Source organism: Eurytemora carolleeae, unplaced genomic scaffold (genome assembly GCF_000591075.1).
Source record: "Eurytemora carolleeae unplaced genomic scaffold, Eaff_2.0 scaffold723, whole genome shotgun sequence".
NCBI lineage: Eukaryota > Metazoa > Arthropoda > Copepoda > Calanoida > Temoridae > Eurytemora > Eurytemora carolleeae.
Window position 1 is genome coordinate 193665 of NW_019396747.1, and position 144179 is coordinate 337843.

Sequence of the window (144179 nt, forward strand, 5' to 3'; positions counted from 1 at the left end):
AAAAACCAGGAAACTAGAAGACGACATTAAAGTAATGATATAACGTATTTGATGTTGACACAAAGCAAATTATTTTGGTACAGTTAAACCCGAAATAAGCCATACATTAAAACTGTTCCCGCACATTCATGTCTATTTTTTTTTCGCAAATACTGAGATTTACGTAAAATAGTATAAAACCAATTGAAAAATTGTCAAGACGACATTTAATAAATTCCTTCGATATATGGCTCATTTAGGGTTTAACTGTATATAACTTAAAAGTCGTCTTCCTATTCTAGAGTTTTTTTGGTTCTTACTTTTTCTGAAGGTTTACTGCCAGTGTTAATGCTCCCAAAACAATGTTCAGATTAAAAAAGTTACAGAAATAAAACAAAACTAACGTTATTTTTTTCCTTTATATATTTTTAAGTTAATTTTTTGGCTTAGTTTTACAGTAAACTTTTGCAAACTGAAGTCTTGAAACGTTGGAACCTTACACGTGGATTTAACGGTTCTGTTCTTTTTCCAGGAAGCTGGGACTTTCGATCACAATTTGACCCATTAACCATAAATATTTTTCATTTTTTCTTAAAACTTTTTGTGTATGCATTTGTGTTTTAAATGATAAAGTATAAAAAAGACAACTCTAATTTTAAAGATTGTTGAAGTTTTGACCAAAACGCGTTTGATTTGAAATATAGAGAAAACGGTATGCATCTTACTCTGGTTAGTCCGGGTGCTTATATTTGCAGTGATTTTGAGGCGCCTTTAGGAAGTCAAAAAAGCTTAGAAAAACAAACCAAGTCATATGATATTGCCCATCTAGGGGGGGGGGGGGTTACATTTGATTCTATGTCCTAAATGCTGCATAAAGTGTAAACGTTGTCAATGGCAAACAACGACTTATACTTTTATTAATCTAATTTTAGAAAGCTCTCAGAAAATATTTCTAAAATTTTGACAACATTCTTTATTTTAAGAAAACATCATTTGAAAACAATTATTTTCGCGCAAAATTGAAAATTTGAAGAAAAAGTTCAGAATTTATTGTCAGAAAATTTCAACAGCCTTAGACCAATACTTTTTGAGTTATGTAAAAAAAACTTCACGGGGGGGGGGGTCAAATTGACCCCCCCCCCCTAGCAGGAATAGGGTTAACAAAACATCATTTGAAAACAATTATTTTCGCTCAAAATTGTTTAATTTAGCACAAAACACAGAAGAATTTGAAGAAAACGTTCAGAATTTATTGAAAAATTCACATAGTGTAAGTTTTTTTTTTCCTCATTTGTCATTCACAATTAAGGTTTCCAGGAAACGAAACGTTTCGCGAAAAAAAAGCGAAAATTTTCTATCGCATTTTGCAAACTTTTTAGCTAAATTTCGCATTTTTTCGCGAAATGAAGCAAAATTTTGCGAAAATGAAGTGAGTTAAATATAGACAGTTATATATTTTTCACTGAAGTACAGAGTGTCCCAAATCATATTTGATTATCTCCAAGCTTTGACGCCAAAATACGCCCCTAATACTTGAAACCCCTAGTATTTTCTGCAAGAAACTTTTATAAAACCTTTTACGTTTTTTAAAAATGATTCATTGTTTTCAAATTTTGTGATTAGTCCCTAAAATCAAAATTTTGAGCTATACAAATCTAATATGATGTGGGACACCATGTACTACATTTTACAAAGGAATTGAGTCTTTGTCATAAACTCAAAATTTCAAATCTCTTAACTCATTTGCAACCTGATAGCGTACACATTTGTTATTTTAAACTTAAATTATTCTACTTAACAAAATGTTTAGTTTAAAATATCCAAGGTCTACGACATTGGGTTACAAAGATACAAGAGATTAGAAAATTTGAGTTTGTGGCAAAGACTTAATTCCTTTACATACTATTTTTAAATCATCATTCATACTTTTTTTATAAGCATATTTATTTTCGTATAATGATAATCATTCAAGCATTATGCTATAATCTGTCTTTTAATAATTAATAATTTGTAGATTTAAGCCATACTAAAAGAGTAATTTGGATTGCTTTTCATACCTATAAAGCTTTCAATGGTTTATCATAATTTAACACCTTTTAAATTAGCAATAACATTCTTTTTTTCTCATATGGTTACATTTTGTAATTTGATTGAATAAAAGTCTTTTTTTCTTCTTTTTTTTGTCTGATAAGCATGGATTTCTTCTTATTTCTAGCACTTAAATCAGATTTAAGTGTACAGTGAATATTGGATTAACTGGTGTAAAAGGGTTAAGTCGGCCGGTTTTTATGCAATTTGAAATAGGTAAAGAATTCTGTTGAAATGAAAATTATTCGTAAGTGCTTATTTAAGGATGACTGTCGACCGAATGTTATCTTTATTCTTAACTAGATGCTGTTCCTCTATAAGAGCACAAGTAAGAAGGGATTCGTCAAGTAGATGTACAGTCGCTCAATTATGGTATTAAACTCAAGGGCTAGGAATGAACAGGAAGGATGCTGTGAACTAAATATCATCACAAGAGCAACAGGTAAACCTACGATTGCGAACACATAGAGAATGGTCCCGGGCCTTTTGTACAGAAAACAGAGTATGTTCAAATATTCATGGGTGGCGTTTGTTATCTTTGTCTCTTCTTTGACCTTGTTTAGTTGCTCAGTGTTAATACAACTTTTCGCCCATTTGTCTGGAGAGCATTGAATAGAAAGCCTTCTGACATGCGTTATAGACTTAACTGGTCGTGGCATAGGAAGTATTGTCTTTTCCACTGGGGATTCCACATAAAAGACAGAAGGGCAGGATCCCCATTTTGATTTTTCAAAATCAACAGCTTTTGTCGGTTCTTCTTCTTCCCCTTGAGGTTTGGTCAGATTCTTTTTCTGTAGATCAATGTTGTTACTGGAGGGCACAACAGTATTTTTTCTTCTTATTTTTAACATTTCTTTTTTGATAGCTAGACCAACCTTGATGAACTCAAGAAATAAACAAATGCTTGTGAGGATGGCAAATGTTGGAAATAATTTACATACTCCAGTTTCTGTTTCTTCTTCCGATAGATGTTTGACAAGATCTGTTGTCCTTGAACAGGTTCTATTTGTTTTAACATTTTGTATTCCTAGTTCTTTTCTGAGTGCAATTCTTGTTATCATCTGATCAACTTTAGAACCATCACTGTAGATATTACAATGAACTGCTGAGTAGATATGATCTAGAACAACTATCAGAAAGCTAACACTTCCACTGAGAATCATCCATATGGGTTGGTCAGTAGCGTTTTGGAATGTTGCCGGACTAACAAATAGCAGAAGGCGAGCTGCAGATAGGGTACAGACAAGTCCAGCTTGAAGCAGTATGTAAGGTCTCATTGAGAACAAACTAGTGCTCAGGATCGGTTGGTTTTGAAAAAATGTAGAGAGTGTCGAGTTGAACCAACATGCTGGTATAGACAAGATGTATGTTCTTCCAAGTAGAAGCAAACTTCCAAATAGATACAGTAGGAATATTCGGTTTGTTGGACTTTTCTGATGTTTGTTTAGATCTTTGATGAGATTAACAGTTGAAAGCCCTGTAACAAGAAACCCAACAGTGTTTACTACAAAACCATAATAATTAGGCATTGGGGGTGCAGTGACAACTACACAGCAATATAGAGCTAAAGCCACTCTAGCCCATTTCAAGGTTATCATTTTCTCTTTATCCTTGGTTAAATTTTCAATTAGAAATAATAGGTTATTACCATTGTGAGAGAGAACTTGGTTAGAACTAAATACATTATCTAGGAGAGAGAAGGGCTCTCAAATATAGGAGAAGACATGCTTTACTCTGGAGGACATAAATGCTAAACATAGATAAAAAGATAAAGTGGCATGCTGTTGTTTATAATAAAATGAATTATTATTTTGTGCTCCATGCTTTTTAAAGGAAGTGTCTGGCTTGACATGGTAGTTGAGCATGGTTTTTAAATGTGTATTGTGTTTACACATTGTACAGTACAAATTGCATGTTTACTTCTCATTTGATACATTTGGTTACTTAATTAGAGCACAAAGCAACAATTCATGTTGTGAAAAGAAACCTTCTTCAGGGTTGTCTGGAATATTCTGACCCTTTACTACATAATTTTATATAACTTGGGATTTGCTTGCATGTATCTACCCATTCCCAAGCATGAAAAAACATAGTTAAGGCTTTTTTATTTTGCATTCTTTTTTCTTCATGAATGCTTATTAGTAATTTCCTAGAGAACGATTTTTGAACCCCCCTTCCCCCCCCCCCCCCTATCAATTTTATATATGGATCTCAAATGTTACAGATGGATATAGTTTGTTATGTTGCTGCTGTGCCTGGTGTGGTAACAGGTCGCCCAATAACGTTTCACCCGATCATGTTTCACCCAAAACGTTTCACCCAATTTTAGGTAAAATAACGTTTCACCCAATAACGTTTCCCCCAATTCACGTTTCACCCAAAACGGAGGATAGCTTGGCCAGGACCAAGCTACAAGAGCTTGATACAGTCAGACGTGCTGACCCAAACCGATTTAGAACTGAACGTTGGTCAGCCCGGATGGCAAATCTGAAGACTGCACTTCAAACTTTCAATACAAACTTTATCAAGGAATTCATGTTTGGACTCCAAGAGGATGCATAAATTGAGCAGTAATTAGAATAGCTGTAACCTTATCTATACAATTTTAATAAATTAAAAGATATAATTTTTAAAAAGGTCAAAATAAATTTTGCAAGATTTTTTTTTGGGGGGGGGTTAGTGTAGTTTGGGTGAAACGTGAGTTGGGTGAAATGTATTTTGGGTGAAACGTGAATTGGGTGAGATGTTATTTTGGGTGAAACATTATTGGGTTAAACGTTTTGGGTGAAACGTGATTGGGTGAAACGTTATTGGGCGAACTGTTACCACACCCTGTGCCTGGCCCCCAAGCATGTCCTTGCCGCGGCGCTCGGCCCCCTAGCCAGTGCTAGCTGCAGCGCTCCGCCCCCTAGTCTGTCCTAGCTGTAGCGCTCAGCCTAGATATTGTCTTAACCTAACCTAACCCTAAAATAATAAAAAATAAATATTAATAATTTTGCTGAAAAAAAGTGGTCATGTACAAAATTGATATGAGATTGTTATCTAGGACACAGACCCTGCTTATTTTTGTTTGTTAATGATTTCAAAATAAATGGTTGCGATTATTGCAGAATCTTCTATTGAAAACTTGCTGTTCTTAAACGAAACTTTGTCCAGTCCTACTGCACAAATATCCATAGAACTATGAAAGTTATTTCGATGTTGTTTTTACTCCCCAAGTCACTTAAACGTTTTTAAAGCCCTAGACATATTGTTTTTTATTTCAAGCTTATATGTAAAAACCAGAAATTGGCAAAATACTGCTCTTTTTTACGTTTGAGGGTGCTCATCTTGGTTTGCATTGTCACTTTTAAATGTTTATTCTAGAGTTTGTAAAATGTTCTCTCTGAACAAGTTGTATGATCTGAAGAGAGGAAGGTAGAAATAAGAAACTCTGATGCAAGTATTGTTATTAAAACAATGGTATTCGGGTAGTTAGTTCTGGGACTTTTACATACACTTTGCTTTTCCTACAAAATGCACTGGAAGTAGGTTGGAAATTGTAAAAATGGTTTAAACCTAAGATAATATTTTTATTCTTATCAAATATACATCTTACAAAGATGAGAAATCAACCTTATTTATCTGCTAATTGAATTAAAACCATACTCATTGCAATATATTAAATCTTGAGGCGTTCAGATTAATACACTAATTTTAAGAGATGTATGGTTTAGCCCTAAAATATATTTTTGTGACAAGTTTTTCTAGTTTTACTTTTATGTTGTTTATATACATGTGAGAACTTAAGCACATAAATAGGGTAGCTGAAACAATTTTCATGAATGCAATTTGAAGCTTGCCCAGTTTTCAAATAAATAAACCAAACAAATTTAATTTAGATTTGCATTGCTGATAATTTACCAAATTCCCATCATTTGTACACAGTAAGTAATTTCTTTAACCTGATTTCAAAATGAACCATTCATGAAAGTAAAATAAAGAAAAGAGAAAGAACGTTTGTTTTAAAGAATTTTTTACATTTGGATGAAATATTTTATTTTTAGCATTTGTTGTTTTTGTTTATTCCCTCAATTTGTCTAACAGTTAATAAACAGTTTTAATAAAGTTTGAATGTAACAAGCCCTTGCTCACGCACCCTTGACCCTCTAGTAAAAGTAAATTCAACGTAAAGTCTGTCCGCGTCAACCTTGTTGCACCGGCTAGTCTTATTGAGTGTATGCTTTGTTAACCCAATGTACAGGCGATACAGTACAAACTGGGATTGGAACGGTTGATCCGGCTCGGAAATTCAAATGTACAAGGATCAAGTGGAAAATTTTGATTAAAGTGACTGTACTTTCAAGTGATCTTCCATCCCCAATTCACAATGGTTCCCTTTAAACCTTTTAAAATTATTGAGGAGAAAGAACTCTGTGTGTATATTTCTTAAATGATGTGTACAAATGGGAGTATACGCTGGCCCACTGTTCAACACAGATGCCATCACATCCTGGAAAATCTAGAATATGTCTAATTGGGTTTTCCAAAATTTGAATGTAAATATTTCTATTCTGCCACATCAAGAAAGTAAACATTAATATTCCTCCAATAAAAACGGCTTGCAAACAAAGTTTTCAACGTTTGCAAGTGTTTCACTGTCATATTGCCAGGCTGCATTTGTTGTATGAAACGTGGCAGTGTAGACAATTTGACTGAATGCATATACAGAATATGTTGTACAGGAACTGATCATGCAACATTTTGAGTCACATGGTTTTTGTCCATAAATAAAGAAAAATATGTCATCCTTGATTAGTCAAATGTGTTTTTAACTTTAATAATTTATTTTAATTAAATTAACTTTTATGATATCAGATTTCTATATCTCTTGATTTTCTTTTTTTCTTCTTAATCGTCCATCCTTTGTCCATCCTTCAATCATACTTAAGCTAATTTTAAAAATAAAAGAAATGATGTTTTTGGATATCCTTGCAGTTAGCCAAAATTGCAAGAAAGAACTATTTTTCCAACCCTGTAATTTGGAAATATTCTGAATTCTTGAAGGCAAGAGGGGGTTGAGAGGAGCAAGGTCACTACCCTCTCCCCTTGCATTGCTTTCATATTTTGCTTGAGTCAGCTGTTCTACACATTTTCCAGCATGTTTTATTTCGAGTAGGAATACATAGAGGGGAGGGGAGGATTTAACGTCTGCCATCCGATTGTATTTGTCTTTATACCCTGTGTATTTGTCTTCATTCCCTATTGATGAAAAAAATAGATAGTGTAAATCTCAAATCCCCTGCTAATTTTCCTGTTAAGTTGTCTTCTTCTTTCTTGTTTATCTTGTTTTTTCCAAATAGTTTTTTTCGGGTTGTGGAGCAGGTAGAATAGAGAGTTTTGTAGGAGGAAGGAGGTTTGTAGGAGGAAGGGTATAGGGGATTACTACCTGTTGTCCTTCTTTATTATACTCTTTCCAAGTTAGGTGATTAAGGAAAACCCATAACTGCACCCCTTATGCAAAATGGGGAGTTGTGATCCCAGAAAGCTCTCTTGAGAGGATTCTTCATAGCAGTTCAGGCCTCACATCTGGTTGAGTAAAAAACTGGTATCCTTTTCATGGCTTGTATACCCACGAGGGGTTAAACTACTTCTTTCAGCACACCAAGCTGAAAATAAAGTTTTGTTTTAATCTATGTACAATTCTTGCTTCCCCTGTAGTCAAATGTGTAAAGGGTTGTGAATCAGGGAATTGTGAAAAGTCAATTAGAATTACACTTACAGTCCCTTTAATATTTTACTCTTGAAATTACACTTACAGTCCCTTTAATATTTTACTCTTGAAATTACACTGACAGTCCCTTTAATATTTTACTCTTGAAATTACCGCTTACTTACAGGGCCTTTAAATCATGTTTCATGATTGATAGGTAGAGTCACATCCAATTAAGGACTCCTAAGAGCTTTTCTATAATTCAAATTATAAAACAACTATATTATTTTAGGAAGCCAGTAGTCAATTCAACTGCTATAACCAGCAACTTAACAAAGGCTAATTTAGAAGGATCAAAAAACCCGGAAAATGTACCCAAAGCAACGCATGTGAATGCCACCCTCTTGCTAAGTCCAGGAAATTCAACAAGAGCTAATCCAAGAAATATTACCAACACAAATCTGGGAAATTCAACCAAACCAAATCCAGGAAACTCAACCAAATCAAATCTAGAGCAGGCAACCAACCTGAATGCAACATTATTAAACGAAACAAAGCTGGTGAATGTTTCAAGCCCTAAAACTAGAATGAATGCTGGACCTAGACGAACAAATGTCCTTATTCCACAAATAATTTCAAGAAGTCATGGGGGCCTTCACAATATTTCAAATCATAGAGTGGTATTGTATAAAGCTTATATTTTAGTAGCATTTATGCGGATTCTCGCACAAATTAGATTATTAGAGTTACTTAAATTAGCTTAATTGGCAGCACTGCAAACAACACAGAAGGAGAAGGTCAAAGGAATCGAATTTTTGCCACAAACTCAGATTTTATAATCCCAAAATCTTTGCAACGCAATGTTGTAAACCTTAGATATTTCAAACTATGAATTTTGTTAGATCCAATAATCTTAGTTTGAAATATCAAAGGTTTACATCATCTGGTTGCAAAGATATACGGATTAGAAAGATTGAGTTTGTGGCAAAGACTCAATTCATTTCTTGTTTTGATTTTGTGCAATAAAATAGCAAAACTCGTTTGCATGATGGGGAGTCACAACATTCTTTTCCTTCTTGATGCTCTTTGATAAGTTATGATTAAAAAACACATAAGATTTCAAACTTCCGTGCAATTTACTTTAGTTTAACTTAAAAATGAATGGGGGTAAAGGCTCAATCCGAGTCACATTTTCATATGATCGCTAGTAACTTAACTGGTAATGTTACATCGTCTATACCTACTAAATTTCCCACCTACTGCAATATGGGACCTACGCCAGCTGTTTATTTTTGTTTTATTTGAGGGTCAGGTTAGGTTAAGACAATTCTCGAAATTGAAATGAATATTCTCAAAAGTTACACTCGCACCCTAAGAGTAACTGTTTTGAATACAGTTTTTAAAAGTACTAAATTACGGATTGAGTGGTTATGCAACTTAGAAGTAAGCTAGTTGTGATAGAATTCGAGTTTTATTCGGATTCAGTCTATACCCCATTTTTAGTATTACAAACCACCCCTTCCAGAATGTTTTTTTGTTTAGTGCAATTCTCTTTCTGATGTATTTGACAATTGTATGGCTCAAGTAATCTTAGCAATACGACAGGTATAGATAATGCTATCCCTATTAATATGACAGGTATGTAGTTAATGCCGTACTCTTAAAACTGCATTAGTCCAGGTACAATCCGTCGGCCAACAAAGTCAACCAGAACACAACCCACCTGGCTCTAAATTCCATACAGGGACACAAGCGTAGCTTTCTATTGGCCGTTATTAGTCTGTTATCATTCCCACTGATATGGTCTATGTATGCACTCTTTCTGTCCTGTTCCAGTACCATCATCTCTGACCGTTGTTTCCTCATAATTAATCCAGCTACTGGATCTCTTTTACGCCAATATTTTATTAACATCATGTTCATATAGAGCTGGGAGAGTATTGGGTTTAAGCCCTTTTCCACAACTGCAAGCCATGCTCTTAATCCCTCTTTATCAGCTGGTTGTTTTCTCTAAACTCAATTCTCTGGAACAGGATTAGGTTCTTACTGTCCTTGACTAACTCTGCATTTGTTCGAAACATAGTTATGGAGTTTTCATACAAATAGTTTTGCACATCACCCCTTGTTATCAATAGTCTTTTTCAATTTTTATAAAAATTTCCTTTCTCTCTTCTGAACGCCTCCTTGGTTCTGCGATTTATCTCTCATCTCTTCTCTTCTCTTGTTTTCTGCGTATCTTTTGATCTTGATTTCTTTTTTCTGAAATTGTTTCAGCTAATATTTTTTGTTCTATCTATATATCTAACATGTTTATCTTCATGTAACATTTAAAGTATGTCATCAGCACTGATATATTTTCTGATTCATCTTCTAACGTTTTTTTTGTAATGTTCAGGATATGACGTCAGATCTGAGACTTTTCCCTCTTTCAATTTTTTGTCTTGGTTTAACATCTCCTTTGTATCTATCTTGAAGTTTTCATGATTAAATTTCTTCTTACTTATATCTATGTGATAATCTGATTCTCATACATAACTCATCGTTTCAGTGTACCTTTCTTTAGATTGAACATGTAAGATTTCCAGATCATGTCAGAATTTTCAAGCATTGCCAGGCAGAGAAAATGTTTTAATCCTAATAGTACCAAAGGTGTAGATTACACCTTTGGTAACTAACACTAATCCTAGTAATACCACAGATATATGTAGACTAAACTAATCTTAATAATACCACAGGTATAGATTAAACTAATCCTAATAATACTGCAGGTATAGATTAAACTAATCCTAATAATGTAACAATGGGTGATTTTGTTGATCTTTTACGATCAGCGATTCAAGGATCTTTTTAGATCGCTCAGACCATAGCTCCCCCCCCCTTTATACCGTTCGGTTGGACTTTTGAATCCTATTTTGAATTCTAACGGATTTATTTGAGTTTGCATGTGAATTCTATAAATAACCCAAGCCAAGCTGAAAGTTCCGTTATTCCAGAAGCACGGGGGCTGGGGGGCTAGCCGGCCAACTCCCGGGGAACTAGGGTTAAATGAGAGCCCAGGGTGGAGCGAAATGAAGGGAAAAGAATCAGTTGGTCGTCAGCTCCCTTAAACTGAGGTTCCCTTGAAGATTCCCCATCACTCTGAAACTGCTTCAATTCATAATATTCTATTAGTATAGTATCAATCGTTTTTTTTTTGTATCTTTGTAAATAATAAATTGTAAGAAAAACCGACTCGACGAATATTATATTTACAAGTGTTTGCATCTATTTATTTTCTTTCATATACAATAATAATACTTCAGGTAAAGATTAAACTAATCCTAATAATACTCAGGTAAAGATTAAACTAATCCTAATAATACTGCAGGTATAGATTTAACTAATCCTAATATTACCAAAGAAATAGATTAAACTAATCCTAATAATACTGCAGGTAAAGCTTAAACTAATCCTAATATTACCACAGGTATAGATTTAACTAATCATAATAATACTCCAGGTAAAGATTAAAGTAATCCTAATAATTCTGCAGGTACAGATTTAACTAATCCTAATAATACTCCAGGTAAAGATTAAAGTAATTCTAATAATTCTGCAGGTACAGATTAAACTAAACCTAATATTACCACAAGTTTAGATTAAACTAATCCTAATAATACCACAGGTATAGATTAAACTAATCCTAATAATACCAGAGGTATAGATTAAACTAATCCTAATAATACCACAGGTAAAGATTAAACTAATCCTAATAATACCACAAACACAAAATATAAAATAATAATTTGTTGAAATAGACTTTTCATATTGAAATATCAACTGAATATACATTGATTGTGGATTTATAAGTAGATACTAAGTCAGCACTCAAATAAATTTTCAGGAATGCATTAATTAAACTTATAATATTGATTCAACAAAAGTAGCTTTGTATTCTTGTTGTCTGTAGTAGACTTTGACATCCACCATTAGCAAAGGGTGTGAACCCATCCTTGTTGTCTGTAGTAGACTTTGACATCCACCATTAGCAAAGGGTGTGAACCCATTCTTGTTGACAGTATAAAGGTTATTTAAGGGTTGTGGCCCTAGTCCTGAATATATTTTGCAAGAATTTTGCATGATTTCTCTCAGAAAGAGAGGAGGTGTTAACACCTCAACTGCTTTCTACTAATATACCACAAGTATAGATTAAACTAATAATAACAAAGATATAGATTAAACTAATTCTAATAATACCACAGCTAAAGATTAAACTGATAATACCACATAAATAGTTTAAACTAATAGTACCGCAAGGTTAGATTTAATTAATCTTGTATATAAAGTGGTAGGCGATTATAGCAATTTAATTTTTATTTAAGTTTTAATTGTTAGCAAGTTTTTAAGAATTAAAGGTTTACAAGTAAATAAAGAAAATATTTGTTAATTGACAGCTTCTCTTTGTTTCCATGTTTTTGTGTATCCATACTGTTTAAAAACTTTAGGTGAATTATTTTTGAAATCGAAAGTCGTCTTTATTTTATAAAATCGCCTACCACCATTGTAAAACTCTACGCTCATAAATATATGTTATATATGTTATATATGTTATATCGAGGAAATCTATGGGTATCCTGGGGTAAATAAAGTCTAGTAAATACAATTTTTTTTCAAGTTTTCTTTCAATTGTTTTCTTCATATTTTTAAACATTTTTTTTTAATTCCACGGGCAACGCCGGGCACTTCAGCTGTTTTATTTCTAGTGTTCAGATGTGAATGATTTTGCTGAGGGCAACTGTTCTGCTCACATTATTCTACCAGGAAAGGTTAGGACAAACAAATTAATTTGCTATTTTCAAAAAAAGAGATTTCATCTATGTATTAAAACAAGACATTCATATGATTAAAAGATGTTGCCTATAGCCAGACAAACAGCTGGACCAATTAGGTTGAATTTTATTGTGGACACTCATGGGTAGACCGGGGGTGTCTTAGTCAGAGGCTAAAAAATATTCGAACTTTTTTCCAAACATTTTCACGTGCAACGTCTGGCTCTTCAGCTAGTTTATAATATTAATATAAAAAATTGACTGATGCATATTTAATCAAATTGTTATTATTTCTTTAAAAAATCTTAACAAAAGATTTTTTAATATTAAATAAATTGATTGGGTCCATTTTTCTACTCTTAGGATTATCTTAAATTTATTAACATTAATTTAATGTTTTTAACATCAAAAGTTGGTGTAATTTAACCTAATTAATCAGTTTGATTGTTGAAAAGCTAATCATCATATTGATAACAAAAAATCACAAAAAAGTTTTGTTAAACCATATATTTGTTTACTTTGACTTGGAATACTAATTAATAAAGACTTTTTATAACATACGCTTTAAATTGGTCTAACAAAATGCCATCTTTTAAAGATAAAAAAATTTGTTAGACATCTGTGAAAATTATGTATATAAGACTTGTTAAGACGTTTGCACAAATTTGAACTTCCATACAGAATTCAATATTTGTTTTGGATTTTTGTTACCTCTTATAAAATTGGGTTTCTTTGGGTTATGGGGTTCTAGAGGGCCTAAAAGTTTACTTTGTAGAATTTAGGAAAACATAATTTATGAAAACATTAAAATTGTTGATAAAAATAATTACGTTTTGCTTAAAAGGAGATTATCCCAGCTATCCGATGAATAATTAAAACAAGCATCGGAGTTGGAATAAAAAACATAATTTTTAAAATTTGTTAACTGTATTTTAAACGTAAATTGCATGCATTTAAAACCAAGTCTGCCAAGGACATATTAGGGTAAAGGAACTGAGTTTTTCGTTGCAACCTGATGTTGTAACTTGTAACCCTGAGTTATTTCAAACTATAAATTAAGTTTTATTTAATATATTAAAGGTTTACACCATCAGGTTGCCAAGATATTGGGACTAGAAAATTTGAGCTTATGAGAAAATATTTCCGAAGATCTAAACTGAATAAATATGTTGAAAGACGAGGCCATGGCAAAAGAAGGTGCCGCACAAACGGAAAAAGAAGATCTTACATCATCGAAAACGAAAAGTACAAACATAACATATACAGAGTTACCTGCAAAAGATGAGACTTCAGAGACGACTGTACGAGATTTATATTGTCTGTTTCCTTATATTCACGACTGTAAACTTAATTCGTAATTCAACTTAATAAAGCCATCCATGGAAGACTATATTCAAGGAATATTATGTGAGGTTAAGATCGTCTTTACAGTCTCATCCTTTTGTGGCTTTTTCTCTATGCATTTCCTCATCGTTATAAAAATGGAAAGTTCAACAAAATATGCTCTGTTGGACAAAATCATTACTTTCTTTCAAACTCGATCAATCAAATCATCGAATACTCTCAGATTGTTTTTATATTTTATAAAAAAAGTAGAAACGAAAACAACTGTTTAACTAGACAGTGATAGCCTGAGTCCATAACTACTTTCTTTATAGTCACATGACCGCAGGGAAGGTTTATAGCCCGTCTAGGATAAAATTTTGACCAAAAAAATGTCGACATTTACCTATTTTGAAAATTCACAAATCTAAACTAAGAAGCATTAAAAATAATTAATTTCAAAGCGCAACAAGTAAGAGCTAAACTTATTAATAGGAAGGGTGATGTAAAGTGTCCTAAAATCCTGATATTATATATATCATGATTTGCTTTAGATTCTAATATGGCAAGTTTACCTATAGTTCACGTAGTTTTAACAGTGTTTAAGTGTTCAACTAACTCACGCAATTTGTACAGTGTAAAAGTGTTGATGAAGTACTTCGTGGAGAGTGTCCAACAGAGCTAATACCAAACTTAAAGGAGGTAAATCAAATGAAGATTATTTACTAAATCCCAAATTCTATATTTATATTTTTTCCCTGAAAACTTACAGTAAAAACCTATAAATAAGCCATACATCGAAAGAATTCATCAAATGTCGTATTATTCACTTTCTTGATAATTGTTGCAGTTATTTAGTTTTTAATGAAATGATTATATGGAGCTCTTTAAAACTGTTCCTGCATATTCATGGCTATTTATTTATTTTCGCAAATCATGAAATTTACGTAAAATTTTACGTATTGCTCATTTAGGGTTTAACTGCATTTAAACCATGGAGTTGGAAAACAAATTAAATTTTATCTTCAGTCAAATGACCAAAATAAGTATTTTTAATAATTGATTTACTGACTCCATAAAAAGAAGATTTTTATATTGAATTTTGAAACTAATATTCCATTGTTAGTTTTGATTAATTTTTCAAGGGAATTGATATTTAGTGATAGATCTTTAAAGGGACTGTAAGAGTAATTTCAAGGAGTATTCACGATTAACAACGGTACCCTTTAAACCTTTGACTGAACAAGAATGTCAAACATCAATCTACTTAAACCCTTTTATTTGTTTTTGGCACACTGTTATATTTAAAAAATATATCAATTGTTTACTTTATAGAAGTAGCAGAAAATAAAGATTTACTTTCGAAAGTTAAAAGTTTCTAAGTTCTAACGCAAAAATACAATATTTTCAAGGGGCGCTATAGTAGCGGGTCAGCTGTGTTAAGTTCACACTGTATACAGCGTACACTGGGTATCAGAACGATTAAACAGCTACTTAACAGATTTACACATATCTCTCTACTCGCCTACAGTTAAAGGTTTACGGGGTACCTTGTAAATTGGGCATTGCCCATAATGGCATGGAGGTTCACGTGAAATTATGCTTACAGGCCCTTTGAAGTTTAAAGGCTTAATTTATTTTTGATTATATATATATATATATATATATATATATATATATATATATAAAAAATATAATAAATACAGGAATTATACTAGATATATATATTATAGGGTGAAAGATTTTTCACAAAATTGAGAGGAATCAATTTCTAATAATAAATACTAATGTATTTTTTAATTCTAAGAAACATTTACAAAGGGCATTTTTCGCTAAAATCAAAATTGACCATCGCAAATGGCCTTTTGTGATAAAAAACGCTAATTATAAGAATATTTTTTAAGCCCTATTCAACGGAAAAAAACCGTTTTACAAAATAATGAAAAATAGCCAAGGTGGAGCTGAAAAACTAGGGAAAACAGCTAATTTTTTTATTTCCCAATTTTTTCCACTTAAATGCTTCTAGATCGGATGTTTTTAATATTTTTACAAACCGTTTGCGGCGTTAGGCTTTGCAAGACGGATCTTTTGATACCCATATTGACATATTTTGATAAAAATAAAAAATCCCTTGTAATCGTGTTTTTGGCGACAAATAGCTATTTGAGATTGCCTGTTTTGATTTTATCGAAAATGCTTTTAGTAAATGCGTCTAAAAATTTAAAAAAGCACAGTAGTATTAACTACTTGATTTGGTCAGGTTATGAAATTATTGCACCGGTGTAAAAGATAAATACAGGGTGTCCCACGAAACATGACAGTTGGTGAATAGTTTTGAATGCCTTCTTTCACATACTGTATTAGATATTAAAGACTTTTTGCAATTTATTTCTTTAAAAAAATGTTTAACTCATATATATATTTGACTGTGTAATCAATTTTAATATGGTATAACTGTCATATAAAAAATGTTATTAGTCTCTTTAGTATCAAACAACTTATCAAATTATGGAAGAAGTAATTTTAAACTATGATCACCCTGTAGGACTGTAAAAGTATATAATTAATTTAGTGCAATAGTGTTAAAGATTTTGCAAAAGAAAATTGTAGAGCTGAGCTAATTCTAGATCATAAGGTAATAATGTAAATAAAAGTACAAAAAACTTATCATCAAATTCTTCTTTTAAATTTTTTTCCGTGATATTTCAGAATAAAAATCACATAATGATTATTTTAAAGGAAAAATGAAAGGGGCTATAGGATGAAACCTGAGAATCTCGAGCGTTAAACGATTTTAAAAAAATCTAAATTTTTATTTTCCATTTTTAATAGATATAATTGATAATATTATTTCATTTAGCCCATATAGTCCATATCACGTCACCAGAACGTCAGCCAATATCAGTGCAGTATACTGGTCACGTGGTTTCCGCCTGGCTGAAGTTCTGGTGACGTAATACGGACTATTTGGACTATATGTAATAATATTATTAATTATATCTATTAAAAAGCAAAATAAAAGTAAAAAAATTAAAATATGGAACAAACCTCAGATTCTCAGGCTCCTGTGGGATATAATCGTTTTCAGATTGGTTGCGTATTAGCTGAATTTGATCTGTTTAAACCTACTACTTTTATACAAAATTATATATATATGAATTTTCGTATAATTTTGACACAGTTTTTGTGACAGGAACATCAGATATAGATGTCTTATATGTATCCTTCACCGCCTGAGATTCTCAGGTTTCATCCTATACCCCCTTTCATTTTTCCTTTACAATCCCTTTAAGTGAAATGGGTCTGTCTGCACACAATTGCTGTGTCTCATATTAGAGTATTAAAGTCGTCTTCCTATTCCCGAGTGTACTGGTTCTCACTGAATATGATTATAAATTTGATTTAGTGCCAAAGTGTTAATGAATTGATGAAAGAAGAATGCGGAGCACAGATTCTACCTTCGTCAGAGGTAAAATTTAAATCACTTCTTCGACACTAAAATTAAACGAAAGTGATTTATAGTTTCGAATTGTACATGTCTGTGGATACAAAAAAGTTTAAAGATTAATGCAACTTTTCATAACAGCTTGGATTTATTTTCCTTGTTTCTAATACATTTGGCTCGGGAAAATTTTATTTATGAATAAAAATCCGAGCGAGCTGGAACTTTTTTTTAATCAGTTAGTAAATGATTAGATACATTAGTGGAACTAAGAAGCTCTTTGCATATAGATATTTAATGCATAAACCTTTTATAACTAATATTCGTTAATTGCTTTAACTGATATGGGAAAAGGGTCTGGGTGTTTGTTTTTTTGTTTACGAGAATTGCACTTCTATATTTTGATGTTTCTGGATGGCGTCGTATATTGCATGAAATAGCCAACCTTTGAATTTTGGTGGATTTTTTTAGTTTTGGCAAACTGTTAACACCGTTAATACTACACGCAACCTTTTACAGCTTGCGCCATTAAAGATTTGACAAACCGTTAAAAATTAAAAAAACCGTTAACGGCTGGCCGGAGGGAGGGAAAGCAACCTTCCCCACACAGCTCCCGAAAATCAGTGCACGTCCCCAAACAGTCTTCCATTAAAAATCTTTAATTTCTACTTAAAACGGGACTAATTCGATTATTTGAGCGCGGTAATCCATCTATAGTAACCTTAACATTTGCATAAAATTTATTTGTCAATCAAAGATAAGAGAGAAAATAGCTATTATTTATAAATTTATTTTCTCAACAAATCTTGGAATGGCTGCCGCCTTTTTATGATTAGTTTTTACTAATAAGAAGAAAAAAAATATATTCTTCATAAAATGTTGATTCTAAAAAACACTGCCCTTATTAAATTTTCTTTCCAGTTATTGATTTATTAAAGAAAACAAAACTCTGTTATAACCTAATGATTTTAAATTGTCGCTTTTTTTTTTATAAACGCTACCGTATACATATAGATCGAAAGATTATCACATTTTTTTCAACAAGAGCGTTGCTCAAATTGCCTTTTATTATAATTTCATGCATTATTTTGCAGGTAAAATTAATTAATATAAAAACTTTGGTTTTTCGTCTGCAAACAGGTAGAAGGTGCAAGGTAACCATGATCAGTGCCGCGGCAGAAGAACGTACCTATAACCGCAGACGCAAATTCATACAACTGAGAGTGGAAGGATGAACTGAACCGGGATATGAAACTTTTTCCAGTCCAAACTTTTATTGTGAAAAAGAAATAAAAATATTCTGATGTTAAGGATACAATAGATGGACTACCGTGCTTAAATAATCGAATTAGTCCCGTTTTAAGTAGAAATTGACGAATACAAACATAAAATCATTCCCGGAAGACTGTTTGTGGGAGGTTTGGAAGTCCTATAGGGACGCGCACTGCCTAAAATAGATAAAACGTGGTTCGGAAGCTGTGCAGGGGAGGTTGCCTTCCCTTCCTCTTTGGGGCCGTTGACATTTGTTGAAATATCTTCTGTAACGCCATTAATAAAATTGAGAAAAAAAAATTGGAAATAAAAACTTTGGTAAAAAAGGTCCCAATTTTATGAAGTCCATGGACAAAATGTCAGTGGAAATAAAGGCCTGTGTTATAGATTCCTGGGTCTTTTTTCTAAAATAATATGGGGGCTGCCAAAAAAGTCTCAGGAAATAAGATCGCAGAAATTAAATTCATGAAATAAACCAAGAAAAAAAGTCTTGGGAAAATAAGGTCAAGTCTGAAACGCTTACATAAAAATTACTTTTGTCCTATGCAGCTGCATATTGAATATAGCCAGGGGTGTTTTATATAACAAGCCTCTTTTTTCCATAATTGTAAACATTAGGGTTTCCAACTTAATAGATTATTCACTTACGCAAAATTACGTGCAGTTACGCGAAATAATTTTCATTTCGTGTAATTTCGCAGGATTTCGCGTAATTGGCGAAAGTTCAATTTCGCGAAATTTTTTAATAATTATGCGTAATTAGCTAAATTTCGATTTCGCAAATTACGCAATAATTTCGCGTAATTTCTACAAAAGTAATTTCGCGAAATGTTGCAATAATTACGCCTAATTAGCGAAACCTCCATACAAACCAGCCTACAGGAGAACATTTTAACCTTCCTGGACATGAACTCCACCATCTAAAAGTTAGCGTTCTAGAGAAGGTTTGGGACCTTGTGAGAAATTTACTTAAAGTACGAGAATCTAAATACATCAGAGGTTTTATGACTGATCTCACAGGAATAACCAGAAAAAAATAGTTTTTATTTAAATGCAAAACTGTAATTAAGTATTTTTAAGAGAAAAAAGAGTATTTTTTATTTCCGATTCTATAAACCGGTTTTAATACCCCTCTTTAGACAAGCCGCCCCCCCCCTCCCTAAATGTTTTTTAATTATATCGACCCCCAGGCCCCACCACCACTTTAAGCAGTTTACATAAAAACTAGTTTGTGTTTAATCTTCATTCGACAGAAACAATCTCAATATTTTAAAAAAGTAAATATCTGCAAACTATATTTTTTCCATCTCATCATCCGAATTCGTTTCCCTTTTGTACATTTGACAGCCCATATAATTCTTTTTAAATAATCTTTTTTGTTTGTTTATTTTCTTGTGGTTTTTAACATCGATTTTAAAGGTTATTGTAACGTTAGAACTGACAAGGGTCAACCTAGACCGAAATATATTTTCAACAAAATGTGGAACTAAAATCTACTTTGTTTCTCTACAGAGGTTTGATCCATCACCATAAACGAATTTTAATTCAATATGAAAGTATTTAATTTATCCAATCAGATTGGACATGGTTGTATCGCACATATCCTTAGACATATTTTCCCGCTATATTCATTTCTAAGAATTTATATGTACTTTACTAATTACAGAATGGTTTCGTATTACGTAATTTCGCGTAATTACGCCCTAATTACGGGAAACTAGGCTTGTTTTCGTATACATAATTAGCACGTAATTTCGCGTAAGGCTCCTCCGTAAGTGAAAGAAAGTGTTACGCGTAATTACGCGTAGTTACGCGTAACGTAATTACGACTGGAAACACATCTTTTGTTCCCATGCATTCCACTAAAAGAGGAGCTTTCCGGGGACTTTTTTGAGTAAGATCATACTGGAACCAGAAACTAATCCAAAAAATAAAGTCTCAAAATGGTAGGAATATTTTAAATGGACTTTTTATTTCAAGAACTTTTATCAACAGGACTTTTCAGCGCCAAAATGTGGGACTTAATTTTCGAAAAAAAATTTCAAAGAACTTTTTTAACGGTTTCCGTGGCGTAAACCTAGTTGTTTTTAGTGCACAAGTGTTGACCAATTTGCGAATGGAAATTGTTTAGCAGAACTTTTATCTGATGAACCGGAATCACTAGAACAGGTAGCAAATTTAAATGTAAAATCAACACTTATCGTATTACAATTATAAGTGCTTCTCTTCATGGAAAGGTGACAATGCCCGATGCTCAACAGCACCCTTTATAATTTCAATAATTTTTTTTTCTATGTTTAAAAGTGTTTATTCTAATCTTGTAAGTTTTCTTCCGGTAGAAATGTGGAAGTCACTTTTAAATATTGTAACCACAATTGAAAATATTCAGTTTATAAAACTTTAAACATTGATATCTTTTTCATACTTGATCAATCACAGCTTTAAAGGGTACCGTTGTAAATCTGGCATTGCCTAAAAATTCCTAAAATACAAAAGTCAACGCATACAAAACATGTTCAAGTTTCTTCTACATTTTAAACCATGATACTTAATAATAGGAATCAAGTCCTTGCCACAAACTCAAATTTCCTAACCTTTTTGTCTTTGCAACCTAATAGTGTAAACCTTTGACTTTCAATATTAAATTATTTAATCTTCGAAGAAATCATAATTTGAAATAACTAAGGTCTAGAACATTGGGTTGCAAAGATATATATTCTGATGCTACTAATCAGTTGTATTTTTAGTGCCAAAATATTGACGATATGATGACTGGAAATTGTATGGTAGAGATTATACCTATAAAATCAAAACGCCAGGTAAAAATAAATAGATAGCATAGATTAAATATACATAGTTATGCAAGCAGGTAGAAACCTCCTGCCTAAATCACTTTAGTATGCCGAGTCATTAGCGCCTGATCCAATCAGGGTTCAGCCATGTGTTTGTTGTCTATTCTGAATCAATAGAAATAGTATGGCGGTAACGTCTATCTTTCTATCTATCTTATTAATGATTATCCAATCAGAGTTATGAATCCTTAAATCAGCGCTATCAATAAATGGAAATATTTACTTTTACTGAAACTCTATAGTGAAATAGCTCAAATTTGTCCCTCTCTTACAGGGAGAAAGAAGAGACATCTATAGCACATTATTTACTTTCTATATTCTTTTCTCCCCCTGCAGCCATCTGTAGGAAATACGCATTTTGCTCGTACAATTGCTGTACTTCTAGTGTTGCTATAATATCAATACAATAAAGACAACTTTCGATTTTAATTTTGATTTGAAACAAGCTGTTAAACAGCATGGATACACAAAAAGATAGAAGTAAAGAGAAGCTTTTAATTAAAAAAGCTTCTCTTTGACTATTTGTAAACTTGCAATTCGTAAAAAGCTTTTGTTAATATTCAAAACTTAAATTAAAAAGTCGTCTTCATTGCATTGTTAGGTAGGTGCTAAAGTATTTTTTATGTATGAAGAATTCATTATTAACGATAATCACAATTGTTGTTTATAAATAACCAAAAAAATTGAATATTTAAAAAAATATCCAGCAAAGAAATTTTTATCAAAAGAAAAAAATTTGCAGTACAGTTTATAACTTTGTCACTTTTCTGCATTTGCTTTCTTTTTAATGAGTAGAGAGATTTATTAAAGGCTAGCATGATATTTTCTACATCAAGTCCCATTGTGTACAACAGGAGTGTTTTTTCTTTAAAATTGTAAAACTTAACCCCTGATTGGGTTTTACATGCAACAAGTGGCGGTTAGATGGCAGTCAAAAACCTTTTGTAAGAATAACCCATGTCGTGCCGGTACGACTAAAGGCCTACTTATCCCAGCCCGTGAAAGCAGATTAGCAGTCTGCATATATCTAGTCTGTGATTACACATTTGGTGCAGTCATCGCGCATAAAAAAAGTGAAAATAATCAATATTCACAGAGGACAAATTACCATCACTCTTGTATGTCAAGTCCATTAGTGCCTGATCCGATCAGGGTTCAGCCATGTGTTTGGTGTCTATTCTGAACCAATAGCAATTGCATGGCGGTAACATCTATCTTTCTATCTAGCTCATTATCCAATTAGAGATAAATTCTTATATCGGCGCTAACAGTAAATGGAAATATTTACTTCTACTGAAACTATAGTGATGCGTAGAACAGAGATGGTATTTTGAATCAACCAAATACAAGACCTCACAACTTCTACCTGCACCCATATGTATATTGCATATTTAATCTTTGATCAATACTGGGCCTTACATGTTAATGCATTGCTCTATTTACAACAACAAAATATAAAAAAAAATTAAATAAGAGCAGACAAACACACTGTAAAATGCAAAATCTAATAACAATTTCTGAAATGTAAATGGAATATTTAAGTAATATCAATTAAAACAATTTAAACATTTTTTAATTATATCTTTTGATAATTGTGGGTGCCAGGCGCCACTTATACAATGTCAATTCACAACGGTACCATTAACAGCTTTAACTGACTAAGTATGAATAAGAAATTCATGTGAATTAGTTTAAAAACTGATTATTTTAAAGTGTGGTTTATATAAAAATCTGTAAAAATAATGCAGGATATATCAGACAGTTATCTTTTACATTATAATGATCAGATAAAGGTTTCAAGGGCACCGTTGTGAATCGCTTTAGATGGAGATCTCTTAAAATTACGACTACAGTTTCTTTTCAATTGATTAGTGCAACAATACAGCGCAGTTTGCGAATGGAGCCTGCTCTGCCCAACTTATACCTGCTGTAATGGTAATATTTATACATTGTTCTATACTTAGCTTATACCTGCTCCAGCACAAAAGGTAGAACGATCAAAAGGTAGAATTACAAAAGGTAGAACGATCATAAGATAGAACGACAAAAGGTAGAACGATCAAAAGGTAGAACAAACAAAACGTAGAATGTTCAAAAGGTAGAATTACAAAAGGTAGAACGTACAAAAGGTAGAATTTTCCAAATTAAAATTATTTAAAATGTCAAAAAAAAAGTCAAAAAATAATGTTTCTTATTTGTTAGGAATAATTTTTATTTTACAAATGTACATGATTTTCATCCATGCCAATAATTTTGGCAAGCTGTTTCATATAGTCTGGTGCAGGGATATTAATATACATTTCAGTCATGTTTTTAATGCTAGTACGTTTATCTCTCTGTTTTTGTTTGTGAGCGTTCTCAGTGCTGTTTGCACCATCGGCTGAACTCTGTTCCATTCTTAATTTTCTCAAAATTATATTCATATTTCTGGTCGTCAATCAATGTTCTTTTCTTCTTTTGATTCACCCCATAGTTGACCAACCTCTCCATGCTGAATTCAACCGAGAAATGCAGTTTTGTGATATTTTTTTAAAAATTCGCAGATTTTCTTGTAAAAATTAGAACATTTTCTTCCTTCTCAAAAATAAAAAAATTCTACCTTTTGAACGTTCTACCTTTTGTAATTCTACCTTTTGAACGTTCTACCTTTTGTTTATTCTACCTTTTGATCGTTCTACTTTTTTATTGTTCTACCTTTTGTCATTCTACATTTTGTCATTCTACCTTTTGTAATTCTACCTTTTGTAATTCTACCTTTTGTACGTGAGCTTACTTAGCTTATACCTGCTGTAATGGTAATATTTATATTACGTTCTATACTTAGCTTATACCTGCTGTAATGGTAATAATTATATAATGTTCTATACTTAGCTTATACCTGCTGTAATGGTAATATTTATAAAATGTTCTATACTTAGCTTATACCTGCTGTAATGGTAAACAGGCGGATGACACGTACTGATGTTGTCACAACAAGCACTATTAGAGCACTATTTGATGTTTATACAATGCAAATAGTTTTATTACATTAGCTTAAAACTCACTGATTTTAAGTGAAATGTTTTGGGCCCAATTGTTTTTTCTCACGTTTAGTGTTTAAAATCAAAATTTTATTCAAACAGTCGTATTCATACTATACAGTTTACTGGTCATCACTGTATTTTATATTCCAAAAATAATTGACAACATTAATATATATTTAGTGTGAGAATACAGAAGATTTCGCGAGAGGAACCTGTGCGGGACAGCTCTTACTTGGACAAATTGTAATTCATTTTTCTTCTTTCAAAAAGCTCAGAATTCATATCTCACTTAATTATGCAATTCAAGGGATTATAAAAAACCAGCGGTTGAGTATTGAGACTCAGTTTAGACTCTTTGCAGTTTAAAATAAGAAATAAATAATGATATTTTTATGTGGATTTTATGTGTTAATAATCAATGGAAACTCAAATATTTTACTATTTTTGTTTCAACCGCTGGAATTACTCATTTTTGTAAAACTCTTATGCTTTTATTTTACCTACAAGAATCTCAGGTGTAAATCTTATTTCAAAATTGCATTCTAGTCAAACTTGCTTTTATTACACTAGGAATATCTTTTACTCTGATGTTAACCAAAACGATTTCCGATTCTAAGTTCTGAATACATAAATTTCTGCCTTACTCCTGTGCACTATGCATCCTACCTTAAAATAAAAGACAACAAGAATTTCCTTTCTAAACTTTAAAGAAAACCCCTGCAGATAGATTTTCCATAAAGAAATTGAGTCTTTGCCATACACTCAAATTCTCTAATACCTTTGCAACCTGATGGGGTAAACCTTTGATATTTTAAACTTAGATTGTTTGATTGTTTTGAAATATTTATGGTATACGACATTGGGTTGTAAAGATATGGGGATTAGAATATCTGAGTTTGTGGCAAAAACTTAATTTCTTTGTATTGGGGAATTCGGTAAAACCACAGAAAGTACTGGTTTAAAACTTTAACACTTTCAAGGTTGCGTGCTTTTAAGGTAATTATTATCAAAAATATAGATATTTTTAGTTCAAAAGGATTCGACAATTCTAAAGAACTTTATTTTTTAGTGTGAGAGCTTAACGGAAATGTCGCTTGGAAACTGTTCTACCGAGTTATTGTTGGCAAACAAGGTGATCATTTATACATACAATACAGGGTTAACCTTTAATACATACAATACAGGGTTAACCATTTATACATACAATACAGGGTTAACCATTAATACATACAATACAGGGTTAACCATTTATACATACAATACAGGGTTAACCATTGATACATACAATACAGGGTTAACCATTTTATTAATACATACAATGCAGGGTTAACAATTAATACATAAAATACAGGGTTAACCATTATATTAATACATACAATACAGGGTTAAGCATTAATACATACAATACAGGGTTAACCATTAATACATAAAATACAGGGTTAACCATTAATACATACAATACAAGGGTTAACCATTAATACATACAATACAAGGGTTAACCATTAATACATACAATACAAGGGTTAACCATTAATACATACAATACAGGGTTAACCATTAAAGATAAGACTTTAATGTCGACATGAAACTCTCTTATTCCTAAGTTTAAAGGTTGAACTTGGTTCATACGATCTCAAATTAAGTCTTATTCTTGTAAAGGAAATTATTTTGCAAAGAAAGAAAATATTCAGTTTAAAGTTCCATAATAAACCAGAACAAATGGAGAAACTTGTGAAACTCTGAGAAGTCTCCTCCATTGTGACCGTGGGTTGAAACATTCTGATTAGCTTAAGCACGTTTTACTAAGGCCTTCGTATATTTTATTGTTAACTACAGTTTACCCTGGACGACCTGAACACTCCGTTAAACACTTATTTTTTTAGTGTCGCGATATTTCTGAGTTTAGTTTAGGAGAGTGTGCTGCTGAAACAATACCAGGCTATCAGGTGATAAAAAGATTTAAATATTACATGTTATGCAGACCTCGGGATAGGGTTTATCTCCTTGTTATGCAGACCTCGGGATAGGGTTTATCTCCCTGTTATGCAGACCTCGGGATAGGGTTTATCTCCCTGTTATGCAGACCTCGGGATAGGGTTTATCTCCCTGTTATGCAGACCTCGGGATAGGGTTTGTCTCCTTGTTATGCAGACCTCGGGATAGGGTTTATCTCCTTGTTATGCAGACCTGCAAAACATGGAGATAAACCCTATCCCGAGGTCTGCATAACATAGAGATATAACCTATCCACGGGCAACGCCGGGCACTTTAGCTAGTATAAAATATAGAATACGATGTAACTCTTAATTTCAAGACCTACATGTCCGATTAACATCGGTATCTTTAAATCTTTGTCTGATTAAAATGAGGGATACATCTGGCCTTGATTTTCTAAAAAGCAAATAGTGGATTTATTTAGGAGAAAAAAAGGAATTGACATAATTTTTTTTTTTATTGGATTGAAAAAAACGATAGCTTCTTAATTTTTATCAAAATAAGGATAAGGTTGTGAATGTTGAATGAAACTCTTAAATAGAGGACCTTAAAATATGAACACCTCCGTTTAAATTTTTTAAATACCTTTTAGGGAACATGTGATGACTTTACAATGCTCGATGAAAGGGAAAGTTGCACGGCTTCCATCATAGCAGTTGATAAGGTGTTTTTCTATTCAATATTTAAAAGTAGGAAAACGACTGTTACTCTCAACTTCTCAAGTTATATTTCAAATAGTCTAATTAACATTGAATTAAAAAACAGCGATTTTGTGAATAATACCCATTTTACTTAACAAATTAATTTTAAAGCTATTGTTAAAACTTCATGCTATATAACAACTTCAAAGGTTTTGGTCACAAACTCTAATCTTCTAATCCCTTTATCTTTATCTTTATCTTTATCTTTATTTAAAAGGTCTCCTACGTTGGGTTGCAAAGTAATAGAGATTAGAGAATCAAATTTAGTGACAAAAAGTCAGTTTCTTCTTCTATATGTAAATTTGGCTTATCTGTCTGTTTGTCTGTTTGTTTGTATCCAATAAACGTCAAAACGGCTGAACCGATCGGGCCCAAATTTTTTGTGGGACCTCACGTGACCCCAGGGAAGGTTTATGAATGATCAAAATTTTAAAAAATTGTGTTTAAAAGTTTTTTATTTTTGAAAAATTTTGAAAGTGCGCAAAAAAATATTATGAAATCCGCAAACTTTTTTGCTTTTGTTTTATACTGTACAAAGAGAAGATGTTCAAAGATAAAGCCACAATTAAAAGTTGAAATCGAAGATGGGCGCGAAGCGCCCTAAAAGCCTAGTTATATAAAATTGTTTAAATGTCGTAAAGCTGTTATAAATATTGTCCAGTACGTGCAAATTGGATTAGAGCATTTCTATCAAAAAAATGCCAATGGCATAGTTTCACCCTTACTCATAATACTTGATTATATAGTTTTAGACAATTGACGAAAAGAATTCATTTGTTAAAGTATTTTGTTCTCAATTAATTTATTTACTTGTTACCATGTGTATTTGACACTTTTGAATTTTCTGAAAGACGAAATAATAGTTAACGACAAAAAGAAAGCTAATAAAGAAACGATCGTTTTCAGAAAGGTTTGATTTACAAAATAAAAGCAAAGGTGTAATTAGTTAAAAATTCTCGTTTCGTTTACGAAAGCAGTTCGTTAACAATCGTTAACCCTCAACAGGCCGGGGGACGGGGTGGTTGGCGCCCGTCTCTGTAGTTTTTTTTTGTCCTAGCACTCTCATTTTTGACGCTATCACAGTAAAATTTTGTGACTTTCAATGAATAGTAATTTAAAGGATTTTTGTTAAAAAATATTTTTTTTGATTTATAGGAAAGGGCAAAGGGCGGAAAAAAGTCCGGTCTGTGAAAAAAATCCAAAAAGCCCATGAATTTTTTGTGTCTAAAGCTACAGATCTAGAAACTATATTTTTGAAAAGCCCTTGAAAAATTCATGTAGAAACATGTGTCACACTTTGATATTTGTTTAAAACAAAATTTTTAAAAACAAATTTTTGACCCTTTTTAGGCATTTTTTTCCACCCTCCCTAGCACACAAACTATTAAAGTTATCGGTCTATTTTTTTTTCTTTGAGCTGGCCATGAAAAATTGGGCTATTATTTATAAACATGCATTTTAACCCTATACCTATTCTCTAAGGCATTTTTCTAAGGGGGGGGGGCGCCAAACGCCACCCCAAGGCTATTCATAGATTCAGACCCCCAGCCTTCATAGGGTTAACGACCCTACCGTCGCGTCGTTAACTATCGATTTTTTCTTCGTTTTTCAAAACAATGCCTAACCTAACCTACCCTACAATAACATATTATTCCTTCATGCTACATTTTTCTTAGAAATGTGTTTGGGGACAACCATGCGAAAAACCAAATCAAGAGGTTTGAAATTTTTATATTTCTGATAAACATTTGGTATATTCATGAATTCTACATTTATTTTCACTTTTTCAATTCCTTTTGTTTAGTTTTTGTTTAAGTTTGTAATTGTGTTAACCTCCTTTTAGACTCCGCAATAACTTGCTGCCGGTCAGAAATATAAAAAATATAAGAAATGTCATTATTCATAGAAAACTTAACAAAATCAGAGAGGTGACATTTCATTAGATAGGACATTGCAAATATCGGGCTTTTTATAGACAGGATAACTCATAGGTAAAGATAGAATATTTTCTAAGGAGGACATTTAATGGACATCTTAAAGATAGTACAATTCATAGATAGAGAAAAATCGTGAAAAAGTGACTGTTTACTGGATAATACTGAAATATATATTTTGATATAAATATGGTTGATGCCAAGATGATGGCTGATGCAGAGATAGTGGCTGATGGCTGATACACTAGCTGATGCAATGATGATGGCTGATGCTACGTTAATGCTGAAGGCTGATGCCAGGATGATGGTCGATGTCGAGATAATGACTGATGCTGAGATGATAACTGATGTTCAGGAAATGGCTGATGCCCAGATAGTGATTGATGTTGAGAAAATGACTGATGTTGAGATGATAAATGATATTCAGATAATGGAAAAAATTGATTTGGTGTCTGGTCCTAAAATGTTGGCTGATCCTAGAATGATGGGTGATCCTAAGCTGATGTGTGATCGTAAGAAGAATGGAGATCCTAAGAAGAATGGAGATCCCAAGAATAATGGAGATCCTAAGAATGATGTAGATCCTAAGAATGATGGAAGAAGAATGTACGTCCAAAGAATAATGGAGATCCTAAGAATAATGGAGATCCTAAGAATAATGGAGATCCTATGAATAATGGAGATCCTAAGGATAATGGAGATCCTAAGAATAATGGAGATCCTAAGGATAATGGAGATCCTAAGCATAATGGAGATCCTTAGGTGGGTTGTGATCCTGAGGGGAGTTGTGTTCCTGAGATAAGTTGTGTTCCTGAGATAAGTTGTGATCCTGAGTGGAGTTGTGTTCCTGAGATAAGTTGTGTTCCTGAGATAAGTTGTAATCCTGAGAGGAGTTGTATTCCTGAGATTGCTCCTGAGAGAAGTTGTGTTCCTGAGATAAGTTGTGTTCCTGAGATAAGTTGTGTTCCTGAGATAAGATGTGCTCCTGAGAGGAGTTGTGTTCCTGAGATAAGATGTGTCCCTGAGATAAGATGTGCTGCTGAGAGGAGTTGTGTTCCTGAGAAGAGTTGTGATCCTGAGAGGAGTTGTGTTCCTGAGATAAGTTGTGATCCTGAGAGGAGTTGTGTTCCTGAGATAAGTTGTGATCCTGAGAGGAGTTGTGTTCCTTAGATTAGTTTTGCTCCTGAGAGAAGTTGTGTTCCTGAGAGGAGTTGTGCTCCTGAGATGAGTTTTGATCCTAAGTTGATGGGCGATCCTTGTTTAATGAGTGATCCCTGTTTGCTTCCAAACCCTGTTATAGATGAGTTCTGATGATACTGAGGAAATGACAATTCCTTTTAAAATTCGGTGATGGTGATAGACCAAACCTCTGTAGAGTAAAAAAGTAGATGTTAGTTCCACATTTATTGAAAATATTTTTCGGTCTGGGTTGACCCTCGTCAGTTCTTGAGATTATTCCTTTCTTGTATACAGTGGGATGCATTGTTTTCTCGCATATCTAATACTATTGAAGGTTATGGAGTCAAGAGATGGATCCTGGTTTTACTAAACTATGGGACAGAAACCGCAACACTCGTCGTTGCTGGTATAAAACTTTTATAAACAATGACAACCTACTAAACTTGTGTCATGATAAATGGTTGAGATTACCAATCATGTCCGATTAGTTTTTTGTGTTTAATGATGGGAACAAAAGATTCAATAACATGAAGATGGGGAGGGGTTTGAAAGTAGAAAACACGAAGGTCTCCGTATTCATCTCTGTAAAAGATAATGGAGTTGAGCTAATTTTTGGGTTTTATTTTAAACAAAAAGGACGTTTGAATGGTATCTCTCATATAGCCAGTAGACACAAGTTTTATTGTACATAAAGCACAACCGTATCATATTTTAGTACCCTGAAGACTAAGGACTGGGTCAAGAATGAGAAGGATGAGTAAGTGCTTGAGAAGATGTCTGTTCAACCCGATGGTTTTGAAGTTACTCCGATGCCTCTTCGTGTCTGTAGGACTTGGAGTCTGGAGAGATGTTCGGGAAGTGCAGGGGTTCTATTCGTTAATCTCTGGAACCAGGGCTGTACTGGAAAATAGGTGTGTGGATCTGACTTCTCCAGCCGTCCTGGCAAGGACCATAGGAAAAAGATCAAGATGTTTAACCAGGAGAAGCCTGTTGTTCCTCCTGTGGCTGCTCCTTGTCCTTGAACCTCTCTCTAGTACTAGTTCTGTGGTGAGCAGGGAGCACGAGAGATCCTGGAGGAGGACTGCATGACATGACATGATGAGCTGATAGAGGGTCCTGTGGCTGCTCCCTTCCCAGAGGAGCTGAATTTCAGGTTCGAGATTCCTGGAAGCTTTCCTAGTGATGTTAAGCCTGTTAAGGGTGCAGCTCTAATAGTGATTTTAAGCCTGTTGATGGTTTAAGGAGAACTCTTGATGAGTCTTCTGATATTAAGTGATTTTCTCTGGTAAACTTTGAACATTTATTTGTCATGATCTTGAACCCTGTTTATTAAGAGACAGCAACTTTTGAGCTGCTCTAATATGATATTTTAGCTCATACAATCTGATATTGGAGTACTACAAGGAGATAAAGCTGATCTTCGCCGTGCCCTTGGGCGACAGAATCATCATGTTCTCGATTCCCTCGCCCACCAGCTCTTCACACAAAAGATGTGAAACCCCTGGGGTCTGGGGGGGGGGGGGTGACAAGTCTGTAGTGCAGCAACACAACTAGTTTTGATTTGTAAACTTTACCGTAGATCCGTGTCCGCCATTTATTGTCAGTTACACTTGATATTTTAATACAGAAGTATTATTGTTGTGATCTGGTTATGGTACATTAAGATATTAGGCATTACTACATTCTTTTATCTGAGAAATGAGCTTTTATCCTTATATTTGTTTGAATTAAATTTAAATTCAACCATGTTAGAGTTTATTGCATTTTTCGAGCTAGTAAAGATTTTTTATTTACACATACTAATTTTGTATATATTTTCTTCTCTGCAAAATTTATTTTTACAGTTATAAATAAACAAATCTGGCAATCTTTTATAGATTGAACCCGTAGCTGGCACTATTCAGAGCACTGCACAGTTGTCTTTAGGGAGAGAGCTTAAAAGAGATCTGAGATTTAGTCCTGGTTCCAATCAAACTCCATAGTGCAGATCATGACTTGCTTGAAACTTTATGATAATTTGACCCCCCCCCCTGTAGTTTTTTTTACATAACTCCAAAAGTATTGGTCTGAGGCTGTTGAAATTTTCTAACTTTTCTTACATACCCAAAGCCCTCCCCTTAGGCCTAAAACCGGGCTTTAATACTAACTGCCTGAGTCCTCAGGCACACTGCCTGAATGACTGCTTTTGCCTGTAACAAACTAAATCTTTGTTTTGACCCACTTTCACTTGTCAGATTTTGATAAAATTTAGCTTTTTGGAAAGCCTATGACATAAAGAAACGGATTGCACAAATTTTGCGAGAAAAAATGCAAATTTTTTGAAGACAACCTGTCAAAGGAAATTTGCACATTTTTAGTTTTTCTTGATTAAAAATCAGGTTATTAAAATTTTGCAAAAATTTTTGCATATTTGAAATGGCATGGTCAAGAGCTTTTCAAAAATGTATAATTTTTCATTTTTTGGACAAATTTTTTTTTGCAAACATTTTTACTATATAACTGGATTTTGCGATAAAAAAATCAATTTTTGCAAATTTGCAAATTTTTTTGCAGATTCTAAAAGTAGAGCACAAGAACTTTCTAATGATGTATCATTTGTCATACTTGGACATAAAACATGAGATTTAGAGGGGGGGGGGGTCAAATTGACCCCCCCCAGCATATCCTGGTTTTCAAGTACCCCAGCAGGGATAGGGTTAGGCGGCCGGATTCGGTCGTGAAACAATGGCTAAGATCATCAGTGGACACAACAAGAAGGTTTTATACAAACAGAACACATTGAAAGAGAAAGCTTGTAATTTACCAACCATAAATCCTCCTTTAACCATAAAGAACAGGCACACAGTGCATCTCTCTCCACATATGTATGGAAGCTGAAGGAGCAGAAAAAACCTTTCACAATTACCTGGAGTATCAGAGCATCGGTATCAACATATGACAAGGAAACTAGATCCTGCCAGCTTTGTATGATGGAAAAAACGTTGATAATCATAGAAAATAAAGAAAAATCTTTGAAACAAAAGAACAGAAATTCTAAACAAATGCCGCGACACCGAGATAAAGAGCTTCGAATGAATTGGTAATTTTTTTTTAAAATTCAAATAACACTGATCCGCCAACTCTATCCTGAAAATACGCAAACAGAAAAAATACTGGAATATTCTGCAATTGAGAACAGACCTCACTGAAGATTGGTCCTTGTCAATTGGTCCATGGAACATTGTGTATGAGGATTTTTATCTGTTTTTTGATTGAATAATAAATTGATGAAATATAAATATATATTTATATCTTCTTAAAAAAAGTTCAGAACATTTTCTTTTGTTTATTTAATAAAGTTTATTGCTGATATATATATATTAAGAAAAAACATTTGTGTGAAAAAAGAAACAATTTGTTTTATCTAATAAAATGCCTACTTTGTCTATGAAGTGGCCTGTCGATAAGATTTCATTTCTGTGTAATGTCCTGTTTCTTAAATGTCCTATCTATAAAATGTCTGGAATGAATAAATGAAAGGTTTATGAAACTTTATAAAAAAAGATGCAAAACATAAATGAGTTAAATCTATTTGGTATCAGTTTTATTTTGCATGTTTGAAATCAATGAATCAGAAAAGCAGAAAACTCTGATTTTTTAATCCCTATATCTTTGTAAAATGACAGTGTGCACTTTAATATTTGACTAAATTAGATCTAGTAAAATACCAGAAGTCTACAACGTCAGGTTGCAAAGATAAAATGATTAGCTAATATTCACCTTTTTTAAGATTTGTAGGACCTGTTCGTCTCCTGTACAAGTTGATCATTACACTAAGCTGGCCCCTAAATCCTACTGCGAGGGAGATTTATCTCTAAAAACTGTTCACGGTCTTAAATGCAAGGTAGGGGAAATAATTACTTTAACAAAAGTACAATAATACGAATAAACTTCTTTTCCAGTTTTTGTAAGTTTGAACATCTACATATAACATTCATAATCGATTAATACCATTTAAAGGTTTATAGGACTATTATTAAAGGTTTATAGAACTATCATTAAAGGTTTATAGGACTATCATTAAAGGTTTGTAGGACTATTATTAAAGGTTTATAAAACTATCATTAAAGGTTTATAGGACTATCATTAAAGGTTTATAGAACTATCATTAAAGGTTTGAAAGACTATCATTAAAGGTTTATAAAACTATCATTAAAGGTTTATAGGACTATCATTAAAGGTTTATAAAACTATCATTAAAGGTTTATGGGACTATCATTAAAGGTTTATTGGACTATCATTCAAGGTTTATGGAACTATCATTCAAGGTTTATAGAACTATCATTCAAGGTTTATAGAACTATCATTCAAGGTTTATGGAACTATCATTAAAGGTGTATAGGACTATCATTAAAGCTTTGTATAACTATCATTTAAAGGACTATTATAAATTTAATTTTATGTGACACTACATATTGAGAGTGGCATGTCTGATTTACAACGGTATTCTTTATATATTTGTCTGAGCAACAAAAGTGAAGATATCGTCGTTTTTATGTACACTGAACAAATATCTTGAATTCTGTCTTTATGTACACTGAACAAATATCTTGAATTCTGTTTTTATGTACACTGAACAAATATCTTGAATTCTGTGAATAAAGAGAAACTTTGTAAAACAGATATGACTCTATGAATAGAAGGAAGGTTTTACATTAACTTAAAAAATGTTTTAACATTTTATTTTTAATCATTTATGTTTTATAACATTTTATGTTTTTACATTCTATGTTTTAACTTAGGATGTTTTTACATTTTATGTTTTAACATTTTATGTTTTAACATTTTATGTTTTAACATTTTATCATTTTATGTTTTAACATTTTGTGTTTTAACATTTTATTTTTTAACATTTTATGTTTTAACATTTTATGTTAAAACATTTTATTTTTTAACATTTTATGTTTTAACATTTTATGTTTTAATCATTATATGTTTTAACATTTTATGTTTTAACACCTTATGTTTTAAGATTTTATGTTTTAACATTTTATGTTTTAACATTTTATATTTTACCATTCTAATGATTATTGCTACTATCGATTACAATTACAGACATAAATCTTTGGGTTTTCGAAATCAATCATTTGTACAAATGTCTTTCTCTTGGTCCCGATACTTCATTTTATAAATCCGATTAATGTTCTCTCTCGCTCTTTATGTTTAGATATATCTCGCAAATTTTGAATGAATGTGATTTAGCAGCTTTTCTATTTATTGATCTAAATATATCTTTATTATTATTTATTTCGGGAACGTACACAATTTAAATAATTGGTACAAATTAAAACAGACAAAAGAAAAATTATAAGAATATATATAAAAAATGAATATAAATACAAGAAACAAAATTATGATATAATTAAGTCGTGCATATAAAATTAATAATATCGTCAAGCTCAGCTTGGTCAACTCCATTGATAACAATCTTATTGTTTTTTGCAGAAATTAGTTCATTTAAAAATGGAATCCTCCATTCTTCTTCAACGTGTATTTCATATAATTTTTTACAATACGTTTGTCGACTATATTCAAATCTTTGTTGCATTTGTCCGCAATTATTTCTCCGATTTTTTGCATTTACTGACCTTTGATTAAATTTTAAAAGATTTTTCAAAAGTCTGATACAAATTTTGACGAATTTTCTAATGAATAAATGAATGAAACAAATCTACTGCAGTCGAACATGGTCATAAAATGAGAGGACTGTGACAGTGGTTCGATAAAATATCTATTACAAGTGTTTGGTAATTTAAACACAATTCTTACTGCAGTGTTCCAAGACGAATAAATTCTAAACACGTTTCTGATTTGTATCACGAGTAAATGAATTATCTGTTTGTAGCGTGCATCCAAGATGTTTTACATGATCCACATATGGTAATGGTATATCATTAAGATGAATGGGTAAAATTTTTAAAATATCGATTGGATATTTTGTAAAATTATACATTTAGTCTTAAACTTTTCAACTACATTATTAGTTCTAAATTTCATTGAAAATAAGTTTGCAAATTGTTCACATATTTTCACCATATTTTGTAAACGGTTTCTACTAGAAGCAAGCAATATAATGTCGTCTGCATATTTAAATATGCCCATGAAAACTCCTCCAAGTTGACATCCGCTGCCATAAAATCTTAATCTTGATATCAATTTGTTCATGTATATAACAACTAGGATAAGAGAGGAAACTGCTCCTTGTTTCACACTGTTGTAAACTTTTAAAAAGTCTAGATACACTACTGTTCCATCGTACCTGGTATGTTAGCCCTCTTTATAAATATAATAATGTTCTCAGAACAGCTGGAGTTACTTCTCTCTCTTCAAGTTCCTTTAATAGCTGTATCCAGGAAACACCATCGAAGGCTTTGGATAAATCCATTTAACAAGCAAAAACAGGTCTTCCAGCTCGGTTATAATAATCTATAACTGACGTTATTACCCAGGAACACATATTCGTTCCAGTTCCTTTCTGAAAACCAAACTGTAATTCGTCCATATTTAGTTTGTCATTCTCCATGATAAGAATTAAAGAATCAAACCATTTAATTTTTAAGTTTCCTATTGCAATTGCTCTGTAATTCTCACTAGAAGCTGTATCCCCTAGGTTATCCTTGGTTATCAGGATAAGAGTACAAATTAAGAGAAATTTTGGCACATTTCTATATAAAACGAAACTTTGAAACAGCTTTGTTACATGGTTTATCAATAAATCAGATGAATTCTGAATGCAATCTGATGTAAAATCAAATACATTATCACTTTTTCCAGGTTTTAAGTGCTTTCTTTACATCTGTTGTTGTAATCCTTGTCACATCTAAAATATGTTTTCCCGTTATTTTCTCACTAATATTTCTTTCTAAAGAATCTAATTCCGCAGTTTTATCTTCATGTATTGAGAACAGCTCTTGACAAATACTCCACAGTTTTATCTTCATGTCTTGAGTACAGCTCTTGATAAATATTCCACAGTTTTATCTTCATGTCTTGAGTACAGCTCTTGAATATATATTTGCAAACATGTTTGAAATATTTTCCGAACCTGTAACTCCATCCACACAATCACTGGTTACCTTGACATTTCCTCTAATATTTTCCGAACCTGTAACTCCATACACACAATCACTGGTTACCTTGACATTTCCTCTAATATTTTCTGAACCTGTAACTCCATACACACAATCACTGGTTACCTTGACATTTCCTCTAATCTTCTTTATTGTCCTCCATTTAATACTCCATTCAGAAATGTATCCGTCTGTTCGCCGTCCATTCCTCTTTTAAACCGTCTTACTGCATATTTATACTGTATTTTAAATCTTTTCATGGTATCATATAATTCACCATTGTTCGGAGCTCCTGCAGCCCTCCATAAACCAAAACTTACTTTCTTCCTGATAAAGGCGCACATACTCATTCCATCCTGGCATAGTTCTTTTTCTATTTTGTCTATGATTGTTTGTTCACGATAAACACTCCTTAGCTGCAAGCTCTATGGATTCACAAATGTTCATAGAATAATCTTCAATCTCATCATAATGTAAGCTGCAATGCATTGATTTACAACTTTCACAGTTCATGGGAATGTTAGTTTCTTGAAGTTTAAGATCAAGATAGTTTTTAGCTCAATTTTTCAGCTTCATTTGCTTTTTTCCAACTTGGTTTTTTAAAACAGGTATCTCACTTATAAAACTACGATTTAGATTGTCTACATTCAATTTACAAAATATTGGATGATGGTTTGAAGTATTGTTAGGACAATTCACTTTACCGCCTCTGTAATGAAATTATAAAAGGTTTCATTTTGAAATAAAGTGATCTGTTGTGGAGCAATGAGTGATCCCATTTATCTTATTTGAATAAGTATAATCAATTTCTTGAATATTCTGATTAATATGAGCTTGGTTCCATATTACTTGATAATTTAGATTATTCACAAAATCTGAAATTGAGTTCACAAACTGAGTATTTCTTCTAAAGTCACAGTTTAGATCACAGCAAATAAGAACACTGGAAAGCATATATATCATTGATCTCAGCCAGAGTTTGAAAAAGTTCTTGATCATTAAAATCATGTTGAGGATCATGCATCAAATACAAGTTGATAAGAAGGAGTGAACTTAGTGGAAAAGTAAACTTTGTTGCCTGAATTCTGAAGTTTTCACATTTAATTTGTGAAACATATTTGATAAACATTTCTTCCTCATTGTGATTAAGCCTCTCTTCCCCCTTCCTCGGGTTATAACATTGTTATCCTTTACAGCTGGTGAAATGAACATATAGAAAGTTGTATCCACATGCCGAAATGATTTTTTCCGTATTATTGTACTTTTTGCTCCCAGAGTTTAAAACAAAGTGTTCTTGAACGCACACAATGTCGGAAAATAATTGAAGATGGCCTATAAATTCTTGCTTATCTAATCCAAATCCTCCAGAGTTATAGCTCTATACACATAGTTGATTATTATTATCGATGGTTTCATGCAATTACATTGTCCTGCAAATGTGTAAACCAGTTCTGCATCACCAGAATTGGTGAAACCTCTCTAAGTTGCCAAATACCGGGGTTTGCATTACTCATCAGAGGCCATAAAGTAGGATCCATAGCTTTGACAAGATCCTCAGCAGGAACTGATATCTTATAGCTGGATACATGTGTATTGTCTCTGCTCTTTCGCTCAATATCTTCAACTGAAATATGTATATAACCCTCAGCCAAGTCTGCCACATTGCATGTCTTCCTTAATGGTTGTTTTGTGCAAATAATAGACAAAAATATCCTCCGGGGGCTTTGCATCTTTCTAGTTTTTCCCAAACTAGAACCAGTAACAACAGTTTTCTCAGTATTTCTTCTCTTTACAGGTTGGGGCTCTGATTCGGTTACTGGAGCAGATCTTTTGACACTCCCTAATCTTTCTCTTCCTTTAGATGCAGAGTAAACATTGGGAGCTTGAAACCTATTCTGTCCTGCCACAGACGCATATGAATTAGGAGCTGAAGAGTTTCCATTTTTCATGATATGCTGGTGTAGTGTTTAGGACCAAATATAACACTACTATAAGATCCCTCTATTCTCAATAGAATATATAACAAGGAATGGGTTATTCTATGGAGAGAACTGATAAAAAGGGGTGGCTCTCAAGTCTTCAACTGAATGCCTTTTTAGGTTTCATTTAGCTGTTCTCAACCAGGATGTCTCTGAACAGCTTCATCAGCTTTGTCCATCTCATCTAGGTGTATTAGTTCAGGATCTCTAACCTTGAATGCTTTGTTGAACAGCTCTGGAGAAGGATTGCCCTGAGGAGATTCCTCAGATTCAGTTAAGTCTTCTAGCTCTATATCTGGACGAGGAGTCCTAGGATTGGATGATTCAAATGAGGATATATCATGCATATATATAATTTTCTAAACTCATGTGCCTTGTTGAGCAGTTCGGGAGTAGGATTGTCCTGAGCAGCTGCCTCAGATTCAGATAGGCCTTTTAGTTCAATATCTGGACAAGGAGTCCTAGGGTTGGAGGATCTAGAGGAGGATATGTCTTCCTTTAATTAGGGTAGCTGTTCTTCAACTATAGCTTGTAGTTTGTCAACTGCAGCTTCTATATCTTCTGCTGGTTCATATAATGATTTACCAAGTTTCTTAGCTGTTCCTGAAATTAAAAGATGTTCTGGGGTTGGAGATTGAACTGGAGGAGGATCTGGTTCTGGAGTATCTCTGGGGAATTCTTTTTACTCTGCATCCAAGTTGATATTTCCCCAGCTAATGGTTGGGGAGAGCGGTCTGTAAAAAGCAGCTTTCCCAAGATCTCTTAAAATCTCCTGTGAACCATAAACCTCCAGGTTTCTCAACCATATCAGGAGGATGGTAGATCCTATCCCAAAATATCTCCCAAAATATCTTCCTCTCTTTGAGTCATTTGTCTATTTTGATATTCTAGCTGCTCTTGGCCATCCACAAGGTTGAGTCCTTGTGTAGAATCTTCTTCTGAGTACAGAGCAGCTCCTGAAGTACTTGCAATACAGTCCAGTCCTCCTCCATTTATACTCCTTGGTGGTTCTGTATCTGCAGTGTTTCTGTTTATAGAACCAGCTGTAGAAGTTTCCCTAACTTGTAGTTGAGCTAGCCAAACTGTAGTTGGACTTGTTTCTCCTGGATCCGTTGGTTGCTCTGTATCATTAATGGCCTTGTATAAAAAACCAGCTTGAGAATATATAGTTTGTCTGGTGTATTTAGGTCCCTGATTGGACTAGCTGGAATTGTTACAATCAGGGGGTAGTCCCGAATAGCCAGTACGAGTATAATTGGTCAATGTCTTGATGAGACTGATGAGTCTGATGATACATATTCATGTAAAATGATGGGGGAAGATGCTGGTGGTCTTCTGTGTTCCCTAGTGACATTTGTAGATTCATCTTTCTGTTAGCTTTCTGTTAGCTGTATGTTGTGCAAGCTACCCAGCCTTTCTATACAAACGGGAGAATAAACTCTGCGTCTGTATTCTAGAAAGGATGGTTGTACACCGTCCAATCTCCAGGTTTTCTACTCTGCTCAGAACCGGGGAAAGGGTTGATTCATCTTCAGTATATAATCACACTCTACATATTATATCATGGTTTAAATATTACATCATTTTATGTTTAGCATTTTATGTTTTAATATTGTATGTTTTAACATTTTAGGTTTTAATATTACGTGTTTTAACATTTTATGTTCTAACATTTAATGTTTTAACATTTTATGTTTTAACATTTTATGTTTTAACCTTTTATATTTTAACATTTTTGCTAAGTTTAATATTTAATTATACCGAGGGAAAAAATTGAAAATAATCTTGAATTTTAAAAAAATAAAAGGTATCGATAAAAATTGTACACAAATGGTACAATAAATATTTAATAGAGGAATCAAGTCTTATTTTGACAAAAAACTATTATATGGCTCTTAAGCATCATATTTTTGCTAAATAACAAAATACAACATTGGGCCGTCCTAGTGTTTTTCAATTTAACAAATTTACCTTAATAACGTTTTACAGGTTAAGAATGGCACTAGTAGTTGTATGGTCGGTGGAGAGGGATATTCATTTTGTGATACAGAGTTCCTTTTTTTCAGGTAGAGTAGATAGTTTTTCAGGTAGAGTAGATAGTTATACTAGTACTAGTAGTTGTATGGTCGGTGGAGAGGGATATTCATTTTGTGATACAGAGTTCCTTTTTTTCAGGTAGAGTAGATAGTTTTTCAGGTAGAGTAGATAGTTTGTTGTGATTCAACAAAATTGAAATAAAATGTTTTGTTCATTCACGTACGACAGAGTTATTATAAGGATTTCCAATCGAAATTCCGTGGCGCGAATTTTGCGCAATTGCGTGCATTGATCGCTTTCGCTTGAACCAATAAATTGCGCGCAATTGAACTATAATAAAGTATTTGCTTTGCAAGTATATTCGTGCTTAAATAATTTTACATTCGGACACTCAAGGCATTTTTGTGCAACAGCGTTTTTTGCATGCCACTGGTGAAGTTGAAAAGGATTTTTTTTAAATTTGAAAACAAAATCAAGGATCAAATGGAATATCATTTCAAAATTGAAACACAAACGCAAGAAAGTTTTAAAGAATTATTAATGAATGAGCACGATTGAATTGCGTTGGATTCCCTAGTAACTAGTACACATTATTTTGTTTCTTAATGAATTGGTAAAACTTAGTTTCCCTTATCAACTAATAAGGAACTCAAACTCTTGAATTTTAAGGAATTAGGAATAAAAAGTTTTGTTTATTCAAGAATTACGAATACAGAGTTTTGTTCATTTAAAACTAGGAATACAACAGTGTTTTGTTTATATAGAAATATGAATACGAAGTTTGTAAAACAATCTTTTTTCTGTCCATTTTCCAAAAGTCTTTTTTTGTTTCCTAGACCTAGGCACTTTAATATTTTAATAGTACTGGGATCTTTTTTTTTTTTTTTTTAGAGCTGGGCACTTCTTTCTTTTTATGAACCTAGAGCAATGCACTTTAATATTTTTGCAATTTAGGGCCGGGCTCTTTTATATTTGTGTTACCTTGGCATAAAGCTGGGCACTTTTATCTACTTATGTTCTAGAGCTGGGCACTTTCATCTATTTATTTCCTAGATCTGGGCACTTTTATCTTTGTACTATCTAGAGCTGGGCAATTTTATCTTTTTGTTGAAATAGAGCTGGGCACTTTTTTCCACTTATGTCCTATATCTGGGCACTTTTATCTATTTATATCCTAGAGCTGGGCACTTGTATAAATTTATATCTTAGAGCTGGGCACTTTATCTTTTTATGTCCTAGAGCTGGGCAATTTTATCTTTTTATGTTCTAGAGCTGGGTACTTAATTTATCTTCTTATGACCTAGAGCTGGAGACTTTTATCTATTTATGTTCTAGAGCTGGTCACTTTTATCTATTTATATCCTAGAGCTGGGAACTTTTATCTATTTATATCCTAGAGCTGGGAACTTTTGTCTATTTATGTTCTAGAGCTGGGCACTTTTATCTGTTTATGTTCTAGAGCTGGGCACTTTTATCTTTTTATGTTCTAGAGCTGGACACTTTTGTTAATTTATGTTCTAGAGCTGGGCCCTTTTATCTTTTTATGTCCAAGAGCTGGACACTTTTGTTAATTTATGTTCTAGAGCTGGGCACTTTTATCTTTTTATGTTCTAGAGCTGGGCACTTTTATCTTTTTATGTCCAAGAGCTGGACACTTTTATTTACTTATGTCCTAGAGCTGGGCACTTTTATCTATTTATGTCCTAAAGCTGGACACTTTATTCTACTTATGTTCTAGAGCTAGGCACTTTTATCTATTTATGTCCTAAAGCTGGGCACTTTTATCTTTTTATGTCCTAGAGCTGGGCACTTTTTTCTATTAATGTCCTAGAGCTGGGCACTTTTATCTGTTTATGTCCTAGAGCTGGGCACTTTTATCTATTAACACCTATATCTGGGCACTTTTATCTATTTATGTCCTAGAGCTGGGCACTTTTATCTATTTATGTCCTAGAGCTGGGCACTGTTATCTATTTATGTCCTAGAGCTGGGCACTGGCAAGACTGGGATCTCTGTTCATTATGTACGGAGACTGACAGGATGACACGTAAGTAAGCAAAATTCTTTGAATAAGAACAACAAATATTTATTTAAAGATATGGAAACTGACCTAAAAGAAACCGAACTAAGGGGATAATGAACTAATTATTAAGAAGTTTGTAAAGAAATTATCGTGTAGTTTTAACTCTCCGATACAGCACGTTATATAGATAGATACATCGACAGATATATTATATAGATTGACAGGCGTGTTGTTATAGGTTCAAATCTTCTACCTGACAATTGTTACTTGAACTAAAACCCCTATCCAACTCCAGATATTCCAGATTAGATCTTTTTAGGTCAAAATCTTTAGATCAGTTTCCCTCGTTCGGATCATAGGGTACAGTTTTTAGAATATTTTAAATCAAGGAATTGACAAGTTCATAATTATTTCGTAAATTACTATTTATAGCTCTTACTGCTCATGGACTCAGCTGTGACGGGGAGTGTTCTTCAAAATGGAATAACAAGTAAAATACAAATTTGAAAAATACAAAGTTTTCATTTAATATATAATATCTAAAAAATAAATAAAAATTCCTAAAAAACGGAGAATAAGGGTATCCAGACTCATTTGTATACGGATTTTCAAGATTGAGACCATTTTTAAATCTACGTACAATTTCCGATTCAATGAGACCAATTTTAGGCTTCTAAAATTTCCGACTGGAATGAGAACATTTTCTAAAAATCTTGAAAATCCGATTACAAACAGCTCTGTACTCTGTAGAACCTTATTTGCCCTTATTTGAGACAACCTTAATTATGTAATATAATATCGTCTTTGTATTGTCACAAATGAAAATAATCAGTTCTCAAAATGGGAAACATGGATATTAAATGCAACATTTGATCAGAAAAAGCTTTGAAGGGTATTGTTGTGAATCAGAATTGAAATTATGTCTGCAGTCACTTTAAACCTTTTAATTGAGTCTACATTAATTAAACTACTTTGTGAGTTTGTGAATTTTCCAGAAATGAAAAAAGAAATTTAAAAGATGATTTAAAAAAAAAGATAATGAAAAGCTTTTAAAGTACTGAACCCAATATGAAAAATGTTCAACAAATCTCCAGATGTAATAAAAAATATTATATGATTAAAGTCCCACCCAGGGAGGTTCGCGTAGGGAGGGCCCGTGCACCCATGGTTTCCCCTCGTACGTTCCTAGACGAGTACAATAAAAGCATAAATAAACAAATTCTAAATTTCTTGACGAAGAAAATCTTAAAAAATGCTTACTATACTAATAAAAAAAATCCGTTAAAAAGACGATCTCGAATTCATCGACCAATTCCAATGTCTGTGAAAGAAGTTAGCCAGCTACAGTTTTGCCTATTTTTGCGCAATTGCAAATGGAAACCGTACTCAGCTGTAACCTAATCTGTTTTTGTTTACTATATAATGAACATGCGCAGCAAACAAAAATATTTACCTTAAGATTAGCGGCTACAGGATGTTTGATTTATATTTATTAACCCTACGGCCGTTTTTTTGAGGGGGGGCCAACCCCCTTTTGCTTTTTATGCATAAGGTAGGGTGGAGAACGGTTAAACTACTGTACGGTGCAGTGTAAAGTCAAGATACAAAACAAACATTTATTTATTTGAAAAGAGTTTAAAAATGAATGTAAGAAAATGTGTCAAAAGTGAAAATAAATATTTTTCAACATTTTTTCAACGTACTTTTTGATAATTCCCTAAATATTTTATTTAGAGGTATATTGTTTTTTAATAAGCGGTTTCAAAAAGTTGGGCCAGGGCGAGGGACTCTACAGGGAAACCCCCCCCCCCCTATCTATATTAGAAAAAATAGCCCAATCAGGATGGGGTTAAATATGCTCCAAACTGAACAAGTCTAATTTTTAAATTAACCTTGTTCCGTTTGAATTATGTTTTCTTACATAGGTTTATTATGATAAAGAAACAATATAGACAGTGCAATTTTACAATATAATACTATTATTACAATATAGAAGTAGCGTTAAAAATAATTTTGTACCTAACAAGTAGATATTCTAAGCTGCTAACTTATTTTTTTTAGAGAAATAGCTTCCCCGAGATGCAGAGTCAAAGAAAGATTAGAGAATGATGTAAGTTTAGTTTTGTTCAAATTATACATTTTTTACTTTTAAAAATAAATTCCACGGGATTTTCCTTGGCGTGCCATGAATGGGCCAATCGACAATAAGCTAGTCCATGAAAGAGAAATCAAGACTAACGGAATATATAAATTGATCTAAAAGGTTTAATTACAATTATACTAACAAATAACTATAGCGTACTGCATAAATAAATGGAAAACACAATTTAATACAAAGCGCGGGTAAATGGCTGGAGTGACTATGACTATGCATGAATGATAATAAAATAATGTACATGGCAGCCTGCAAAACAATTTTATAATACTGTTGATAATTGTAGCAGCTGTACAACAATTCTATAATACTATAATAATTATAGCCTGAATTTGACTACTGTACAACGTGTGATTCTACATTGGACGGAGGATGCGCAAATATTACACAAATAGACGACAGGCAGAACATCATGATTATTTTACAAAAACCAAATAGGATAAGACTGTGAAGACGACCTATAACTCTTTAAATAAGACGATTTGTTAGCTTACATTATGTTTTTCTGTTATCTATGGCTTTTATACATGTCTTCTCTAAAGTGTCTTATCCTTTAATTAAACTGTGGTGTTTAAACGTAATCTCATGCATTTAAAGAGTTGGATGTTTGATTTACAATGGTGGTACCTTGAATACCTTCACAAAAATAATCAAGCTATCTCTGTTTTTCTATTTGTAATGAAGTGATTAGTTTAACGGTTCTCTATAAAAATGATTTGCGGATTTTCCTTATTTTTAACAAATATAGGCTTAAAGGGCGCTTTGCGCTCATCCTCTTTTTCAATTGTGAACATTTTCTCTTTGTATTCATTGTAAAACAAAAACAAACAAAAATTTCTTTAAACCTTCTCTGGGATTAGGTGAGGTCCCACAACACATTTGGGCCCGATCGGTTCAGCCGTATTGACGTTGATTTAATACAACAAGCAGACACCCAGACAAGCAAAGTATGGCTTGATTTATTGATATTTCGTGTATGCGTGAGCTTGTGCCCACAACCCTTATCCAAAAATAAATTATTAAAGTTAAAAAATATATATAGATGGCTTAAGAGTACTCACTGTCGACAGTCCCTTCAAACAAGAATTTTTTTATCGAAAAAAAATGAGAAAATTTCTGATATTATGTTTTATATAAAAATACCATGATGTAATCTAAACCCTAGACCTGGGAAAGATGTAAAACAGTTCGGATTTGGTAAGCAAAGTTCTTAATTTTATTTTATTTCCGAATCTATTTTTCATTATTTTAAATATTAATTTGAATTTCTTCAAAATTAAAACATCCCTCTAACATATCCTGAAAATGTTCTAAGCAAATATTGAATTCAGTTTTTTTAAAGTAAAATCCCATTAATTTCTCCTTAAAGTAGTTACATTAGCTACAGTAGTTATATCAAGTGTATTTTATTTAAACAATAATATAAAACATCCTTCGTATTTAAGGAGATGGTGTCACCGTTAAGTAGAAGTGGAAAAAGAAACAAAGATGAAAATGGAAATTGTATTTAGTTGCATCATTAAAAGAAATTCAAAATTTAATGTGCAGTTAGGGCTGGGCAAAGTTCTGTTAACGGAACGGAATTTTTCGAAAATTAACGGAAGAGTCCGTTGATAAACGGCAAAAACCGTTAATTTTTAAACCGTTAACGAAACGGATTAGCTGTTTTTGAAAAATAAATTAACGGTTGAAAACGAAAACGGAACGGATTTTTTCAAAACGTTTAATTTCGTTTTTTCTTCTGCTGAAAATTGCATTAAACTTTTAAAAAAATTACGTGTTTTGATGTTTTTAAATGTCTTCTGTGATCACAGCTGAGAAAACGAATAGAGGTAACCTTTGATTTTTGCTAACAAAAATTTGGAGTTGGTCCAGTCGTGAAAGAATCTGGGTTTTTTTCTCAGAATAGGATAAATATAGTTGATTTATATCGAAAAAGGATAAATATAGTTCAAATGCTAGTGCCCTTAATTATTTTTTAAACGTTAAGAATTTGTTGGCTTTTTGCACCGTAAATTATCAAATAGACCCTTGACGACTGGAGCCGTTAATGATTGTTGAAAATTTTCCGTTAACGCCGTTAATAAAATTGAGATCGTTAAGTAACGATAAAAAACGGTAAGTAAAATTAACGGCTACTTGATTTTTTTTATTTTTTAACGGTTAGAACATGCCTAGCCCTAAGTACAAAAGAACATCGGGTTTCAGCGTATTGATCCATACGCCTACCAACGTAAAGTCGTCGACGTTTAAATCAATACAATGAAGACGACTTATCTTGTTATAAAGCTTTTTAAAAATCCAAATTGAAATAGAAAGTAGTCTTCATTGTATTGATATATACAACATCAACTTTTCGTTGGTAGGCGTATGGATCAATACACTGAATGTTGATTTTCTATTGTTGCTTTAACCAAATGACCTTGCATTTAGATATCTTTAACAAAAAATAACAATAAACAGTTAACAACCAGATCTTTCTTATTTTTATATATTCCAGAGACATAGTTCGAGAATTATATTTTAAATCCTCTCTTCAGGTTGCTTGTAAGAAAATGTAATTGAAAATTGTAATTAAAAAAATACTTACAGAAACACAACACCCATAAATAATGTTTTAATCGTCTAGCTCGGAATTTTCAAAGCGTGGTCTACCAATTTGAACTAATATCTCCGTCCATTTAGAAGACACCAGAATTGATTTACCACATTTTAAAAGCCAATGACATATGATATCTTTTTTGAAGTATTCATTGAAATCGAGGCCGATTGATAATTCATGCATAGTACATGTACTATATGTACTTTATTTCTACGATTAAACTCAAGAATCACTTAGCTCGATGAGACCTACATGTGACACTGGGTTTGCCAATCCAACTAGGGCTGGGCGTGTTCCTGTTTTTTTTTAATTGTTCGTTCCTCGTTCTAGAACAAGGAACAAACAATCTAACAGAAGCTCCTCGTTCTAGAACGAGGATCTTCCGTTAGATTGTTTGTTCCTTGTTTGTTGAATTATTCCAATTGTTCTATTACCGTTCCGTTCCGTTCTTTGTTTACAAACTGACAGAATTTAAAATTATACAGATAAATTAAAATTCTTCAATTTTCACCCATTTCTAATGATTTAGAACGCGTTCCTGTTAGAAAGAGTCGAGACTTTTTTTAAACAATTACTGTTCGTTCCACGTTCGTACTTTAATGATCTATTAATAATTTTAAGAACACGTTCTATTTCATGTAATATTTAAAAAAGTAATTTTGCGAAATATTGCAATACTTACGCCTAATTAGCGAAACTTAAATTTGAAAGTATTTAAATTATCCAATCAGATTAAACATGGTTGTAGCGCGCATATCCTTACACATATTTTCCCGCTTTATTCATTTTTGAGAATTAATATGTACTTTACTAATTACGGAATGGTTTTGTACTATGTAATTTCTCGTAATTACGCATTAATATCGCAAAACTAGACTTTCTTTCGTGTACGTAATTAACACGTAATTTCGCGAAATGCTACTCCGTAAACGAAAGAAAGTTATACGCCTAATTAGGACTGGAAACCCTAGAAAGAACGAGTGCTCCCTGAAAACGACGCCCAGTCCTGGATCGAACTCATTAAACAATAAGTTTATGTAGCAACATGTGCCCCCAAATGTTTGCATTGTGCTGCTTATCTTCAGATTAAAGGGACTGTGCATTATTGTCCAGTTACCCTCCATGCAAAGTTCACAATGCAGCTTGATTTACAACGGTACCTTTAAAAACCTTAATCTGATCAAAGATGTGGAAGAAAATGAACTGTTTAAAGAAAAAGCACATTAATATCTAATTCTAACTTGATCAAAAAAGTTTTCAATGGTACCGTTATACATCTGGCCTTGCCAGCTTTGTAAGAAGGGTCAATTGAAAATACGCGTATTGTCCCTTTAAAGTGTGCAATAATCTATATTTGAATTATACGCGTCATCAATATTTTATCTATAGCAATCAGGTATCGTTGTATAAACAATGCTGTTACTATAGGGTTTACAGGACCTTTTTTCTACGCCAATCCGAATTTTCATACAATTTAACGGCCCAGAACTTCGGAGTAATCGAAAGAATTTTTAAAATGTCGTTGTCCAATCTGTCAAAAATGGAATACTGCAGATATTTAGCTTTTAAATTGAATAATTGCATCACTATATTTTCCCTAGAAGGACCTAATTAATGTGGCGTACTGTCCCATTTTGTCTGAGCCCAAAACTTAAGACAGGGTATCGTTATGAAAACCAGTTTTAAAACCCGGGTTTCACGAATGGGTTTAGGCATTTTTGTGAATATCAGTATTCTTGTAATGAAATATTATTTTTTTCAGTTTGTTCATATTCTCCATTTTTTCGAATATCTTAAATCAAAATCTACACAAATCTTAAGACCCCAAAAAGGAAACTCGGGAGTTTCGTTCAATGATACTCTTTTAAATTTCGGGCTCTGGTATAGTCTTTATGTGTACTGTACAGCATGCCCTGCTCCTAAAACAGTCAGCCCGGCACGCACTTGAAATGAACCAAACTTTTCCTTGATATGGAGCTCTTTAAAACTGTATCCGTATAATAAAAAAAAATTTTTTTTACAATATTTGAATTTTAGGTATAATAGTATAAGGGTGTCCCGCATCAAATTAGACCGCGTCAATAAGTCTAAATTACAATTTGGGGGACAAATCGGAAAATTTAAGAAGAATTTATAATTTTGAAAAAATTAATAAGGCTAATAGAAAATTGTTTTGGGAGAAAATGCTAGTTTTTTTTGAGTATTATGTGCGTATTTTGGCGTTAAAGATTGGAGATAATCTAATATGATATGGGACGCTCTGTATAAAAATTATTGAAAAATTGTGCTAGGACCTAGACAATATTTCATGAATAAAGTGCTGGGTCAAACTGTACGCATGAAGTGCTTCCAACTTTTCCGGTTTATTTGGTTTCTTCAAGGTCTCACGTACAGGGACTGTAAGCGTAAAATCAACCGAAATATACGTTTCACTGCAAAAGTGACTCGGAGAATATTTCTGACTCGAAATTATCAATTTTCGAGTCAGAAATATAATTTTTAATCAGATAAAGGTTTCACCGATGTAAATCAAATCGGGTATTGCTACATTTGCATCTATAGGTCACTGAAAACTTACAGAGTTACAGGCTTACAGCTTACAGCTTTAATCCTTAGAATAAAATATCAAACGTTTAAGTTTGCTGATTTTGTTTATGGCGTTAAGTTTAGAAACTTTTCCTAGAATTAAATAATTAGCCCTGAACTTTGAACCTAGAAGGATATGACAAGCAAATAAAACGGATCCGGCCGCATTCTAATAACTTTTTATTTCTTATTTGTACGTACAAAATGAACGCTTCTCATTCTTTCCTAGAAAAAGCAGTTAACTAGATTGGTAATATCTGGCTAGATACTTCGAGCTAGCCATGTTTAAACTTTTGCAGCTCTTTAAAGGGACTGTTAGTGTAACTTTAAGTTAACCATTATGTAAAGTTGGAAATCACATTTGTACCCATGAATTCTCCTATAGATGTAAATCAAAATTAGGATTATATGTTATTTTTTTCCGTGAGGATGTGCGCCTAGCAAAGAAAAACATCAACATCAATTAAAATTCATTGATGGTGATGGAACAAACCTCTGTAGAGTAAAAAAGTAGATATTAGTTCCACATTTATTGAAAATATATTTCGGTCTGGGTTGACCCTCGTCAGTTCTAACGATATAATAACCATCAAAATCAAGTAAAAAAAAATGTAAAAATGTAAAAATCACAAGAAGATAAACAAACAACAAAAAATTATTAAAAATAATAATTACGGCTGTCAAATGGACATAAGGTAAACGAACTCAGATTATGAGATGGAAAAAAAGATAATTTGCAAATATTCACTTTTAAAAAATGTTTTAAGACAATTATTATTCCTTGAGATTGTTTCTTCACAAAGATCCAAATCCTTTCTTCTGCGCGCCTTTGCGTTTATAAGTGCAAAGATTCATCTCTCAAAAAAAGTTTTCTTTTTATTTGTCAAAATCGTTGGTCTGTGTGCCGCACATAAACGCATGAAAATGACATATGATAAAAATCGGGCAGATTACCTATATAGAGATGGGGCAGATTACATATATAGAGATGGGACAGATTACATATATAGAGATGGGACAGATTACATATATAGGGATGGGACAGATTATAAATATAGAGATGGGACATATTACATATATAGAGATGGGGCAGATTACATATAAAGAAATTAGGCAGATTACATATATAGAGATGGGGCAGATTACATATATAGAGATGGGGCAGATTACATATTTAGAGATTGGGCAGATTACATTTATAGAGATTGGGCAGATTACATATATAGAGATTGGGCAGATTACATATAAAGAGATTGGGCAGATTACATATATAGAGACGGGGCAGATTACATATATAGAGATTGGGCAGATTACATATATATAGAGATTGGGCAGATTAAGTATATAGAGATTGGGCAGATTACATATAAAGAGATTGGGCAGATTACATATATAGAGATTGGGCAGATTACATATATAGAGACGGGTCAGATTACATATATAGAGATGGGACAAATTATATATATAGAGATGGGCAGATTACATATATAGAGATGGGACAGATTAAATATATATTTATGGGACAGATTATATATATAGAGAGGGGGCAGATTACATATATAGAGACGGGGCAGATTACATAGATAGAGATGGGGCAGATTACATATATAGAGATGGGGCAGATTAAATATATAGAGATGGGACAGATTATATATATAGAGATGGACAGATTACATATATAGAGATGGGGCAGATTAAATATATAGAGATGGGACAGATTATATATATAGAGATGGGGCAGATTACGTATTTAGAGACGGGGCAGATTACATATATAGAGATGGGGCAGATTACATATATAGAGATGGGGCAGATTAAATATATAGAGATGGGACAGATTATATATATAGAGATGGGGCATATTAAATATATAGAGACGGGGCAGATTACATATATAGAGATGGGCAGATTACATATATAGAGATGGGGCAGATTACATATAAAAAGGGGGAGGATTACCTATATAGAGATGGGCAGATTCAATATATATAGATGGGGCATAGTTCAAATCAACCAACTAATTTTTTTCTGAATGAACAAATTAATAAAAACGAACAATTTAAAATTTTTCGAACAATCTTGATTTTTCATGATCTATTTTTGAATCGTTCGTTTCAACAAACGCAATAAAACTATAGTTTTTTTTTTACTGAACGAATGAGTTTTTCAAGAGATTTTGAAAACACGACAGTTTTTTTTTACTTAAAAAAGAATTTTGCGGACAACCCATAATTTTTTTACTAAAAGATCGATTTTATTGAAGAAACAATTTTACTGAAAAATGGTTCAGTGAGAAAATGAACAAAATAGAAAGAAAATGAACGATATTTCAAAGAACGAACTTAATCAATTTTTATAACGAACGTCGAACGAACAAAATGGAGAAAAAAACTAATACAGAAGTGGTAACATAACAATCAAAAACCTCTTTACTGAATTTTTACTACACCAAAATAAGAACATTTTGTGGATAAGAATCGAAATCAAATTTGAAAATTCAAATATTTGGCCTGAATGTTAAACTTATGAATAAAATGTAAAATCTGTAACGAATTGTCGCTAAAATGTTTCTTCAGTCTGCAACAGTGTAGAGTACACTTGAAATGCATTTAATAAAACGGACAACAGCTATAATAATACGGAAAACAGCTATAAAAACCAGAAAAATAATACTTTAATTCTCACATAACGTGCGGGAAATTAATTGTTTTTTATACAAACCATAATTGTCTTCAAATATAGGTGAAATATAAAGGCTGTCTGTTACGAAACAGTTGAAATATTAATGTCACATTAGGGTGATATGACAATACAGACAAGTGTTGCAGCATGTGATAGAACAGGGAGGCACCTTGGCCACCACGAGCCACACAGATTTATCAAACAGTACTGAGCCTCTGTTATGAATATAATATCTGATCTTAGAGAGAAGAAAACAGTTTTTAGATTGAGATAAATTCTTTTTTCCATTTATATATACATAAATATTTTTATTAATGACATTCCTTTTAAAAAAAAATATTACAATTTAATAACCTCAATTGTTTCTTCAGATATTCTTTTTTTTCTTTAAAGATGTTTTGGTTTAGAGATCTTACCGTATATTGGAGGCTCCATACTTTATGTCATGTTTCATGCTAGTTGGGGTGTCCACCCCTCGCCAGAACATCTAAACACACTTATACATTTGCAACTTTTACATAATTCATTATTATTAATCAAGACTGTAGAGTGTATACACGTTTAAAGGGCACAGGAAAATAAGGAAATTATATTCTAGATTTATTTCAAAATACAATGAAAAAAGGGAAATTTTTGGATTAAATTTTGACGCACAAAATTGTTATGTTTACGACGCATTTGTCCACACACGCACAAACATGTGTTAGATTGAAGAATAGGTTGGTATTGTTACGACACTATTTGCATAGGAAAGCTTGACCTATCTCAAGTTATATAATAGCATTCATGATATCATATCTTCCAAACCCCCCCNTAGTTGGGACATTCAATTATACACTGCTATTTTGAGACTTTTGTTGATGATTTTTAGCACAGTTTAACCGATTGACAATATTAAGGTTCTAATCTAATATTACCTCTCGTTTGATAATAAAGGGTAATGTTTATATACTTATGTGCAAAGGAATTGTGGGGTTACATATATGTTTAATTTTTGAGGAGAGGGATACCATTTTTTTATTAATTCTTTTCAATAATTGGAAAAAGCGTTTCTTATTTTTAAAGTTATATTTGCTTAATTAATCACTAATCTGGCAGATTTTCTTTATTTTTAGAACACCGGTTTATCTGTATGAGCTGTAAGTAAACAATATAACTCAATGGCAAAAACAAGGGGGGGGGGTGGTGGTCACATATTTATTTTTGAACCTATGGTCAATAATATACCATTTGGGTTGTAGTTGTTGTTTCGTTTCGGGAAATTACCCAGATTACATATAACGACTTCTTTCACTTACGCATAAGCATTACATCGAAATAATCATCTAACTTTTTGTAAAATTATTGTGATTAACAATCTGATTAAAAACAGTCAAATCATGCCTATCCTTACTTTAATGCTCTGTAAGCTTGCATAATTTAGCTAACTTACAAAATTCACAAAATGATTTTTAATTCTTTCTGATAATAACGTAGCAGTTGAGCAAAACGATGGTTTTCGATGATTTTGCGAACAGAGAATATTTATCCCAAATAAATTCTAGTACAATAGATGGCAACGTAGAATTTGTATCACTCTCAAAACAGTTTTATTCTGTCGTCACAAGTGTCAATTCAGTTTTTTCGTGTCCGACAAAATCATTAACAATAGTGATCATTGTAGAATAAAGTGCTTTTCTTATAGTAAAATAAGTGCAATTTTATGTGTTCTTTAGATTCTGTTTTTACACTTTTTTTTTATTTAATCTTGGAAAACATGTCAACTAATATGAGAAAATTTCGTTTTCCTTGTTATATTTGACACTTGTGACGTCGTGCATAATTTGTTAATTTCTCTGTTGCCACCTATTGTACTTGATAATCTATTTGATTTATCCCTATTCTCTGTTGTATATATTCTAGCGGGTAAAATATATTTTTACCTGACGCCGAGTTGAGAGGTTCAAGGAATCCGGGGATATCCAATGTGGACTTCACCTGGTATTTTGTAGAAAATAGGGATTTCTGACTGGAGTGGGCAGGTCAACCTGAACAGAAACAAGAGTCAGTTGATGATGATCTACAGACCCCAGAGGAGTGGAAGAATAGTGGTTTTCTGTCAGATATACTCGTACCTCAATTCCCTGCAATCTATATAATAATCGTTTGATATCAATTTTCGTTTAAATAAAGTATTGTCTCGTGAATCGTTTAATATTTGGGTTGGTGTGAACTATTAGTGGTTTGTTTGAACTTAGCAATTGGCTAATTCTTTCATATAGTACAATAAGACGTCTCAAAATAAGATGTACTAAGAAGTTTGGGTTTAATTGAATAAGATTAAATAACAAAAACTTTTGATGTCATTTTACATGGTTTACTTAATTTTATGCGAAGCTATTAATTCAAAAGTTTCTGGTAACCCTAAAAAGGGTCGGTGGTGGTCGGGGGGGGGGGGGAGGAGAGGGCATTTGTCATGCCCCTCCACCCCGTAGTTGTTTGAATGAATGAATTTTTTTTCTTTTCTTTTTCTGGCTAATTCCAATTAATTCCAATTCAATTGTTTCCTAATTTTCCTAATGAAAATAGTTTGATAAATTGGTTGGTTTAAATTATATTTTTTTATAACACAATTTTTACAATTATGACTGAGATTAAAAAAACAAAGAAACCTTTTAAAAACAATCTGAATCATGATAAATTGCAATTTTGCATTTTTTTTTGGGGGGGGGAGCCAATTTTGTATGTTGTATCTGATGAGGTTTTTACTTTTTAGATTAGATAAGATGTGTAAATACCAATTTATTACATATATCCTTATCATTTTGTGCATACATTTTCAATTTAAGGCTCTTTTCATAAAATAAAACGATTCAAAGATTTAGTTCGTTCTTCAGGACATAATTTCATCTTTAAATGACATATATTTACTTTATGATTTGGAAAAGAAACAAACTAGATTCTAGTTCAAGGGAACCAAGACTGGAAGAAACAGACTAGATTCCAGTTCAAGGGAACCAAGGCTGGAAGAAACAGACTAGATTCCAATTCTTAAGGGAACCAAGGCTGGAAGAAGTCTGTGTAACATTCCATATAAAACCGTCACTGTAAGTTTAAACTTACGTTTATTCATGAAATATTTAAAATATTAGAATATCAGGATTTATTTGTCCCAATAGTTGGGACATTCAATTATACACTGCTATTTTGAGACTTTTGTTGATGATTTTTAGCACAGTTTAACCGATTGACAATATTAAGGTTCTAATCTAATATTACTAAAGCCTAAACAAAACAAAAACATGGGTTAAAGGGACTGTAAGCGTAATTTCAAGTTACTCTCCTTGCAAAGATGACAATGTTGCATATCTCCACTGGGGTAAATATGATTATTATATAATTTTTAAAGGAATAGAATAAAGATGTGATAAGAATGCACTTATCTACTATATACATATGTACAGGGTGATTCATTATCAATTATTTCTAAATCAAACTAACTTGATTTGATAGATCAGAATATGTAAAAAAAACCCTAGTACTGTTGTTTTTTAAATGTTTTGTAGCTTTTATTTTGTTGAGATTTATATATTTGCACATCAAGCTGTTCCATAGTATTTAAATCAAACTGTTCCATATCACACTACTTCCGGGAATTTATATCATACTGTTCCAGATTATTTACATCACTCTGTTTTATGGTATTTACATCATCCTGTTCCAGAGTATTTACATTATCCTGTTCCAGAGTATTAACATCACCCTGTTCCAGAGTATTAACATCACCCTGTTCCAAAGTTTCATTATTCACCCTATTCCAAGGGTATCAATTTTTTTTGTTCCAAAGTGTCATACTTCAGTCTATTACTAGTTCCAAAATGTATTCTTGTCTTTGTCTACCTTAGGAACCAATGTGTTCCAAATGTCTACTTGTCTATGTCTACCTAGGGAACCAATGTGTTCCAAATGTCTACTAGTCTATGTCTACCTAGGGAACCATTGTGTTCCAAATGTCTACTTGTCTATGTCTACCTAGGGAACCAATGTGTTCCAAATGTCTACTTGTCTATGTCTACCTAGGGAACCAATGTGTTTCAAAATGTCTACTTGTCTATATCTACCTAGGGAACCAATGTGTTCCAAAATGTCTACTTGTCTATTCTAAGGGAATCATTGTGTTCTAAAATCTACATTCCAATATTCTTAGTACTTAACCTTGTTTTTAAAAGATTATGATTGCATAAGAATAAAGTCTCTTGTGCCGGGATTCTGGAGTAATCTGTAGTTTATAACAACTGAAGATAACATTAGTCAGTTGGAATATATCACTCAATATTGAAACATGTACATATTACATTGTATTTAATATTTCAGAATTCAAATTCAAATATTTGTAAATAGTATTTTTTAAATGACTTTTCACTATCATCACTTTTACATATTTATTCTAGCCTTCTAGAAACAATTGTTATACTTTCATGAGTTAATTAAAATCGGAAACCAAAAAAATGCCATTTTCTTGTTCGTCTATACTCTGCACTGTTGTGATTTTTTTACGGAAATGCAATCTGCTTGGGTTTCCTTTCACAATTTTTATTTAAAATGTTGATATACTGTTCTAATTAATTGATCCTACAATATCCCTTTAAAACAAAAAAATTTGATTTGGATTTGCATTTTGAAAACTTTTTTATTTCAACCATTTTACCAAGGAGTGTTTTCATGTTTCTTGGTGCTTACTGTACGGAATATTCCAGTAGATCCATGAATTTAAAATCACATTATATTTTAGCATCATGATAGTTTACTGTACGGAATATTCCAGTGGATCCATGAATTTAAAATCACATTATATTTCAGCATCATGATAGTTTACTGTACGGAATATTCAAGTGGATCCATGAATTTAAAATCACATTATATTTCAGCATCATGATAGTTTACTGTACGGAATATTCCAGTGGATCCATGAATTTTAAATCACATTATATTTCAGCATCATGATAGTTTGCTTAATGATTGTACTGGGATGTGCAGGGGTAAATCCAGCAAATATACTCATGTATATTCCCGCTTCTTCAAGGAAAACAATTTAATTATTTTTAAAAAATCTGAATATAAAATAAAAATATTTAAAAAAGTCGTTCACTGTCCGAACAAAGTAGAATAAAAGTCGATCAATCTTATTTTTTAATTTCTAATTTCTAATCTATAAATGAGCCCTGAGTCCTGAACTCAAAACTGTTGTATTAAGGGTTTCCACGCAATGGCATTTTTCTTTTCGATTTGTTGCGCTAAACTTCGAGTAATTATTTTTTGCGCATGTTGCGTAAAACAATCGCGATTGCACAATTTTGCGCAATAAAACAAAGCACACTATGTACAAAAACATTTTTTCATTTTGCTTATCATTGCCTTTATTGTGATAAATATTTCGCAATGAAGTTTGCGCGGTTTTTCGCAATATTGCTCAAAAACATAATTTTGAGGTGCGATAAATAATACAACATTTTTTAAATAATTCCATTTATTAAAGAAATGGAGTTTTTGCAACAAACTCGAATTTTCAAATTCCTATTTTTTTAAACTTGATGGTGCAAACCTTTGATATTTCAAACTGTATACTGTGTAGTGTGTACATGATCTAACATCAGAATTCATAGAATTCATGCTATTGCGATTGGTCATATCCTGCTTGGATATCTTAAAGGGTCAAGAATATAAAAGTGACCAAATTGGATATCGAGATCGATCATTTATTAAAGTTAGCAATATCCATACAACGTAATTAGGGATCATAGGTATGAATTGAATATGATAGAATTAAAGAAATTTTTATCAACTAATAAAAAGATTAAACAAACTCCGCATAATTATGATTTATCTTTTTAAATGCTCTTTTTTCTTTTCTTTCTCAGAAAGCGAATTAAAAACCGCACTGGGAAGAATTAAGTTTGCAGCCCGCAGCCCCAAGTTTACATAGTAATTATATTTTCGTGTTAAATTTACCAATTAAACAAAACATGAACAAATTGTTCCCCAAATATTTAGGAAAGCTTCTTTTTTATTATATAGTCGGGAATCTTAGTAGAACCTCCATTTTAGTAGAACCTCCATTTTAGTAGGACCTTCATTTTCTCTTTTAATTTCTTTTAATTTTACAAAAGTTGGGTTTAAAGACATTGATTGAAGATCAATAAAATACTACTTTTATTTTTCGAAAAAGATGAGCAAAGTGTCAGAAGTAAAAAATAATTAAATTAACAATAAATAAATTGTTTCTATCAGATCACATGTATCAGCGTGGGAACCATTAGCCAGAGGTTGGTATTTATATCAAATAGAAATTAGATTTTTAATTATTTCAACAATTAAAATTCACAGAATTTAAAATAATTTGAAATGGCACAACCGCTTAGAGTCAACCTTTCATTTTTTGTTGTTATTTAGAAAAACTAGATGAAAAACCAAATCTTTAATTTCTAAAAATTTCGACCGCAGAGAAATACTCTTAATGTTAAGATTCATAAATACCCTTCGATTCAAAAATGACTGCCCAATTCACAACAGTACTCTTAAAATCAAAGCAATAATATGGAAACTATTGTCTAGGTTTAAACATATAATTATTTTTGATAATTCTCATACGTTTTTCTATTAGTAGAAATGAACAAGCAACTTTTGTAGAAAACCCATAATTGAAAATAATCAGTTTTCAAAATTATAAAAATTCATATAAAATTCATAATTGACGGCAAAGGTTTCAAAAGTACTGTTTTTAATCAGGCATTTCTATCTTTGCATACGCTTATAGTCAGTATAAACAAATGGCTTTCTTTGTATATCTTCAAGTCTTGACTGATAGAAAAAAAAACCCTAATATTTTGCTCTCAATGAGGAAAGCATGGAACAGAATGTTAGAAAAATCTCAAATACTTTTCCTTTTCAATCACAATTTCGATCAAAATGTTCATCATTTTGCGGTTAATGCAATATTACGGTAAAAATGTAGTTTTTTTCCCCAGCTGTGTATATCTGTCTTTCTTTCAGACAAAAAAATATTTGTCTTTTTTAAAAACTGTAACAAAACTGAGTATCAATAAGATATGTCTTTTTAAACGGTAAACCTAAACATATCTAAACATACAAATTACAACGGAGAAAAGAATGAAAAGACTTAAATATTTAGAAAATAACTAGCATAGAATATGAGTAAATTCTTTGTCAATGTCGGAGGTACGTACATCTTGTCGGGATTATGAAGAAAAAAAATTTAATTCAGGTTTAGCAAGATCCGGACATCATCTCACGTTCGTCTCAAGCTATAAACTCCAACCGGAAGTAAATTTTACACAGGTTAATTTTATGTTTTATTAAAGGGACTGTCATAATTTAAAGTCATTTTCAATTTTAAAAGACAGTGCATTTTTATCTGATTAATAATGTGGAAGGTAGCGTCCGTTTTCTCACAATTTTCGCAAGTCTTTTTTTTGTCGAGAAACCAGAATGGAAAATAAACAATTATTCAAAAGAAATCATGGATATGTATCTGATTCTTTTTTGATTAAACAAAGCTTAGGGTGCCGTTGTGAATCAGACATGTTTTTTTAAGGGAGGGGGGGGGGTCTAGGGATATTTTTGCAAAACCTGGAATGATGTGGATGTTAGAAAACTGAAATTCATAGAAAATTCTACTAGAAGCCAGGCCCCTTGGGGAATACAAGTAAATAAAATGTCTAATCTAATATCTAACTCTAAGATCAGAAGATAAACAGTTTTTTTCAAAATATATTTTTATTTTCAGTCAAATCTTTATTGAAAAGTGGTCCTAAAGAAAACATTTTATATTTTTGGGTGAAGGGGGGGGGGGGAGGGGTTACAGAAAAGGCGCGAAAATGTAAAGGCGGAATGTTCCAAAAAATCAATTCTATTTTGACTATTTTAGATTCTTGTGAAAAGTAAAGCACTAAAGGAAATTGATGAAGATTTCAGAAGTATTTTGCTAGCTTCTGATTCTGTTTTAGGTATGGAGAGAATTAATCATTAAAGGGAGTGTTCGCGAAAAATAAAAGGGATTTTATTCTTTATTAGATCACTTATTATTTTACTTCTTTTATGTCAATTTCAGGAGGAATTATGATACAGTAAATTTTACAAAAAATATGATTGATGCGTGCACGGCAATTTTCATCGGTTGCGTTCGATTGTAAATATCATATTTATTATTAAAAGTACTTGAAATGGTAAATATCATATAAAATATGCATATTAGTATTCTAGCTTCTTTACTGTACATTTTTAGGACATATTTGGAAGCTTTTGAGAATGATTTATCTATTCCCGGATAGGATGGCAGAGGTAAAGGAATTGGGTCTTTGCAACAAATTCAATTTTTTTAATTTTTGCAACATGATGGTGTTAACCTTAGTTCAACCTAAGATTATTTGAACTAACCGAATGCATAGTTTCAAAAATCTAAGGTCCACAACTATGGGTTCAAGTCACCTTATAAAGTTTTTCTTTTAACTAGAAACGTAATTTAGATCTCTATAATTCAAAACAGCTCTTAAACTCTTTAAAATGTCCAGTTAACATTTACTGAGATATATCACCAAGGTTTGTCAATTACCATGCGTTCCAGTATTTCAATTGTCATAACCATTTAAAACTGGAAAATGTTGGATGACAATCAAGAAGCAATTTTTAAACTTTTAATGAAGCTCTCAAATGGTCGGTGTTTATAACAATACAATTAAGACTAATTTAAATTAAAGTCGTTTTCACTGTATTGAAATATACGACGACTTCTGTAGATTCTTAAATATTCTAGATTCATGACGAAGCTCTGACGGAAATGAAGTATGTTCTGAATAAAAAATGGGATTTAGTAATCGCAAATCCTTTCTTGAACGAAGTTGGAATAATTTTAGGTAAACTTAAATTAGAAAAAACGAGTTCTATTTGCATTTAAACATAGAAATGTTCCTAAAACAGAAAACTAAAAAGGCAATAGACCCTCTTTTGACTTATGCCCCCCCCCCCTGAAATAGTTTTAGACGAGTGTTTATTCAATCTATTTGTAATTTGCAATTTGTAATAAATAATTAATGAATTCCGATACTACAATTTTAACCTTTACTTACAATATATATCTGGTGTGACAATGTCCCACTAAATATGACTTAAAGGTCGTCTTGTTTTTTGAAATGATTGGCTGCATTCTTTAGTCAGACTTTCTGAAAGTAAACATTTTTAAACGAGTTTGTATATTTTTATTTTAATGAATTTTTACTTGCCAAATTTTCTTAAACGACGATATATGTTAACTCTTGTTAACCAACCACCCTCGCAACAACAAAATCTTAGACACCACAAATGTCTTTAGAATTAAATGGGAAATTCTGATACAGTGCAAAAAAACATGATGACAAGTTTTTGATCAGATTATATTTTTAGAAAATTAAAATAGCATTTATTTTAAGGTGATCACTTTCAAGTGCCAACCATTCACTTTCTGCCAGCAAATGCTGAACAGTTTTTATCCTTTAGTCTTGGCCACCCAGATAACCCAGGTTATACATATTATAAGCAGCAATAATAGATTCATAATTGTTTTTTTTTGTGTTTATATCACAAATTTTTAAATATAATAATACATAAAAAGAGGGTTCTTTACATTTTTCGAATTGTCTCTGAATTCAACAAAGATTTCAAAAAAATGTTACATTGTACAATGTACAGTCTTCGTTGTGTGTATATAAACAATATGAAGACTATACATTGTACAATGTACAGTCTTCGTCGTGTGTATAAAAACAATATGAAGACTATACATTGTACAATGTACAGTCTTCGTCGTGTGTATTAAAACAATATGAAGACTATACATTGTACAATGTACAGTCTTCGTCGTGTGTATTAAAACAATATGAAGACTATACATTGTACAATGTACAGTCTTCGTCGTGTGTATTAAAACAATATGAAGAATATATTTTCTATTTCAATTTTAATTCCTTCCAAACTTTAAAACATAAGAAAAGTTAAAACTTGTAAACAAAGAGAAGTTGTCTATAAACTGAATCTTTTTATTTATTTGTAAACTTTTAATTTGAAACATAACTAATTGTTTTGATATAATGGCTGGCCACTGTTTTAAAAAAACATTTTACCATGACATTAAATTATGCTAGAGCGCGCTATATTACTAAATTGGTTAAGGCATTTTTATTTATTTTTTAAAAATAAATTATTTTTTAGCTTGGTCCCATCCCAGTGCAGACAGCTTAGTAAGCAGGTACATTGTGTCCCAATAAACATGGGATTTAATTAAGAGACGAATTCGAAATCGTCTTTGTAAAAACTTAGCGTTGTGTTACCTAACTTCACTTTGGTTAAAATAAAGTTAGGTCTGCTAGATTATATTTTATGTAAACTGTCAAAGACTTCATTTTGTTATTCTGCAAAACGTTGTATTACATTCTGTACTATTTCTGCAAGATAAATAACAGACTACACAGACTGCTCATACACTTTACTTGGATAGGCTGAGCATGCCTATAATGTCCCGGCACGCCATGCTGCGGTTCCATGTAATGTTTTTTTAACTGACATCTGACGGCCAGTTGTTGCATTCAGGGGTTAAGTTTTACAACTTTTAAAAAAATACTCCAATTTTAAACATAAAACATAACGTTTATGAATATTGTTTATTTTTAAAGATTTTGCATTTCCTATTCAAAGATCTTTAAATATCCCTAAATACAGATGTCTCCTGATTGGTCGTGTACAGTACTTATACACAATAGAACATGCTGTAGAAAATATCGCATATTATAGGTGTTCATCGATCTCTGTAACTCTCTTATCTCTGAGATAAACCGTAAAAAGGAACAACTGCACTGAAATTTCTTTAATCACTAAGTACAATACGATATGCAATAAAAACATAAAAAAACTCCAACAGACGGATTACAGCTTTTCTTGAAGGCATCACTATACTAAATCAAAAAATCATTTACAAAGACGATATCAAAATCGTCACCGAATTCCCATGTTGATTGTTAATATTTCAGATCTATTGTCATGCTATTTATTATTTTAGTTCTGTTGTCTACTAATTAATATTTTAGATCGGTTGTCTATTAATTAATATATCAGATCTGTTGTCCTTCTAATTAATATTTAAGATCTGCAGTTGTCCTACTAATTAATATTTAAGATCTGTTGGTCTACTAATTAATATTTTAGACCTGTTGTTCTACTAATTAATATTTTAGATCTGTTGTCCTATTTAATTGGATGATTATCATTAAAAGCTTATATTATGCCCGTAAGGACTGTAGTTAGCCGTGGCAGCAAAACATCTTCAGAACTTCTCTCTCAGTGAAAATCAGTATTGGAGGTACATTTTTATAAAAAAACATTTTTTTGCCAAAAATATTTTTATTTCGTATATTATTGAAATTGCAAGCTCATCAGCTTTTTTCGTTATTTCTTTAATTGTTCTTGCATAAAAGTTCTATGTTTTCTATTTTAGCTTTTTAAAATTTTTTTTTTTTTTTTGTTTCATAATTTTGTTTGTACGACGATTATTGAAATTGTTTTTATCAACTTTGTTGTTGTTGTTGTTATTGTTGTTAACAGGCTGGAGAGAAATGCAGACTTCAGTTTCTATTTCTCATCAACCTTCTTATCCAATCATAATCCACGATTACCAAACTCAATGCAGGTATTCTTTAAATATTAAACTTATAAAGGAACTGTGCACTGTGTACAGGTAATCTCAACTGTTTCTTAATTTAAAAAAGAATTTTTCCACAACACTGCATGCATACTCAGTTTAACTACCTTACATAGTCGGTCTGTCCCTTTAACTAGGTTGTCAAACGACTGGACTGGATAGATGTTGGCTTAGATTTTTCGAGGAAAACTATGGGTACCCTAGGGGGAATATAGGCGAATAAATTTCGAAATGATTTTTTCCTTTTTAATCCTATTCCTGCTGGGGTGGCCTGTAGTTTTTTTTTATAAAACTCAAAAAGTATTGATTTGAGTCTATTGAAATTTTCTGACTTTTCCTAAGTAAACATAGCCCTCCCTTTAAGTGCAAAACCAGGAATCTATACTAATTGCCTGAGTTCCCAGGCACACTGCCTAACTGACTAATTTTTCCTGTAACAAACTATAGTTTGACCCACTTTCAGTTGTCAGATTTTGGCTTTTTTGGTTTTTAGCTTTTTGGAAAGCTTTTGAGATAAGAAAACAGATTGCAAAAGTTTTGCAAAGAAATTGTTGCAAATTATTTGCATACTACCTGTCAAAAAAAATTTGCACATTTTTAATTTTTCTTAATTACACTTCAGGTTATTTAAATTTTTGAGAAAAAAATTGCATATTTGAAATGACATTTCAAAAATGTAAATTTATCATTTTTTGGACATTTGTTTGGCAGTCATTTTTACTTTTATAACTAGATTTTACAAAAAAAATTCAATATTTGTAAATTTTCAAATTTTTGTGCAGATTCTACAAGTAGAATATAAGAGCTTTCCAATGATGGGATTTAGAGGGGGGGGGGTCAAATTGACCCCCCCCCCTGGCGTTTCCTGGGTTTCAAGTACCCTAGCAATGATAGGTTAAAATTCAATTTTTTTTTTAATTCCACGGGCAATTCAGCTAGACTAATTAATATTTTAGATCTATTGTCTACTAATTAATATTTTAGATCTGTTGTCCTACTAATTAATATTTTAGATCTGTTGTCCTACTAATTAATATTTTAGATCTGTTGTCTATTAATTAATATTTTAGTTCTGTTGTCCTACTAATTAATATTTTAGATCTGTTGTCCTACTAATTAATTTCCTGTACGGACTTGCAATAAAACCAATCTCTTTTAAACCTCAGGAAAATATAAAAAATATTTTTGTTTTATGAAACTCGTCAACGTAATTTTTAGTCACCCTTTCTTAAAACAGTGACTTGAATGAATGAATACTTACATCATTTTTTTTCAGAAAATGTTTTTAGTATTACTGATTTAAATCTCAGTTTAAAAGAAGCAAACTTTATAGAAACTTAATTAATTAAGTAAATAAAGAAATGAGTTTGAGAAACAATTTACAACTTTCAAATCTATCCCTTATCATTGTAACCGGATGTCGTAGACTTTTGACACTTCATGTCATAAATTCTTTTAAGATCAAATTTTAGTTTGATATTTTAATGGTTTAAACATTAGGTTTGCAAAGATAAAAGGGGATTAGAAAATTTGAGTTTGCTGCAAAAACTTTGCTATAAAACTAACATTCGTTGGAAATAATTCGGACAAAAATTAAGCAAAATAAAATTTGTTTTTCATTTTATTTACAAATTCATATATAAACTGGCAAAGCTTTATTTTAACAATTTTAATTTAATCATTTGAAATTTACATAGATAGTATACTAGAAATGATAAATCATAAAGTTTTAATCTTTACATGAGTTTTCAAACTGTCACTGCAGTAAAATTTATATCCTTTCAGTAGACTCTAGTGCAGGTTCTTAATCTTAATACCAACGTTTATAATTCCATAATATTTATGTTTTTTTATTCAGTCTTTCGAAAACAATTTGAATTTGTTTTGTTTTTAGAATTATCTTTAATTTTCGTTAGGTTTTCCTTCAATTAAATCATTCTTTGACTGAGATCGTTTCTTCAGTAAAATTGTTTGTTCAATAAAAACGTTGGTTCAGTAAAATACAATCATGTTTTTAAAAGTTCATTCGAAAAAATAAGTTGTTGAGTTCGGTTCGTCCTTTTTCATCATTCTTTTATTCCAATACTATCCTTGTTTTTGTTTTTACTATTTTCTACGCCAATTAACAAGTTTTTTACTCTAACCATTATTTAACCCTATAAAGGCTGGGGGCCCCCATGAATCCATGTATATGCCTTATGAGGATAGGTATAGGGTTGCCAAGCATGCTTACAGCCCTATTGTTCAAGAACAGCTTTTTGAAAAAAATTAGCCCAATAACTTTAATAGTTTGGGTGCTAGGGAATGTAAAAAATGCCAAAAAAAGGAACAAAATTTTAAGTATTTTGTTTGTGTTAATAAATTTCAAAGTGTGACACATGTTTCTACATGTATTTTCCAGGGCTTTTTAAATACAGTTTTCTGTATCTGTAGCTTTAGTCATAATTCATAAAAAAGCTATGGGATATTTTAGACTTTTTATTAAACACAGACTGGACCTGTACCCCCACCCTATGCATACAAAAAAAAGAATTTTAACAAAAAATCCTTTAAATTTCTATTCATTAAAAGTCAAAAAATTTCACTATGAAAGTGTCAAAAACGAAAGTGCTAGGAAAGAAATTAAGCCCCAAGCCCCAAAAGACTGGGTTTCAAGTACCCTAGCAATGATAGGTTAAAATTCAATTTTTTTTTTAATTCCACGGGCAATTCAGCTAGTCATAATTAAAATTTGCACTAATGCACAAAAAATATTTAGGAACAAAATTCGACTTTTCTTCTATTTCTAGCTCAAATAGTACATAATTCGTTTATTTGGATATTATGTTAAGTTTGTTTTGTAATATTGTTTAAGTTTTTGCAAATATTGATAAGAGATTTCAGCACAACAACAAATAACTATTTCTGAATCTTTGACACAAAATTGCTTTAAAAAGATTTCATGATGCAAGCTACTAAAAAGTGACATTCTTATTTTTTTTCCCCATATGCTTGCTTACTTTGATGTGGAGAAAATTCCGTTCAAAATGTGGAAGAATTGAAACGTAGAAAAGAGGTTATTTGTGAATGTATACAATTTCGCGCGCAAAACGTAGATTTTTCCCAAACCGCATTCCGTCAAACAAATTGTGAACTTTTGAAATCAACAAGGTCAAAAAGGTCAACAATAGACTTACAACAGTCAATTTCAAAAATCTTACTACCTCTCTTTTTATCATAAACTCTTTTGACAATTTAACTAAGGAATTAAATTGGTTAAATTTTAGGTTGGTTTCATCCACTGCAGAGAAGGCGAAGAATTGACCCCAAACATTCAACAGTTTTTGGCTGGTAAAACATTTTGAAACTTGAAAATTTGTTAAGCTGTCAACTTTGAAATAAATGTAATTGGCTAAACTCGTTTTTCACATCAAACTGAAGAAAACTGCACGTCAGATAAATTTTTTATATGCTTTTTATCATAATTTCTTCCATTGAAGAGCTATTGAGAAAAACAAAAATGTTAATTTGAATTTTAATTCAGTAGCTTGATATATTTGTTTTTGTTAAACTTGTGGCATAAAATCAAACCATAAGTTGTACCAATAATTTAGCATAATTATAGAACTTTTCATTTTTCTAACTCACAACAATTGGTGTTAGGATAATCTCATTTAATAATATTATTATTGTTTCTTTGTTAGCTAGGATAATCTCATTGAATATTATTATTATTGTTTTGTTTCTTTTAGGAAACAACAAAAACGCGGTTCTGATGTCTCTTGGTTCCATTATTCAGTAAGTCTCTTAGTTACAAGATGATGTTTGTGTTGTGTTTATGATTTTGTTTCTATAATCATCTTTATAATTATGATTATGCTGTTATGTTTATGATTATGTTAATGTCATGATAATGTTTCTGTCTTGTTTAAGATTATGATTATGTTATATATGATAACCTAAGGCTTTAAAATTCATGGGGACACTTGGAACATCTTAGGAAGGTATTACAAGCTCATGCTAAAGCAGGGATCAAGATACAGCCAACAAATACCAAGATTTGTCAGCCAGAACTTTCTTGGAACATTAAGTGATTTAAGATGGAGTGACAATATTGGAGGACTATATCAAGAACGAACTGAAAGGAGTTTCATTCTCAGGTACTCAGCTTTGACAATTCCCATGGATTTGATGAAAAAGGCCTTAAAATTAGAGTGGTCTGATGACATGGAGAAAGATTTTAAGGAACTAAAAGCGGAGTTCACTGCATGAAAGCTTCAAGCATATCTAGACTTTGACTCCAACGAGCCCTTCATTCTCACCATGGACTGGTCGGCTTTGAATATTGCTAGTATACTGTTTCAGAGTCAGACCCAACAAACAAAAACCTGTGGAGAACACAAAATTTTCTGGTGTATTTGACACAAGTGGCCCGTGAATAGGGTTGTTAATCGTTTTTGTAAACGATCGTTAAACAATCGTTTTTTGTTTCGTTTTTAAAAACGACCCACTCGTTTAGAACTTTTAGAAAATGAATAGCGATCGATTTGAAAACGATCGTTTTTAAAAAAAACTATCGTTTTTGAAAAAGGATTTTATTGACAATTATGTTAACGATCGTTAACGAAGGGTTCTCGTTAATGGTCGTTAACGAAGGGTCGTCGTAAACGATCGTTCACAAAGGGTCGTTGTTAACGATCGTTAACAAAACGACGAACTTTATCAAAACGGTCGTTTTTGGAAAAAAAATTACATGCAACTTTATTGAATGTCGTCTTACATAAAGTTTAACATTTGTGGGGAGTTAAAACTCCTTGATATTTTCTTAAAAACTACTCAATGATAAGTACACAGATGCCCTTTAGGTCGGTTTCCTCTCTTCGTAAACGATCGTTAACAAAGGGGTCGTCGTTAACGATCGTTAACGAAGGGTTGTCGTTAACAATCGGTGACGAAGGGTCATCGTTAACGATCGTTAACAAAATGACGAATTTTGTAAAAAACGATCGTTTTTTAAAATGAGTGTTTTGAAAAACGATCGTTTTAAAAACGACCATTTTTTAAAAACAAACTTTTTAAAAAAACGATTGTTTATAAAAACGATAGTTTCGTTTTCGATTTCTTGTCGTCGTTTTCATAACGAAAAGATCGTTTTTCTGAAAAATGAAAACGTTAACATCCCTACCCATGAACATGCCGTGATAATTTATGTGTTGGCAAGTTGAATGTCGATGATTTGATCACAGGTTTTGGACCGAGTTTATACACAGGGAAACAACGTTTATTTCAAAAAACTTTCTTTGATTTAACAACTTGAGACAACATTTGAAGTTTAAAAGAACGTTGTGATATCTGTCTCACCAAGGAAAGAAGCATCAAATTCAAGATGGGACCTCATGTGCCCAGTACAAACGGTAACATAGAAGAGAAAGTTTTCATAGATCTGGTGACGCTGTCAGAAACACTGAGAAAGAACCGTTATTTGTTGTCGGTGCAAGATGGATTTACAAGATTCACCAGTGCTTATCCAATTTGCAACAAAGAGGCTGGTACAATGGCAAGAGTTTTAATTCGTGAACATTTCAACGTTTTGGTTTACCAAATCAGATGCACTCGGATAATGGCTGAGAGTTTTTAAACCAGTTATGGAAAGAGTTATTCCAGGAGTTAAACATATTTGTCAACCATTAACAATGATACATGTAAAGTCATCTTTACTTAGAAACCCCTCTCGGAGACACTAAATTCCAAACCAAATAATTTTAGGCTTCGGTCCTTTGTTCTCCCATCGGAGTGTAAATATCTTAAAACATTGTGAATCCATCCATTTTCAAAAGTTAAACAAAGAATATTTTCACAAAAAGAATTAGTGACTTTTGTTAATAATTAATTGTCATTCTTTTCAGAAGTTTAAAAAAAACGTCTTAGGACTGTCAGACGACTTAACCCTAAACATCCAAAAATAGATCGTAAGAATCTTTTCATTATAAACAAATTCATTGTAATAATTTACATGTTGTTATTTATATCATTTTTTCAGGATATAAAGAGTTTTCTTTGTTATCGGTTTTGATTTGAGGGTAATCCAGTCGTTTATCTGTTCATTATTGAGAATCTTGCTGGTAAGAAAACAGTATTTCATACCAATCTGGGTGTAAAAACTGCCTTTTTGGCTTACAACACAACGATGCATAGCAGTACAGGCCAGACTTCATTCTTTGCCAGGTTTGGGCAGGAAGAAACACTGCCTGTAAATTGGATATATTCCATACCAAAAGCAGACAGTGAGATGGAAATATCTGACTGGACAGAAGTAATACAAGAAAGGTTCCAACTGGTTATGCTGGTATGCGAGAAAAACGACAAGCCACAGTACGTCCAAATACTCAATACTACAAGCCAATCTTGTCAAAGTTTGAAGTTGGGGAGTGGGTCTGGGTTTTTGATCTAAGGATTATCCCTAGAAGCTGTGATAAGTTGAGATCATAGTGGGCTGGACCATACAAGATTATTAGAAAAATCGCTCCTTCATTAGCTGAAGTAAAAGAAGTGTATGAGAAAGGAAAACCTTGGCTGGTCAGCATAGACACGATAAAAGAATTCAGAGGAGATAGTAGTGTGCATGGGTTTCCAAGTAATATACGCCACATCCTGCAATCCTAGAAACCGATGAGATGGGAAAAGTTCCTAATTTGATTCGAACCAAAGAGATGCACACATTGATCCAGCAGCTGTAGTTAGCTCAAGAACTAGAAATCATCATACAGTTATAGGTAGATGAGATCAAGAGGTTAATACTCAATCCTAACTCTAGAATCATTCCAGAACCAGACATCAAAATGGACACATAAACAGCTCCAGTAGCACAGAAACGACAGGATATCAACAAAGAATGTGGCAAAATGGCAACACAGGGAAGGGATTAAAAGAAGTCTTTGACGATGACCAGGATGAACTGGACCAAGCCAAAGTTGTAGATACTGAGCTCATTGTATTGGAAAAGATCAGGAACCTGTTCCTGTATATTATCTCTATAAGTATCAGTACAAAGGAGGAACAAAGATGGCCAAAGGCTATGCGGAAAAGTGAAAGGGAGTTCATATATTCAATATTTGCAGAAGACAGCAAAAGTGGAGTTGCATAGAATGTAGAAAACCCTATTTTTCATTACTCTCTCCCCCTCCCCCCCTCTCCTCATTTGTAATAAATACAGTTGAACACTCCTAGATAAATTAGGTTGTACATTGTCTTTATATCTATCTGGAAGCAGTTTTATGAGTACGGCATTTACTACAAATGTCATGTTTTGATTATCATTATATGTTATGAATATTATCATGTTTAAGATTATGATTATGTTATTTTTATAATTATAACTATGACTATGTTATTATTATGATTATGCTTATGTTTATGTCATGTTTATGACCATATTTATGACATGTTTATGATTATATTTATTTATGTTCATGATTATGTTTACGGTTATATTTATGTTTTATTTACAATTATTTTTATGTTATATTTATGATTATATTTATGTCATGTTTAAAAATATAAAAAATCATTTAATTTTCCAATTTTGATTTTTAGAACAGAAGATTTCCCTGATGATTTTATCGGAATTTTTGAGAAGGTAAAACTAACTTTTAATATTTTTGAAAATATCTATGGCTATATTGAATATTTGAAAGGTAAATATCAAATAATTCAATATTCAAAATATTTGTATGCATTAGATAATTAAAATATTCAAAATCATTGTAATATTTAAAAATTCAAGAAGTTGTAATTCTAACGAAATATTGGTGTTTATAAATATTTGGAATATTTTTAAAGATGAATACAAAATTGATTAGTTTAAAAAAGGATGCATAAAAATATTGTATTATTAAATATATAAGATAAAAATGTTTTATTGTTTATTCAAAGCATTGATATCTTAAACTATAGAAATCTTAATTGTTATATTTTAAAAGAAGAATATTAAAAATAAAAAAATTGAATACAAATATTGTAATATCTGAAAAGGTTAATATTTTTACGATGAAATAGAAAAAGAATTAAATAAATAATAAAACATTTTTTTCATCTTTTTAGAGAATAATTTTTCTTTTTGATTTGGAAGGTGGATAACTAATTCCATTCTCACATTTTGATCAACTTTAGAAAATCGAATATTTTTTAACGTTATTTTACTTAGCACAAAATGTACACCCTCCCCCCCTCATCAGCCTCCAAACATGCTAATGCCAATAAATATCCTTAATTAGGAAAATTAAAAAGAGTTTTCTATCATACAGTGAATCCCAGATATATGTAGGGTTGTTAATCGTTTTTGTAAACGATCGTTAAACGATCGTTTTTTGTTTCGTTTTCATAAATAATCGTTTCGTTTTCGGAAAAAAACCATCGTTTTTAAAAACGACCCACACGTTTAAAACTTTTAGAAAACGAATAGCGATCATTTAAGAAAACGATCGTTTTTATCAAAACGATTTTGAGACCGTTTTTTATACGATTGTTTTTAAAAAAACGATCATTTTTGATAAAACGATCGTTTTTGAAAAAAAAAATTGGCTATTATGTTAACGATCTTTAACGAAGGGTCGTCGTTAACGATCGTTAACGAAAGGTCGTCGTTAACGATCGGTAACGAAGGGTTGTCATTAACGATCGTTAACGAAACGACGAACTTTATCAAAACGGTAGTTTTTGAGGAAAAAAATACATGCAACTTTATTGAATGTCGTCTTACATGAAGTTTAACAGTTGTAGGGGAGTTAAAACTCCCTTGATATTTTCTTAAAAACTACTCAATGATAAGTACAGATGCCCTTCAGGTCGGTTTCCTCACTTCGTTAACGATCGTTAACGAAGGTGTCGTCGCTAACGATGGTTAACGAAGGGTTGTCGTTAACGATCGTTAACGAAAGTTGTCGTTAACGATCGTTAACGAAGGGTCGTTGTCAACGATCGTTAACGAAACGACGAATTTTATAAAAACGAGCGGTTTGAAAAACGATCTTTTTAAAAACGACCATTTTTAAAAAACGAACTTTTTAAAAAAAACGATCATTTTTAAAAACTATCGTTTCGTTTTCGATTTTTCGTCGTCGTTTTCATAACGAAACGATCGTTTTTCTGAAAAATGAAAACGTTAACATCCCTAGATATATGAATAAATAGACTGTCATAAGCTTTTTGATAATTCTAAAGAAACTTTTTTAAATTTTTAATTCACGGTGAATTAATAGCTCTGAAATATGAATGCAATTGATATATTAATATTAAACTCATATTTCCGCGGCATTTGATCTTAAATATGTAATACGGCATTATGAAATACTCTTACTATGTATTTATATATCAGGGATTCACTGTATGTTTTATTGTCAGGTGTTTATAAAGCTTGCTATGTATTTATATATCTGGGATTCACTGTATGTTTTATTGTCAGGTGTTCATAAAGCTTGCTATGTATTTATATATCTGGGATTCACTGTATGTTTTATTGTCAGGTGTTCATAAAGCTTGCTATGTATTTATATATCTGGGATTCACTGTATGTTTTATTGTCAGGTGTTCATAAAGCTTGGGTTGAAAGTGATCTGGAAAACCAACAGGAAAGTGGAAAGCAAGAATATTTTGACAGGAAACTGGTTTTCTCAACAGGTACATTTATTTTATCTTACCAAGTGACAATTTCCGAAGTAACAATTTCCAAAGTGGCAATTTCCCAAGGGGCAATTTACCAAGGGGCAATTTCCCAAGGGTCAATTTCCCAAGGGGCAATTTCCCAAGGGTCAATTTCCCAAGGGGAAATTTCCCAAGTGACAATTCCTAAAAGGCAGCTTCTCAAATGTGTAGTTTTCCATGTGGCAACTTGGGATGGATCGTTTTCACTTTAAAAAAAAAATGATAATTTCGTTTTAAAATCAACGAAGATAAACAAAAACAATCGTTTTTAAAAACAAACGTTTTAAAAAGATATATTTTTTTAATTTTTAAAACAAATGATCATTTTTGAAAACGACCCTTCGTTAATGAACGTTAATGACGATTACAATCGTTAATGACCTTTAAAAGAAAAAATACATTTTTTGATTGGAAAGTTTGAGGTTAATAAACATTCATGTTATTTGTCTCAATAAAACAAAACCATTAGAGACAACATTCATAATATTATCTTCCTGAAAAAATGAAATTAATTGTCATTAAACTCTGATTCACTAGCAATTTTTTTTTAGAAAAATGTTTGTTTTCAAAAACTTTCGTTTTTTTGGTTTTTGAAAGTTCAAAACTATTGGTTTGTTTTTAATAACGATAGGTTTTTTCTAAAAACGAAATGATCGTTTTAGAAAAAATTAAAACGATCGTTTCAGAAGAAAAAAACGCAACGAAAAATAAAAGTTTTTTTTCGATCGTTTTTTAAACCGATAAACAACCTTAGTGGCAACTTCCGAGAAGGTTAGGTCAGGCCTTCTGAGGGGCTGCAGGCTGCAGGCTGCAATGAGGACAGAGCGCTACAGTTAGGATGGGCTAGGGGCCGAACGCTGCGGCTAGGTCAGACTTGGGAAGTGACCACATGGGAAATTGCACAGTTGAGACAATACCCTTGGGAAGTTGCCGCTTGGGAAAAAGCCTTTGGGAAAATATGTAACATCTTTTTAGTGTTTACTAAAAAATTGTATTTCAAGTAAATGTGAAGAAACACAAAAAATGTCTCTTAGAAACAAAGACATATTTTTAAATTTAGTTTTAAGGTAATGAAATTGATGTAGATAAAAGGAAACTTTTTTATTAAACTTTGGACACGAAAGTCCTTAATATTCCTTTTTATAAGAAATTATAAGAAGTATGTTAAGAAAATTTAAAATAAAATGTCTCAAATTATTCATGACGATGATGTACGAATCGTAGTAAAGCTACTTCTTGTATTCAACTCTAATATCCTTATCCATTTGCAAAATTAATCGTGTGTTTTTGTGACCTCGTAGCTCCTCAGGTTTTGTTTGAGAAACGAATATTCATCTGGTTACATATTAGAAATTCAAAACATTTTTGTCTTATCAAAGAAAACATTTTGTACTTAGTTTGAAGTGAAATTGATGCAAGTTATCACTGTAGAGATGTGCATTGGTTTTTTTTTCAACGAACTACATTTTTAAGAACGAACTGAATTTTTCATGAACCATGTCGTTCAGAAAAAGAAAAAAACTTGGATCGTTAAACGAAACAAACAAACTATTTGAAAGATTTTTAAAACACTATATTTTTTTACCAAACGAACAATTTTTTCGAACACACTTAAAAAAGAAATATTTTTTTTTAATTGAACGAACGATTTTACCGAACAATCGTTCAGCGAGAAAACGAACAAAATAGATGGAAAATGAACAATCATTTAGAGAACGCTCCCATCTCAAGTTATTAATTTCTTTATTTCTTGATTGTTTAGGATATTCTAGCGCATGAAAATATCGGGCTGTTTATATCGCAGTGTGGTATGATGAGTATGCAGGTGAACCAAATTTTAAAAGTTGGTTCAAGGATCAACATAAATTCTCAACTGGAAACCTTGGTCCTTGACATTGCGTTTTTGACAACAAGATTCTCATGCAAAAATTAAGTGTGCACAATTTTTATTTATACTTTTTGCACAAGTCAAATGGAATATCTCGGTGGTTCGCAATGCTGCATAAAAAAAGATATTTTAGAAAAATCAATTCAACATTTTTGGAATTCATTTTCAGATAGATTTTCATAACAAGGTAGCTCTGCCTTTCATAGACTTTCATAACAAGGTAGCTCTGCCTTTCATAGACTTTCATAACAAGGTAGCCTGGGGGAAACTTTATAGCAATTTAATTAATCAATGAAAAACAGCTGACTTGATTTTTTTGTTGCGTTTTTGGTTCTGACCTAAGGACATGTTTAAAAAAATAACATTTTATATGTTTTAGGAGGCAATTTATCACCATGTTCCTATTCTTTGCCTTCCAATAACATTTGAACAAATCACAAATAGGAAAATAGATTTTATTAAACAAATATCATATTAAAAAAATCAATTCATATAGATTAAGATTTAATGAATATCGAGTGATAGTTAAACCATGTGGACGTAATAGAACGTTTCTCTATAAATGTAAAAGATCATGCTAAAAATAAGTGGAATTTAAGACACTTTTTAATACACTATTTATAAATATTATAACTGTAAGAAACCCCTACAAATGAGCAATCACACACTGGAGTCCCTTATTGAATAAAATTCTACTGCTTGTTACAGTAAAATGATCATACAGAAAAAATTGGGAATAAGTCTACAATTACAGAGGTAAATCTTTAGCCATTTATAGGACAAGACCGTGGGGGCATGTTAAATTAGGGGTCCTGGTAAAAATTGAGTAAGCCTTAACTTTCGAACCCATTTTCGCATGTTAAAAGAAGATTTTACAGATTTGCTATTTGGACATTATTATCATGAAAACAGAAAAATGAATTAAATTCTACTCTTCCTTCTTTTCACTGGTATCCGTTCCCACTGAACTGAACTAAAAAATGAAGAAAAAAAATTTCTGCATTTTTATATTTAAATGACCGTTTTGAAAACGATCCTGTTTTTTCGTTCTTTTCTACGATTGGTTTGTTTTACAGGAAAGGGTAATGTTCTGAATACACGTCTCTGTATTTTAATTTAACTGCTGTATGCCTAGAGACTGCAATATTAATTGTAATGTAAAAAAATTATTTATACTTTCCTTTTCTTTTCATTTTTTAAGAATGGGGCGGGGTAATTCCTGTAACCTCTTTTTTTTTGCAGGTTTTTAGATATTTTCCCTTAGTAAGTTTTTGTTATATTTCATGAATAAAAAATACAAATTACTTACTTACTTACTTACTTATTAGATGTACTGAATACACCTCTGTATTTTAGTTTAACTGCTTCAAGCCTAGAGACTGCAATATTAGATGTAGTGAATATACCTCTGTATTTTAGTTTAACTGCCTCAAGCCTAGAGACTGCAATATTAGATGTACTGATAACACCTCTGTATTTTAGTTTAACTGCCTCAAGCCTAGAGACTGCAATATTAGATGTACTGAATACACCTCTGTATTTTAGTTTAACTGCCTTAAGCCTAGAGACTGCAATATTAGATGTACTGAATACACCTCTGTATTTTAGTTTAACTGCCTCAAGCCTAGAGACTGCAATATTAGATGTACTGAATACACCTCTGTATTTTAGTTTAACTGCCTCAAGCCTAGAGACTGCAATATTAGATGTACTGAATACACCTCTGTATTTTAGTTTAACTGCCTCAAGCCTAGAGACTGCAATATTAGATGTACTGAATACACCTCTGTATTTTAGNTTTTTTTGCAAACATTTTTACTATAAAACTGGATTTTGCGATAAAAAATTCAATTTTCGCAAATTTGCAAATTTGTTTGCAGATTCTAAAAGTAGAGCACAAGAGCTTTCTAATGATGTATCATTTGTCATATTTGGACATAAAACATGGGATTTAGAGGGGGGGGGTCAAATTGCCCCCCCCCCCAGCGTATTCTGGTTTTCAAGTACCCCAGCAGGAATAGGGTTAAAAGTAAAGCCGCTGAGCCGCTTTAAATTCAACCCAGTCTTGAAAATTGAACCATCATAAAAGGTTTTACCTCAATTCAAACTATTTTAGATCCGTTTAAGTATCTACTAATGTTATTCATCTGCAAGTCTTCCAGTAAATCAATTCTGTTCATGTATTTTAATAAATATCAAATTTAGACATTGTCTTTTTTTAGAAATGTAAAAAGTATGTTTAAAATTTTAGCTACTGTGTTATTTTATTATAATGTTTATATTCTGTTATAAAATCTCATGATTAATAAATTAAATATTGTATTCTCATGATTTTTATGAAACAAGAATTTCCACAATATATATATAAAAAAATGTATACAAAATATAACAGGGTTACCCTCAAAGATAAAACTTTAGAAGCAACTGTACATAAATCATTAAGTTTTTTCTCTTTCGGAAACTAATGGAGACAAATCATCCCTTGGTGATGATGAGGATTCTGAGGATGCATATTCATGTATAATGATGGGGATAGGGTTTCCACGAAAATTCTCTTTTCGCGATCAACTCCTGAATTTCTTATGTTTCAGCTTACACTCCCTTTCATTTTACCTTAACAGTGCCTTTAAAATGATTGAAAGATAAATGAATTTCTTGGTGAAAAGATAGAAAAGAAAAGGGTTTTACTTTTGCACCAAATTGTTGCAGTTTCTACCTTTCATTATTTAGGTGAACACAAAAAAAAGTAAAGATTTGGTGCTTTACACCAGCTCAATGTCCATTATAAAGACTGCGTGTTTTGATGACTATTTTTTTATTCCCCTAAATGATCCAATTTGTTTGATCAATCTAAAACTTTAATCAAATACACTTTTGTTCACAATAAATTTTAGTTCATGTGCAAAATCTTTAAAATAGTTTGTTAAATATTTGGTGAATCATTTTATTTTACAGAATTGTCTGATTTTCAATGTTTTAAAGAGACTCTTGATATAATTTAATTGACCCTCTATTAAAGAGAGGCATGCTCAATGTTCAATAGTACCCTTTTATTAAACGTTTTGTTGTAAGTGCCTACTCCATAAGAAGTCCTCGAAACAGGTACAACCCGTTCGCTATCACAGTCAACCAGGACACGGTCCACCCTGTTACAATCCCATGAACTACCAAACCCGCTATCACTGGGCGCGATCTCGGTAGCAATCAATATTTAATCTATCTAGGTATGCTCAGGTTAACAAATATGGGGATTGCTACGATATTTGCTACACTTCATCAAATCAATAGTATGAACAAAAATGTTCACCTTTCTGTTTCTTTAAAATTCATTAAAAAAATCTTATGATGGATATTGGATATAAACAGATTAGGGCTTCTGAATTTTGTCTTTAAAAAATGCATAACCAAGGGCTTATAAAGTCTTATTAATCATTAAAATATTTGTATATCATTTCTTAGTAACATTTTACCCATTTGTTTTTTAAGTACCTATACAAATATTGAAGAACATTTTTTTAATTCTATATCAACCAACTTGTTTGCATTTAAAAAAATATATTGGATTTGAAATCATAAAAATGTATTACGTTAAATCTTTATTTGATCTTTAAATGTCAAACAATTCTCAACCAATATTCTCAGTTCTTAGCACAGGACTTTTTGTTTTCGGAGAGTTGAACTCTGTAAAAATATCTGTTATTCATGGTGTATACTTTTATTATTTTATTACCATTCTAATGAGATAAAAAAACATACTTCTTGAAAATATATTGGGAAAAACATTCATTCTTTGGTGGAAAAAATCAGAATTAAAATTGCAAAAATCAATATTAGAACCACACAAACCTCTTGTTTCAAAAACATCCGAAGCCGACATCTGGTTAAGCAGTTATGACCACCTGACGGATGTAGGAAGACATAGGGGCGGCTGTCAACAACTCTCGCAGCGAAAGGGTGCGTGCTTTCTACTCAACTAGAAAGAAGCTTCAAGTGGATTGATCAAAGTGAATGATGATGAAGAGAGGAATGGTGGACAAGCAAGGAGAGTCTATGGTTTCCAGCAATAGGTAGGGTAGTTAATCATTTTTGAAAACGATCGTTAAACGATTGTTTTTTGTTTCGTTTTTCAATCGTTTTTAAAAACGATTGTTTCGTTTTTGAAAAAAACGATCGTTTTAAAAACGACCCACTCATTTTGAATAACGATCGTTTTAGAAAACGGTCGTTTTTTAAATGATTTGTGACCGTCATTTATTCGATTATTTTTTTTAAAACGATCGCTTTTTCAAAAACTATCGTTTTTGAAAAAAAATATTGAAAATTATGTTAACAAAGGGTTGTCGTTAATGATAGCTTTTTCAAAAAGTTCGTATTTTAAAAAAGGTCGTTTAAAAAACTATCGTTTTTTAAAACTATCTTTTTTATAAAACTCGTTGTTTTGTTAACGATCATTTACCTGGACCCTTCCTAAACGATTTTTAAAATCAAACCTTCGTTTACGATTGTTAACGACGACCCTTTGTTAATTATTGTTAATCTGTTGATTCATTAATGATTGTTAACTAAGAGAGGATACCAACCTGAAGGGCACCTGTACTTATCATTAACTAGTTTTTAAAGAAAATATTAAGAAGTTTTAGCTCCTCCACAACTGTTTAACTTAATGTAAGACAACATTCAATAAAGTTGCATGTAATTTTTTTTAAAACAGTCGTTTTTTCTAAAAACGACTGTTTTATAAAGTTTGTCGTTTCATTAACGATATTTATCGTCAACCCTTTGTTAACGAATATTAATGACAACCTTTAAATAATGTTTTCAAAAGCAATCATTTTCTAAAAAACAATCGTATAAAAAACGGTCGCAAATCATTTTTATAAAAACGATCGTTTTAAAAAACGATAGTTATTCATTTTCTAAAATTTCAAATTGAGAGGGTCGTTTTTTTCCGAAAACGAAACGATCGTTTTTGAAAACGATTGAAAAACGAAGCAAAAATCGATCCTTTAACATTCGTTTTCAAAAACGATTAACAACCCTACCTGAATGCCTTAAAAGCATAATAAGTTAAAGGGATGTATCGACCTGGCTACCCAGGCTTAGACTTAGGGCTTTTTTTAGATAATTTGTTAACTTTGCGCAGCTGTCTTAAAAGTATGAATAAATCTTATATCTTTTTTGAGTAATCCTACCACAGATCATAGTTTTGAGAAATCCTACCACAGATCATAGTTTTGAGAAATCCTACCACAGATCATAGTTTTTATCTGTTATTGTATTAAGCAGTTTGAATCTCTACTGGATAATAACACATTCAGTTAATAAATCTTTTAAAACTTTTTATTTAAATGAAAATAAAAATTACAAAATTTAATTTTTTTTTTTTTTTTCTCCAAAACTCTGAAGATCTCAAAAGTGAAAGCTAAAAATAATGGATTTTTTTTAACATATAATTGATTTGACCCTAAGATCAGTTTTAAGTCAAGACAAGACTTTTTTTGATTGATCAATCTAAAAAATCCATCCCTAAGGTGGAACAAATTAATCCTATTCCAAGAATGATAAAAGCTACTGCAACATGTTCAACTCTCATTTTCTCCTTCATCATGAACATAAAAATATTGAAAATTGCTTTTAAAGAAAATATTTGTAGGCAAATATTTGAAGGGGGTTTTTATAAAGAAATGCATTCTTACCCCTTGTGATTGTGAATTATTATCTTCATCTGTAACTTCTCTTAAATAGTTTTTAATCTTTACACTAAATCCAGCCTTAACAAGATTTAATTTTGTTTATTTACAGAACAAGTCTTAAAATGTATGATTAGCTTTCTAGTCTAACACCGATTAAATGAACCCGATATGTTGCTTTCATTTCAAGTGTAAATGTTGCACTACCAAAGCGTCTCTCTGGATCTTTGTTAACTATGAAAAAAGCTATAATATTATAGCTCACTAGGCGTTTATGTCGCTTCCCGCTCATCTTCTATTTAAATTGAGAACATGTTCTTTTTGTTTCCATTTTAAAACAAAGAAGAAAAAATTTCGGATTTTAAAAAAAATTCGCGGATTTTCAAGGATATAATTTTTTTTACAAAGTTAAAAACCTTTAAAACACATTTCTTTAAAATTTTTATCATTTATAAACCTTCCCTGTGGCCATGTGATGTCCCACAAAAAATTGAGGCGCAATCAGTTCAGCCGTTTTGACGTTTATTGGATACAAACAAACAAACACCCAAACAGTTAATTACAACTTGATATATATGTAGATTAATACATTCATTTGTTCTAATAATATCATCAATGTTGCTGAAGCTTAATCATCTGATTCTTGTTCATTTACCTGATTACAAATAAGAATATGATTATCTAAGAAGTTTTGCCATTTTGAGTTTTTTTGCAAAATCCACCCTGCATAATACACTCTTATTGCCTCCTAAAATTATTTAGTTAATTTTCAATACTAAACTATACTTCAATTTAAATATCTAAATATCTAGTTTAATTTTGTTTCAGGATGGAAAACTTAGTGATTTCTTTTTTGCTTTTACCAAAAATAAAAATAAAAATGATGTTTAAATGACTTTTCTTCTTTTTGCTTTCTTGGGGATATTTTGCTGTGTAACATTGAGCATTTCTATTATGATTTTAACACAAATTACTAAATTTCAGTTAGAACAATGAAAATATATGTTTTTATATTTTTATTTGTTTTGATGGGTTAGAAATCAAAACATATTTTTTGAGATAATTTTATCACTATAAAAACTGGGGGTCTGAATCTGTGTATAGCATGGAGGGGGCATCCCAGGCCCCCCACCCCATAGAAAAAGACCTTTATAGAGATAAAGATAAGGGTTGAAATGCATGTTTATAATTTTTCAAGGCAAGCTCATTGAAAAAAGTAGACCACTAACTTCAATAGTTTTAAAAAAGTTTTAAAAAATTTTTTTTCGGTTTTTTAACAAACAATAAGATGGGCACATGATTTTACATATGTTTCAAGGGCTGTTTAAAAATGAAGTTTTTAGATAGTTTTTATATCAAAAAAGTTATAGGTTATTTTAGATTTTTTACATGGACTGGCCTTTTTACCATCCTGTACCCTACCTTTTAAAGGTGATCATGTCAAAAATGAGAGAGCTAGGAAAGAAAACTGGTGAGGGATGTATCAAACCCCCCAGCCTGTTTGTGGTAATAAAAAAAATCAGCTCTAGCTAAAGCTGCGTTTTAGATTGTTATACATACCTTACTTACATAGAAAACCGGAGATTTCATCTTTGATAAAGTTGGATCTTTCTTAACACTGTTCAGGAAATAATCCTGAAAAAAATAAAGATTAAAACTAAAACTCACAATCAAATTCTAAAATAATATTTTTTTTGGAATTGGAAGATATTTTGAACTCTTTGATTTTTATTTTAAATAAAATATTTAAACAAAATTTCATTGAAATTTGTTATTTTTTTCTTCAGAACTGCATACCTCTGTACCATAAGTAACAACAACTCCAGACTGTGTCATTTCTATCCTTTCTGACTAATAATTGAGCAAAACATTTGCTTAAATTATATTTAAGTCTATGATTATTTAAAATTCAAATATTTCTAAAATCTTGCAAAATTTTACCCAATCTGTCCAAGGTATAGTGTTATCAAGAACTGCAACTTGCCAGGGATTACTTGAGGAATTAAGAATACTGTATACAAGATCGGTTGGACCCATTTGAGCCATCTAGTAAATATAGAGATAAAACTGATTTATGAAATTTTGCATGCACATGATTTTGTGATAATTGCAAAATTTTTTCTATATAAATTTAAAGAAACTCAAGGCGCTTTGCGTCCTTCTTTCTGGGCTTTTAGGGCGCTTCACGCCCATCTTCTATTTAAATTGTGAACATGTTCTTTTTGTTTAAATTTCAAAACAAAGAAGAAAAGAATTTGGCGGATTTAAAAAAAAATTCGCGAATTTTCAAGAATTTAANGATGTCCCACAAAAAATTTGGGCCCGATCGGTTCAGCCGTTTTGACGTTTATTGGATACAAACAGACAGACAGACAAACAGACAAACAGACAAGCCAAATTTATATATAGATTATGTAAAAATTGTTAAAAGAAAACATTATTCAATTAAAAGCAATTAAGACTCAAAATCTACTCTTGCACTAAAACCCTGAAATTTCATTCACAGACAGAACATCATGTTTAGAATTTTAAACATAATATCAGACATATCTCAAAAATATTCATATCACTTGATTTCAAAATGTGTACAGCATGTTCAATAACATTATGAGCAAACTATTAACACATTTCCTCTGAAAGCTCAGTGCCCCTTATTTAATGAATTGCATAACTTGAATGAATTCATTAACAGAATTATAGGAAGGTCTTACATTTTTTATCCTTAGACTGTTAGTACGTATTTCTAAAGAACATATTATAGCAATGAAAAATCATTTCCCTAAGTTGGGTTACATTAGGGTTTCTTTTAATATTGTTGTTGGGTAGTTACCAGATTGTTTTCAACAATTTGTTGAGCAGTATCAATTGGAGTTTCAAAGGCTGGAGTAAGAACCATCGCTCTGAAATGATTAAGGTCACAAACTTTGAAGATCTTGAAAACAAGTGATAATCTTAGATTTGAAAATCTTTGGCAGTATGCTTCTGCATCATCGATAATCTCTAAACCCAAGTGAGTTTATTTCCCATTAACTTAGTTTCAGAAATGCTTAATAAAAATGAAATGATACATGATGTATTTAAAGCTGCGTGAGTGAGCTTTGTGCAAAATTTTGAAGGTTTAGATTTCAAAACAAATGATTTAAGCTGTTAAATAAAAAGGTAAAGTTAAAAAGGGTTAAATATATAATTAGTGTAATGTCAAGAACCTAACTAAACCAGAATAAATTGAAAGTTGAAAATAAAATTCTACCTTAAATTTCCAGAAAAGGCGTATGTCAGAACAGCAGAGCAAAGCCCCCAAACCAACATAAGGATACTCCCAGAATAAACTGAAAAACGCTTAGATTAAATCTTTTAAACTAGTGTTCGCTGAATTGTATACTCTCTGCAGTCAGACACAATCAATCAGAAATTTTTCATTATAAAACTGTTATTGTCTTAAAAATTTAAAATTACTTAGATCAAGCAGAAAAACTTTGTGTTTTTATTACTTTTCAATCATATATATTTTCAACACCAAAAAATTTAAGTTTTTATAGAATTATCCTTAGAATGTTTAATCTATATTTTTAAGCAAAAATATTATATTTGTAAATGTGTGAGTGTTGTCCTGGGCAACTTTCTGATAATGGTGAATCAAATAAAAAATTGAAGATTTTAATCAAAATCATATTAAAGTAGTTTCGGGTTATGTGTATGACTGCTTTTACTGTTCACTATGGGCCTATTGGTGGGTGTAGTGTTGGATAAGGATTTTATTAGTTATTCAAGTTCATTATTTTTGGCTTGTAAGAGGTCACTCAACAAATTTTAGAATTTCTTTTCTCCATTTTTATCTTTTATTCTTTTAAATTATATGTAAAACATATATTGTTTTTTATTAAGCATATATCTTCGTTTGCTTAAAATAATGAAAGGCTAAATTTAAATCAGAATTGGAAAAATTTTCTTTACCTCGCGTTGTTGATACCAGAAACCAATCAGGCATTGGCTCAGCATTCATTAGACTCAAGGGTATAAGTGCAGCACTTATGTTGTCTGGCTATAAAAAATTGTTAAAGTCTCTTTTAAAATCCGTAAATGAAAAAAGCTTTGTTGTAAGAAAGCAAATTACAATTAATTTAAAATGGTTCTTATAGTTTAAATATTAATGTTAAGAATAATTGCACTGTTCTTAAGAAACAGCACTGTACGAGGCAAGAAGAGTCTACCAATGATTAGTCTGGAAATCAGGATAAGTGTACCAAAATCAATGAGTGTCTTCATTAATAGTTAGAAATAATAATAATATTGGTAAAAGGGCAACAAGTTAAGCTTAAATAAATAAAAGTGAAGGAGTGATAAATGCATTTAGTATTTTTCTTTTACTTTCTTTTATTTCTATCTTTCTTTTATCTATTTTCTGCCAGATGAGGGGGGATGTGTAAGCAGAAAGAGATGAGAAAAATGAACCTAAGGATGGATAAAGGAAGGCTCAAAAACGAGGGGAGAATGAAAAAGGGGATTGAATAAGGGGGGGGGGGTGTATTTGAAATAAAAAAGTAATTGAGTCTTGTTTAAGGGACAAACAGCTAAGTGTCATATGATAATATTTCTCAAAGATGAAAAAAATTATTCAAACTGCGTAAATTTTCCGTATTTTGAATAATTCACTGTTGAACGTACATGTATCTATTTCAATATTATGATTCAAAGCCTTATGTCCAGAAACCCCCGCCCCCATCTTGTAATCAACTTTTTCCAACATTGATTTTCCATAAAAAAAACTCCCTTCGAACATTGATTTTCAAAAGTAAATATTTTTGATCATTACAGGAATCTCTTTTCTGGGTGGATCATGTTATTAGAAACAACGGAGCTAACCATCTTAAATCCAGGTATAGCTAAACTTTCAATCAATCAATCAATAAATAAATTAATTTTCACGAAGCCTTACCATGAGTATCAATAAATTACAAAATTAATTTTGAAATTAAAATTACAACATTCATTGATTAATCATTGACCCTGCACTTACTACAGAAACAATTAAAACATTTTTTTTATAGATAATGGAAAAACGTCTTTGCCACAATCTCAAATATTTCTTTGTAACCTGATGGTTTTAACCTTTGATAATTCAAACTTCAGTTATTTAATCTAACATGATTCATAATTTGAAATATTTAAATTCTACAACGGTGAGTTGTAAAGATATAGGGATTAGAAAAGCAGAGTTTGTAGCAGAAACTCAATTTTTTTTTTAAACTCTTTAATCTTGATCAAACTTAGGTTTAAGGTTAACCATTGTCAATCTCAATTACCACTTAATAATTGAAATGTGTCTTGATTGACGTCTACAGTCCATTTAAAAGTTTTTATTTTTTTTAGAAATCGTTATCTGAGTATGGTTGAGTTCTATCATTTAGATATTATTGGTGTTATCTTGATCGCTAGTACTATCAGGAAAATATTTCATTATTTTATACTTTTCATTATTTTTTACTTTTTATTATTTTTTACTTTTCATTATTTTTTACTTTTCATTATTTTTCACTTTTCATTATTTTTTACTTTTCATTATTTTTTACTTTTCATTATTTTTTACTTTTCATTATTTTTACTTCTTATTATTTTTTTACTTTTCATTATTCTTTACTTTTCATTATTTTTCACTTTTCTTAATTTATCACTTTTCATTATTTTTCACTTTTCATTATTTTTTACTTTTCATTATTTTTACTTTTCATTTTTTTACGTTTCATTATTTTTTACTTTTCATTATTTCTCACTTTTCATTATTTTTACTTTTCATTATTTTTTACTTTTCTTTATTTTTTACTTTTCATTTTTTTCACATTTCTTTTTTATTACTTTTTTTAACTTTTTACTTTTCATTATTTTTTATCAACATTTTTTACTTTTATTCTTTAATATGTATAAAAATGTGTATAAAAAAGTAAAAATTTCATTTTATATTCTTGTATATTATGGAACACACCTTCAAGACCTATTATAAAAGAATGAAATTGAGCCTTTGAAACAAACTCAGATTTTAAAACTGCTATAATTTTGCATCCTAATGGTATAAACCTCTTATTTTTATTTGATCAAACAAAATTCATAGTTTGAAATATATAAGGTCTACTACAATGTGTTGCAAAGAGATAGGGATTAGAAACTCAGAGTTTGTAGCTAAGACTCAATTTTTGTGAAATCCTTTTATGTAACCAAACAAGTTTGCTTTTCTCACTCATAAAGACGTACCTTGCACACACTTGACCATTTTCATAGATTGGGCAACCTACTGGAATACTATAAAAATTGTTTCGCCTTCATCGATGCATAATTTTGATTTAACAGACAGCTACGAACAAGACCAAAGTCATTGTTCATTTTTCATGTTAAATGTAACACCCTGTATATTGTAAAAAACCAGATTATAATTCTCCCAATGAAAAAAATGAAAATCTTTAGTTTTTTATTTTCCTGCGTTTTTCTTCACTTGCTCATCAAAGGTAATATAATTATAAATGTTATATGAAATATCATAGTTTAAATATCATTATATGAACAAAATCAATTATTGATTAAAAGCACGGACAACTTATTTCTATATCTTTATTAAATTTTTTATTATTTTTTTTACAATAGAAGTAGTATATCAGAAAACCAATTTTCAAACTAAAATTGGTTTTGACACATTCAAATTGTTTAGAAATATTCAAATATGGAACTAAGAATTCACAGAATCTCACATTTTCTAATTACTCGATATCTTTGAAACCTGATGTTGTGTAAACCTAGAATATATCAAAATTAGATTTTAAAAATTATCATTGAACTTGAATTCGGGTTGCAAAGTTATAGGGAATTTAGGGATTTAGTTGCAAAAACTCAACTTTTTAATATCCACTTTCGAACTTCAAAATTATTCAATACAATTCTAATATCATGTTTATTTGGACACACTATATTAATCTTTATATTGAGGTAAGCTGTGGAAGTTCATTTTCTTTCCTGGCACTCCAGCAGTCATCGTTAAATTCCTCAAAACATGGGGTATCGCTAAAGAACATTGTAAGACGACCTAAGAAGTTTCTATTATTTTAAAAATAAAGTTATAAGCTAACTTTTATGTGAAATAAGGCTAATTTGAAAAACTTGATCTCTAAAGATGTTTAAGTGTTCCGGGGGATTGCATTTAATCCACAGGACTGCAAGTACAGTGATCCAAAGGTTTCAAGCTCTCAAACAAAAATCAACAAATATTTTGTCCATTACTTCTGAAAACCTTGAAACTATAATCAATGAAATTAAAGTTTAAAAATGTACATGTTAAGGCTACAAACAAGAAAAATTAAGCTAGTGAGGTAATATTAACCCTATTCCTGCTGGGGGGGGGGCAATTTGACCCCCCCTGTAGTTTTTTTTTACTTAACTCAAAAAGTATTGGTCTGAGGCTGTTGAAATTTTCTGACTTTTCCCACATACCCAAACCCCTCCCTTTTGGCCTAATAGCGGGCTTTAATACTAACTGCCTGAGTCCTCAGGCACACTGCCTGAATGAAAAAATTGCAAATTTTTTGCAAACAACCTGTCAAAGGAAATTTGCACATTTTTAGTTTTTCTTGATTAAAAATCAGGTTATTTAAAATGTTGCAAAACTTTTTGCAAATTTTAAATGGCATGGTCAAGGGCTTTTCAAAAATGTATAATATATCATTTATTGGACAAATTTTTCAAAAACATTTTTACTATATAACTGGATTTTGCAATAAAAAAATTCAATTTTTGCAAATTTACAATTTTTTTTGCAGATTCTAAAAGTAGATCACAAGAGCTTTCCAATATTATTACCTGTGTTTGTTTTTCAAAGTAATAATGAAAAATACAACCATGCAGGGCTTTGTTTTTGTTTTTGTTTTTATTATTAACGAGTTCAATAAACTTAAATGAATAATGCATAGACACTTTAAGAACTGTCAATGAGAAGGTTCAACACAGATTGGTACACTAATTGTGTTATTGGTACACTCTTCTTGCCTCGGCACTGAGAGCATCTGTTCATTTCAAGAACCAGTCCAACTGTTAGCCAGCTACAAGTACAGCAAGCTGTACAGTACAATTACAGAGTAAGTATGGCAAACCAGGACTATACGCCAAATATATGATTCCCTTCAAAATTGTATCAGAAAAGGCACAGTGGTAACAATATAAGTGGAAAACTGATTTTTAAATAAGGTATTTTGAAAGAAAAGCTTAACCTGCTTAAATCCAAGATTGCGTAATATATTCACAACACCCAAAAGAACAATGCTGGCTGTTACAGTGCTAAATTATATTGTTAAAACTGCAAACTATAAACTGTATATTTTATAATATGTATAATATATTTACCTTACTATAATACCTATCCAAGTATATCTATCAAAGACCTAGTTTTTCAGCATTTATAAGATTCAAAAAGCATTGAAAATATATTGAGGGTTTCTCTCATATAAAAGTAAAAATTGAATTCTGACCTTAATTATGTTGTTCATTGGAGACTTCTTCCCAGGGAACTAAACATTTTGATGAAATTTTTTTCATTCAAATGAATTAGTACAAAATAGTATTTTTTGCTTTGTCATGCACACAAATATAATACACACTCACCATGCAAACCAAGTTAAATCTAAACTAATTACAAGTGAAAAATTTGAGAATTAAAAGGAATCAATTGTGTTACTTTTATTTTTGCGAAAAAATTAGTCAATCTCTATGTATCTGAAAATTGCCTTCAAATAATTGAGCTTTCTTTAATAAGATGAGTTAAATTTCCTTGTTTGCAAAAATACATCAGGAGTATTGCGAAATCCTTAGCCTTGATTTAAAGTCATTGAACACATAATTTTATACACTGCAATTCCAATATCTTTTCATCGTTATGTATACTAGTAAATAATTGATCTTTCCATTTTATTTTGCTCTAAAGATCTACAATATTAGGTTGCATAGATATGAGAGTAAGCAAAATAGAGAATGTGGCGAGTAGTCACTTCCTTTTTACATCAAATAATTATCGCTTGCTGTCATTTCATTTCTGTATTTTATAAAAGTTGTCATTGACAGACAAAATAATCTCTTGATGCTGTAGGTAGAGATTTTATAACCTTAGTTATCCAGCGAACATCGTCAAGTCCAACTGGATGTGTATAAGATATCAATTCAAGCCTGAAATTTAAATTTCAATTTTAACAAACTGTTAAGTATGAATAGCCCAAAATATACCTTTCTGAAGAATAAGATATGAAACCCGTTCCAAGGTCTGCATGGCCAAAACCAACCTTAAAACAATAAAATGTAATTTCGGAAACAGTAGCATTTGTGATTTTTATTACCAGTGACACTACACCAAAGGGCCAGGTTCCTGTTGAGGTATTTTTTACTCCCCATGAATCATTAGCAAAAATAAACTCTGTCATTAATTCATATCTTTCTAAACAATAGATTTAGTCTTTTTCTTTAAACCATGAAAATATGTTTTTCACCATTACTGTAAAAATAAAAATTTACCAATAAAAGCATGTAGAAAATATCCTTCATATGTAGCAAGGTCTAACTTATTGTCATTATATTTCAACATGGGTTCATAATTGTTGTATGCAATCCTAAATATTAGAGTAGAAGTGAAGATTTGCTATCAAACTGAACATTTTATTGAAGTTTTAAAAACCTTTTCTACTTCTTTTGCTAGTTTTTAAGGTATTAAAAACCTGATATTGTGATTCAGACATTGGTCCATCTTATTCTCTGAATCTAATTTAAAAACTACAGTTTCACGAAAAGGGATCCAAGCCCCTTCATAAATCTGTCCAAACAGGTCTCTAAATCAAAAAATTTTTCAATTGGGCTTTTGTTAATGAACATTCTCACCTGTACTCAAATTTTCTTGAACCCATGGTCAGCTGTACATATCTGTAATCTGACATGGAAACCAAAATTCTAATATTTCTGATGTTTATACTTTTGAGAGCATTTAAACAACAATTACCTTGAAAAAATGAAAAAATGTTTTACAGACCAAGAAAGATATATTTAGAACCCTTAAGCCTTTTTCACATAGAAGTGTAGCAAACTAAGAAAAAATATGAACTTTCTGGAAGAGCTTTCTTTTGAATGTCCCACTTTTTAGAACCTTCTACCTTTACAAATAGTTTTTCTTTATTCAATAAAATATATTAGGCTTACAGGTGTTAACATATATTTATCAAACATTTGATTTTTGCTTCCCATGCTGAAAAGGATTCAAATGATTATAGCTTTGATAAAAAAAGATGAGAGTTGGCTCTAATCCAAGATACTTGACATCAGTTGGCAACATTTCCTCAATAAAATCATTATTTTTACTATAAATAAATATTCAAAATATTATGATCTCACAAATTTACCTTGTTTGCAATAAGAAAGACACATTTAGTGGTTATATCTTTAACCTTCAGATGATCTTTTAGGTTAGAAACATCTTCAACAATGATATGCTGATCCCAGTTTCCTGGGTCACCGATTCTATCCAATCTGCAATTTGTTTTTTTCTTTGATGAAAATCTTGTTTTAAACCCTAATATTTGTGTTTTAAAGAGAGTATAAGCATAATTTATAATAACCCTCCATGAGAAGAGGGCACTAGAGAACAATAGAGAATTTAAATAACTAGGCCCTGATTAATTCAATTAATTTGATTTTTGGTTAACATCTCTGTAAATCTGCTTAAAGATAAGGTTAGTGATTTAAAACAATACATATAAGTGATACAATACATATAGTGATGTACCTTAGGGACGTTCATGTTTGGGTCATTTTTGGTTTATTTTTTCTTTTATGGTTAAAATTTAGCAAAGTGTAAAGAAAGTGAATGTATTTTTAATTGTGTTTTCTAAATATTAGTTCATCTTACGCTATAAGTAAAAAACAACCAAACAACGATTCAATAATGATGAAAACTATGAGCATATCAAAGACATTGCTAAATTTAATAAAATATAAGTTTAACATAATACAGTTTTGAAATCTTTGAAGTTTTATAAAACTTTTTCTAAAATCTATTCAAAACAATTAACAACAATACATACCCTACATAGATTCTCAAGCAATGTTCACTTGGCTCACTTCTTGAAAGATATTGAATTTTGAATTTTCGTTTTCTAATTATGATTGGAATCTTTAGATTTTAAATTTCTAAATTTATATTTTAAAATATTATCTTTTCCTTGTAAACCATGAAATTATTTTTTGAGCATCTTGATTTTGATGAATCTTGAATCTTGCAAATAATTTAGTTTTTCTTTCAACTACATCCAATATTGTCATACCATTTACCGATACTAGGATACTAACAATTAGCACAGAGGCCTTGCAATTCAATAGCATTGTAATCTGTTCATTAAAGAGTTTTAAAATAACTAGATTATATCTCTAATTTGATTAATTTGGATATTAATCTTTTTGTAACCTTTTTTAAAATTATCCAGAAGTTAAATGAAAAAATGGGACTATTACTTTACTTGTTAATTAACAAAAATTAAAAGGGTTTTCAAAAATGTATATTTGACAACTTTTGAATAAAATATTTGAGGATTGAAATATTAGTCTGCAAAGAGATAAAACATTTGAAAGCTAAAGGTGAGTGTTCAATCAGGGTTCCTTCTGCAAGCCTTGCAACTTAAAAATAATCAACTTTTATTTCTCATTTCTGGCGCTACAACATCTGTTCTATATCCATATGCTCTATGGCCATTTGCTCTAGTTCCATTTGCTCTATCAAGTCATTTGTTCTATACGTCATATGCTCTATATTCAATCTGCTCTATACCTCATTTGTTCTATGACTAAACACATCATTTGCTCTATAACCTAAACATACACTATATAATAGCTTTTATTGGAATTCCTGAGCATAACTTGACTATGAAATGTGGGATTTTTTTTTGGAAAATTCGCAAATTGCAGTTTTAATCAGTTCTTCAAAGTCCATCATTTGCTCACGGTGGGCATCCAGTCACACCACAGACCTTCACTGAAGCTGTGGAACTCCTTCCAGAGAAGTACAAGTTGACAAGTGTGGGTGAGCGTTTTCTTGGCTACTCAGATGACACTATGGAGAATGGTGATACAACATTTATGCTTTTATGAGTCCAGTCGGTCATAAACATGTTTATAGAGCAAATGACATATTAAGCCATATATAGATCAATTGACATATAGAGCAAATGTTGTTATCCATGAGCTATAGAGCAAATGGTTAATAGAGCAAATTGAACTAGAGCAAATGGCCATAGAGCAAATGGAATTAGAGCATATGTCGTAGCGCCCTAATTTCCTGCAATAACTTAGTGGGAATTTGTGAGATAATTTTTTTTGTCTTGATATTTAACAGTTTTGATTAGATATTCAGCACAATTTTTACTTCTATTTTTGCAATCAATATATTATATTTAGATATATATCTATAAAAAAAGCTAAAATAAAACCCCTCGTACTTAACAGTTTAAAAAGTTTTTTTAAATTTAATTATTTAAAAATTCTAGGGACAACTTAAATATTTCAAATAACAATAACGCCTGGCTAATATGTACTTAAAATAACAAAAAAAATTGATTTGGTAAATATAAATCTTATTGGAATATGAGAAAGTGTGTTTCCTCTTTTTAAGGCTTGTAAACAATTTTCTAAAAAAACGTTAAAAAAAGGTTTGTGCATGATGCACGATATCTTTCCAAGAAGGGGATTATATCTATCTCTTGATCATATCAAGTATTTTAGAGTGTATTAAAAAAGAGATTTTTTCACCAAAAATAATAAGTTTATGATATTTTCTTTATTTTCTTCTATTTAAATATTTTCAAACCAAGGGAAGATGGAGGTGGGCACATTTTTTCGTTAATTTGTTCATTGTTCATTAACAACCCATTAAGTTAGAAATATTCATCAACAACCCATTCAGTTTGGAATATTAAACGTTTAGACCATCAGTATCAATATTTTTGACCTTTTTTGAAAATCCTTTGGTTTTACAAAATTCTGTTAACAAACCATTTCCAAATTTGAGAAGAGTTGCAAAATATTTTGATTGAAGTCAAAGTAGTAAAAACGCTTGTTAAGTTGGCTTAACTGATAAATTTTCCAATGATAACATCTCTTACTCATAGCAGTTGTTGCAGAAGGATTTATATTAAATTTTAGTTAGTTGGAAAGTCACAGTCGTACCGTTGTTTAGTCTATGTGATCCTGGTTAATAGGGCGACTAAAGTGAATTTGGCTTTGATGATCCAACAAATTTTGTTAGAAGAAAATTTAAATTTCTTAGAGTGAAAGATATTTGATTTCCCAAAAAAGTTGTTGTCCAGAAATTTTTTGTCTCTTGAGACAAGCAAAATGTTTTGTCCCCAGGGACAGATATAAAACTTAACAACACCACGGTGAATTCGTGATTTATTTTCCAGTGGACAAAAGTGCTGTAGAGAATTGTTCTGACTATCCATGTCTTTAGTCAATGTTGCATATATCAATACAATGAAAACAGACAGCTTCTCTTTATTTACTTGTAAACTTGTAATTTAAAAAATCAAATTATTTTTATTTAAAAGTTATCTATATTGTATTGATAAAATCACAGACCGCTGTTGTATTAGAATCTTGATATTAGCTAGATTTGACCTTCAATGCATGCTAGTTAATTAATAATTTAAGTAACTTAACTCATTATGTTTAAAGTACAATAATTGCAGAGCTCAACTCTCTAAAAAATATGTTGTTCTTTGCTAAAAAGATTACTGAGAAACTGGGGGAAGAATTGGTTGACATTTAGAGATGTTGTCTCGAATAAATATTTGATAACATTTATTTTTTAGATTTGCAAATCCAATATATTTTTCTTAAAGTGCCAAAAATGTTATTCCAAGTAGGGCTTGGCACCTTCAGATCTTTAAAAACCTGTTTGTTAATTTATTTATATTAATGGAACTTACAATCTTTTAAGTGTGTGCACTCTATCTTAGCTAAGAACTTAATGTTCCATTCTGTTAATGACTGACATGGTAAATATGCAGCTAAAAATATCTCTTTATAGTTGTCCTATATCAGACAAAATACAATTTTAGGTCAGAGATTCATTAGATCACAAAAACTTTAGATCAAAAATCACTAAGGTCATCATTTTTATGATATTTTTTTTAAGAATTTTTAATTTTTTAATTTTGAAAAGGTTACTTTTGCAACCAAACACCATCAAACAATCTTATTTAGGTTTACTATTGCAACCAAACACCATCATACAATCTTATTTAGGTTTACTATTGCAGCCAAACACCATCATACAATCTTATTTAGGTTTACTATTACAGCTAAACACCATCATACAACCTTATTTAGGTTTACTATAAGCAGCCAAACACCATCATACAATCTTATTTAGGTTTACAAAATTGTAAAAAATTATTTTAATAGTTTTGCAGTATTCCAGTTTTTCACAGTTTGGGATTCTTTGGGTCCCGGACCCTCCCCCAATTGAGGGGGGTGGGGGTGATCCCAGAACCCTGAAAACCCCAAGTGGAAACAACCTCCCAACATTTATTTCTATATTTATATTTTATATTTTTATATTTTCAAAATAATTGGTATTATAGATAGTCTGTACATTCTTCTTATCTATGTATTGGTAAAGAATTCTTCTAATCTCTGTTTAGCTCATTTTATGTAATTAAATTCAATATCTCAGCTGCTGACACTGAACTCATGTATCTAAATTCAATATCTCAGCTGTTGACACTGAACTCATGTATCTAAAATCAATATCTCAGCTGCTGACACTAAACTCGTGTATCTAAATTCAATATCTCAGCTGCTGACACTGAACTCATGTATCTAAATTCAATATCTCAGCTGCTGACACTGAACTCATGTATCTAAATTCAATATATCAACTGCTGACACTGAACCCATGAACAATAATAAAATAATAACCCTTAAAAGTTTTCTGGAATTCAATATTTGGTATCTCATCAGGTTTGTAGATTGTTGCATGAATATACTAAATGTAGATCTATACACAAATAAAGTGTATGTTTTCTAGCAATGTTGCAGGGCAAGAAAAGAAAAAGGAACACTCCACCAAACATTTCAGAATCTATACTTAATGCCAAATGTGATAAAAGGAGATTTAGCTAGGAATAGATTATCAACAGTTGGAGCCTTGAAACTGATGTGTAAGAAAATCTTTAGCAGAACTTGTAAATTATACTTGCACTTGATGCTTCTCCACATTAGAAAGATCAGTGGTTGATGAATGTTTACAATCTTCCCACGGGTTGAAGGTTTTAATTTAAAACTGCCTCACAAAACCTGTAAAACTATGTTAGAAGACATTCAATAACTTTTTTTGCTGAAAAAATTTAAAAAATGTCAAAAATAAAACAAACATAATGTTGTTTCCTTTTAAAAAATTATTAAAATCTTTTATCAGTATGAATGTGTTTATTCTTTTATGTCAATACAAGCTTTATTTATTTAAATATTCTACACATAATAATATTTATTTTAGTCGATCAGTTCCATTAAAGAATATTCCTATTTGTTTCATGTTCAGGAATCAGCACCAAAGTTGATTCAGAAATCTAAAAGAAATTTAAATACTTAGAAGTTAAAAACAAGTTTAAGGTTAATCAAATAGGAAGAAAAAGGCAAAAATTGAATTAATTGGCAAAGAACATTTAACAATTAACTGGTCTGTATTTTCGAATACTAAAAGGTTGCGTCAAGGTCAAAAACTTTGAAACAAAGCTTTTTATCTCCATTGTTTTATGATTAAAACTGTGCTTGTAAATACGAGCTTTATAATACTCATTAGATCAAATCTAAAGGTGGTAATTTTTTTTTTTATTTAACTGTGACCAGGCTTTTTTGATTTAATTTAATTAATTAATGTTTAAATGTTTAACCCAACCTTATTGAAATACATTTTAAAGTTTAAGACCAAAAACCTTACTTAGATGGTTTTAACATTTAATGAAAGGTTCTTGTTCCTTTGGTTTAGGTTTGGTTAGGCATAACAAATTAACAGCTGTCACTGATATCAGAAAGTTGACTATAGTCTTTAAGTAAGGATGCTGAACTACCTAGCAACAGGATCAACTACTTCTTTAGAGAACACTGGCTCAAATCCTGACGGGGCTATTCAAAGTTTTAACAACCTATTGTAAAGTCTGCTGATTCACCGTCACAAGGGCGTATACATGGGGGGGGGGCCGTGCTCCCACTTAGACTTGTAAACTGAGAGCTATCACACATATAAATGAACGAAGAGTTTTATTGTATAGATTCAACTATACTTTTACTTTTTTTTCACACCAGAAGCTTTAATTATTTTCTGGGCCTTTGTCCTTTTTTTCATCTTATAGAATTTAAGTTAGTTGAGTTTTTCAGTTTCAAAATTGTCTCTAGTTTAAATACTAAATTTTTTAGAAGCAAATTATTTTTTCTGCTAGTTTTGTTTGAAGGATAGGTAAAGTAGTACTTGCAAGGTAATTGGACTGTATGTGCTCCTTTAAAGTATCTTACACTTACGCTTGACATCCAAGATGAAGCCAAATGTTTTTAATTCACAGTTTAAATTTTGCCCATCCTCCCTTAGGAGATCCTAGGGGGGGGGGAATAAAAAAGTTTGCACATCCCGCAAACTTGCCCCCCCCTAGGTTTTTTTCTGTATACGCCCTTGTAATCTTCGACAAATTCGCCGACACTAAAGCCAATCAGAGGGCCATAAAAATAAAGTTCATCAACTGGTTCGTCTCTAAGCTGTTCAATTAATGGTCCCATGAACAGATTAAGTGGATCAAGAGAAAAGTAATTCACTTTCTGCTTGATCTAATAATCTTACCTTGTCAGGAATTATATCCTTCTCTTCTCTCCGTCTAGTCACTGGTGTTGGAAACATTCCTACTAAACTTAGTTTTAGTAGGAATATATCCTTCCTTTTCTAACCTTTCAGTTGTCAGTCTCATGTCTAGTTTATTTCAAGATCAACAGGAGAAGAAATAAAATTTCAAAATATTCTTAAATACCACTATTAATGAAAAATACAAATATGTTTGAAACATATTGTAGGTAGAGCCTGACAGAATTTTATTATCATTATACTATAATTATCATTATATTTCATTTTTATGAATAAAAAATTAATTTGAAAGTAAACTTCTCCTTAGTTCTAATTTCAAAGGGTAAAATTGAACTTTGCAGATGCCATTATGCATTATAGCATATTATAAAAAACTCTGTTTGAATCAAATTATTAATATTTAAACAAAGTAAATGCTTCATCTAATGTGTCTAGTGCAGAAAAACAGGAAAGGTATAGTTCTAAAGCTCAAGGATGTCTCAAAAATTATTATTTATCAAAATTAGCGGAAACAATGACGAAAATATTTAAAGAATATTGTTAAATATTAAAAATTTAAAAGATAAATATGTAAAAAAAGAATAACCAAAGAGTATGGAACATGAGGAGTGTGGAATATAAGGAGTATGGAATATAAGGGTGATGGAAATGACTCGGCCCGCCCTACCATATGATAATACATGCTTTGCAGACAGTACTCTATTTGAAAAAGAGTTTTAAAGGTAGTCTTTTAATTTTTTAAATGTTGTTTTTTACCATACCATAATAAATAAAACCGATAATTTAAATTATTGTATTGCCAATATGTTTACATCCCAAAAAATGTGTTTGTTTGGCGTTATTCAGCCTACTTTTTTCCCTGCTTAATAACCTATTCTGAATACATGAAGGGAGTATTTGTACATAGGGATGTTAACGTTTTCATTTTTTTTTAAAACAATCGTTTCATTATGAAAATGAGAACAAAAAATCGAAAACGAAACGATTGTTATTAAAAACGATAATTTTTTTAAAAAGTTTTTTTTTTTTAAATGGACGTTTTTAAAACAATCATTTTAACAACAATTGTTTTTCAAAACGATCGTTGTTATAAAACTCGTTTTTTGTTAATGATTGTTAACAACGAACCTTTATTAATGATCATTAACGATAACCCTTCGTTACCGATTGTTAACGAAGAGACGAAACATACCTGAAGGGGATCTGTACTTATCATTGAGAAGTTTTTAAGAAAAAATCAAGTAGTTTTAGCTCCCCACAACTCTTTACCTTCATGTATGACGACATTCAATAAAGTTGCATTTAATTTAATTTAATAATAAATGCCAACCTTTTGTTAACAATCATAAACAACAACCCTCTGTTAACGATCGTTAGTATAATTGTCACTAAGATTTTTTTTTCAAATACAATCTTTTTTTTCAAAAGCGAACGTTTTTTCAAAAAACAATTGTGTAAAAAACGGTCGCAAATTGTTTTTATAAAAGAAATCATTTTCAAAAACAATGGTTATTTGTTTTCTAAAAGTTGAAAACAAGTGGGTCGTTTTTTCTGAAAACGAAGCGTTCGTTTTTAAAACGATTTAAAAACAAAACAAAAAACGATCGTTTAATGATTGATTTCAAAAACGATTAACAATCCTATTTGTACGTTAGTGGGCCGTGTCGTTTCCATCTCCCTTTTATCTCATACTCCCAGGAAAACACTTACCAATAAAACCCCAAACAGACTGTTCTTCATCTGTTCTTGGGATTGCCTCTGTGTACCCACTGAACTCAGGTTGCAGAAGGAGAGAGCCGTCAACATTATAAACAGGTTCTGAGTCCTCAGGATTGGTGTACACATGTACTACACTAGCAGAATCAGGATAGACAAATTCAACTGAAACTTTATCCTCTTCAAAGTCTGGCTTAGCCCTAGCTTCAGAGGTGTTAATGTCTTCCAGTGAATATGGTGAATAATTTATTTGTTTCCTGGCATTTTTCATTTGTTTAAACTCTTCCTTTTCTTCAGAATAATTTTCAAAATTCTCTGCATCTTGATTGTTGTATTTTTCATGGAGTCTTATTTCATACTTAACAGTTTCAGATTTTTCAGCTGAAACATCTCTATCTTTTTTATCCTTTTGAGTGCTTTCTTCCAGTTTTGATTGTAGAATTTGCTTTTTCATGTCTGAAAAAAAGATGTCTTGAATTATTTCCTTTTTTTACTCTAAAAAAAGTTAAATACAATGGAAGTTTAACCCCCAAGGTATTCAATGATAAACCCAAGGGCGTTTCCCAAGGATTATATTTAAATTGTATAATACTACCATTTACCGCCTTTTACCAGCATAACCGACCTATGAGAGGTACGTTAAGTTACTTTACATCCCTTGGGACATTTAAGTAAAAATAACGACCCGCTCTGCAGAACAAATTTGCGCATTTTCATATCAAAGGACAAAAAACTTGTGTACAACTTGTGTACTTAACTACTTTTAGGCAAAATTGGTCTTAGGAACCCTTTCCTGTAAAGTAGTTATATAAAAAAAACAGATATTATAACATTTTAAACAAAATACAAGAAAGTAGCTTGTATACATCTAAATCCGTCATTTAAAGAATAAAACTAGTTATAGAATGTTTAAGGTTTAATATTTTTTAATAAAAGTCAAGATGAATGTTGAAGTTAGTGCACCTTCATAAGCTTTGTTTGAATCTGGATCCAGTCTGTTATAAAGAGTATCATTTACAACTAAAAGTATAATATATAAAACTACAGTGGAATGAATAAGTTGAATTTAGCAATATTTTTTAATTTGCAATTGTTATAATTTCAAAGAGAAGGTTTGCGCAAAGACAACTTTATTCCAGTTTTATTTTGCGATCACTGAATTAAGAAAATTAATGTTCACAAAATAAAAGATAAAAATGAAGTGTACAGTGAAGGAAAACTTGCATGCTTTAAAAAATGCATACAAACCAAAATCTAATGAAACATTGTTCTTGTTCGCCACAAACCAAACTTCTCTTATCCTTACTTTTTGAAATTCTAGACTATTAACTTTACCACATCAAATAGTCAAAGTTTAAAATAATAGATGTATACCATCAGGTTGCAGAAATATTAATATTAGAAAATTAAATTTTATGAAATTATTTACATAGTTCCTTTAATAATGTACTTACTAAATTTAATATTAAATCTTAGGTAGAATTTTTTTAATAATGAGACAAATCTGAAGAAGTTCAAGCGTAAACTAGACAGATGGTTCAGAAAAATTTGCTAAACTACTTTTGCACTATTTATAAAACCAGATCTCTGGCCATATTCGTCTAATTTAAATGCTTTTAAAAACTTTTTTTTAAACAGCAATCAGCGAGAAAATTATAAAATTTGGAAAAAATATTACCTCTAAATGCTGGTTTTCTAGTCCTGGAAAAGGAAAAAATATTGAGATTAATGAAATTAATTGTAAATTTAACTTTACTGATACTCCTTTATTGTTGTATATTAAATAAAAGGTTTTTAGGATTTATCAAAAAAGCTGACAATTGTATGTTTTTAAACCAAATATCAGTTAATTAACAATAAGAACTAAATCTAATGTGTACATTCTAGAAAATTATATGAAAAAAGCACATTTTAAACTTCTCCCATGAACAGCGTTAGTGTTTTAAACTTTTAAAGCACTTTTAAATTATCTAGAAGTAACGATTAAAATTTAACTCATACATTTGCTACTTTTACTTACTTTACGAAACATTTGATCATGTTCCTAATACCATGAAAAAGTGTAAAGCATGAGAAATAGGTAAGTGCAGATTAATATGATATTAAGTCTTTGCCACAAACTCTAATTTTTGAAACCCTTGTATCTTTGCAACCTAACGGTGTAAAATAATAAAATTTAACTTATGGTTTACAGTGTAAACCATAAGTTAAATTTTATTATTTACAGTGTAAACCATAAGTTAAATTTTATTATTTGCTCCAACAGAATTTATAGTTTGAAATATCATAGCAAATAAGATTTTGTGGCAAAGACTTAATTTCTTTGTCTTTGCAAATGTATAGATAAACTTACACTCTGGCATATGATATAGTGTTACCAGATATTCTGCAGGCGTCATCACAAGGTGTTAAACACCCCAGTACAACTCTAAATTATCACAAGGTCTTAAACACCCCAGTACAACTCTAAATTATCACAAGGTTTTAAACACCCCAGTTCAACTCTAAACTATCACAAGGTGTTAAACACATCAGTACAACTCTAAATTATCACAAGGTCTTAAACACCCCAGTACAACTCTAAATTATCACAAGGTCTTAAACACCCCAGTTCAACGGTAAATTATCACAAGGTCTTAAATACTCCAGTTCAACTCTAAAACAAGGTGTTGTCTTTTACCGTTAATTTTCGTTAACGATTTAAAAATTTATGGTTTTTGCCGTTTGTAAACGGACTCTTCCTTTACTTTTCGAAAACTTCCGTCTTTTAACGGTACTTTGCCCAGCCCTATAAACACCCCAGTACAATTATAAATTATCACCAGTTTAACTCTAAGTTAAGAAAAGGGGTGAAACACCTAGTACAGTTCTTAGTTACCACTAGGTGTTTAAAATCTGAAAAGAACTCGAAATTACATAATAAATGGTTCTCTATACATCGCAAAATGCATATGTTAATTAGACTATTTATAGTTTGATTCTAAAAATCGTCTAATTATTACCTGGCTATAACCCCAGTTAAGCAAACGTACCCATACACATTCATGTTTCTGTATGAACAACATTTCTGACATTTATTAATGATTTTTTAAATTGACAGCAAGCGTAATCTAAAGTGACTTTCTATGCAAAAAAAAACACGCTCGATTGACAACGATCTTATAAAAGCTTTTTCTGATATGAAATATATATTTTTAGAATTTTGAAAACTGGATATTTTCCTTTGTCCGTTCTCTTAAAAAGTGACGCATATACTGCATGAATACATATAGATATTATCCCAATTAAACACTTTTAATTCTAGAAAAACGACAATATGTTTTACTTTAAATTTCAGATAAATGTTTTTAAGGTTACTGTTGTGAATCGGGCATTGTAACCTTTGCATGGGAGGTCATTTGAAATAATGTTAACAGTCCCTTTAAACTGTAAACATAATATAATAGTCCTAGTGTTATACTGAACATCTTTTAATGAGGATAAATCCCTTAAAACACATAAATTAAGAAAATAAAAAGATAAGAAAGACAGAAAATAATCAAAAATTATTATTTTCTCAAACAAAAATGACCAAAGTTCAAAATTTATTTTATTCTAAATATTTTAAGCCATAAGTATCAAATTTACGATTTTAGCACAAATTTTGAATCATTGTAGCAAACTTAAATTTTCAAATCTCCAAATCTTTGCAACTTGTAAACCTTTGATATTTCAGTTTTTTAACTCTAGCTTTCTAATCTGTAAACCTGTGCAACCTGTATTTCAGTTTTTAATCTGTCAAAATTTAGAGTTTTAAATATCTGAGGTCTACTACAATTGTGTTGCAAAGATATAGGAATTAGAAAGTCATTGTTGCAAATACCCAATTTCTTTCTAGATTTTCAATGTTTGAGAAAAAATGACCCAAAACTGAGTTGTCACTCACTGAGCTGTCACTCACTGAGTTGTCACTCACTGAGCTGTCACTCACTGAGTTGTCACTCACTGAGTTGTCACTCACGGAGTTGTCACTCACTGAGTTGTCACTCACTGAGCTGTCACTCACTGAGCTGTCACTCACTGAGTTGTCACTCACTGAGTTGTCACTCACTGAGCTGTCACTCACTGAGCTGTCACTCACTGAGTTGTCACTCTCTGAGTTGTCACTCACTGAGCTGTCAATCACTGAGCTGTCACTCACTGAGCTGTCAATCACTGAGTTGTAACTCACTTAGCTGTCACTCCCTGAGCTGTCACTCACTGAGCTGTCACTCACTGAGTTGTCACTCACTGAGTTGTCACTCACTGAGCTGTCACTCACTGAGCTGTCACTCACTGTAAAAGAAATTATGAGAGAATTATTTCTCTATAAAAACTAAATTAACAAGAGTTTTCTAAATACAGGGGACATCAGTTCCGAAACTAACACTTGGCCCATTTCTTACTCTGAGTTTACCTTATCAAAAAATCTCGTTTTGTTACGAAAGTGCGTTAATACTTGAAAATTGATATTGATATGAATTCCGGTTATTGTCTCAAAACCAGGATATGTTCTGTAAACGCGAACACGAGCTGAAATCAACCGGTAATTGTTTATAAATAGGGATATGTTCGAAAATGAAATCAAGAATCATCAAAAACTAATTCTCACACCTTATTAGTGTTAGTTTTGGAACTAATATCCCCTGAACTAAACTAAAACTCTTTTATCTTTATAACTGTATCAAAACTTATTTTTATTATATGTTTTAAATTTTCCATTCAGAAAAGAAATTTCCGTTTTTGTTTTGTTTTCCTACGTTACATTAACGAAGCATGTAAAGTAGAAACTATATTGTAGACTATATGCATACTACATTTACAAAAAATTCTGAATCCAGAGAAAAAATTATGAACACTGTCCTTCTGAATGATAAAATTATTTTAATCTTTTAAAAAATGTTTGGAATAAGTTATTATCATAATCAATACTTAGATACATGGTTTACAGGACACAGTTGCGACACTAGTCCATGACTACAATTATAAAAATGTTAATTGCTTCACTATGTATGGAAACTATATATCTTTGGTTGTTTAAAAATGTAGATTGAAGCTGGTACACTACTTCCCTCTGAACAGATACAAAATGTAGATTGAAGCTCGTATACGTCTCTCTTTGTACAGATACAAAAGTTGAAATATAAAACCTTAATTGGGTTTTACAAATAACACCTATCCTCAGGATTCAGATTAAACAGGTTTCATAATAAAAAAATCTAATCTTTTTGCATACTTTTTTGTTCTAGTTTTTAATTTAAAAAAATAATCCACTATTATAATTTGTTAGTAGCAAAATATGCAAAAAAAAAATTTAAGGAAAAAAAGTTACCAACGTTTTTTAAAATTTATTTGGGTTGACATGAGATAAAATTTGGGTTGACAAGAATAAAATTTCAATGCTATAATAATAAAATAAAAATCAAATCGAATAAGTTTACACTATAAATAAACACTATGAATATCACATTTATATGATTTGTTCTAATGAGAGAGGTGTTTTATTATGAAAAGCTAAAAACTAAACTCAATCAATTTTTTTAAATCAGAAAACATTTATTTTCAATACTCAAGGTTATTAAATCTCAAAAATTGGGAAAAGTTAAAATAAAAAAAAATAAAATTTGACGAATTCAAGTACAAACATGCATACTATGAAAACCTCTAATTACAAAATAAAAAATTAAAAATTTGGATTGGCTACTTTTAGTCTTTTTGGAAAAGAACTGATTACTCCTCACAAGCATTAAATTTCCAATCTATTAAATCGGATGTTGTAATAAATGATGGGTGCGTTCGTTTTTTATTTATTTCGTTTGTTTATCATTTGTGTACGACCCATTTTGTTCGGTTTATTTCAAACAGTTAAAAAACAATCGTTGTTTCAAAAGTTTAATAAAATATCGTTCATGTAGTGAAACATTTTTTTAAAAATAAGTTCGTTCAGGAAAAAATCTATAGTTTATTCAAGTCCGTTTGAACAATTTTTAATCCTTCGTTTTTGTTTTTATCGTTCCTTTTTAAAAACTAGCATTATTCATTCCTCTGAATAATCCATTTCATTCAACCGTCATTCTGTTTTTTTTTCTGAACAACAGTCGACACATTTTTTCAAGAAAAATGTAGCTCCTTCTTCTAAATGTTGTACGTTCAAACATCTAGCACATCAGATTAGAGATTAGATAACAAGAGGTAGTTGGGAGTGAACAGTTCTGTTATAATAATATATTTATACAAGTGTTAAAAAGATGCTTAAGAATATTCAACATAATTTGTAATGCTGGGCAGAGGTAGAGAGATATCAAATGCAGAGATAGCGGATGAGATCTAGAAATAAAACATAAATATTATTAAGAAAATATTTAAATATTTTTTTTGTAAAATATACGCAATATTTTCGTGAAATTTTCGCATTTCTATTTTGCGAAAATTTTGCATTTTTTCGAGTCACAAATTGAAGCGAAATTTTGCGAGAAAAACTTTTTCGTGAAAAATAAGAAATTAACGCGAAACGATTTTTCTTTTTCGCTGCAAACCCTAATCTTTACAAACTCACGCAAAAGTCCGTATGCAGGATAATCATATATAACATCACTTTTGTTGGTGTCTGTTGGATAAAATGGCATTCTAAAAAGATTGTAAGTGTAATTTCAAGTAACTCTCCTTGCAAAGGGTACTAACCGAGCTACAATGATACCCTTGAAACCTTAATCTGATCAAAAATGTCGAAGCTATCGTCGTATAATTCAGATAATTTCTATATTGCGTCTTTTACGCAATAAATATGAAAGTCACTTTCGCAGAGAACTCTCAAATGAAATTATACAATTGAAATAATATAAAAGAAACCTAGCTAATTCATTGAGGGCCCCTTGAAGTAGTAAAACTAAAATAGTACAAATATAAGTTTTCCTCCTTCTTCTTTTACATAACTGTATTTATACTTAAAGTTGAAGTTTGACAACCATTACTTGGAAATTTATTTCTTTGAAAAAAAGTTATGTTTACAAACTTTTAACTTGAATAAATTTAAAAAGCATTTTTATAAAAAATGTTTAAACGGATGCTCTGGTAAGGGTTTATAACTCCGATGTTCTCAACCTTACAAAATATAATCACTGCAGTTGTCAAAATGTCGTAAAGAAATTAACCCCATCTCAAGTTGCGGGGAGGGGATCCGCCCCCCCCCCTTTTGATTTGCCTTTAGAATTGAGATTGTTAAAAACAATATTTTGTATTATGAAAAAAATGAAAAAAAAAAATTCAGTTTTTTATATTGAAAAATATTAGCATATTTTTAAGAGCTTTTCAAATAAAAAAAATGTCCGATCTGTTTTTGATTTTTTTTTCAGACACCGCGACCGTTCTCTGAAACACTCCCAGTCCCCACCCCCACCTGTACATGGGTTAATATTAAAAAGAAAAGATTAAATTATAAATATGTATCTATTTACCTTCCATAACTTTGAATCTATTTCTTCAGCAGAATTACTTCCGACCATGTGTCGTAGAATTTCAATCAGTTTAACCTGGACAGAATTCAGAAATTTAATTATATAACTTGGACGGAATTCAGAACTTTAATCATTTCAACCTGGACAGAATTCAGAAATTTAATCATTTCAACCTGGACAGAATTCAGAAATTTAATTATTTCAACCTGGACAGAATTCAGAAATTTAATTTTTACAACTTGGACGTAATTCAGAACTTTTATCATTTCAACCTGGACAGAATTCAGAAATTTAATTATTATAACTTGGACTGAATTCAGAACTTTAATCATTTCAACCTGGACAGAATTCAAAACTTCAATCGTTTCAACCTGGACAGAATTCAGAACTTTAATCATTTCAACCTGGACAGAATTCAAAACTTTACTCATTTCAACCTGGACAGAATTCATTCAACCTGGACAGAATTCGGAACTTTAATCATTTCAACCTGGACAGAATTCAAAACTTTAATCATTTCAACCTGGACAGAATTCAGAACTTTAATCATTTCAACCTGGACAGAATTCAGAACTTTAATCATTTCAACCTGGACAGCATTCAGAACTGTAATCATTTCAACCTGGACAGAATTCAGAACTTCAATCATTTCAACCTGGACAGAATTCAGAACCTTAATCATTTCAACCTGGACAGAATTCAAAACTTAAATTATTTCAACCTGGACAAAATTTATATTTAATATCGAGATCAAGTGTTTTCAATTAACAGTATTCACACACAAATTTCAACCTCAGGGTAAACAAAGATAACAAGAAAAAAATCGTTGAAAAAGAAATGAATCTTCAATGAACAACATTCGACGATCAAGATTTTTCAATATTAAATCTTTGCATGAGAGTTTAACAAACCTGTATAGAATTAGAAGGGCTATATGTAGTAAATACGGTTCACCGACAAAGGGTCAAACGACACTGAGTCAAACGACAAAGTTTCAAAAGCGCGACAAAGGGTGAAACGACAAAGGGTAAAACGACATAGGGTCAAAAAATGCGACAAAGGGGCAAATTTTTTTTCTAATTTTGACATCTTTTAAAGTTAGTATTTATTTATTATTATTTAATGTTAGGTTAGGTTAAGACACTTTCTAGGCCGAGCGCTGCAGCTAGGACAGGCTAGGGGGCCGAGCGCTGCGGCCACGGGTTAGGTTAGCTAAGACACTTTCTGGGCCGAGTGCTGCAGCTAGGACAGGCTAGGGAGCCGAGCGCTGCGGCCACATGGCCAATTATATCCATGTCTAAAATATAAGATCCATGTACAAAATTGATTCAAATCAAAAAACATTTTTATCATTTTGACCTTTTGTTGTTTGACCCTTTGTCGCACTTTTGAACCTTTGTCGTTTGACCCTTTGTCGTTTGACCCTTTGTCGTTTGACCTTTTGTCGGTGAATCGTAAATACCATACTCTTACGAAATACAAAAATAGACTAAATAAACATCTATATGGTTTGTTTAAAGTTAGATTATTTCTTTAAAAAGTGTAAAATTTCACCCCTGAATAAATAAATTAGTAAAAAAATACTATACAGATTGACCATCCCCCCCCCCTCCGAAGTAAAATGTATTTAATGACCTTTTTGAATGACAAGTTCATGATGTACTTAAGGGGTTGTACAATTTTCAGCTTTACAGTCTGCTTTAGCGAACTATATTTTTGTATATCTAAATCTAATATCTATAGCTTTCATGGAACTGTAGCATTACGGGACACTGCAGATGCCTGTTATGCCTATCCAGGTAGAGCGTATGCGCAATCTGTGAATTACGTGAATAAACTTACTCTTGCCGAATTAGACCGTCCGCCGATTCCAGCAAAGATTACCATTCCGATAATAATGATTTCACCTTAATATAAATCTATTGATATACAAACGGTATTCGCCTAGCTTTAAATATATGAATTGGTTGAACTTTTGTTAGAAAACCCGTTGGTTCCGGGCGGTTCCGGGCCTGTAGAGACAGGTTCCGGCTCCGTAGAGACAGGTTCCGGGCCCGTAGAGACAGGTCTAACAATTATTTCTTTTCAAATTTTTATTAATGTGACCGTCAATTTAATGAGTTACATGCATCATTTAGAATAGTGCCCTTTATACTTTATCCGACTAAACAAATTCTTCAACTTCTTTACATGTCTCTGCTGCATAAATGAGTTATGACTTTTGTGAGGAAACTGTAATTAAATGAATAGCAAATATAAGAAGAAAGTAGGACTGTCACTTTTGCGGAGAAAAGAGACAGAATTTAGTGTGTCATGCATTTTAAACTGTGGGTCACATTAACACAAATTTAATATTAATTAGGGACAATTTTACTTTTAAAATTAGGATTACTAAATGCCGCAAAGTATTTCAAAGGTCAAAGACGACCTTTAGGTTGTCTTGATACTGTCATGTTTTGTGGGACACCCTTTACTATAAAACCTACCTACAAAAAGTAGAGTAAGAGCATATCCAGGACCATCTAGAGCCGGACGATTTTCAGGGTTTTCAAACGAATTTTGGAATTGTTGACTTGGACTTGAAAACTGTTGTGGCAGAAAAAACTGTTGTTGAGGTTGAAACTGTTGTTGAGGCTCAATTAGTTGATATTGAAACTGTTGTTGAGGTTGTTGGGGTATGAAAAAGTTAGGATGATATTGTTGTAGACCCGTTGGTTGTAACTCTTGTTGTTGTATTGTGTCATCAAAACCTTTACAAATTGAAGTTGTTAGTACAAGGTGTCCAAAGTTAAGTGAAGGATTTCAAATTGTGTACTTTTTTTAAAGGGACTGTTCTCGTAATTTTAATTGACTTTGCAATTAAACATTCAAGATTTACGACGATACAGTTGAACCTGTAGTTTGATAAATAATGTAGAAGATAACGTCGTTTTTCTAGCTAGAAAAGTGACTAATTATTGTAATATCTCCATGTTTATGTCCTGCAGGAGAAAAGCGCAAGTCACTTTTTAAAAAAAACCACAATTGAATATAATACTTGTTCAAACTGATTTAAATATATATTTAGTTAATACTCAAACAAAGCTTTTAATGATACCATTGTGCTTTATGTATATTCCCCTCTACAAATATACCTGTCAAAGCTATATCTTGCTGAGGTTTCTCTGATCTTCTAATCTCTTCTCTGTTTTCTTGATTTTCATACAATCTGTAAAAATATTCAAGTATTTTAAAGTAGTAAACTCTGGCAAAAATATAATACTTTAGTTTAGCGTATGTGCAATTGTTTTGCACTTTGATTGTGTCAATGCATTGGATGTAATGAGATGCAACGCAATTATTACAGTAATTACATTCTTAGACTGTAGAGATGGGTTCGTTAGTTTTCTTCATTGCGTTCATTTTTTTTAATCTTTCAAAAAACTTGATTTCGTTCGTACTCAAAAACATTGATAATTTTCCATCTCTTTTGTTCATTTCTCTGTGAACGATCGTTCAGTATAATTATTCGTTCTGTAAAATCGTTTGTTAAATAAAGTCGTTAGTTCAGTAAAAAAAAAACACATTTTTTTAAGTTTGTATAAAAATCTTCAGTAAAAAAACTAAAGTTTTTAAAAGTTTGTTCCCAAAAAAACTATCGATTTTATTAAAATCTTTTTTTTAAATCCTGTGTTCAGTTAAAAAACGAAAATATTTTTTAAGTCGTTCGAACGATTAATAATGTTCGTTTTTTTCTTTCATTTTAAAAAAAAAAGATAAATTTTCCCATTTCTGAACGATCCAATTCGTTCGTCCATCGTTCGTTTTTTGAAAACGACACATGCATCATTCATAAAAAGTCGTTTGTTCACAAAAAAGATGCCCATCTCTAGCTTGAAGCCAATAATAAGTAATAAAACATTACCAAAAGAATTGTAAAAATAAAACTTGAGAAAAAATACAGTTTTACCTTCCATTTCGGGGCAGTGGTTTTGGTTGACTAAAAACAATATTTTTTAATTTGAATTCACGATTTAATCAATCGATTTAATGTTGAATCAAATATAATGTATTCAAATCTTATAAAATTATTTTTTAAATTAACAAAAACGTTGATAAAATATCGTCCCCCTTTTTTGCTCTTGGATACCTTGCCGCGCAACAACAAAATCATTAAAGAATATTTTCCTGTGATTAAACTCTGTCCGCTTCTCTGTCTTCACAGTTATTTTTTCAGCATAATATTTAAAATTATAAATCAAATCTCTCTTTTGATTTATACAGTGATAACCAATGAACATTGGAAAAATAGTCAAGGACAACCCTTCCGATTTGCTACATCTGTATTATTTAGAATAAAAACATATATTTAAAATGCAATAGCAGTTGTAAAATAAGAAAATAAGAAAATGAGAAACTTAATAAATAAAATAAAAACTGTTTCCTGACAATTATAAAGGATAAAGGAGCACAGCAGCCTTGAAACTAAAAATAGAAAATATAACATTTTAATATTCTTCATAGGATATTTCGATATCGTGGTTTAAAGTGGGTAGAAGCTGCGGAAGTATATATCTAAGAGGGGGGAAGCTGCGGAAGTATATATCTAAGAGGGGGTGAGCTGCGGAANTGTCTGTCTGTTTGTTTGTATCCAATAAACGTCAAAACGGCTGAACCGATCGGGCCCAAATTTTTTTGGGGACATCACGTGACCACAGGGAAGGTTTATGAATGATATTTTGTAAAAAAAATTAATTTCTTAAAAATCCGCGATTTTTTTTTTAAAAATCCGCAAAAATTTTTTTCTTCTTTGTTTTAAAATGTAAACAAAAAGAACATGTTCACAATTTAAATAAAAGATGGGCGCGAAGCGCCCTAAAAGCCCAGGAAGAAGGGCGCGAAGCGCCGTGAATTTCTAGTTTGAATGAAAAAGAGAAGATACCTATTTTTTTATATTCAAATTTCAATTTTCAAAGATTTAACAAATTGCTGATTATTGCAATTTCTTGACTATTCTTACCTAAATTTGATTTCATTTTACAGCATTCTCTCAGCAAATTCTAAAATAATTTTTTTTAATACGATATAATGCCAAATCATGTCTGAAAGAGAATGTAAGCATAATTTCAGGTGGCCCTCCCCATGCACAGATGTCAAGGTCCAATTTACAACGGTATCCTTAAAAACGTTTTCTGATCACGAATGCATCAGATATCCATGTTTTTGTTTCTTTTAAACTTTTTATTTTCATTTGAGGTTTCTCTCCGAAAGTGACTTGGGCATTTCTTGCGAAATTCACTACACTACTATTTTACATTTCTTATCAGATTTAGGTTTTTAGGGTACCGTTGTAAATCGAACATTGCCATCTTTGCATAAAGAGTCACTTGAAGTTACGCTTACATTCCCTTTAACAATTATTTCTCTCAACATTTTAACAAACAAATAAGAAAAAGGTTTAAACTATTTTGTTATTATAATATAAAGACGACATTTAAAGAAAGTCAACGGAAGCTATTTTAACTACAAATCCATAAACCCATAAACCCATATATGTGCTTGATTTATAATCATAATAACTATAAATGGACAAAGGAATTGAGTCTTTGTTACAAACTAAAATTTTCTTATCCCTTTATCTTCGCAACCTGATGGTGTAAACCATTGATATTTCAAACTTAGATTTTTTTATTGAACATAATTAAAAGTTTGAAATATCTAAGGTCGACAACACTGGGTTGCTTAGATATAAGGATTAGAAAATCAGAGTCTTTGGCAAAGACTCAATTCCTTTAACAACTTAAAGGGACTGTAGTTAAATTCTACGTGACCTTCCTGGCTTAATTATTTTTTAGTCTTATAAATCCCATGATAATATTATAATTCTGTAATCTGAAAAGTACCCCCCGCCCCTGCCCCTTGCCCCCCTGGGCCGATGGTAAATAATTAATTTAATTAAACTTGTATGCTTGACAATAACTCATTGACTTTTTTGCAGATTTGTAGATCTCAGATTTAGACTTAATTAAGATTTTCATGCGAAAAGATGCATTTATATTTGCTTTGATTGAAATACTACTTTCAAATTGAAAACCTTTAAATGCTTAAATAAAAATATCTGTTTAAACCGCTAGGTGTGATGTAACATAGTTGAATGCTTGTAAACAACTCCGTCCAATTATGATATATCAATCTTCTTCATATCGACCATTCATGTTCTACAATTTTAATTCAAAACTTAAAAATAATATTACGATTAATAAATTCCTTATATTTACAATTACTTTTCATTCTCAAAATTTGTAATAAATATAATACCCTGAGTTACAAAAATTAGTAAAAACGAAGTTCACACACTCTACTTTTTTGCAGTTCTGGTTAAAGCACACAATTTCGTGTAAAACGTATCAATTCAATATCAGTTTCTACATTGTTGCGTAATATTTATCAAAATTTGTATCTTGTCATATGGTGGATATGTCTTACATGTACATGTGTAATCATAAACACAATCACGGAACACAGGGGGTATCATGGAATAGTGAGGGTATTCTGGAATACAGGGGGTATCACGGAACACTGGGAATATCATGGAAAACAGAGGGTATCATGGAATACAGAGGGTATCATGGAATACAGAGGGTATCATGAAACACAGGGGGTATCCTGGAATACAGAGGGTATTATGGAATACAGGGGTTATCATGGAATGCAGGGGTATCATGAAATACATGGGGTATTATGGAATGCAGGTGGTATCATGGAATACAAGGGAGTATCATGGAATACAAGTGGTATCATGGAATACAAGGGAGTATCATGGAATACAGGTGGTATCATGGAATGCTTAAGGGAGTATCATGGAATAAAGGATGTGTCATCAAATACAGTGGGTATCATTGGATACAGGGTTATCACGGAAAACCGAGGGTATCATGGAATACAGGAGTTAACATGGAATTCAGGGGGTATCAGGGAATACGGGGGTATCATGTAATACAGGGGGGTATATAGGAATACAGGAGGTATTATGGAATACAGGGGGTATCATGGAATACAAGGGTATGATTACAGGGGTATCATAGAATACATGGGATATCACGGAAAACAAGGGTTATCAGGAATACAGGGGTTTTTGGAATATGGGAGCATTATTGAATACAGGGAATATGATGAAGTACAGGGGGGTACAGGGAATATGATGAAGTACAGGGGGGTACAGGGAATATGATGAAGTACAGGGGGGTACAGGGTATCGTGGAATAAAAGCGCACGAATACAAGGTATGGTATGCCGGAAAATAGAATATTACGAAATACAGGATATCACAAAGTAACAGAGTATCACAAAATACAAGATATCATAAAATACAGAATATCATGAAATAAATAATATCACGAAATACAGAGTACCACAAAATAGAGGATGTCATGGACAACAGCTAGTTTACCGAAATAATGAGTATTTTGGAACACTGTGTATCATGTAGTACAAGGTAAATACTCTGTTATAACAGTCTAGACGTTTTTAATGTGATAGTGTTAAAATTAGAGGGCAAGAGCAACATTTCTCCCCCCCCCTTTTCATCTTCTATCCTCTCTATTTTATTTTACAGGGTGTCCCAATAAACATTGCTTAAGTGAGAGACGATGAAAGTCGTCTTTGATTTCTGATATTAAATGCATGACAAAGAAAGTGTAAAAACGAGGGTGTATGTCTTACGAGCTTTTCATAAAGTGGTCTTTATACCTATCTTGTTTTTTGAAAATTTATGAAGATATTAGATATTTATTAAATAAATTGAAAATTTGTACAAATCTTTTAGTATCTTCGTCAATTTTGAAGATGCAAAAATGGTAGACCACATTTTGAAAATCTCAAGACCCGGCATTTTCGAAATTAGATGTTTAAACTGGAATACTGCAATAATTTTTGTTTTATGAAAAATTTCGCATTGATCGAAGACGATTTAAAGTCGTCACTTAATTCCAATGTTTATTGGGACACCCTGTATAGTGTAATATACAAATTATAAAGCATTGAGAAACATTATTATTAAAATTTAATGAAAATTTCTTTTTTATTTACGTGAATATAATTAAAGTTTTTTATCGTTGCATCTTTGCATCCTTAAATCCTTAAATCATTCAGCCGAGATACAATTTAGAGCTTTCCATAGTCAGTAACCCCAGACTAAAAAAAGTGGCAACCGTCATAGGGAGCTTTAAAAAATTGCAAAAAGTACAAATGTCTAAAATATTTAATTTTTGACAACTTCAGGGCTTTGAAAAATAAGCACATTATAGATCCGTGTCTTCATTATTTAAAAAAAAGCGTAATTTACGACTTTCCTGTTTCGAAAAGAAGTTCACAAAAAATACTTTAATTTACTTTCTGTTTTTGTTAATGGACTCATGGTATTCACGAATCATCATGCGTAGTTCTTCTTTAGCCATCTGCATAGAAACCTAAAAATCAAACTGTTAAAGATAATGGCAAATTTTTCCTCGTCTATTGTAAATAAATATGTTTTGTAACACAGTGTGTCCCTCTGAATATTTTGCTTGATAATTTAAAAAAACTTCTTACGGAACTTATAATTCATTTATTCTTGAAATAATAAACAAAAATGCTAATTCATTTTAAAAATGTGAAATGCCTTTTTGTGCTTTCAAATTTGTTAATCTCTTTGTTTTTCATGTTAAAGTTTTTTTCACTTAAAGAGGCTGTAAGCGTATTTTCAAGTAGACCTCCGTGTAAAAATGGCAATGCCCGATTCACAACGGTACACTAAAAAGTATGTTTAAAGGATGAATTAGACATCAATGTTTTGTTTTCTATAAACTGTTTTTTTTCAATTGCGGTTTCTGTGTAAAAGTGACTTGCGGATTTCTTGTTTGGAGTAAAAAATCACAGTTAAAGTAAAAATCTTCCACATTTTTGATCAGATTAAGGTTAAAGGAAACCGATGTCAACCGAAATTTGTCATATTTGCATAAAGGGTCAATTAATATTTACTGTTTATTTAATCCGCCGTTGAATGTATTTTTACGTTCAGAAGAAGTTTACCACAAAAGACGAGACACTTCAGAAAAGACTTTACAGACGTAGTACTGTCCGTTTCCTTTTGAACATATATTAAATAAGCTATTTAAACTCTATATCCAAGGCAGAAGACTTAATTTAAACTTGTTATTTTTAAGAGTTTCACGGCGTCTTTAAAGTCTCATCTTTTGAGGTTCACCCTGTATGTAAAATATACATAGCCCGCATCGGGTAGACGCTTTAGTGATGAATTAAGATTTAGTTTTTTTTCTCAAAGTGCAATCTTTGCAAAGGAATTTTCCTCGATATAATTGTGAATTATCAAGCTAGTATAATGCATTTACTTTATTAATTAATAATGTTGAGTATACATTAATTCCTTTTTTACAGTCTTATAATAAATATTTTTTGAGACATAATGATATTTTTTATGTTTTAATCATGAGTATGTTGCATGCCTGGCTATATAGTATATGTTAGATATCTGTGGCATGATTAATGTACGATACAGATAACATTGTGTATTTAGCAGGGATAAACTTTCTTAAATTAAACAGAAAAAAATATTCTTAAATAAAACTCGTTGGATTTGAAATGCATTAAATTTTCTAGTTTAATTTTGAAATGAAGAATAATTATTTGTCTAACTGCAGAGGTTCTTTCTAAAACTTACCAGTTGAGTTTACATTGTAATAGTTCAGTGAGCTGAGTCCGATCATAAAAGTAAAATTTTCCTAAATTATCCATCAGTTAGAATTCATACTCTTGTCTCAGAGGAATAATGCTTTCAGTTTCATGGAATAAAAAGTTGGTCTTCTTAAATTTATCTAATTCTAACAATTTTCCATTTTGCTCTTGTTGCATTGATTAGCAATACACTTGAAATAGAACTGCAATTGAACACAATCAATTTCAAATTTAATAAAAAGACAACTCTTAAATTTTACTCAGGTATAACCGATGTCAATAAGAGGACAATATGTAAACCCTGTAAAGACTGGAAGGTCTGATCTTTGTATAGCCTAGGGGGGGGGGGAATAGAATTGAAATGCATGTTCATAGCCCAATTGTTCATGGGCAGCTCAAAGAAAAAAAAATAGACCGATAACTTTAACAGTTTGTGTGCTAGGGAGGGTGGAAAAAATGCCTATAAAAATGTCAAAAAATGAAAAAAAAATATTTTTTGATTTAAAACAAATATCAAAGCATGACATATGGTTCTATATGCATTTTTCAAGAGCTTTTCAAAACTATAGTTTTTAGATCTGTTTTATATATCTATTTTAGATATTTTTTTCACAGATTGGACTTTTTTTCCGCCCTGTACCCTACCCTATAAATTTAAAAAAACAATTTTAGACAAAAAATCCCTTAAATTACTATTCCTTAAAAGTCACAAAATTTCACGGTGAAAGTGTCAAAAATTAAAGTGCTAGGACAAACAAAACTACATGGGGGCGCCAAACGCCCCCTCCCCCCCAGCCTGTTTAGGGTTAAAAGAGGCTCACTTGTAATTGCGTCTACAGTCCGTTTAATAAGCCTTGTATTGAGTAAAGTAACCCAACCAATAAACAGATTTAAAAAGTCCTATGTATTAATAGTTAATGGTGTGTGCGTAGTAACCTTTAGTTAATGCCGTGAAGTGTGTTAGTTGACAAAGTACACATATATGTAATTAATGATTAATATGGTATATGCTTCTTCTTATTTACCTGTACTATGTGGTAATTACATTGTAACTTTTTGTATTTTTTAATGTGGTGTTGTCTTATTTGTTAATATTTTAATACAAATGTTTTTACTCCTACAGAATGTGGCACTTTATGTTCAGCTCTAACGGGCAAATCCATTTTTGAGATTTTTTAACGTTCTATCATGCATTTGTGTTTAGTACCTTGTGTTTATTTTGAGTGAGTGAAGTGTGCAAAGGGTGATGGTTTTAATAACTTATTTTAAACAGTTTTTTGTTTCTTTGACTATTTTAAAGTGGTTTACAAATTTTGTGTGTGTATATACTTTATACCACTGTTACCAGGACTACATACGGGGTATTCACCGATTTAGTTAGTTATACAATATAGTCTTTATAATCATGCAGTTAATATATACACATTGCACATTACACATTACACATTACACATTACACATTGCACATTACACATTACAAATTGCACATTACACATTACACATTACACATTACACATTACACATTGCACATTACACATTACACATTACACATTACACATTACACATTACACATTACACATTGCACATTGCACATTACACATTGTACATTGTACATTACACATTACACATTACTCATTACAAATTTCACATATTTGAAATATTATTTTTGTGCATCTCCATGTAATGTTTTTATCCGTTCTTAAAAATCAAAATAATGAAGCTTCTGAATTGATGATGTGCTCAAGACTCGATAAACCCTCTTTTTAATTTACTCTGAAGATAATGAAATTCAAGACGCACGACAGATTAGCTCTTTACAAAGTTACATTTGAAATCATATCTGAATATCATCGTCTTAATTCCAGATATTTCACGTCAAGCTTAAGTAAATTGCAAGCAAGATTAAAATTGTATATGTTTTTTATCATAACACAACTTTTTGAAGTGCTATTCAGAAAAAGATTTTGAATTTCTAATATGGTACCGAATAATTTTCTTTCGCATACTAGTCCATGTCCGGTGACATCAAAACTAAAGAAGCATACAAGGTCACAAAGTTATACCAGTAATGCATACAATGACCTTCTCCTTCTAGCTGTACATTTTTTAGTTTAATACTATCCAATTAGTTTACTTAAAAGGGACCGTGCATACTACCCATTTACTTTACTTTAAAGGGACCGTGCATACTACACATATAGTTTACTTTAAAGGGACCGTGCATACTACCCATTTAGTTTACTTTAAAGAAACCGTGCATACTACCCATTTAGTTTACTGCAAAGGGACCGTGCATTCTACCCATTTAGTTTACTGTAAAGGGACCGTGAATACTACCCATTAAGTTAATTTTAAAGGGACCATGCATACTACCCATTTAGTTTACTTTAAAGGGACCGTGCATACTACACATATAGTTTACTTTAAAGGGACCGTGTATACTATACCCATTAAGTTTACTGTAAAGGGACCGTGAATACTACCCATTTAGTTAATTTTAAAGGGACCATGCATACTACCCATTTAGTTTACTGTAAAGGGACCGTGAATACAACCCATTTACTTTACTTTAAAGGGACCGTGTATACTACCCATATAGTTTACTTTAAAGGGACCGTGAATACTACCCATTTAGTTTACTTTAAAGGGACTTTAATTTTCTAATCCCTTTATCTTTGCCACCCAATGTCAAATAGATTTATATTATAAATCTTTTGTTTTTATATACATATTTATTTAGGATTTTCTGAGGTAAAACTTTAAACTAAGTTTTTCCTTTCTCTTGGGAAATTAACCAGCTCTCACTTCGAATTTCAAAATTGCCAAACAAAATTAATTCTAAGATTTGTTGACTAAAATTAATCAATCTGAACTTTCTTTCTAAAATGCTAAATTCCAACTAATCTGTCTACAGCACGTCAATCTAACATAAACTCCAACCAACCTGTCTACAGCACGTCAAGCTAACATAAATTTCAACCAATCTGTCTACAGCACGTTAAGCTAACATAAATTCCAACCAATCTGTCTGCAGCACGTCAAGCTAGCATAAACTAAACGTCAGATTAAAATCTGATAGGATTATTATTACAGAGCGACTGCGAGGAACAAATATGTTTTTAATTTGTAAAATGTAACAACGTTTGTGTAAAACATGTTTTAATGAAGTGCTTTCAGTTAGTTTTTTTTCTGTCGTTTTTGCCTATATTTTCTTGCAGGGTCAAAATACAAGGGTAGCCAATGTTTTCTAATTATTTATGTTAAACATTTTTTTTGAAAGGATGACAAATTTTGAACCTAGCAAAAGATAATTGCAAAAAAACGACCCAAAAACATATAAAAACAAACGTGGGGTAACGATTATTTTTAAAATAATCTTCCCAATTTTGTTCTTCTTAGGATAAATGAATTGCAAAATTTTATAAAATCAAAATTTAACATAATAAAGTTTTAAATCTGGGAAGTTTCACAAAAACTATCCAAAACGTTAAACAAGACTATGTGTAAAATCAAAAAATATAGAGCTTCGAGGTCACAAAATCGTACAAATAATGTCGTGTCTGTTTTTGTGCATACAGTGTAAATATTAAATAAGCTTAGTAAAAAATGAAAATATTTTCTTTGTACTTTTCGAACTAAAATGAAAAATAAATGTGTAGGTATTTGTAACAAATATAATTTTTAAACGCAGTTAATTTTATGGACATGCGATTTGCTGATATCTGCTAAGAAACATGGACTTATATTGAATATTGATTTGTTTTTAAAAACTTACCTCGTTGACTTAAAGGAATTGAGTTTTTACCACTAACTCTGATTGCCTCTATATCTTTACAACCCGATGTCGAAGAGCTTTGATATTTCAAACTGTAAAGTATATTAGGTCAAACAGTCCAAATTTGAAATATCAAAGGTTTACACCATCAGGTTGCAAAGATATAGGGATTAGAAAATTTTAGTTTGTAGCAAAAAATCAATTTCTAAATCGACCATAGAAATTTGTTAAATTGATTAAGAACTGCGTCTACAAAGTGCAAGCATTTTTATTTTTTAAATAATAAATATTTTTAGAGGAATGGGAACCCCTATCAGTATTCTAACCCTGGGGATGGTAGCCCTGGGTATTTATCTTATATGGATGGATGTAGGATTATATATAGGTAATGTTTTATATTTAATTTAAAAGTAGTAATCTCTGTTTATTTGTTTATTTGGATGTCCGATCATAACTCTCATAGTAGAGTGGGTCAATTTTTCTGGGGAAAAATCGTTAAAATAGTAATTGCGGCCAAGACCGGGAAAATGGCCTGAGTAATCTGGGCAGGGATGGGTTCCCAGTATTTTTTACAAATTAGTAATCTCTGTTTGCTTGTTTGTATATCAGATCATAATTCAGAATTCAAATTCTCCATGACCGATTTTCCTCAAAAAAGCTTGGGAAAAAAATCGTTTTTTGAACTTACATATTTAAGCCTGCTAATGACACTCTGTATGCAAGGTTCTGGATTATTTCTTTCTTGACTGGATTTTTTTGGAAAAAAATATTTTGAATACAATTTCTCTTGATTCTTGAAATGTTTGTCTTCTTAAACTTTGTGTAAACTGTTTTAAGTTTAAAATTTTATTTCTGAAAACATTTCAATCAGACAAAAATAGACTTCGATAAAAAATGTATCTTCTTTTATTTAGAATTAAAAAAGCTGGCGGCAAGACCGGTTCCAGGGGCCAATATTTCTATTTCAGGTAGATTTTTAGCGTTTTTATGTTTATGTATTTTTATTTCATAAAGTAACTGTAGACTTAGAAATGTACGTAAACATCACAGTTCCTTAAAAAAATATTGTAAAAAGTTTGACCACAGAGGCCTTTCTAAAGATGGATTACATGCTGGTTTATTTCAATCACAAAAATTTGCTAAAAAAAGAAATTGTGAAAAATTTGATAATAGCCTATATAAAGGACTTTCTAAGAATGGATTAAAAAACTGGTTTAGTTTAATGTAATGGGAAATCTCCAAAGAACTAACTAAAATACCCATAAAATCACATATAAATGCTTGAGCGTTTAAATTTCGTTTTTAAACTTGCATCTTCATTATATTTTTCTTACTTAGAACTATCGATAAACAAAAAGTGAAAATTTTATTATGAATCTATAATGTAAAGTGCAGGCAGTAAGTAATTGATGAACTAACTAAATAAATTTTAAAAATCAATTTTTAACTCCAGTAGTAGCTGTATATGGCAAATTCAATATTTAATGAGCTAAAAGGATCAATGTGCTGCAAGTTGAGATAGGTGCATTCGGCTTTTTTTTTCATTTCGTTCGTTCATCTTTCCTGAACGGCCCATTTTTAAAAATACAGATATAAAAATTAAATATTTTAATATTGAATTTATAACGATAAATAAAACGAAAACAAAAGGAAAACCAAAACTAAAAGAAACAAAAATAAAACAGTCTTTATACTTTAATGTTTGAAGTTAAAGGAATGACTAAAAAGGATTGATTGAACATTAAGTCGTACAAGTAATCTCGCATTAAAGGAATTAAGTCTTTGCCACAAGCTCTGATTTTCTACTCCCTATGTCTTTGTAAACTAAAGGAATTGAGTTTTTGCCACAAACTCAAATCTTCTCATCCCAATTTCTTTGCAATCTGATGGTGCAAACTTTTGATATTTCAGACTTAGATTATTTTATCTATAAGTTTTAATAGTTTGAAATATCTAAGGTCTACGACATTGGGTTACAAAGATATAGAGATTAGAAAATCAGAGTTTGTGGCAAAAACTCAATTCCTTTATAGACCTAAGATATTTCAGACAATGGATTTTGTTAGATCAAATTATCTAAGTTTGAAATATCAAATGTTTTGAACCATGACTCGTGAGGTTACAGTGTAGACTGTAAAATCAGAGCTTGTTGAAAAACCGCAATTCTTTAGCGTCAAGGGATAGTTAAATACATTTTAAATGAATCCATGACTTAATAAATCTTCTCTTACTGCCAAGGTAAGAGTGAAGATAATCAAGGTCGGGTTCAGGAAGTCTGAAAGATCCAAGAACATCGACGATTGTATTTATTCAGATATACGGTTGGACGGAATTCAGTCTTTCATATTCTTGTTCAAGGATACTGCCTAGGAGAACAACAAATGTTGTGCAAACCACAATAATTAATAAAAAATAAATCGACTCTTTGACTGAAAATATTAAATAAGTTGAAATAGGACTTTTTTCAAAGATTCGATCTGAATTTCTCGCAAAGGAATTGAATCCTTGCCACAAACTCTGAGTTTTATAAGCCTCATATTCTTGCAATCAAATGTCGTATACCTTATATATTTCAAACTATGAACTCTGTCAGATCAAAAAATTTAAATTTGAAATATCAAAGGTTAAGACCATCAAAATTTGACTCAATTCCTTTTATAGCAGAGACCATATCATATATTATTTTATATAAGAAACAGTTTAATAACATTATTTAAAATTGGATTTGCCATGCACTGGGTTACCGTATTTATTTTTTATTTTTATATACTTAAATTAAGCAACTTTTCAAAACATTAATCGATGTATATTTACTTTGTTTAAGATGACAGAATTACGTTTGTTTCCATAACTTCGCATAATGTTTGCTCTTTATACATTTAATTAATTCTAGCTATATATGTTTATTGTATGTATATGTAGAGGCTAAACGTCTGACGAGGGGAGAAAGGCCAGTCACAACAATTTCTCGTCCGAGCCACTTCGGATTCATCCTTCGGTTTTAACGTTTTTTAAACTTCCAATTATCGAAGATAAAAATATTTTTTTAATCTGGCCACGTTAGGGCATGAAATAAGGATAGACTAAGGTTTTGCAATTATTACATCCTGCTGGAATCTGTAAACCCATGAGAATGATGTCAAACTTTAATTAGGTAAAACTTAAATCTATTCTGCTTCCTTAATGGCTAATCTTCGCGATATAAAATAAATAGCAAAATATTTGCATAACTCTGCCTATAATTTTCCCCATTGAACCTACCGGAAAAGTTCTATGGTTTTCACTATAATTAACAAAAAAGAATAAAGTATTATAATCTCTGAATTATTTGCGGCCTTCCTAAATGCTTGTTAAAAGGTGAACATATTTAAGGACATTAAGCTCAAAAGCTTTTATTCAATTGAAACCGTTCTTTTCGATTTACAAAAATTTAATATTTCATTTTTGCCCTAACGTGGCCCGATTCTTAAAAAATAGTTTTATCTGGGAGGATTGAACACTTAAAAAAAATAATATTGGAAGGTCGAGAATTTTGAGGTGGCTCGGACGATAAAATGTTGTGGCTGACCTTCTCCCTCTCGTCTGACTCATATTTTGATGTCATAAATGAAATGATGTGAAACAGAACAGATTTAATTCTCTTTAAAAACTAACTTTTTAGTCAAGAGATGAAAGAACTTATCATCCTCAGATTAAAATAAAATACATGGTTCAAAGAAAATGAGTCTTTTCCACAATATCATTTTCTAATCTCTATATATTTTCAATCTGATGGTGTATACATTAGATATTTCAAACTTAAATAATTTTAGCTAACAGAATTAAATTAATTGTTTGCATAAGATCGCGAAAATATAGGGATTAGAAAATCAGAATTATGAACTAATTATAAAATCAAGAAAAGTATGGATGCCTCTATGCTAGGACTATGAATATATTATGAATGTTGTTACTAGAATAGTTTCAAGAATACACAATTATCGCAAAAGAAAGGGACATGTTCTTCTCGTCAAAATGTATCATAGGAATCATTGTAATCTAGGAGTTGGAATTCAAATCAGCCTGTTAAGTCTAATTTAGTGTTAGCTCTGAAATATTAAAACATTCTGAAATTGATCAGATTTTATAAAGAAAAAAACTTATATGATCCATATGAATAACATCCTGATAGAACTTTTCTCTATTTACCCTCCTGTTTTCTTCTTTAATTGCCATTTGAAAGAAAATCCGAAAATACTAAAAGCTATAATACATAAAAGAGAATTTGAAGATGGATACATCCATTAAATTTATACACAGTTTTGTGACTAACAATCCTCCAAATTAATAAAACACATAAGATTATTATTATTAGATAAAAATATTTATTTGTATAAATATCTCCTAGTTAAATGCTACAACAATTTTAAGATCAACATAGTTTAATAGAGAACTTGAAATGTCGTTTTGAAGTTCCCCCAGTTTAAAACTGAGCGCTAAACGATTGAGTTAAAGATCAGCCAATTGAGCTAAAGCTTGCTGGGCTTTTGACAACTGAGCCTGTGCCTGTTGATACTGAGCTTCAATTTGTTGTGACTGCTGCGCCTGAGCCTGCTGGAGAGGAGCCTGAGCCTGCTGGAGAGGAGCCTGAGCCTGCTGGAGAGGAGCCTGAGCTTGCTGAAGAGGAGCCTGGGCCTGCTGGAGGGGAGCCTGAGCCTGCTGGAGAGGAGCCTGAGCCTGCTGGAGAGGAGCCTGAGCCTGCTGAAGAGGAGCCTGAGCCTGCTGATAAGCTGGGGCTTGCTGGTATGGAGCTTGAGATTGAGCCTGCTGATTATAAGCTGGGGCTTTCTGGTATGGAGCTTGAGCCTGCTGGTAATAAGCTGGGGCTTGCTGGTATGGTGCTTGAGCTTGAGCCTGCTGTGAATAAGCTTGGGCTTGCTGGTATGGAGCTTGAGCTTGAGCCTGCTGTGAATAAGCTTGGGCTTGCTGGTATGGAGCTTGAGCTTGCTGGTATGGAGCTTGAGCTCGAGCCTGCTGTGAATAAGCTTGGGCTTGCTGGTACGGAGCTTGAGCTTGAGCCTGCTGTGAATAAGCTTGGGCATACTGGTACGGAGCTTGAGCATACTGAGCTTGTGCCAACTGATTGTAAGCATTTGCCTGTTTAAAAGGGCCAAACTTACTGTAAGCTTGTGCCTGCTGAAAAGGAGGCTGAGCCATTTGATTAAAAGATTGTGCTTGCTGGTATTCATCCAGACTTAGCCCGAGGTTTGAAATTAAATTTGACATTTTGATTGACACGTCCGTCTTCCTTGATTGCTTTTATAAAACTAATTGTGTTGTGGATTTTAAAACTTTTGCGGATTTTTTCTTTGAGTTTAGAGCATTTTCATCATCAGCTCAAATCAAGATTTCAATAGAAAAGAGAAAATGTTTAAATTATAATCAAAACATAAAAGAGACCCAATTAGTCTTTTTATCAATGATGTAATACGTTTTTTTTCACCAGTGTCATAATACATTTAATTTTATATTTTATAATTTTTTGGTTTTTTCAAGTATGAAGTGTGAAATTGAATTTTAAGAAGATAATCTTCTGCAAAAGCCTGTACTTGTATTTTTGTGTAGAGTATATTAGGCATTACTCTTGAACGCTTGAACTTGATATCCACTGTTATCACTTTTAAATTATTAATTGCAGGATATAACCACCATGGGATATGAAAAAAACTAACTATATTTAATCAAGAGATGAAATAACTTCTCATCCTCAGATTTGATTAAAATACATGGTACAAAGTTATTAACCAATTATAAAATCAAGAAAAGTACGGATGTCTCTATGATAGGACTATAAATATATTATGAACACAGTGCAGTGTTAGATCAAAACAATAGTTAGGGCCTCTTTTGTAGCATATATAATATTTTATAATCCAAAAGATTTATTGACGGAAAGGTTCTATTAGAGCGAAAAGATAAAACAACCCTTTGTTTGGATCAATTAGAATTGAGTCGTTGAAACAAACTCAAATTTTTGTATCCATATATATGTGCAACCTGATATTTTGTAAAACCTTAGAAATGCAAATTTGAATTCTTCTATCTCGCAGATTTATAGTTTTAAAATTTTAAAGTGTACGATCGATACATGTGGCAGAGATATAGGGATTCAAAAATTAGTGTTTGGGGCAAAGACTCCATTCCAATTCATGATTTTAATCATGGATTTCCTTAAAAATAATATGTTTCAATTTTTCTAAAACTCTTTTTTTCAGAACCCTATGTGTACTCTCCCTTTAAACCTATCACAATAAAACTGCTCTTGTTACCTTCAACTATTCAGGTTAGAAAATGTTTTAAAAAATATATCTTAATATTTTTCTTCAATGATTTTCTTCTTTTAAAGAATGTGTGTTTCTTTACGAAATGTTTATGCATGATGCATAATACAATTATCTACATGTGTCTCTTTTAAAACTTTCCGAATCTGACGAGGGAGGGAACCCCCGGACGCCATGAGCATCCGCCATGCAGACACGAGCCTCCCATATTTGCTAGACAGACCGAGCCTCCACCTTGTAGTAAGAGCCTCTGCTATGCAGTAAACTTTCCTCCGCTATACAGAACAGCTTCCTTATAATTCTTGGTTTTAACATGTAATAAAGATTTTTTCAACATAGTGGCAAAAGAATTATACTTAAGATTAATGTTGTTTATAGATTGTCATGATTTGTATCTTATCATACTCTGATAAAATTTCCAAAACAAGGCATTGCTTAAATCAAAGATTTTAAAATATAAAATAAAATTAATTTCCAAATTTTTTCTCGAAATGTTTTCCCTTTTGCGTAAAAAAGTTTTAATTCTTGTGATCTTTGATGAACTTTTTATGCCACTATGTCGAAAGAAATACAAAAATTATTTACTTAATGTAAAAATACTTAATGTAAAAACCAAGAGTTTTAAGAAAACTATGTTGTATAGCAGAGGCGCGTTTGCTCTATACCGGAGTCTTTTACTGTTTCCATGATTAGTACGAAACTGATGAAACTTTTAATGTAAAATTTTTAATCCTGACCATATCCTCCATTGTGTCTGAAACAGAAATGCGCAAGTCACTTTTAAGTCGCTTGATATTAAGTCTACAATCCCAAAAAGCATTTTTTTTCATAATATTTTTATTTAAGTTTATAGATGAGCCCTTGGCCTACTGGACAGTGGCGTATACTGATGTAGCAAAATATTTTACACCTAATATGGTTTCTTTAGCAGGAGTATTCATTGCTCTTATTCCGAATTTATTCCTCTTATTATTAAATTCTTTTTATTCCGAATTTATTCCTCTTATTATTAAATTCTTTTTTCCGAATTTATTTATCTTATTATTAAATTCTTTTTATTCCAAATTTATTCCTCTTATTATCAAATTCTTTTTATTCCGAATTTATTCCTCTTATTATCAAATTCTTTTTATTCCGAATTTATTCCTCTTAATTCGAATTCTCCTTATTCCGCATCTTCACAATCTGAATATATTTATTTTATTCGGAAAAATGCTTTCCTTTTTTCCAAATTTTTCTTATTTCGAATTTTCCGATTGAGAAAATATTTCTCCTGATTCCGAAAATGTTTCTGCACAATCGGAATATATTTCTCTAAATTCCGAATGTATTCCTTTCATTCCGAAACAGATTCTTCTAATTCTGCATATTTGAGGTCCGTGATTATTTTGACTCCCTGGATGGAAATGTTGCGCGGGAAATCAATCTATCCCATGGATCTGGTAATTTTATTATTTTTATTTAAAAGTAGTGTTTACAAAACTAAACAGGGAGTCGCATATAGATTCACCCTGCTTAAAAACAGTCTAAGACAGAATCGACTTTGATTTGTAGCAACGCCTTGGGCCTTACAAACTTCGTCCAGAACTGTATCAGCTCACGTACAACCCGTCAGCTATAAATGTCAACCAGGACGCAAACTCTTTAGCGATCAATTTCAAACCAACAGACACGATCTTATAGGCTCTGAATGTCAATACGGACACAAGCGTAGCTATCAAACAAGCTCTAAGTCGATCAATACCAAGGTAGCGAACCCTGTTTAAAAACATTATATTAAGGTCAGGTAGCGAACCCTGTTTATAAACATTATTATAAAGGTCAGGTAGCGAACCCTGTTTTTAATCCTAATTAAAGTAGCAAACTCTGTTTTTAAGCCTAATATTTAGGTCAGGTGGCGAACCCAATTAATAAACCTAGTATTGAGGTCAAGTAGCGAACCCGGTGTTTTTAAACCTAATAATTAGGTCAGGTAGCGAACCCTGTTTATAAACCTAATAATTAGGTCAGGTAGCGAACCCTGTTTATAAACCTAATAATTAATTTGGCGAATCCTGTTTATACAAATAATATTTAGGTAAGGTAGCGAACCCTGTTTTTAAACCTAGTGTTTATGTCAGGTAGCGAACCCTGTTTATAAACATAATATTTAGGTTTGGTAGCAAACCCTGTTTATAAGCATAATATTTATGTCAGGTGGTGAACCCTGTTTATAAACATAATATGTAAGTCAGGTAGTGAGCCCTGTTTATAAACATAATGTAGGTCAGGTAGTGAGCCCTGTTTATATGCAAAATATTTAGGTCAGGTGGCGAACCCTGGAAGTTTTGGTTGGATGATGGATGGATTGTGTGATGGTGCAGGAGATATTTTTAGATTCATCGCATTCGCTGTAACTCTTCATAAAGTGTACGTTATGTTTATTTGTTGTGAATTCTTATAGACAATGATAGGACTGTATAAACGTAGTTTAAGTGATCCTCCATATGTAAAGTGGAAAGCCCATGTATTACAACAATTTATCAATTTATCCAATTAGTTATGAATTTCAAGACATTTGTTCTAAATTACACACAATTAGGTACGAATTGCAAGCAATTATTATAAGATTAAAAGTAATACATAAATTTAAGCGTTTTCTTCTAAATTCTAGGCAATTAGTTATAATTAAGCTACAAGTAATTATAGTTCTAAATTTACAGCAATTTGTTCTAATTTACAAGCAATTAGTGCTAAATTAAAAATTCTAAATTACGATTAGTATTAGATTACGAATAGAATGTTAGACATATAAAATTGTGTGAGTTATCCCTAACATACTTTATAATTTCGAACAAAAGTTAAACAAAGTTCATAAGAACAATTTTTTCTAAAAAACGATCAATTTGTTCTAAATTGCAAGCAATTAGTTCTAAGTTACAATAAGTTTGTTCTCAATTACAAACAATTAGCTCTAAATTACAAGTAATAAGTTTTAAATTACAAGCAGTTAGTATTAAATTACGAATTTAATGTTAGCAATATAAAATTGTGTGAGTTATCTCTAACATACTGTGGAAGGCGATAATATCAATATAAAGACGAATTTTTTCTTTAATTTCTTTGTTTTCATTTTTTTGGGTATCCGAGGTATCAATGCTGCTTAAAATCTTGATTTAGATCTTAAGTCGTCTTTATCACCTACACACGTCCAAACTGCATAATTTAGAAAAAAATGACCGTAAATTTGAATAGTTTTCGTTTGTTAGATTTTACTAACAAGATGTAGCAAACACACACCCAAGAAACAGAAATTTAAAAATTTCCAACATGATTATATGAAAGTATTTTTTAAAGCATTAAAATACTTAAATATTTAGATTTAGTAATGGTAAATCCAGCCCTGGTGCTAGCTATTCATTATTAGATTCTAAAATTCAAATGGAAGTCTGTTCACGCTTTCCTTCAGGTTAAATATAAAATACTCTTTTCTGAACACTTGCCACATATTCTAATTTTCTAATTGTTAATTCAAACTATTAATTCCAAGAGAGCAAAAGACTAAAGATTTGAAATATCAAAGGTTTATACTATTATTTTCAAAGATAATAAGGATAAGATTTAGAGATAAGAGTTTGTTGCAAATGATTTCATCATTATATTTTCTTGATCTAACACAAAAAAATATTAATTATGATCTAAATTTTTTTTTAATTTTCTGGAAAAAAACAAACAATTTTTTATTTATAAAGACGGGATAAAGCCTGGAGGGCTTAGGAGTAAATTGTATCAAGCCTACATCAAGTATAGGAGACCAGTACAGGTATATAGCTTATGAGTAAATTTTATCAAGCCTATATAAAAAAATGTGTTTATAGCTTCAGTTTAAAAGAAGTTGTTGGCAACATGCTGACAGATTTGGCGCAAAAAACCCCATTTTTTTATCTCTACGTTGCAGAGATATAAAAAAGAATATAAAAAAAACATTTCTCAGGAAAATTATTAGCGGATAAATAAAGAAATAAAAATAAATACAGGAAACACAGCGATATAAAGTTATATTTATAAAACTTGTGCATGAACTATCGGACCCCGATCAACTTTAAAGTTGCACCAACCTATGTCACTTACCAACTCATTTATAACTAAGTAGTTTTGTGTATTCAAATTTTAAACATTTTTAAGTGTTTAAGAATAAAAAGGCTTGTCCTAGCTTCTTAAAACCTCTTCAGAAAGGCTTCATATAACCCTTCAATAAAAAAAAGTGATGGGCTATTTTTTTTTACACAGACCGGCCTTTTTACCATGCCTGTTCTCTACTCTTTGCATAACAATAAATTGGCAAAAAATCCTTTAAATCACTTTTTCTTAAAAGTAAAAAATGTCAAGAAGATAGTGTCAAAAATGAGAGTGCTATGTCAAAAAAAACTAGAGAGGGTGGTGTTGGTTTAGGTTTAAATGGATAATAACTTGAAACTACATATATTAATATAAATAAATATATATTTATGTTTAGATAATGGTCCTAATAAGCCTACAGTCTCTCTTATCCTCAGTACTATGGAACTATTTTATGATAAATTATCATAATATTCTGGAAACTAATATGGAATCCGTTTTTACAGGTAAGGAACTCACAGATTGTGTTGTATTTTGTTATTGCCTTACAAGAAAACTGTAGATAACAGTCACTCAATTATATGTGTTTATTAAAATATTTTTTAATATTTTATTTATTCTTATTTATTTTTATTTTCACAGTTGGGCTAAACTAAACTAAACTAAACTAAACTAAACTAAACTGAACTAAACTAAACTAAACTAAACTAAACTAAACTGAACTAAACTAAACTAAACTAAACTAAACTAAACAAAACAAAACTAAACTAAACTAAACTAAACTAAACTAAACTAAACTAAACTAAACTAAACTCTAAACTAAACTAAACTAAACTAAACTAAACTAAACTAAACCAAACTACTAAACTAAACTAAACTAAACTAAACTAAATTAAACTCTAAACTGAACTAAACTAAACTAAACTAAACTAAACTAAACTAAACACTCGTAACAAACTCTAATTTTTAATTTCTATAAATGTGCAACCTATTTACGTAACTGTAAACTAAAGTTTTAGCGAACAAAACTTTGCACAAAAAATGCGAAAAAATTTAAAAATTTTCGTTCAGATTTTGCAAGCTTTTTCGCGAATTTTCTCATTTTTCCGCGAAAACAATTCGAAATTTCGCAAAAAAAATTTCGCGACAAGCAAAATTTTGCGAAAATATTTTCGGAAAAAAATAACTTCCGCGAAAACCATAAGTGTTATAGCTGCAACAATCAATTGTGCAAAAAGAGAATTTTTTTTCTCTAGCTATCTTTCTATCTACCCATGACTATGAGACTGCCGATTAAAAATTCCGTATTTTTTTGCGAAATTTTCGTGTTTTTGCATTTTTTCCGTGTTTTTTTCGCGAACTTTTTGCATTTTTTTATCGCGAAATTTTCGCAATTTTTTTTTCGTAAAATTTTTCGCATTTTTTCTGGAAAGCGAACAAAATGAGAAAAAATGAGAAAATTTTCGCGAAAAACGCGAAATTTTCGTTTTCTTTTTTTTCGCTGCAAACACTACTGTAAACTGGTGGATCCGAATTTGAACTACTGCCGTTTGAACTATTCATCATTTGAACTATTGTTCGTTCTAACTAAACTGATAATGACGTCATTTCCTGTAGTTCATTCAACACATTATTTCCTCATATGAACTAACTTGATCAAAATAAGTTCGAATGAGAAAAAAATATTTTTTTAATAATTCAAATAAACATCAAAATAGTTCAAATGAGAACAGAATGTTATCGTTTGAACTATTTGTCGTTTAAACTACTGCACATGGTACCAAACACACCAATAGTTCAAAAAGTCAATAGTTCTAACGGCAGTAGTTCAAACAAAATAGCATCTGCAAACCCTACTGTAAACTTTGTAAAATATGGAATTCGATTGAATTAGAGCTGAAAGAAATTAAATCTGCAAAATCGTTAAAAAGAAAAGTCGCCAAGATCTATTTAGCTAGTTATGCAAGTTATATCTGTAAAAAAACTGTGTATCATATGTGGATAAACTTAGTCTTTACTATCTTTTTCACCCTGTAGTTCATAAACATGATTTCAATAACTTATGTTACCCTCTGTTCCAACCCTTACGCTGAGTATTCTCCCTTTCCCTTATACTCCCTCACCTCCTCCTTACCTTTTTCCTGATTTATCATCATTCTTATGTTTAAAATGTACAATGTACATTGTTTCTATTTGCAATATTATCATTCGTTTATAGTGGGCCAACCAATTAAAACAACCTACTTCTGGTTAGGCGGGTCCAAACTATATAGTAAATTGTGATTTTTTTATTTGTAATATCTCGTGCTTTGTAGTTGAATAAAAATATGAAATGAAATGAAATGAACCTTTGACATTTAAATCATTAAAATAATCGGTTTTAAACATTTTAAACATTGATATTTGAAAAGACACAGACTTAAATGGTACGGTTGTAAATCAGGCATTGTCATTTTTTAAATTTTCTAACTTAGTCTTTATTTACTACATATCTTGTGTAGGTAATGTTAACTACAGCGCTATAGTGTCAACACAGAATACTATTCTAAAATCTTCAACAATGTGGATTATTTGCTATTTCTGGAGGCTCGTAAACCCGCAGAACATGACACAGGTTAGTGTTCGTTAACCCGCAGAACATGACTCAGGTTAGTGTTCGTTAACCCGCAGAACATGACACATGTTAGTGTTCGTTAACCCGCAGAACATGACACAGGTTAGTGTTCGTTAACCCACAAAATATGATACAAGTTAGTTTCGTTAACCCATAAAAGATGACAGAGGTTAGTGTTCGTTAACTCCCAAAATATGACACAGGTTAGTGTTCGTCAAAACACAAAATATGACACATGTTAGTGTTCGTTATACCACAGAACATGGCAAAGGTTAGTGTTCGTCAAACCACAAAATATGACACATTGTTAGTGTTCGTTAAACCACAGAACATGACATAGGTTAGTGTTTGTTAACCCACAAAATATTACACTTGTTAGTGTTCGTTAACCCATAAAACGTGACGTAGGTTAGTGTTCGTTAATCCGCAAACATTGTAAACGTTCGTTAACCCACAAAACATGATACAGATTAGTACGTACGTTTACCCACGAAACATGACACCGGTTAGTGTTGGTTATCCCACAAAACCTGACACAGATTAGTACGTACGTTTACCCACGAAACATGACACCGGTTAGTGTTCGTTAACCCACAAACATTTCGACATGTTTGTGGAAATTCAATCTTATTTAACAAAACCAGTTTACTTTGATCTCGGAAAAGACATTATTGGAATACTTTAGTGCATTTGATGTTGTTACACAGCAAAAAGTGTCACAAGGAACTTATTAAAACTCCTTGGACTATTTAAAGTCATAATTAAGCCTTAAAGTCGTATTTTTATTCTATAGTTTTCTGGTTCTCACCAGCTGTACTGCATAGTGTACATTTTCTAATGTTAAATTCTCCTACATGTAGATTCAGCTGCTTGTTGTACTGTACGGGAAAGAGGTTGAGTACTTGACAAGTTTTCAACTCATTGGGTACATACCTGTAGCCGTTGTAGGTATGTACAAACTACAAAATCTACTTTATTTAAACAACTTAAACCATCTGATTTTTTCGCTAAAAATGTCTTTTTTGAGAATTATATTTTTGGTATAATTAGGGGACTGTCGACACTCGACAGGATTTACAGTGACTCTTAATTAAACAGGGTTGAATATCTGAAATATCTGATTCACAACACATGTATAAGCAAATATCATGTTTGTAGATATTCTTATTTTTTAACTAAAAATCTTTAATTTGTAATTGGACTTCTTCATTAAAATGACATTTAAAATTCATTTGCATTTATGTACCATGAACAGGAAAGATAAACGAACGAATATCTTTCTGAATTTGAAGGTTATCGTTGCGGCGCTGGTTGAGCAGGTGTACATATACTATTTAGTGTGTGTTTTTTTTTAAGGGGAGTGACTGGCAATGTATGGCAGTTGAACTGAGAATGCAGTATTGTGGAAAAATTCATTTGAGACACATTTGAGCGTTTCAATGATGTATAATTACTGAGTTTGAGTGAAAAGTGCTTACGTTTTGAGAATCAATTTTTTGAAAATTATAAAATAACGACTACAAAAATGTAAGATAATTATGCAGTAAACTAATTAGTTGTTTAGGACCAGGTTAAGAAAATAAAAATTAACTTTATCATCGAAAATAAATAATCTTGTACAGTTATTAGTTTCTGTAATGTCTCCTTGTTCACTAACATTTTCCGTAGATTTTCTGGAATTTTTACTGAAAAGACGACATTTGAATAATTTGTAGAAATCTGCGAACAAATTCGTAAAGTACTAGAAATTCAATATAATGTTGAAAAAAAATAATTGATTCTAACATTAATTTATTGGCAAATTTCTTAAGAGAAATATGTTCCTAAACATCTAACTAGGTTACCGTCGAATTTGTGTTGCATTTTTGATTTTCGTCGTCGTTATTTAATAGTTTTTAAAAAAATGACTCAAAACGTAACCAACTAAATGGATGATTTTGAACGGCGACTTTGCGCTCAAACTCAGTAATTACTCATTAAAACGTCTCAAATGTCTCAAATGAATCCCGAACATTTTTCCACAATACTTTATTCTCAGTTCAACAACCATGCATCGCCGGTTACTCCCTTTTGCCGGACAGAGTCACTTTAACGTCGATAGTCCCTTTCTGATTACATTTATCTGTAATAGTTGTACATTTATAAATTTGGGCAACTTTTCTTATCTTTACGAAAAATAAATAAAAGTTTCATTCCTAGTAAAAAACTTTTACATACTTCTGTAAAGCAGTTAGCGGAAAACTTTGACATCTTCAAATTCAAATTGAAAGTGACATTGTATGAATTCTTCTTATGTCCTCTTATATAACTGTTTGTGTTTGAGGCAAGTGATGAATATATTTTATATATGTTTCAGGACTTCTCTCCTACCTCCACCTGTCCTATGTTTATGAACTAGTTTCTACAGCCGCCACATATATATAAAATTATACAATATTGTCCGTATATAAGAAACTAAATGGGAATGTTATAACGTTATTTCAATCCATTCTTTATTTTTAAAACAGGAAGTCCGATTCACAACAGTACACTTACAAACTTAGTTTAGACAAAAATGACAAAAATATTTATCATTTTATTTTTGAAAATGAATTGTATTTGATTGTGTTTTCCTGTTCACTGACTTGCGGGTTTTTCTTCAGCGACCATGGATGAAGTGGCCAAAATTAAACTTTTTCAAGCTAGAATAAACTAATACAGGCGATATCTTCCAAATTATAGATCCGGTGAAGGACTAAACAGTACGGTTGTGAATCAGTTATGCCAGTCTTGTTAAGGGTGAAACTGTTTAGTAAAAATGTCTCGAGTCTCTCCGTCACGAGAACAACATTAAATATACGATTGTAAGATTGTTTGTTTTATTTTCAACGGATATTTTATATTCTGATCTCGACAGTTTATTTGAAGCACCAGAATTTTATAAAACTAGAGAAAGTTCTTCAGTATTAATACACACTAAGGACGACAAAATAAAATTAAATGAATCATGTCTTTCCTTAAGTAAATTAATGTGTTTTAGATTTCAAATTTAATTTATTTTTATCTATTTATTATAATTTTAAGGGAATGGTTCAAAAAGGTTTGATAATTTTTATCAAAAAAGTGCCAACAAGTTTCCCCCTTATACACTGAAAATATGTTCAATTGTGCGATTATAACATCTTTAAAAATAGTATTGTTGATTCTTTTTGCTTTTTGTTATTGGCTAAAATTGACCAACTCATAAAATAGTTTTTGATATTAAATAAAAAGAGAGTATACATTATACAAGGAAATTTCAACAAAGGAAATGAGTTTTGTGCAAAAACTCTTAACTTTTTCCCAAATATCTTTGCAACCCGATGTCGTAGACCTTTGATATTTCAAACTATAAATTATGTTACATCAAGGTGTCAAAGTTTAAAATATGGTCGGTTTACAATTTCAGGTTGCAAAGATGATGGGATTAGAAAATTCGAGCTTGTGGTAAAAACTAAATTCTTTTGTGATTTTTCGAATTATACAGTATTTACTATTTACTAACGATCTTAACTCTCTTGAAATAAACCATTTTTAACAAAAAATAACAATTTGATGTAGATAAAAAAAAAAATTTTAACAAGACATTGTACTTCATTGAACCCATAAAACGGTTGTATAAGAAGACGACATTTAAGCAATCGTATGTGTCTTTCTCTCCTTTTCTAGAATTTGATAGCCCTCCCTCTGTAGGAGAAATATTCAATACTCTGAGTTTTAGTTTTAACAATTTTGAAAATAAAAATAAATGTGTTTGTCTTAATTCCTAAAAAGTATTGTCAATGTACTAATTTAGTTCTATTTATTTCAAATATACGTTTAAACAAATATATTGATCATAAATGTAGTTTATAAAATAATTTTAAATTTTGACAACATTACTTTCTGACACTTTGAATTTAAATTTGAATCACATAATTATATCACAACATAGTTTTACAAATTCACATAATACTGTTTTTGACAACGTCTTTTTGTTTGAAAATAAAGATAAAATTTTTTTTTCAGAATATGATAACGTGCCACTTTTAAAAAACTTACATAGCCATGCAAAGTAAACACAGTATAACCCGTAAAATTGTGGAATAATTTTATATTTTTATGAATTTAATTTGTCAATCTATAGCTTGTCAATAAATTTATGAAGTGATATTGACCTGTGTGCACCGCAAAATTTCTGTTTTCTATGTTTATTTGAAAATTTAAAATCATAACTCGAGAATAAGAGTCCTCGTCTTCTTACTCCACAATTGTAATGGTTTCTCTGTGGTGCTTTCATTGTTTAGCTGTTTTTGTTCACGGTGTATTATTATACTATTAAAGAATTTCGCCAAGATATTCTAATTTTTTGCACAAAAAAGGATATGGTTTAATACAAGTTTTGGCTTAATTAATCGTTTTGACGAAGTATAGAAATTAACATGCAACACACAAACAATTTCACGACAGCTTGAATTATCTTTTTGTTTGTTATTTCTTTTAAATATAAAAAAATTTTGACCTAAGAATTTAATTTTGTACTCTTGTTAAAATTATTAATCTTGTTCTTGTTAGAGTTATAAATCTTGTTCTTGTTAAAGTTATTAATCTTATTTTGTTAGATTTATTATTCTTGTTCTTGTTAGAGTTATAAATCTTGTTTTTGTTAGAGTTATTAATCTTATTTTGTTAGATTGATTAGTCTTGTTCTTGTTAGAGTTATAAGTCTTGTTCTTGTTAGAGTTATAAATCTTGTTCTTGTTAGAGTTATTAATCTTATTTTGTTAGATTTATTAGTCTTGTTCTTGTTAGAGTTATTAATCTTGTTCTTGTTAGAGTTATTAATCTTGTTCTTGTTAGAGTTATTAATCTTGTTCTTGTAAGGGTTATTTATCTTGTTCTTGTTAGAATAATTAATTACATTCATTAATATTGCTCTTGTTAGTGTACTCAATCTTGTTCTTGTTAGAGCTATTAATCTTGCTCTTATTAGAGTTAAAATATTGTTCTTGTTAGAGATATCATTCTTGTTCTTGTTATTAGTGTTATTCATCATGTTCTTGTTAAAGTTATTGGCCTTGTTTTTATTTGAGTTGTTAATTGCATTCTTGTTTAAGTTTTTGATCTTTGGGTATCTTTTATTTCTGGTGTTCTTACTTATGATAATTTTGTTAATCTTGTTTTTGTTATTTATATGTTCTTGTTTTAGTTCTTCTTGTTAATTATGTTGTTCTTGCTGTTAATTTCCCTTTTATCTTGTTCTTGTCAATCTATCATTGATGTTTTTGTTGTTCATGATGTTTTTTGTTGTAAATGTTGTTATTATGAATATTGCTGTTAATGTTATAGGGTCTATAGATGATGCCTTGGTTGTTGGAGTTGTTGTTCTTCTTGATCGTGTTCTTGTTCACGTTGTACGTTATCAAGCACCTGATCTTGTCTTTCTCTAAGTTCTAACTCTTGTTCTTGTTCTATTTGTCTAGATTGTGTACTTCCAGTAATGCAGTTCATCATTGCTCTGTACTCGGCTTTGAAGTTTTCATTAAGAAGACCGTACAGTACAGGATTAGTACATGCGGACAGCATTCCTGTACATACACAGAGCTTAGTAAAACATTACTGAAGGGGCTGTCTACGGAATTCACAATCAGGTTTTGTAAATGTTTGAATTTTTTTTGGCAGATGAATTTGATGGCTTTTTGTTTTAAATATATAAATTGTCAATTTCATCCAACTTTTTGTTTACATTTTTCCCTCTACAACTGGATCATGCAATAAATGTTTAGATAATTAAAGTCTTTATTAGATTAGAGTTTAACAACTCCTTGTATTTACCTATGAGGTGACACAGAGCAAATAATGTGAAGAACATATTATCCTCATTTTCATTTCTTCCATTTCCTCCGTTTTCTCCTTCACCTTCACTTCTTTCTTTCAAATCCTACCAGTATTAAAACATGAAATATTTAAGCTCAAATGTTAAAGGTAAACCCGGATTTCTATAAACTCGAGTGTTAGTTACGCTCGGTTATTCTCTTGGTTTTAAAGTGAGACCTGGGTTTTCATTGGTTAAACCAAAAAAAATATTTCGACTATTCATTGTAAGATGGTCCATACCATCGTCATAAATACAAACAACAGGTTGAAACTTTCCAGTCTCGAGGATAAAAAAGAATCAAATAATTCCCGACATTTTAAATTTATAAATCAAACAGATGCTTACATAATTAGAGCCAAAGTCACTCAGAGAGTCAGAATAGATTCGTTGCTGAGCATAACTTAGGGGTGGAGTAAACGATGAAGCCAGGATTTACTCGAGTTTAAAGGGACTGTAAGCGTAATTTCTAATGACCTTTCAATTCAGGATGGCAATGCCTGATTCACAACGGTACCCTTAAAAGCTTTTTGTTTAAACTGCTAATTTCCATTCGAGGTTTCTCTGCAAAAGTGCCTCGCGCATTTCTTGCAATTATAAGGAGCAATGGAGAAATTACCAGAGTTAAATACTTTTCGCTTTTGAAAAACAACATCAGTATCTTTGAAATAAATCTAATTGTAAATCGACCATTGCCATTGTTTTCCCACAGTCTCAGCTCAGGGTTCGATCTATTAAAAAATATCGGTACTCAAAAAAGATTTCTCCCGAGAAGAGGTTTTTAGAGAATCAATATCAATCTTATCTCACGTACGTATGAGTTACTAACAAAGGCTAAATCTTCAGAAAAATAATTTATATCGTATAATATATATGAGTTGTACGAAATATTTTTTAGCGTTTCCATCAAGTGGAATTCTAATATCATTTGATTTGATTTTATTTATCTTTCATTTTAAATTTGTTGGTCGTAAAAGTGTAAGATCTTTGCAGCTATTTTTTTGGAAGCATAATATCTTTTTTCTATAATTTGGGGTCTGACATTTTTAAAGATTTAAAAAAAATAATAGATAAAGATTACCTGAACTATGTTAAAAACTGTTAAAGGAAGCCAGCATATTGTGAATACAGCAATCATAAAGATTAGTAGAATACAGGTTCTAGGACATTCATAAAGATTACTAGAATACAGGTTCTAGATCATTCAGTAAAGATTACTAGAATACAGGTTCTAGATCATTCATAAAGATTACTAGAATACAGGTTCTAGAATATATAAGAAGGTTCTAAATATTCATAAAGATTAGTAGGATACAGGTTCTAGAATATATAAGAAGGTTCTAAATATTTATAAAGATTAAAAATACGGGTTCTAGAATATATAAGAAGGTTCTAAATATTCATAAAGATTAGTAGAATACAGGGTCTAGAAAATATAAAAAGGTTCTAAATATTCATAAAGATTAGTGGAATAAAGGTTCTATAATAAATATGAAGATTCTAAATATTCATAAAGATTAGTAGAATACAGGTTCTAGAATATATAAGAAGGTTCTAAATATTCATAAAGATTACTAGAATACAGGTTCTAAAATATATAAGAAGATTCTAAATATTCATAAAGATTACTAGAATACTGCAGGTTCTAAAATATATAAGAAGATTCTAAATATTCATTAAGATTAGTAGGATACAGGAAAATCTCTCTGTCCGACAATGTTATCCTTGAAAGCTTTTTCTAAACAAGATAGCCATCAGCGTCACTTTAAAAATTGTTAATTTTCATTTGCTCTATACCCTTAGTTTTAGGGAGAAGAAATATTTCTCCCCCTGCCCACCCTCCTCTTCCAACCGATATAAGACAGAAATAAACCGGAAAGGTTTAATTTGTATTGCTAAAAAACAGTTATAAAATTATTTTTAATTGAGTTTTGCAATATCCTTTCCACACAGCTGGAAATTGGGAATATCTTTTTTTATGTGTTAAAATTTTATTTGATTACTGAAAACTTGCTTAGTTGCTGAGCTGCGACAAAACTAATCTAATCAATTGACTTTTATGTCGATTATTTCTTTATATGAAAAACACATACAAATATAGTTTTTAGAACAAATACAAATATAGTTTTTAGAACAAATACAAATAAAGTTTTTAGAACAAATACAAATATAGTTTTTAGAACAAATACAAATATAGTTTTAATTTTTAAAACAGTTTTTAAAGAACTGAGTTTGTTTAAAAATTATAAAATTATTTAGGTTTTTAAAAGTGTGCATATCAGTCGATTTAAAAATAGGTTGAATTCTTAGTTGAGTAACCAAAGTTATAAATGTAAAGATAATTTTGAACAACTTGAGAAAATTCTACTTAATTTCCTAGATTTTAAAGCCCACAGATAGGTGTCAATGTTTGTTCTAAAAATGTTGAACTCAAGAGAAAGGTTTGATGGACTGAATTGAACCAAAACTTGAAGGACAAAAAGACAAACATGTAAGAAAAAAATATTTTTTTTTTCTTACATGTTACTGATGAAAAAAATTCATTAACGATGACGAAGTAACAAAATGTTCTTCACCTTTTCATTCTTCTTATCTCTAGTGTTCTCATCATTGTCACACTTTTACTGGTATATGTGTTCATCCTGATCCTAAAAACAGACAATAGTTCCTTTTACTGGTATATGTGTTCATCCTGATCCTAAAAACAGACAATAGTTCCTTTTACTGGTATATGTGTTCATCCTGATCCTAAAAACAGACAATAGTTCCTTTTACTGGTATATGTGTTCATCCTGATCCTAAAAACAGACAATAGTTCCTTTTAAGCCAGTGTCAGGCACGTTCACGTTTAAGCCTCTGAAATTTCCAGACAAAGTCCGATCAAATTAATTTTTTTAAATTGTGGCCTAAAAACCTAGAAAATTAGCGTGAGTCCTTTGTACTTGAATAGTTTGTAAATTGTATGTGATAAATCCGTCCTCAGTCGCAGATATCATATTGTTGAACACTATCGAGCAAGGTTGTATAATAAGGTTGCTTATTCTCTACATGTGCTCAAATGTACAGGAAATGTCGTCTCCTTAGCATAAATAGATAAAATCAGTATATGACGTCACGCTCACCTCTGTAATCAGTGATGTTATATGAGAATTTTATCTATTTATGCTGAGGAGACGACATTTCCATGGCAATTATAGAGCACATCGAGAGTAAGCCACTTTATTACACAACCTTGCTCGATGGTGGGCAG

The 144179-nt window shown here is 31.2% G+C and overlaps 9 protein-coding genes and 1 long non-coding RNA gene across 22 annotated transcripts in view; 4 read left to right on the forward strand and 6 right to left on the reverse strand.

The window, feature by feature from the left end:
- Positions 1-5433: 5433 nt before the first annotated feature.
- Positions 5434-47132, forward strand: LOC111708145 (uncharacterized). 7 transcript variants are annotated; one of them, XM_023481424.1, is made up of 26 exons: positions 5434-5484; positions 5949-5993; positions 8052-8439; positions 9302-9364; positions 12502-12564; positions 13744-13812; positions 14527-14592; positions 16463-16525; positions 17297-17359; positions 20696-20773; positions 21352-21423; positions 23329-23391; positions 24660-24722; positions 25549-25611; positions 26363-26425; positions 27067-27138; positions 28852-28893; positions 34058-34171; positions 41366-41375; positions 41485-41551; positions 43399-43460; positions 43869-43926; positions 45498-45546; positions 45917-45993; positions 46757-46788; positions 47037-47132. In XM_023481424.1, the coding sequence occupies exons 1-26, from the start codon at positions 5444-5446 to the stop codon at positions 47057-47059; spliced, it is 1869 nt and encodes a 622-aa protein (XP_023337192.1). In that variant the 5' UTR covers positions 5434-5443; the 3' UTR covers positions 47060-47132. The 7 variants fall into 7 exon arrangements, 6 of the variants coding, with proteins under 6 accessions (XP_023337192.1, XP_023337191.1, XP_023337194.1 ...); XM_023481423.1 differs by lacking the exon at positions 41485-41551 and having other exon boundaries at positions 41366-41442; XM_023481425.1 differs by lacking the exons at positions 5434-5484; positions 41485-41551 and adding an exon at positions 5535-5594 and having other exon boundaries at positions 41366-41442.
- An 11312-nt stretch (positions 47133-58444) lies between these two features.
- On the forward strand, positions 58445-64628 carry LOC111708158 (uncharacterized). Its single transcript, XM_023481448.1, has 9 exons — positions 58445-58523; positions 59729-59763; positions 60723-60796; positions 61386-61464; positions 61743-61798; positions 62271-62370; positions 62923-63012; positions 63701-63737; positions 64601-64628. The coding sequence occupies exons 1-9, from the start codon at positions 58456-58458 to the stop codon at positions 64626-64628; spliced, it is 567 nt and encodes a 188-aa protein (XP_023337216.1). The 5' UTR covers positions 58445-58455.
- A 139-nt stretch (positions 64629-64767) lies between these two features.
- On the forward strand, positions 64768-78914 carry LOC111708159 (UDP-glucuronosyltransferase 3A1). Its single transcript, XM_023481450.1, has 11 exons — positions 64768-64844; positions 65087-65171; positions 68450-68513; positions 68915-68960; positions 72756-72798; positions 74745-74837; positions 76624-76686; positions 77129-77193; positions 77458-77505; positions 78232-78554; positions 78904-78914. Exons 2-11 carry the CDS (start codon positions 65166-65168, stop codon positions 78912-78914), a joined length of 762 nt encoding a protein of 253 aa, XP_023337218.1. The 5' UTR covers positions 64768-64844; positions 65087-65165.
- A 3341-nt stretch (positions 78915-82255) lies between these two features.
- LOC111708160 (uncharacterized) lies at positions 82256-92458 on the reverse strand. The gene is made up of 18 exons (XM_023481451.1): positions 92337-92458; positions 92177-92287; positions 91977-92071; positions 91802-91899; positions 91692-91747; positions 91574-91634; positions 90944-90982; positions 90819-90856; positions 90686-90752; positions 86394-86481; positions 85690-85768; positions 85270-85339; positions 84381-84485; positions 84237-84290; positions 84000-84074; positions 83095-83187; positions 82446-82520; positions 82256-82348 (listed from the first exon to the last, which is right to left on the reverse strand). Exons 1-18 carry the CDS (start codon positions 92390-92392, stop codon positions 82256-82258), a joined length of 1353 nt encoding a protein of 450 aa, XP_023337219.1. The 5' UTR covers positions 92393-92458.
- Positions 92459-92464: 6 nt separating this feature from the next.
- Positions 92465-93578, reverse strand: LOC111708154 (uncharacterized). The gene is made up of 3 exons (XR_002766597.1): positions 93533-93578; positions 92852-92978; positions 92465-92787 (listed from the first exon to the last, which is right to left on the reverse strand). It is a non-coding gene; the product is annotated as an uncharacterized LOC111708154 (long non-coding RNA).
- Positions 93579-97909: 4331 nt separating this feature from the next.
- On the reverse strand, positions 97910-104117 carry LOC111708152 (uncharacterized). Of its 4 annotated transcripts, none has more exons than XM_023481441.1 (7): positions 104070-104117; positions 103421-103495; positions 102746-102768; positions 102031-102087; positions 101062-101523; positions 99334-99392; positions 97910-98071 (listed from the first exon to the last, which is right to left on the reverse strand). In XM_023481441.1, the coding sequence occupies exons 1-7, from the start codon at positions 104111-104113 to the stop codon at positions 98012-98014; spliced, it is 780 nt and encodes a 259-aa protein (XP_023337209.1). In that variant the 5' UTR covers positions 104114-104117; the 3' UTR covers positions 97910-98011. The 4 variants fall into 4 exon arrangements, with proteins under 4 accessions (XP_023337209.1, XP_023337208.1, XP_023337211.1 ...); XM_023481440.1 differs by having other exon boundaries at positions 99334-99395; XM_023481442.1 differs by having other exon boundaries at positions 97984-98071; positions 99334-99459.
- Positions 104118-107295: 3178 nt separating this feature from the next.
- On the reverse strand, positions 107296-116974 carry LOC111708161 (transcription factor SPT20 homolog). The gene is made up of 7 exons (XM_023481452.1): positions 116910-116974; positions 112489-112518; positions 111674-111747; positions 111026-111289; positions 110382-110446; positions 108540-108614; positions 107296-107412 (listed from the first exon to the last, which is right to left on the reverse strand). The coding sequence occupies exons 1-7, from the start codon at positions 116972-116974 to the stop codon at positions 107338-107340; spliced, it is 648 nt and encodes a 215-aa protein (XP_023337220.1). The 3' UTR covers positions 107296-107337.
- Positions 116975-126366: 9392 nt separating this feature from the next.
- LOC111708147 (chromatin modification-related protein eaf-1) lies at positions 126367-127335 on the reverse strand. 3 transcript variants are annotated; one of them, XM_023481430.1, is made up of 3 exons: positions 127036-127335; positions 126871-126966; positions 126367-126828 (listed from the first exon to the last, which is right to left on the reverse strand). In XM_023481430.1, the coding sequence occupies exons 1-3, from the start codon at positions 127288-127290 to the stop codon at positions 126514-126516; spliced, it is 666 nt and encodes a 221-aa protein (XP_023337198.1). In that variant the 5' UTR covers positions 127291-127335; the 3' UTR covers positions 126367-126513. The 3 variants fall into 3 exon arrangements, with proteins under 3 accessions (XP_023337198.1, XP_023337199.1, XP_023337197.1); XM_023481431.1 differs by having other exon boundaries at positions 126367-126966; positions 127084-127335; XM_023481429.1 differs by having other exon boundaries at positions 126367-126966.
- A 2364-nt stretch (positions 127336-129699) lies between these two features.
- LOC111708149 (ceramide phosphoethanolamine synthase) lies at positions 129700-137909 on the forward strand. The gene is made up of 8 exons (XM_023481435.1): positions 129700-129787; positions 130649-130754; positions 131705-131793; positions 132077-132147; positions 132841-132949; positions 134945-135057; positions 135918-136005; positions 137414-137909. The coding sequence occupies exons 2-8, from the start codon at positions 130681-130683 to the stop codon at positions 137479-137481; spliced, it is 612 nt and encodes a 203-aa protein (XP_023337203.1). The 5' UTR covers positions 129700-129787; positions 130649-130680; the 3' UTR covers positions 137482-137909.
- Positions 137910-140171: 2262 nt separating this feature from the next.
- The window catches only part of LOC111708148 (neuropeptide F receptor), a 12597-nt gene continuing 8589 nt past the window's right edge, over positions 140172-144179 (reverse strand). For both annotated transcript variants that reach the window (XM_023481433.1, XM_023481434.1), the window contains 4 exons: positions 143506-143577; positions 142011-142089; positions 140890-140995; positions 140172-140642 (listed from right to left, as the gene is read on the reverse strand). In XM_023481433.1, the coding sequence (XP_023337201.1) occupies positions 140407-140642; positions 140890-140995; positions 142011-142089; positions 143506-143577 (493 nt within the window). In that variant the 3' untranslated portion in view covers positions 140172-140406. The remainder of the gene's footprint in view (positions 140643-140889; positions 140996-142010; positions 142090-143505; positions 143578-144179) is intronic.

Coding starts and splice junctions, on each gene's coding strand:
- LOC111708161 (XM_023481452.1), bottom strand. CDS start 116,974: ATGGCTAAAGAAGAACTACGCATGATGATTCGTGAATACCATGAGTCC. Junction 112,519..116,909: donor TCCATTAACAAAAACAGAAA/GTAAATTAAAGT, acceptor TATTGTTTTTAG/TCAACCAAAACCACTGCCCC. Junction 111,290..111,673: donor GCAAGATATAGCTTTGACAG/GTATATTTGTAG, acceptor CAATTTGTAAAG/GTTTTGATGACACAATACAA.
- LOC111708160 (XM_023481451.1), bottom strand. CDS start 92,392: ATGTCAGATTACAGATATGTACAGCTGACCATGGGTTCAAGAAAATTT. Junction 90,753..90,818: donor TGGATAGGTATTATAGTAAG/GTAAATATATTA, acceptor AATATAATTTAG/CACTGTAACAGCCAGCATTG. Junction 82,349..82,445: donor ATAATTCACAATCACAAGGG/GTAAGAATGCAT, acceptor TTCATGATGAAG/GAGAAAATGAGAGTTGAACA.
- LOC111708158 (XM_023481448.1), top strand. CDS start 58,456: ATGATTGTACTGGGATGTGCAGGGGTAAATCCAGCAAATATACTCATG. Junction 61,799..62,270: donor TCCCGGATAGGATGGCAGAG/GTAAAGGAATTG, acceptor TAAATATTCTAG/ATTCATGACGAAGCTCTGAC. Junction 63,013..63,700: donor TGGCCACCCAGATAACCCAG/GTTATACATATT, acceptor ATTATTTTTTAG/CTTGGTCCCATCCCAGTGCA.
- LOC111708152 (XM_023481440.1), bottom strand. CDS start 104,113: ATGAATGTGTATGGGTACGTTTGCTTAACTGGGGTTATAGCCAG. Junction 102,088..102,745: donor TAGAAAACCAGCATTTAGAG/GTAATATTTTTT, acceptor TTATACTTTTAG/TTGTAAATGATACTCTTTAT. Junction 98,072..99,333: donor AGGATATAATTCCTGACAAG/GTAAGATTATTA, acceptor AATTTCTTTTAG/ATTTCTGAATCAACTTTGGT.
- LOC111708145 (XM_023481423.1), top strand. CDS start 5,444: ATGTTCTCTCTGAACAAGTTGTATGATCTGAAGAGAGGAAG. Junction 5,485..5,948: donor TATGATCTGAAGAGAGGAAG/GTAGAAATAAGA, acceptor AATTTAATTTAG/ATTTGCATTGCTGATAATTT. Junction 13,813..14,526: donor TACATCATCGAAAACGAAAA/GTACAAACATAA, acceptor CAATTTGTACAG/TGTAAAAGTGTTGATGAAGT.
- LOC111708149 (XM_023481435.1), top strand. CDS start 130,681: ATGATGGATGGATTGTGTGATGGTGCAGGAGATATTTTTAGATTCATC. Junction 131,794..132,076: donor CTGTTCACGCTTTCCTTCAG/GTTAAATATAAA, acceptor TTATTTATAAAG/ACGGGATAAAGCCTGGAGGG. Junction 136,006..137,413: donor CATACCTGTAGCCGTTGTAG/GTATGTACAAAC, acceptor TATATGTTTCAG/GACTTCTCTCCTACCTCCAC.
- LOC111708147 (XM_023481429.1), bottom strand. CDS start 127,290: ATGTCAAATTTAATTTCAAACCTCGGGCTAAGTCTGGATGAATACCAG. Junction 126,967..127,035: donor CCCAAGCTTATTCACAGCAG/GCTCGAGCTCAA, acceptor TATTCACAGCAG/GCTCAAGCTCAAGCTCCATA.